Genomic DNA, 121562 nt, shown 5'->3' on the forward strand with positions numbered 1-121562 from the left:
CTCCATGTGTAGCTATGTGTTTTTAGTTATGACAACTTTTATTTAACATATTTTATTTTTTTAATATATTTTATTGATTTTTTACAGAGAGGAAGGGAGGATAGAGAGTCAGAAACATCGATCAGCCGCCTCCTGCACACCCCCTACTGGGGATGTGCCCGCAACCAAGGTACATGCCCTTGACCGGAACCCGGGACCCTTGAGTCCGCAGGCCGACGCCCTATCCACTGAGCCAAACCGGTTAGGGCTATTGAACATATTTTAATGTTTATGAGAATTCGAGATTGTTATCTCTTGCTGCTGGATTTGCCCTTTTTCTTTAATATATTTCAGAGAGGAATGGAGGTGGGGGGGTGGGGGGAACATCAATGATGAGAATCACTGGGGATCGAGCTTGCAACCCAGACAGGTGCCCTGACCGGGAATTGAAAAGTGACCTCCTGGTTCACAGGTGGATGCTCAACCCCGGAGCCACCCAGGCCAGGCTGGATTTGCCCTTTTTGCCATGATGAATGACCAACAGTTCCTGGGCATTGCTTTCTTCGGAATGTCCCTACTGCCACTAGGGGGCAGAATTAGCCTAACATTTAAGAACCAGCATGCAATCCCTGTGATTTTGCAAACTGAATGGTGGGGGCTGAGCTGCATGTTTGTGGCCCCTTTGTTTGCCTTAATGGACGCTTTTCTCCATTAAAAAAAATTGGTTAAAAATTGTATTTTACAATAATCTGTTCAAGTAACTGCAAAGGTTCCGTGTGCAAGTTCTATTCAAATAGGTTCTATCTCAGTGAAATGCAAAGTTATCAACTGTCAGTGAGGAGGGAGAAGACACTGGAATTTGAGGTTATGAAAAACTCACCTATAACCCCTGGAAGTTGCTTGAAGAATTTTCTAGAACACTTCTCAAGAGAAGTCCCAGAAGGAACTGCAGAAACGAGGTCTCCATATTAGCAGAGGGCAGGACACCAGAGACCTTTTCTTTTTTTAAGACCATCATTTTTTAATTTAATTTTTCCCATCACCATTTATCCCCTCTATGCCCTGTTATCAACCCCCACAGTCACACACTGTTGTCCATGTCCAGGAGTCGAGAGAATTCTTAAAACAGTTTGGACTAGTCCTCTTATTCTCAGGAGGACCTACCCATGCTAAGATTCTGAGATGGAAGATGTTAAAGGAATAACACCACCTTAATTGATAACTAGCCTCTGCCTTCTAAACAGAGGAAAAGTGTAGAATACTCCTCCAGTAATGGTGAAACCGAACAAGTGCAAGGGTACATGCCCGGGTTGTGGGTTCGATCCCCAGGAGAGCACGTGCAGGAGGCAGTCCATCAATGATTCTTTCTCATCACTGATGTTTCTCTCTCTTCCTCTCTAAAATCAATTTTAAAAAATCAATGGAAACAATATTCTCAGATGAGAATTAACAACAACAACAAAAGGAACAAAGAGAAGGGAAGGAAGAAAAGCTTCATGGTAGCACGGAAGGCACGTGAAGGTGGAGTGCCACACGTCCTGAGCACAGGACAGTCCTCAGGACCTGGTGGCCGCTTTGGAAGGTATGGTGCCTGTTCTGATGATAACTTTGTGATGTCTATTTTAAAAAAAACCAGCCTCATGACATTACAGGCAGAATTTTAACTTATTAATGCCAAGCCATAAGAATAAAATAACAGCCTGGAGAGTTACTTGAAAGGCTTCAAAAATTTTTTATTTTCATAAATTAACACACATAACAGTGGGAATTTTAGAGGCACAAACTACCAAACAGAACAGGAGCTGCAGGGGCATCATGTATGCCAATGTTACCAAAAAATGTACAAAATCTCACTGAACTATTGATCGTGATAATATATAAACACGTCAGGCAGCTACTTACTGGCCAGCCCAGCCCAAGGAGATGCGGAGGCCTCTCACCAAAATTCAAATCCAATTCAGCACCAGAGAGGGACTCATGAGGACACACAACGAACAAGCATCAGATCGGACTATGCTGTGCTGGAGGGCGGACTACTCGGGGGCCCTCGCTTTACCATCGAATAGCCTTTGCTGCTCCATCTGTGGTTGGAGACCATTACATTTGATGGTGATAAAACGGAGTCTTCCTCCCCAGCCAGCCTTTTACGTAAGAAGTTCAGTTGTGGTGCAGGAGCCCTTCCCTCCCATGAGTTCAGGAAAGCTTGCTCCACATTATCTGGCCAATTATTTAGACTTTGGATACAGCCACCCACAGGGTGGTGATGAGGAGGTCCTTTCCATGATACCAGGGGAAAAGCTTACAGAAACAAAACAGGAGAATTTTAAAAGCACCAACTGCATCCACCCTCCCACCCAGGGAGCGGGAGAAAAGGACCACGGCCGAAAGTTGGTCTCTTGAGGACGCTGATGCACATGGGACTGTGAGGTGGCATTCTGGCCTGGAGACGACCGCGGGCTCCGTGTGCCACGAGGCTGCCGAAAGCTCGAGGACCCGCCCCAGCCCTGCCTCCTTGGTGCAGCTCCTGGCCTGGCGGGCAGGGACGGAGCCGTGGGGGACGGGGGGGCGGGGGGGGGGCGTGCCTGGAGGATGGGATCTGGAAGTGACCTCAGGTTGGCTCTGGCACCCATCAAGGCTCTTTCAGGCAAAAATGTGACAAAGTGTCATGATTTCACAGCTCTCGGAGGAGCGCAGAGCTTTGGGATTCACAGCATGAGTTTCTGAGCTTTTCAGGCTCCAATAAGGCAAACGCTACATGTCTTTCCACTGTACCTCCCTCAGCTGTAGCTCTCAGAGCAAGGTCAGTAAGAAAAAGTGGACATAATCTGGTTTAAAAGGTGATGAGGTATGAAGAAATGAAGCTGGAAAGGAGGCCAAAGGAACAGAGATGGGGAAGGTGCGTGGGAAAGCAAATACAGCTGTAAACTAAAAGACGAGAAAACTCCTAGTTCAAAGTCTCGGTGAAAAACTGACGGGTGAAACCCCAACTGGACCTGAGATTTCTCCTCTTTCCCACATTAATGACACTACACCAGAGTTGAGTAAGTTATGGTTAACTAGAACTCCCTGCCACTTCGGAAGGAAGTCCCCAAACTTAGGAACTGTACCAGGGCCCACCAGAACCAGACACTCGGGGCAGGCCGTGTGCCAGCAGCTAACTCACATCCCCAATCATTGGCGGGTCCCACAGGCTCTGAGGACCACCGACAGCACTGCAGCTTGCTAGCCAATGGGGAGGACAGAGGTAAGACATGTGTGCCTGAGCATGGCTAGAACCCTTCTAGCGACTTTAGGCAAGCAACGGCAAGTTCGCAGTGGTTCTTAACTTTGCGGCGGGGAAAGGCCCCAACCAGAGGGCATGCCGAGAACTTCAGGGATAGACAGGTTGGCCTCAGAGCAGCTTCTCTCCCACATTCCCAGGACGAGGAAGGAACCCACGTCTCCATTTCCTCCAATTCTCCCTTCCCAGACACCAATGTCCCAAATCACTGCTGCTGGCTCATAAAATGCCCTGCCGCTAACGGGCAAACTTGAAGTCGTAATTGTAAAGTTGGTGATACCACAGTGTGCCCATCTCAACTTCAGCCTGCAGGATGCGTGGCTACATCGCTGACTCGGCTATACCGCACGGGTGCTGGCAAACAGGGCTCTGTGGACTCACTGGGAGTTTGCAAGCTTGTCCAGCAGTACTTCCCTAAACACGTTTGGACAAGGGCACACGGCATCCCTCACCCACTCCTAAAGCAAGAAGACAGAAGCGTTAGGGGCCCTGTCCCAGGAAGGGAGAAGTACCGAGGTGAACACAGGTCGTGTCCATACAGTCTAGGGCTCTAGGCCAAGTGGATGTGCAAGGGCAGAACAGGCTCGCTCACTCAGAGCCGGGGGGAAGCCCGCTCTCTCCTGACGCTATCTGGCCTTGGCCTGAGAAGCCTCGGGGGCTCCCAGGTGTGTATGGGACTTACTAGGCGCTGTCTGAGACAGGGGCCCAAGACAGAGGTGCACTTGGTTTTTTCCGGCTCATGTCCGTCTCACTGCTCCAGTGTGGCACAGACTGTCAACCTGCAAAGGAAAGGCACATAGAGACCTCCCACCCCACCCATCTCCCCACTGACAAATGGGGAACCAAAGAAACCTAGGAGACACACCCCAGGGCGGCACCTCTCTCTCTCCTCTAGCAGCCTGGCGGCAAGTGCCTGGCGCTGGGACAGTTCCCACTGGCAGCGGCTTCTGCAGTGGCTCTGAGGAGGACAGGGAGAGGTGACCAGTGTCCTGAGGCTGTGTCTAGTACTCCATTCACCAGCCAAGGAATGTAATTCTCCGAACTCTTGTTTTGAGAGAGAGAGAGAGAGAGAGAGAGAGAGAGAGAGAGAGAGAGAGAAGGAAAAAAACACAAGGGAAGAAGGAGGCAGGGGAAGCAGGGTGCGGGCACACAGGGATTAGTGGGAAAGGAGTGAAACCTCTGGGACTGCTAACCCACACAGCATCCTTCTGCCCAGACTCCTGTGGCACAAAAGAAGACGCTCAGCAAGCACGGGCATTCTACATTTCCAGTTGGTTCGACACAGGAGCCAAGAGAACAAAGAGGTGTCCTCAGAGGGGCCGGCCGGCCGTGGGATTTCGTGATCCCACCGCAAGAACACACCACTGAGCTTCAACCGCGGCGGCCCCTCCCCACTCTCAGGGCCGGCTGCTCCGACAGCTGCAAACACACTGGTCGGCCTCTACCACCGCCTATACTGTTGTTCCCAACTTTGTTACATTCCAACACTTCAGATAAAATCCATTAAAAGACCACACCCAACCATCACACTTTAAAAATGATTGGGAGAGAAACCTGCTCTTACTTCCGTCATTAAAATTAATACGTCTACTTAGCACGCAAGAATGAGAACCCAGATGAAAAAAGTACTCCCTCTAATGAACTGCAGAGAGAGAGATGGGGAAGGGATTGCTGAAACACGTGGATGGAAAAGTGTCTCCACTGTCCCAGACCATGCAGATACACTGGGTCAAACACCTACCATCTATTCTGCAGACATGTATTATCTTTCTCCTCAATGTCTTAAAAAATTGTTTTAAAAATCACATTTAAAGGCTCTGAACATGCAGCAATTTAAAAAAAAAGGAATAAAACAAATGAAAATAACACCACAACGTTAAAAAGTGCAACTTACTCTGAATGGGGCCTGGACGGCCCCTCTGGCACTGGTGACCCACAGTCACAGAGGGGAGGAAAAAATGATGGGAAAACACACACACACACACACACGCACACGCACATACACACACGCACACGCGCGCGCGCACACGCATACACACACACATATACCCCAGGTTCTGGGCAGACGGACTCAAAGGATTAGAAAACACCACAGGCTCATCGTTCCTCAGCTACGAAATGAGCTGTGAGGCCTCTCAGGCGAGGACGCCAGGCCCCCTCCCTAGGCAACATCTGAGCAATCTTGGTCTAGCACCACCGTAAACAGCGTGGAACTTTCACAGGGACGTGCCAGTGCTGGAGTCCTTGGAATCTAGTGTTGTCGAAGGTGCGCTGCGCCTTCCTCTGTGGATGACAGAGTGTGGGAGGCGGCGGCCCGATGTCACTCAGGACCACTTCCAGGAGGAAGGGCGCTTTCCTGAGGTTCCAGATCAGCAGTAGAAGTAGAGGGCCCTCTGCCACCAGTTTCTAAAGAGGCTGCACCTTGAAGCAGTAAAAATCCATGGATTGCAATTTGAGTGGTTTGGGCACTGGGCAAACTGATGCAACCTCTTCCCAGGAGGCCTGGGAAATCTAACATTGAGACGCCCCAACCAAACTGCTTCTCAACACCCAGGTGATGGCTCCTCTTCCTCTTCCTTGGCAAAGAAGGTCTCCAGTTCCATTAGTTTCTGTATCAAAAGGGCATCCAGCTCTCGACTCTGCAGGGCTGCCTTCTGGGCTCTGGTGAAGCTGCCTGTCACTTTGACCTTCCCACGAGCTCTCCTCTTTCTTGGGACAGTAAAATCCTGAAACTCGAGAACTCGCTTCCTCTTCTGTTGGCTGATGGAGATTAGCGTACCATTTCGTTCCTTAGGTTCCTCAAAGATGGTCTCTAAGCACCTAAGAATGGAACACAAAACAATCACCAACACACCAACTCAAGGCCACACTTCTAGTCAACAGGGGCTGAGAGCTGTTTGCACCAACTCCCTAGGCAACTATTTCCTCTGGCCAGTATCTTTTTTTTAAATTTTTACGTGTGTGTGTGTGTGTTTTTTCCAACTATATCAGGGTATAACTGAGAACTACAATTGTAAGATATTTAAAAGCATAATACTGTGATTTGATATAACTGCACACTGGTAAAGGATTCACACATTGGGGTTAACACACTCATCACCTCAGATATTTACTTTTGGGGGGATGGGAATACAGTCCAATGACTTGAACTGAATTTAGACCCAAAGACAGCCAAGTAAAACCTTTTCTGTGTTCGGAATCATATGCAATATCAGTGATTATTAGTCCAAAAGACAGCCAGCATATTCAGTAAAAACTCCAGTACAAACTAAAAGGAGACTACATTTTCTGTATTAACTAACCCAATACACATTTCTTTCCCATCCCACCACCGACCCCAATTCAAATGCTGGGAACTAAAAGCAACAATTCTAGTAATTTCCAAGGCCTGACATGGGAAGAACTGAGCATACCCTGTCTGCAGTTAAAGAACTAGAGATTTACATCGATCATGTCAGAAGCCCTCCCCATGTATTACTGCCTACTCATATGTACCTACCTGTTTGCAGGAGGAGACTTATAATTCTTGTTGGTATATATTTCTTCCAAACTGAACTCCTTTTTCTTTAACCTGAAATGAGAACAAAATGTTTGTCTCTTACAAGAGATAAGATTGGCTTCCTAACTCTGTCCATTAATTTACTTTCGACCTTTCTGTAGTATGTTTTAGATGCGTTTCATGTGAACATATACTGGATTTTCCCCCCAGGCTGCCATTCTCCAAAGTTATGAAATGTAGCTCATTTATCCTTATTGGGAATGATACAGCTGAATCCATAACTATTTTCTAAACTTACTGCTTCTTTTTCTTCTCCTCAACTGACACCTCCCCCCGCCCCCGCCGCACTTGCTGCTGTCTCCCTTGCAGCCCATCTCCTGGCCTGGAAATCGTACACTCTTCTATTCTTTCAGTGGTTGGCAAGAATTTTATGAGTATATTGAACATAGAAACTAAAGTGCATCAATATTTTTACCCTTCTCCCAACAACACAAGGACCCTGGAACACGATAGACCCTGGATCTATCGAAATCAGATCAGTACTGCCCCAATTTATGTTATCAGTGCTCTATTTTGTCTCCTTTTTTATTTTGTATTTATCTGATGAAGAAATCAGGTAATCTGGATTCCCCAGTCAAGATTTTTTTACTTGATTCCATCTACATGGTGTCATTTGACATGCTTCTTTGACCTAAACATATGGGAATACTATAGATGTTTCCTATAGACAGGCAATTAAATATAGAGGCATAATCAGATTAAGGTGTGTTTGGCTAGGAAGACTTTTAGATGGTGCTGTATGCTTCCATCACAAGGGACATGACCCCTGTTTTCACCCTTTTTGTGCTATTGATAGCCACTGAAAAACACTGACAGATTGAGACAGATTTACTGTTCTTTACCAGGCTCAAACCCGCAACCTTGGTATTATCAGAGGATGCTCTAAACCAACTGAGCTACCCAGCCAGAACTGCTTTTCGGAAATTTTAAAAAATATATATTTTTTTTATTGACTTCAGAATGGAAGGGAGAGGGAGAGAGAAATAGAAAAATCAATGATGACAGAGAATCATCAATCAGCTGCCTCCTGCCCATCCCACACTGGGGATCGGTCCAAAACCCAGGCATGTGCCCTGATCAGAAATTGAACCATGACCTCCTAGTTCAGGGATCGAAGCTCAACCATTGAGTCATGCCAGCCAGGCTGGTTTTCAGAACTTTTATCTACAAGGTAGAATACATCCAATTCTGAATCCTATTTTATTCTAGTAATGATCAATAATAGAATTATAAGATAAAAATACAGTAAGATGAAAACCACATGGGAAAAGTGAAACATGAATCATGATCATAGTAATAATTAACTATTAATTGCGTATGTGTTGTGTGAACCAGTATAATAGCTACAGTACATTTTTTTGGAATCTCTATTAGACTTTACAGCAACCTTGAGTGTTGGGAATTCTTACTCACATTTTACAGAAAAGTTTCTAGAAGCTCAGGAAGGTTATTAAATAACTTGCCTGGGGTGACTTCAGGGACCATGCTAGGCTTCTATTTGCCAATGAGAAATGAAGGAGTGAGAGCCACTACATGAAAATAGAGCTCTGGAGGTCTTTAAAAAATGTTTCAATTGTCATAATGTGTCCGTGTAACACAAAAAATTGGATTCAGGCTAAATACATAATTGGGAATCTGTTTTTTCTCCCCTCTTCACTTTATAGGATTAGCAATGGTCTCTGTCATAAAAAAATAAATATTTAGAGCCCTAGCCGGTTTGGCTCAGTGGATGGAGTGTTGGCCTGTGGACCGAAGGGTCCCAGGTTCAATTCTAGTCACAGTCATGTACCTCAGTTGTAGGTTCCTCTACAGCCCGAGCCCTGGTCGGGTCTCGTGCAGGAGGCAACTGATCGATGTGTTTCTCTCACATCGATGTTTCTCTCTGTCTTTCCTTCTCCCACTCTCCCTAAAAATCAATGGAAAAATACCCTTGGGTGAGGATTAACAAAATAAATAAATAAATAAAATGACCAAATGGTTTATGACATGTGTTGGTCCAGTTTAAAAATAAAAATAATAAATCTTTAGAAACAAAATCTTTTAAGGCTATAAGTAGACCATAACATGATCTGGTATTTTCGAAAAAAATTTTAAAAATTTAATTCTTTCCTTCATAACATTTAGGCCCCTTCCCAGTTTTGTGCACAGAATGTTGTGAGCTTGAGCTGTGGGGTCAGGTAAGACCTGTGTGAGACAGAAACCACCTGTGTCATGACTGGCACTATGGCCTACCAGGTTCCTAACCCAGGAAGCTCAGCACACTTACCTACACCTGGGGTGACAACAGTGTTTTCCTCCCAGCACCACTGAAGGGAAAACAGAGAGAGTATGCACCCAAAGGGTGCATGGTGAGCTCAATGGTGAGCTCAATGCAGACGATTAGGAGTGTGGTGACATACCTCTGCACATAAGTCTCTGGCCACACTGCCAACGAATATTCTTGGGTCAACCTCAGGAGTAAAATAGCTCAAGAGTATACTAGTAGATCACTAAAAGGTCATTGTATTATGCCAAACGATTTTCCAAAAGAGTGAAGCTATGTGCGTTAGGGAAAGAGCTCACCTTTTGGGGCGAGGGAGGCCCATGGGGGTAAGATTAGGGTCTGGCTTAGGAATGGTTTTCCGGATGCGAATCTGTGAGACTTTCTTTGGCCTCTTCTCTGGCTCAGCCTATTTTTAAGGGTTAAAAAGAAAGATACGTCAAGTTGTAAGATGTTTTAAAAAATATAAAGTCCCTTTTTTCACCCTCAAGATAGCACACCCTCCATTTACAGATGACTCTAATAAGTAGTTTATGACAAAGCTTCCCCTGCTACTCCTGCCACCAGTGTTTTCAGCAACTATCCTACTTTATATTAAAAGAGAACCCTTTCATTATCTGTTGGAGACAGCAGATACTGCAAAACTGAAAAATGCCGTCATTCACTCATCCTCTTTGAATGCATGAAGCAGCGCTGTGGTCTAATTCTCTAAACAGTGTTAAATTCTGTCATTAAGAAAAAAAGACCCAGAAAACAATGTAGATTAAGAGCTCCAGGGTAGCCTGCAGTGGACAAACAGAAACCTCTTCTTGGTACTCTCCAGGACTCAGCTGAAGCTAAAGGTGGCAAGTAAAGGCAGTCAGGGCCCATGTGTACCTATCACGTGATCTGTCCTCATCGATGGCCATCTCCAGTGCCTCTGCCACCTGACCCCGGAGCACTTCACACTCACCTCTTTCTGCTCTGGAGGGCTGCTCTGTGGACAGGGGCGCGCTGCTGTCACACCATCCAGTTCATCTAACCCAGGAACCGGGAACTCAGAGGCTGACAGCAGGAGCTTGCCGACAGCCGAGTCTGTTACCAAGCACGACTTTGGTACCAGGGCAGGGAAGGGAGGCTCTAGCCTAGCAGCACCGAGAGAAAAACACAAGAGAAAGGATTGGACTCACTTTCTACCTCAGCACATTCAACTTAACTCCCAGACTAGGTTGAAGCCTTTTGCCAGCAATGACATTTCAACCTGATCTCTAGTCACATCTGGACATAGCCTGTATCTGTGTATATAAAAATTTACAAGAATGTGGTCAATCCATTTCATTGGTATGGAGCGATAAAATAAGGAAAAAGTAGTGAATAAGGAAAAATGTAAAAAGGAACAGATTTTTTGGAAGGGAGAAGACATTTAGTGAACGAAACAAATGAAATGTAGGCAGATGAGATCAATCCCACCCAGGCACTGAAGTTGAGCTAAATGACCAAAAATAGCTTGAGAGGGAACTTACAGTATAATGAGCTGGCTAAGTGATTTTGATTTCCCCCCCTTATTTGGTATTGATTACATATTCTTAGTTGTTACTTATAATAAAACACATTTGAATCTAAGATTCAATCTGGTTTAGAAGAAAAACAAAAGCTCAGAATCACACCAGGCCTGATCCACAACATCCGCTACCATATTCTCTCTCTCTGTCCCTCTCTCTCTCACACACACACACACACACACGCACACACACGCACACTCACTCACTCCGCAAGTCCTCATGCGCCAGCACCATTGGACTTACCTCATCTGACCGCCACTGGTGTTGTAAGTAGCTTCCATGCCTGGAAGAGGCACATACGGTAACATGGTGTGGCTGAAGCGAAACAAAAGTACACGAGCAATAGGTTAGGGCAGTGGAACAACAGAAAACGTTTTCATGTCATTATGGGTTTAGCACATGACGGTCAATTAGAGCCCCAGGAAGATAAGAAATGTCAGTCACTCAGAAAGATGACAATCTCCCAGTTGGGAGCACTTCATTTATGTGCTCATCACTGGAATGGAGGCCGGCGGACAGGGAGATGATTTTCTCACTTAGATGGAAAGAAGGTAGAAATAAGCAGAGGACAGTAAGAGAAAGGAGGAGAAAAGAATCATATGGGCAACATAAAACATGTTTAAAGTCTCTATTTACTCAAAGGGTTACAAACGGGAGGATGTATCTATTACATCTAAAGCAGATCTTTAGGGATATAACTCTCAATTCTTTTTCTTTAACTTTCAATTAGAAGGTAAAATGATACTGGTGAAATTATTTTCCAAGTGGTCAAACCACAATAACTCTCTTCCAAGTTCATGTAAAATTCTATAAATTCTGCAACTATAGTATGTAAATGCCAATCTTTGAAGCCTTTCTGTTCCAGAAAGAAATGCAAAGGTTCACAAACCAGATTTGGTGACGCCTATGTAATTAACTTGTTAAAAAAGTATTTCTTCGTATCCTTTACACACCAAACTCTGAATTAGGTGCTGGCTATATAATACTTTGTGAACAAGTTATAGTTACAAGCCATTATTTGTCACTACTTAACTTGTCATGTTGTTCTGTTCAGAGTAGGGACAAGAGGAGAAAAGACATTCAAAAGATTTGATGGTTTGCAGAATGAATGGGAACAAAGAATGGCACCAAATAAAGTATTCGGCAGGAAATTAGAGGGGTCTGCATTTAAATTACTGCCCCATTTTCTCAGCAGAGACTGGGCAAGGTATAAACAGAATGCAGACACAGCTCCCAATAGCCCGGCATATCCAGCAGTGGCCCTCCCTCTCCCTGATGGCAGGCAGCAAAGACGGAACACTTACAAAGAACAGGGGACAGTTTACCTGCTTGTGATGTCCAGAGTTGGCGGTCGCTTGCTGTGAGTGGAATGCAGGGCAGAGGTTTCGAAGGGGCAGGCAGAAGGCCCATGCTGGCTCCAAACGGACAGCACTCGGCCCACCGAATAGGGCAGGGAACAGAAGACCTTGTCTGCTATGGAGGCTGGAGACCTTAACCCCCTCAAGCCCTGTGTAAACTGAGTCATGAAGAGCCTCTGCATGGTAGGCATGTGACTGGAGAAGCTCCGTTTTTTTGTCCAGATTCGGTAACATCCCGGGGAACAAAGTGCTAGGAGAGTGTGAAGGCCAAGGACAGAGCAGCCTGTTCTGGTCTGGACTATGGCGGTGCCTCCGTAGTCTTGGAGAGGAGCTGGAGGCTGTGGAGGAGCCTGGGAATGTGCCTGAGCATGGAGGCCAGTGTCTTCCCTGAATGTGGCCATCCCAGGGCAACCATGGGACAAGAAGAAGGAAAAGGTCCACTTGGGAGGTTGAGGACAAGGGGTGGCCTCCCCTAAGGCAAGCCTCGCCGGAGCACAGTGCTCAGGAAAAGTCCGTGGGGCCTCAGGCATGCACTCGGAGCCTGATTTCACGTGAAAGGATATGGGGACGATTCCAGAACCGAACAGCAGCAATGGCATCTTGTTGCTCAAATCTATGAAGCTCATTTTGATGGCTTCGAGTGGATAAAGGGTCAAGGTTTTATTGTTAGGCCTCCTATCCCATCCGCTAGCTGTCAAATATGGATTCAGCTGCATCATAGTGTCTGAAAATCCATCCAGGAGCTTTTTACATCGGAGCCGCTTGTAGCTTTTAGCCACTGGGAGGAGTTCAGAAGAACACCGCCGATACCTTAGTTTGTGGGTCTTTGAGGCTGGGGCCAGCCTGGAGGCAAGGACGGATAGCTTGCTGAGTAAGGCTGATTCTTTGGTGGGCTTCCTGACGGTCAGGCTCCTTAAGAGATGGCACGGAGTAGCCTTCTGCTTTGGTATGTTCCTAACTAGGCTCCCGCTAGGTACTGTGTCGGGTTCCAGTCGTGCGGGTGCAGACAGAGCAGGTGAGCTGAGAAGTCTGTGTGCTTTTGTGGGGATGGTCTCAGAGGAATTCTTTAAAAAGGCAGAATTCCTGATTTTACTTATTTTCCTCCCGATGCTGACTTGCTCCTGACAGGGAACTTTCTTACACGCCCGATGCGGCTGCTTCTTGAAGGGAAGCACTCCTTTCTGATGGGAAGTGTTCCCAAAGGCGCCGTGTACTTCGTAACACCTAGCAGAGCTGGGGGCTTGGGATTTCTGGGGGACACTATGAAGGCAAGGACCTATGCACAACTCAATGTCCTTTTTTAATGGATGACGTAATTTCTCCTCCTTTGGGTCTTTCAACTTCTGAAGCCGTGTGGTAATGTTACCCTGGGCCAGCTGTGCTGGGGTGACTTCTTTCATCCTGGTGTACTCACATTTGTAATCCTTAGGTTGGTTCTGATTTTGCGCTTCATCTGATAACATATTAGATGATGTACATGGTTCCAATAGTGTATGTGCTTCTTTCTGATGTTCATATCCCTCTGCCTTCTGCAACATGGAGTCCAAATCCCTCTGGCTTTGCTGTTCTTCAGCGTCACCATACATCCTCAGGGATTTACAGTGTGTCTGAGAAATCTCACTCCTGTCATCACCATGACCATCTTCTCTGGTAATCCTCTCGTCAGATTCCTCCCCAACAGGTACGTGATCTGGTGGTCCCCTCTGATCTTCTTTGGCTTCTTCCCCTTTCACTTTAGTTTCTGTTTCCATCATCAAAGGCAAAATTTTCATACTGATGTCAATGCTGTTTCCTTCGCCGGGATTACTCCTATTCCTTGGTATTTCTTCCTTCATCTCAGGCGGGACTGTGCAATCCTCTAAATTTTCACAAAGCATTTCACCATCTTTTGGTTTAAAAATATTTTTCTTGTCAGTTTCTTCACTTTTAACATTAGCTTCTGATGCTTCTTGAGCAGATAGACACAATGGCATTATCTCAATGGATTTCAGGCTCTCTGGGAGAACCGAGTTCTCATCTTGGTGTCTTCTAGACACCAACTCTTCTGAGGAAATTCCAAAGATATTTTCCTTGTCAAACTCAGAATGTATTTCTAGTCTTGATTTTTCAATCATTTCTTGTGTTTCTCTCAGAGATGCTTCTTTAACTTGCTGTTCATGATGACTATGATTTAAAGACACATTTACTCCATCCAATATTCTTGTATTTGGTTCATGATCTGCAATAGACTCTATCTCATTGGCACAAGGGTCTGGATGCACTTCCATTTCACTATCGTTTAACGATCTGCAAACTTTCTCTTCACATGATTTTTTTATTTCAAGAGATTCTGCTGCAGAGGAAGTAGCATCTGGGAATTCTGAATCCTGGTCAATCTGTCCTGTAAATGCAGCATTCAAGTCTCCTCTCTGAGACAGGGCACTCCTTGAGGTTTCAATTAATGCCAGTCCACCTTGCCGCACACCACCAAGTGTGTCCAGCATGCCTTCTCTAGGCTTATTATTACAGTTTGTGCAGGCGATGTCTACCATACCATCTGTGGACTTACCAAAACTAGAAATCCTTTCAAAGCCTCCTTTCAAATAGCCTTTCTTCCGACTACCACCAGACAATGAGTTGTTATTGCCGGAACTGAACGGCAGATTCTTCTGGTTACAGCTTTCCCCTGTGTTAGGCTCTGTGATGGTCTGTCTCTGGTCATTACCTAGTGTCCCCTTAGCTGGTTTATCTTCACTTCTGTACTCATCTGGTCTGTCTGGGTTACTCCGGTAGTCAAGGACTTCATCTGTCTTCTGATCAAGAGTTTTAACTGCTTGACTCATGTTTTTAAAACTGGAGCACTTAGCAGGAGACAGCTCCAATCGTTTTTCAGGATTTGGAATGTTTATAGATTGGTTTGGCTCTTGTGTGGCACAATCAGAGTTGTTATATTTATAAAACACAGTCTCTTTGGGTATATCCTGTTCCTTTAATTCTAGCCCTTCCTCACTGGGTTGGATGTGATTGGTGCCGTGAATGGTTCTGTTGGAAGCTTCACTATTTAACATACCTACTGTCCTTTCGTTTCTGATCTTATCTCCTGGAAGGCTGCCCTTCGTTTCTCTTCCATTAAGTTCACTTCCCTCTGATGTACAACTCACTTTATGGGTGGTTCTTTCCACGGAGTCTTCTCTTCCTGGGGAATAGTGATGGCTGTGCTGAAATGCATTTTCATGGTTGATCATCAGTGAGTTTTCACCTTCCAGGATGATTCTTCTAGACTCATAAGCAGCACACGCAGAACACGTGCTCTCCCCTGGTGCATTTTCCCCTACACAATGGCAGCTAGAGAGATGCTGAGGTTGAACACTCTGACAATCCATGACAGAGACCTCTGGAGACAAGACCGCTACTTCTTTCTTACATGAGAGAAGTCTGGAATGTAGGTCTTCTGTTCCTGAATCAGCCATTTCGTTTTTTCTTTGCAGGCTTCCTGGTTTGATATTTAAGGTGAAATTGTTTGATGAGGCACCACAGGTTTTGTCACCTGGTGGAGAGATATCTTTCATTTTTGTCTTCATGGGGATGGTTTGGATATCAGTAAGGACACTGGCTCCATCCTCTAATGGAGGGTGATGGCTCTGTTGGGAATCCTCGCTTAGTGCTAAAGGCAACTCTTTGTCAGTTGACAATGTCGCATGATCTTGAGAATTAAGGGACACTTGATTTAAAACACATTCACTTTCTATTTTGTCTAGAACTAGTTCATCAGTAGAGGGACGTTCATTCAACTCACAGGCAATGCTCTGTTCATCTGAATGTGGAATACTGTCCTGTGAGATCTGTACAGATTTTTCTGACTCAGGTCTGCAACCAAATTCTAGAGATGGTAATAGCTGAGCAGCACCTTTCTTGGGTTTTGATTCCTCATTTACAAGACTTATCTGGTCCTCTGGCATTAAACTCACATGGGCTTTTTTTTCAATCATAAAGTCATTATATGATGCTTCATTTAACTGGGTGTCACCTTCCAGATTTCTCTGGGTGCTGACTAAGGAGTTAGGGTCTTTACTGTAAATCTTTTCACTTAACATACCAGGCTTGATAGTGGTTGTCTGTTTTGGCTCTTCGGTCTGCATGGAGAAGGAAAAACTGCTCTCTTCAGAGTGTCTGCCTGGATGGCTTATATTAGTAAAAGTTTCTCTATGGCCCTCAGGGTCTGTTAAGCTAACTTGTATGTCTGAAGTGATATTCAAATCTGTTTTTTTAAACGTGACTTCCGTGGCTTTGGGAAAAGACTTGGGGATTAGAGAACTGGAGCTGTCTGTGTGGATACTGCCTTGAACGCAATAGTTATCGTGGACATTTTCTTCTGGGGAGGCAACAGTCTTTTTTTCTCCAGAACAAGGACCACCAGCATCCTCTTCTGGTTGCTTGGCATTAACAAGAAAGAATTCCCCTCTTTCAGAGCTGAAGTTCACACACTGTTCTTCATTTTCTTCTCTAGAAGCCAAGTTCTTGCTTTGAGCGTCACCATCAAAACAGGAATTCTCTGTCTTTTCAGCAGATCTCTTTAGCAAGCCATCACCTGCAAAACTACATTTTTCTAAGGATGCTGTTCTGGATTCTGGACCAGATAAACTTGATTTGAAACAGGAAACTTCAGAATTTTTTCCTAAGGGTTCTACAACTACATTTCTCATGGGTCTGGGACTGCCATGAGCAGAACCGTGTTTTTCATTATGGTGGCCAACAATCTGGTGGTGATTGTCATCTGCTTCACAGACAAGGCTTAACTTACACAACTCTTCCTTCCCATTGTCCACTTTGCAAATGGCACTGTTCCCTGGTAATAATGACAACGAAGAAGAACAAGTTTTTAATTCTTCACATACTTTTTCTTTAGGAGTTGCTTCTGTTAATCCAGGGTTCGCAGAGTTTAAAGGCTCTAGGGAAACGAATGTGCTGGTTTCTGAAACCTCACCACTGGTCATGATTTTGTCTACTTCTGGGGACTCGCTGCGCCCAGCCGAGAGATCTTTACTCACATTGCCATTCTTGTGTCCATCATTATTATCTGTCTGAGTCCCATTGACCTTCATACCTTGTACTTGTTTAGTAGATTTTAACAGAGTTTCAGTTGTAATTTGTACATTTCCTTCTGCACAAAAGAAATAATCCAAATCAGCATGTAATCATAAAAAATAAATTCATGAAGGCAGAGCAAAGTAATCATGCAACAAACAACAAAAACGCCCAACTCAGAAGAAGAATTGCAAAGTCAGTGCCCGATGCCATTGGTTTTGTTCTTCTCTGCAGAGTATGACAGAGGCCAAAAGTGTGCCTGACTGGAAGAGGTAATGAAGTGTTACTTAACTGTACCTACTTAGCAGGACCGAGGACGACAACAAAAGACATGCCTAGTTCAGAGTCCTAAGCAGCTTCCATTCTAAAACATTAACAAAGCAGACTCACAATATAACAGCTTATATTATTATTAGATGACTACCTTCTCACTACTTAAATAAATACTAAAGAAGTCCTTGATCGGTTACCTCAGCCGAAATACCTGGAATAATAGCTACAAGACTGGTCATAAGCTGGTAATCACTGAAACTGAGTGAGGTACACGGGGGTTTAGTATGCTCTCCACTTTCGAAAAAATTTTCAATTTTATGAATATTTCCAGTATGAAGATTTGTGATAAGTAAATACCTTTGATCCTCAGACAATCCTCAGGGAGGTCCACGCATAACAGTTCTTCATGGGACGGCATCCGGAGCTCCTGCAGGAAGATCAGTGGTCAGGGAGGACTCAGAGCTCTGCTGAATACTTGAGCTCGTGAATGAGAATTCTTTATGACTCTGGAAATTCACTAGTAGCCACAAAGATTGGGAACTGAAGGAAACCTCAAATTTAAATAAGTATAATCAATAAAAACTTCCACTTCTCAAGGGAGAAAAAAAAAGGGAGACATATATAATACTCTTTGTAATACTTTAAGCAATAAAACAAAAAACAAAAACAAAAAAACTTCCACTTCTCTATTTGACCTGGAAAAGCCAACTTTCCCAAGATCGGGACAATAGAGGTTTAAAATGCTGGCCTGAAGATCCATCCAAAGCCCTATAAATACCTTCTGAATCAAGAAACAAATTGCTGCAATGTAATCTTAATTTCATTAAAAAATGTATCAGGAAGTCTGATGTACTGTATCTCAGTCCCTAACCATTCGAAATACATACTCAATTTTCTTTCCAAAGTTTCTTCCAAAACTTCGTAGAAGGGCTATTTTTTCTTTCATCCCCCTTCACATGGGAGGAGAGGATAAGGGGAAACACCACCAATAACAACCAGTTTCCTCCTGAAGGAATTCAGGAAATTGAGCAGGGCAGTGGCAGAATGTGTACGGCGTGCAGCAAATAGCTTGGAGCCCCATAAGGTTAAGGGTGTATGAGACTGACCAGCTGGGAGACACTGATAGGCCAAAGACAGCTGCTCACACTCAGCTCCTTCTGGGTCATTTCTTTTTCCCTGCCCTAAGAATAAAAAAATTTTTTTTTTTCCCACAGTGATTTAACTGGTAAGCACAGACTATCACAGTGTTCACCTAAATCTACAGGCAGTGAAATCATTATTACAACTTTTGGTAAGTTATGTAACACTTTAAAAACCTTACAAAAAATACCAGGTAAAAGCCGTTTGGGCGCTGGCTGGTGTGGTGGAGTTGGCTGGGTCTGTTCCATGTACCTATAGGTTGCTGGTTTGATTCTGGGTGAGGGCACAGGCTGGCGTTGTGGGCTCGATGCCCAGGAGGGGCAGACAAGGGGCAGCCACTCTCTTCCCCTCTCTCTAAAAATCATTTAAAAAATCTTAAACACACACACACACACACACACACACACACACACACACACACACCCAGCCATTTGGCTTTAAGCTCTGTGGTGGAAACAGAACCCATAAAGGGGAGAAGACAAAACGAATGAGCAATGGCAAGTACAGGTGAGCACGGGCAGCAATAAAACATCATTGAAATTGAGAGGTGGGATTAGCATGGACTGACATATATAAAGTAGGTCTATTCTTTCATTTTCTAGATAAGCTTCAGTGTGGTATACTTTTGCAGACCATGAACTTAAAAACAAATACATTCCAGATAACTTATGTGTAACATTACCGTGTTTGCAAAAAGTGTGAATTATAGCATGATGCCAGACTGACATTATTTGTAAATGGGGAGCAGAGAAAGCTCTTACTTACCATAGAAGGATGAGAATAGAAAAATCACCATTTGGCAACCATCACAGTAATAATTATCTCAAGCACGTATTATCTCCAACATCATCCTGGATGTTCAAACTAGTGGTTAAAAGTTTAAATGGAGGAGGAGGGGAGTTTGAGAATCAGCCCCGTCCGGTATGGGACAGTTGGTTGGAGAGTTGCCCCATACACGGAAAGGTAACAGGTTCGATTCCTGGTCAGGGCACATACCCAGGGTGCGGGTTTGACCCCGGTAGGTCAGGGCGTGTATGGGAGGCAACCAATTGATGTTTCCTACAATATTTTATCAATGTTCTAACTTTCAGGAGGTAGAATTCTAAGCATTTCTTTCTACCATCTAGATTTTGTTAGATACTGACATCTGATCATTACTATACTAACATTGCCTGCAAAATCTGTTTTAAATGAATAGATGTTTAAGATAAAGTTCCCACGGATCCCTCTTTCAACCTCAAGTGAAATAACTGCTATAGTTTGCAGCATCCTATCAACTATTGGACATAAGAAACATCACGTAGTAGCGCAACTTGTTTTTCAAATTGACAGTAAACAAATTCTTTGCCTTGCCCATCCAACACACCCTCTCCCTGACCACTGCTTTGGAATAAAACGCAGCTTCTGGGACTTCTCCAAAGTTTTGGCAGAATTCAGGAGGGTCTTAAAAACCATTCTTACACTGTTCATCTGCAATCTTATTTCCCATTAAAAACTGGCTGTATGCTCTGGGGGCGGGGGGAATACAATTCTCTTATTCATTCCCATGAGACCAGTTTAGAGCAGGAACAACACACAAACACTTAAGGGGAGAAATGACTATACATCAGGCTGTCAGCTGTATAAGCAGGGCAGTCCGAAGCTCCTCAGGGCCTGATGTGTTGCTGAGCCATTAGCCCAGACCCTGCTGAGCTCCTCCAACCCCGAGCTTCCTGAGCGGGAGGCAGAGGCAGATGGAAGGGCAGCAGAAGGGCAGCGATGATGGCCCCCATCTTCGGATGGGACTGCCTCTACACTGAACTGTGCAATTATGGGCCCACAACATGGAGCAAATGAGATCTTTCCTACTTTATGACATTTGCGAAAATAGCCAGGATTATGTTCATAGCAAAGTACACTGAAAATAAAGAAACTTCTGTATTTCTAGATGGATCCCTCACTTTCCTATGTTTGCATATTTAGAAAGGAACAGCTGAACAACGGCAACTATAAGTCATCTTAACAGAGCTTAATAAAAAGGAATTTTCCCCCACCTATCTCAATTCAGAGAAACAACTGGTGACTTTACATAAGAAACTGGTCATGTTAGTTGGGTAAGACATTTAATAGCATTCCCCCACAATAAGTTATCTAAGAGAACTGCTAAAATACTTAGGAGGAAGTTCTGTCTTAAGCTTCAGCAGTATGGCACCAATGCTTTGGTCACTTCTTTGCCACACACTTTCAATAATCCGTAATAATAAGAGTATAATATGCTAATTGACCAGACGTCCAAGGGCTTTGAGGGAAGCCGGGTCCTGGGTGCCTGCCGGCGGCCAGAGAGAAGCCCAGGTCCCGGGTGTCAGAGGGAAGCCAGTGCTGGCAGCCGGAGGAAGGAAGGCCTACTCTTGCACGATTTTCATGCATCAGGCCTCTAGTATGAGATAAGAACTGTGAGCCAGCCATCACTGTGGGGACAAAAGTGCCCTGGCAGACCCGGAGAACAGCTTATGGCCACCAATTGTACTTCTGAGAGTGCAAAGTTCAGATTTCTTCACCTTTAGTGACAATGAATTCTTTCCAACGATTTCCTTTTCATCAAATAGTAAGTACTTTCAGGCCACTGTAAATTTCCCTTAGAATCACAGACTCTTAGGGTGAGAAATAGGTAAGCTTAATGGGCAGCTAGTCCAATAGCCTTTCATTTAAGTAAAGTCATAAAAATTGTACAATGTTAAGTCTCTTAAACATATGCCATTAAAAAACAAGTTTTCCAACAGCATAACATGCTACAAGTGATCAACAACCATTGTGTTTCCTTACTTGATGTCCCCTGTCCAGGTACTTTCAAAGAGCCTTTGTATTATAGCTAACAGACAATTCAGAACTTTTTCTGTGTCTGTACTGAGTATGACTAAAGTCTTGTATCCTGGACCCAAAGCTATTACAACATATTCAACCCAGGCATATGCTACCAACATTTTTCAACAATAAATAATGCTTCAAAGAATAACCTTGTGGATACACATTTTTACTTTGTTGAAGGTGTGTCTTCAGGTAGATACATAGAAAGAACAACGCTAGGTCAACAGGGCAGGGCATATGTAGTTTTGTTAGGAGCAATCAAAGTCTCCTTCTGAACGGTTACATCATTATGCATTCCCCCTGTCAATGTGGCAGAATATCTTTTTCTTCACAGCCTTGCCAACCAGATATGTTGTCATAATTTTTCGTTTTCACTATTCTCGCAGGTAAAAAGTGGAATCACGTCTCTAATTATGAGTGGGTTTGACCGTCTCTTCATGTGTTTAAGTACAATACACACACACACACACACACACACACAGTGAATTATCCAAGTCTTTCCTCTATCAGGTTTTTCATTTATATATTAGAGACATAAATCCTTTATCTGCGATATATGTTGCAAATACATTCTCTCAATCTGTCAGTGTCTTTGACTATGTTTGTGGTGTTTTGCCATTCTAGCAAGAGTTCTTATCTCAAGGTGCATGGATGTCAGAGCTCTGCGAACCTTCTGAAATGTTATTTTCTGAGAGGTCTGAGCATTCATTTAGATTTCCAAAGGATCCTATGACCTGAGAATGACTAGGAGACATCACTGCCAGGTCTCCCACTGAGCCTAACGGTGCCCAACAGAATCACTTCTGCTTCACAGCTCCCAAATTCCTGAGGCTTCTCTCACTTCTCTTAATTTTTCCCTTTCATAGGAAGACACGCCCAGCAACTCTGTCTCCAATGGTGTGTTGTCAAGTTGTGACATTAGTGTGAATTTTTATCCAGGAATACATTCCTGGTTTTCTATATTCCTGCCACATATGACACCAGGCTCAGCATGAGGAGGGGACAGGAAGGATCCTCTTTGGCCAGGAACCCCAACACTGACACATTCTTGCTTCCCCTCTCCCCCCACACTCTCTCCAACCTAGGGGCATCTTGAGCTCATCTGAGTGCTGCGGGGAGAAGGGACTCCCTGTGAGTATGATACTCTAGCTATAGGCTAGCCAGAAGGCAACAGAGCACCACCTCTCAGTCCAGGGAACACATTTCTGTTCGTGTATATTAAGAGCAGACTGGCTTTCCTTGGCAGCCATACCACAAAGTTAATTCTAAGTGACCAGCTAAAACCTGTAGGTCTTCTGTTTCTCCAAAAAATACTGCTTTTTTTCACTTGTGAAGTTCAATTTATGAAATCAAGTACAAAATCTTACGTTTATTACTATTAATTATGGTATAGTCAAACCTCAGTTCTCGGATGTCTCCCATCTCAAACAATTCGGTTCTTGACCAAGTTGTTCACAGAAAAAATGTCTTAGCTGTAGAACAAAACTTCGGTTCTCAACCTGACAACCCATTCATGCTGATACCTGTATGCTCAGTCACACGCTTGTCAGGTGACAAACAAAGGAGCGAATGCATGAATATGAGTCAGTTTACTGCTAAACCTCATGTTGTTAACATCTCAGGAAATTGTGCTGTGAATGTTTTGTGGGGTTTTCTGCTTTTGTTGTTGCTTATTATTATTAAATATGTACAATAAGTCACCATGGGTCCTAAGAAAGTTAGTGATAGGAGCAAAGTGAAAAGGAAAGTTGTGAGAACAATCATAGAGCTTAAAAAAGAAATAATTGAATAATTGCAAAGTATGTAGACCGTGTCTGACCTGGCTACCGAGTATGGCATGGCAAAATCAATGATTAGCACAATTTTAAAACATAAAGAGGCTATCAAGAGTGCTGATGCTATGAAAGGGTGAAAGTGCTCACAAGACAACAATCAGGAAATTGTGAAAGGTTAAAACAGGGAATCTTTCAGGGGTCTGGAACGGATTAATTCAATTTATGTTATTTTTAATGGGGAAAAAATGATCTGGTTTTTGAACAAATCACTTCTCAAACAGCCTTCTGGAACAAATTAAGTTCGAGAACCGAGGTTCCACTGTATTTACCTATGGTGGAGTTGGAAGGGAAAAAAGAGATGGTTTTAAAAAGGAATAGAGTTCCTGGCCGATTTGGCTCAGTGGATAGAGCATCGGCCTGTGGACTGAAGGGTCCCAGGTTTGATTCCCATCAAAGGCATGTACCTAGGGCACGTGCGGGAGGCAATAGCCTCCCTCAAAGATATCTCTGTGACATCTTACTCCACAACGCTATCCCTAATCAGGATACTACCCTAACTTAAGGGACAAGTACACATAATTTCTTAACATCAGATGCAGAAATTCGACTATCACAAAGAGACTCACTATTTCATATACAATAGCTGCTTCAAAGAAGTGACACTTTTTCATTAAATAAGCACTTCCTCTCTGCAAGGGTCTCTTATCTTAAAAGATCATCCAAAGAAGTTAACACCAAAATCAACATTTTGGAAATGTTTCAAGAATAAATCATAAGCTACCTGTCAGCACCTACACTTTATCCTGTGAAGTGTGACTTTGGAAAGCTGTCATTCATACTCAACTCATCTGAATCAACAGCTCATCTCTTACCTGACTTGGGCTGATCTTTTCTTCAGAGGCTGTGGAATGTTGACAGGGGTCTTCCTTTGCTCCCTCACAGGGGTCTCTTACAATTTCCACCTGGTCCCCTCGATCTCTGAAGACCTGTAGCTCCATGCTCTCGGTTTTCTCTTCCCTATCCAAGATCCCAGAAGCCACAGAGCCTCCTGCTGTGGAGTCCACCAGCCCACACCGCCCAGGCTCTCCCCCATGATCCGAGGTCTCAGAGGTTTCTTCACAACTTCCCGCGTGAGTCCTCTGCAGCTCCAAGGGCACTGTCCTACTCTGACTTATAAGAGAGCTTGAGGCTCCAGGTTTTACATCTGGAATCACACTTGGCTCAGGGTCAGCATGAAGCTCTTTGGAGACACTTACTGGGAGTTCCGAGTATAATTCCTGTACCACGGCAGACATGGGGGAATCAAGTGGAACTGGCTGAGTCTCTATTCCGGATGACAGCATTAGGGCAGATGTAGATTATGGAGTCAAGTCTTACATCAAACGGTTCACCCTGACACAAATCAAAGGAAGGGTAAAAGTTTAAAACTTTGCAGGGTTGAAGAAAGCTGTCTCAGCTCAACCTGGCAAAAATAAGGACAATAAATTCTAACTCTGGCATTAAAAAAAATTGTCTTTAATAGACTGAATTTGTGGAAAACAAATTATGTAAATTTAAAGTTCAAAACAGGCCTGGCTGGTGTGTCTCAGTGGTTGAGCATCGACCTTATGAACCAGGCAGTCCTGGTTTGATTCCTGGTCAAGGAACGTGCCTTGTTGTGGGCGTGCAGGAGGCAGCCAATCAATGACTCTCATCATTGATGACTCTATCTCTCTCTCCCTCTGCTTCCCTCTCTGAAATCAATAAAAAATATATTTTAAAAAAGGATCAAGTTTTCTACTTTGCTTTAAAGGCATGAACTTTGCTCATTTTGTTCACTGCTATATTCCCACTGCTTGGAATAGGTACTTGACACAGAGTAGGTACTCAGTAAATAACTGCTGAATGAATATATACCGAAGGACTCTGAAGAATATGAATCACTGGCTTTTCTTTATTAAGATACAGGGTGTCCCCAAAAATGTACACACGCTTTGAATAATTATTAATCCCAATGAGTTAAATATGAAAAGAAAGAAACATCAATTGAGCTATCAGCTGTTAAGTGTATATACATTTTTGGGGACACTCTGTGCTTTCTGAAAGAAGATATAGAGAAAATGGAATTCCGTTCCCTCACTGCTTACCAAACACTTGAGCTGTACCTACCCAGGCTGGCACGAGACACTACCAAGCCAGGTCTTTTGCAGGTTCCTTCCTGACCTTTATTCAGCATCTTGAGATTTTCTAAGTGCCTTCACAGTCACCACTCACTTGATTCTCACAATAACCCTGTGAGCTAAGTAGGGCAGCTATCATCTTATGATTTTAAAATCACACCTGAAGAGGTTAAAAATGACCTGCCTACAATATTACATGGTTATCTGAGAGGAAGGAGGGGGATACCCAGGGGACTTCATTTGAAATGGGAATGTTTAATTTTTTGCATTGGGTAATGGAAACACAGCTTATTTGCTGAAATAATATTTATATCTATGTAGGTCATAATATTATATCATTAGTCAACACACACACACACACACACACACACACACACACACACACGTGCACTCACACAGAGCTAGAAAATGGTACACTCGCAACCAGGGTTTCCTGACCGGTAAGTTTTCCATTTTAGTCTACCAATAATGTGTGCAGTTTCCACAAAATCCACTGTGACCTGACCAACATAGAAGCTGATTAACTACATAAGATACTGCATGCTTTCATTCTGATGCTTTCCCTAACCCTACACAAGGAGAGGAAAGATGAGAAATAGTTGGCAACTCAGTTCGTTACAAGGATTAATTGGAGGTATTGATGGCATATCCCTTTGGCCAAAATGCACCGAGGAAAGAAGGGATGTTTCAGAAAGCCAGCCAATTTCTCCTCCCCACTGCCTAACGTCCAGCTTTCCCCCCAAATAAACATGTTACACACCTGTAAGGTCCAGTGCTGGCTACTGAACGGTCTCACCTTCGCTTCACTGACCACAACCAGGTTTCTGAGCAGCAGGGACTCCCAGCACACCATGTAAATCCTCACAACGCCGTTTCCTTGGCCCCTGTGTCTACTCCTACCTTGATGATCTCGGGAGCCCGCTGATGTCACTTACACAGATGTCCATGCTCTGCCTCCAAGGGAAGGAGCACCCACTGTGAATACTCCTGTGCTGACAATCGTTCCTCCATGCACAGGTCCCATCCTCTCCCCTGTGCCATCTGGACTGAAGCTGGGGGCTGAGGACAGAAGACAGGTCCTCACTCTGGACCTTTCTGCCTTTCTCTTGGTTTTCTAAACTGCTGGATGTTTTATTCATGTTCCTATGATTTCATCCACTGGGTGCCCTTAGTTTTTTGTTTGTTTGTTTTTTAATATCCCAGCATCTCAGTAATGACATCCCCATTATCCTAGAGCTCAGACTTGAACTTTATCAGACCTTCCACTTGCCTTCGTGGACTCAAATCCAGCAGTGTCGCTAACAAATCCCACTCCTTTCAGCCCCCATGGTCCTAATTCAAGATTTTGTTCTGAACACGAACTTACGTAAAAATACATCTTTATCACAAAGAGGCAATATTGATAATCACATAAAATGGCTCAAAATATTCCTCAGAGAAGAGAGTACCTTTCCCTTTCTTATGGCTCCATATACACTGTAAACTCGCACTGGCTACAACTCAATTTTAAATGCTTTGGTCACCAAAAGATAATTTCCAATTTACAAAAACCAAACAACACATCATCTCTTGATGCTCGTGTTTGGTAGAGACAAAATTCTTAGAATTTGCAATCTGTAGAACAATGAGGCACATTGGCTGTGGAAGCAAAACAGACAATCCCTCCTTTCACTCCTCACCCAATTCTGGGTCCTCCAGTTTCTCAGCCGTATCTGCAACTGAGTCACCAGGAACAGCTGAGTGCCTTGGCTGGAACTCTCAGAGATGGAGTAATATTTAGATGCAAGCCTCGAGCAGCAGTACAAAATCATTCTCAGCTCTCTAGCTTGCATCACTAAACCCTTCTCTCAATTTTTGCCATCTATTATGTTATTGGTAATGCCACAAGACTGCAGGAAAATACCCCAAAATTTACCATTCAAGTTCTTTAAAATGAAATCTCTGAATACAATGGAGCAATTAAAAATGGTAAAGAAATATAGTTCTACAAAGAAAGTCAGAAATATTTTATCCAACTACATAAACATTAGGACTGCTTTATTTAGGGAAAATATATATGTATATAAGGAAATGTTTGAAAGACTGTAAGCCCAAGAGTGATGGAATGATGGGCGTTGGAATGATGGACGATGAAAACAGTGATGGGTGATGGAATCATGAATGACTTCATTATATGTTGTACTTTTTCCTTTTTACAATGAGTATGCATTCCATATGTCAAATTTTTTAAACATTATCTCCCAAGACCCAAATATGTAGCAATAAATAACTGTAACTGTATTATGCCTTTATCAGTATCACCCCAAATGTCAGCTAATTCAACCACAAAGTTTTTTTTACATTAAATGTTCAATAAACTTCAAGTAAGAGGAAAGAGTAACACATGCTTATAAAATGTAGATAGGGATTTAGGGTTTAATCCTTGCTAATGACTTATAACCAACCTTCTAGGTAAGGATACCAGATAATTATCTAATTTGAGGTATAAGCAAGAAATAACCTAGAGACTCAGGAACAACTCTTACCAGCTGCTATTGGCTTCATCTTTACCATAACATAAATACGATTTCGATTGTTTAAAGAATGGATTTTTTCCTAAAGGAAAAAAATGACTGATATTTATAGGGAGTATGCAGTAGAATTCTTCCAATAAAAGAAGAAATTGTTTTGAATTGAGAACAAATATGCCCGGATCTTTGTCTCAAATGCAGAAGCGGTGCTGGGCGCAGTCTAGATGCTGGTTTTCCTGTGGGGCGACCAGGGTCCCTATCCTGTCATGCACGTGCTGGCAGCTAGGCTTGGAGTGTGTCCCTAACTTCCTCAGGCTAGTATTTCACGTGTAAAGTTAACAAATTAAACAGAACAATCTCAAAGGTCCTGCCCCCCATAAAAATCCCGTAAGTCTAAAGAAAACTGTTCTATTTCACTGTTTCAGCAAAGCACACTCAAGGCATCCAAAATGGTGGTACAGAGCTCAGACCAATCCCCACTGTACTACTCAAGAGCAAGCAGGGGTCATTTAAGAACACTTTACATACAAAAACGATGAAAGGGCACCTTGGCAGTGTTCATTCCTATCCCACCCAGTAACAACAGCTCGGGTGGTGGAGAGACAACCCGTGAAAGAGAACGCTGCAGCTCCCCATCTCAATACGTTTAGGATACTAAAAACCTGACAGAGTGGCCTTTCCACTTTAGTCCTTCCGACAGCCCCCCAAACAAAAGTTCTGGGAGTACAAAGTTTGTGGCACTAAGAAAAGAAATGGGGGGCAGAGGGCGGGGGAGTGAAGGAATCACACAAAGAGAACAGCAGGACAGAAAACCATGTGCCCCAATAATCCCAAGGCCGAAGGTCTCCCCTCCCTTTCTCTCCAAATGTAAAGGGGCTGCCTGAACGGAAAGAACAGCTAGTAACAGCGGGCGCTCACAATGCCATGATGATGGGCCCTCAGACGTTCCCCACCCTCCCCTCCCTGCACCTTGGAAAGGGGCTTTCTCCGCCAGCGACCGGACACTGCAGCCAACCCTTCCAGGAGGGAGTTCGGAGAAGGGCCTCTTCTTCAGGCTCAGAGAAAGAAGGATCTCTGAACCCCATCTCCACACAAACTGAAAGTGGGGCAGGGAAGCCCACCCACGACAGGGCCCCGCTCTCCAACGCGGAGCGCAGGAACCCTCACCAGCACCCACTGCTCCCCTTTCTCCGCTTCACTCGCAGGCAGAGGAGCCCCTGTGCCCACCGGGGAGGGAACGCTCCTCTCCCAAGGACGGGCTCCCCGCAGGAAAGGCTTGGGGCTCCTCTTTCAGAGGAAGAGAAAAGCAGCCACCAGCCACCGGAGCTGCTCTCAACAGACAGCAGAAAGGGGCCCTGCTCTCAGGGGTATTTATTTTTCTTGGAAGAGCAAGAGACACAAGTTGGACTCCCCCTCTTTGGAGGGGGGCGGGGGGACTAGCTAGAAGGAAGCTTTTTCTCACCAGAGCAAGTACAGGGAGTGGGAGAGGACATCTCCAACCGGGGAGGGAGCGAGAGCTTCTGGGAACAAAGACAAGGCTGGCCTCTGCACCAGGCCTCCCGACCTCCTGGAGGACAGACTCGCTTCCAAAAACCAAGTCTATTTCCCAGATGATTCTAGGGGAGGCCCCCTCTGTTCGCTGGGGGGAGTGTGGTGGGACCTACAAGGATGAGGAGGGAGTGGGCTCCACGTGGGAAAGGGTGGGTTGAACACTTGCCATGGGGGGGGGGGGGCTGGGGAGGGGTGGTTTGGGGGTGCTGAGAGGAAACATGTTTCTCTGGAGAGGATATTAGTTTCCTTTTTTAAAAAGCAAGTGAAGTAACAGTTGCTAGCAACAATTGACCACAAGGTAACAGCGACGGGCTGAGCACTCCCACAAGGTCTCCCGGAGCCCCTGGGACACGTCTACCCCCGACCCGATAGGGGCTGGGGGGGGAAAGGTGCAGCCATCGGCCAAGGTCACACGGTGGGCGGCGGCGGAGGGCAGGGGCTCGCGACGATCGCCCTCCCGACGCCAAGCGTGCAAATGGCAGGAGCTCACGGCACAGCCGGCGCCGAGGGGGTTAGAGGAGCGAGGCGCCGCGCCGCGCCGCGCCGCCGTGGGCATGACTGGGGGCGGGGGAGAAAGGCTGGCTTCTCCCACCATAAATTCTGCGTCTTCCTCCCGGTGTCTCGGGGTAAAGGTGGGAAAAAAAAAAGGGGCGACGGTAAGTCCATCTCCCACGGGGAAGGGAGAGCCCCTCTGTCACTTTCAGGCAAGTTGAGCCTCGCTCGCTCTCCGCTTGCGGGGCTGGCGCTGACCGCATCGGAGGAGTGGGGGGAAGGTCTCGTTGGGGATGTGTGTGTGTGTGTGGGGGGGGTATTAACCTTAAAATAAATTCAGACTCTCCCTCCCGCACCCCGGGAGCGGGGCTTGCTCCGCTGAGAGACGCACTGGAGCCGGGGGAGAGCGCCCGCCCACGGCCGGGGGCGTCGCACTCCCCGGAGGAAGTTGGGGGTCTCCGGCCGCGGCGAGGCTGAAGAGGAGCGTCTCTCCCCCGTCGGAGCCATGACTCGGGGAGGCCGTTTCCCCCTCGCGGCGCGGGGGCCCGGTCTCCTCCCTCTCCCCGGGGCGTTCCGCCGCCCCGCAGCGCAGCTTCGGTTCCCTTCGGCACCCCGAGAGAGCGGGGGGCCGGGCTCCCCCTCCACCTGCACCTCCCGGCGGAAGGTCCACTCAGGGTGGAGTGGGGCGGGGCGGGTGCGCCCCAAGCCTTCCCGCCCCCGCCTCTTACCCTGCGGCCTGCTCCGCGGCCCGCACTCGCCCCGCCAGCCGGGCCTCGGCAGCCGCAGCCCCGCCGCCGCCAAGTCTACCTGAGCCTACGGAGTCCCGAGAGCCCAGGGCGCTCCGGCCGCCGCCACCTCTTCGTCTCTATGGTCCGCTCCCTCCTCCTCCCCCCGCCCCCCTCCTCGTACTTCCTCATCCGGGGCCGGAGACAGCCATGCGGGCTCGCCCAGGCCCCGCCCCCGCACGGTGCGCGCGCACGCCGAGGGCGGCTCTTCCAGCGTCGGCCTCCCGCCCTCGGCTGACCCCCGTCGCTTTAGGCCCCGCCCCTGCGGCCTGTGCTCTTAAAGCGGAACACACCGTTTTACGCTACTGCTGAGACCCCCCCCCCGCCCCCAGGGTCCAGTGTCTGTCTCTACCGAAAATACCCTGGTCCAGTGCACCATTTCTCCGGCCTGGCGCTGCAATTCTAGGGGCTTCCTGCCTCCCACTATGGCAGCCCTAGAGCTCTTTGTAACTGGAATCAGTGTTTCAGGTCATGTCACTCCCCTCCTCCTTCTAAATAGCACCTCTCTGCCTCCAGTCCTTTAAGGCAAGGCGTCTTGTTTTAATTTATTCATAGGTTTAACACCAGCTGAAGTGGCCCCGTTTCATCTCTCCATTCACTATCACCTGTCCCTTCCCACCCTTGTGTATCTTGTCCATCGTTCTTTGCTGGGTACCTAACGGAGTCCGCTCAATAGGTATTTGAAGGACAGTCTCAAGGTTTGGGGGAGACTTTATTTTTCCCTTTTCTGATCAAGATATCTTTGAGCCAGCCAGCCTGGCGGAGGTAATAGGTTTCCCGGCTTTAGTTGGGACTAGAGATAAAACAAATCCAAATCCAAATGCTGAGGCAGGCTAGTAAGCCAGGACAAGCAGAATAGGGGAACGGTTAAATGGCCAAACAGTTTGCAGCCATCTAATAAATCGCAAAATCGTGTATCCTGTAACCGAGGACACTTAAAAGTAAATGGTTTGCCTGGCTGGTGTGGCTGAGTGGTTGAGCATCAACCCATGAACCAGGAGGTCACTAGTTGATTCCTGGTCAGGGCACCTGCCCAGGTTGTATGCTTGATCCCCAGTAGGGGGCATGCAGGAGGCAGCTGATAGATGTTTCTCTCTCATCAATGTTTCTATCTCTTTTTCTCTCTCTCTCTAAAATCAATAAACACATATGAAAAAAAAAAAAAAGAGTAAATGGTTTACTTCTCCCCAACCAGAGGGTAAATAGCTTAAAAAATCATCCAACTCAGGGAGATAGGCAGCAAAAATCCAATTAGTGCCATTTGCCAGGTTCACTGAAGGATAGATGAAGTTAGGGGGATAAATCTCATCTGAGCACATCAACATAAACCGGATGGATATTCTATTGAAATTCTTCCCTAAGACTTCTCCTAGACTTGCAGCCTTTAAAAACCATCAAAATGAAGGTTCCAGCGTGCTCTCTCCATCCCAGGAGCAGGCCCGTGCCTTTCCCTTCCCCCACTCCTTCCCCTGCAGGCACTCATCTAAACTCTAAGGGACCCCACGAGACTCACATCCAGGGTGACTCCCCTGAACCGTCTCCAAGGTGCCCTTTTCTCTGACTTCTCAGTGAGCCAAAGCAGTGCAGCCTGGGCTCAGGCCCCTACCTGGTCTCTCTCCTGGTGCTGCTTCTATCCTAGGCCCTTCCTCGTTTCACTGTCCCCAGCTGTAAAAACATCCTCTAAAATCCACCTGGATTCATGTTGTGAAATTGTTCCTGCAAGAACCCACACGCTACTAGCTGGCCCTAGGCAGACCCCCTCAGGGCCAGGTTCCCTTTCCCATAACAATGCCAACCCTATTGTTAGCAATATAGCCTGTGAGTCCATGTATCATCTATATACTTATAGGCCACTGTAGGTGCTGTTGGGATGAATTCACCAGAAATTCACTTTAGAACATTTCTACATTTACAGAATCGGCTTCCTCAAGTACTTCCTCAGGCAACTATTTATCTATAGAAGGGGATCTGAGAAACCCAGAATTACTGGTTTGTCCTTCTGCCTCAGGCTCTAATATGACTCTGCAGAGCACCATTATTGATCTCATCTTTATTTAAATATGTGATTATTCTGTACATTATGGAATTTTGTATTAATTTTGACTTGAAAATATTGCATTCAAAATATTATTTCTCTTGCTCACTGAATTTTAGGGTACATCCTGTAGGTGGTTGTAGCACAATGGTTGTAGAACCAAGGCAGTTGGAGTCCCAGTCTGGGAGCTCCAGCCTCCCCTTACCTTGACCAGCTTTAGACAAGTGTTTTGTTTTGTTTCCCCAAAAAATATATTTTTATTGATTTCAGAGAGGAAGGAGAGGGAGAGATAGAGAATCATTGATCAGTGGCCTCCTGCTCACCCCCTACTGGGAATGGAGCCTGAAACCAGGGCATGTGCCCTTGAGCAGAATCAAACCCAGGACCCTTCAGTCCGCAGGCCGATGCTCTATCCACTGAGCCAAACCAGCTAAGGCTAGAGAAGTTTTTTGTACAAGGAAGCTCTTACTTGTCTTGCAACTCCCAAGTCTCCTTGCAGGATGCAACGCTTTTTTTTTCTCTTTCAGCCTTCTGAATTTCTCCGAATATCACAGTTAATCAGATAAATGTTTTGAGCCCTTGGGTGTGACACGAAGATGCTGGTTAAACGTTTGGCCTTCGGAGCCACGTTGGACTCAGCGGGGTCAGGATGCGTCCTTGCTTTCTTCCGAGGAGTTTCGGGTCCCCAGCCTGTTCCCTGGTGCCTGAAACACACGATAGTATTTGCCACAAAATAGGGATGTGACGATCACATAAGGACGTCTGTGAAAGCCATGGTAGCTATTATTATGAATAACCAGGCCAGCACACACGTTATCTGGGGTTTGGAAAAGGCTTTGAAAAGCCCCTCAAAACGGGTACTTTCCAGCAGGGGCGATCGCACTGAGTCACACGTGCTTCGCCCTTTGTATTTTACCTAAGTTCTCCCAGAAACCATGTTGGGCCTCTCAGTAGCCCGGGTGAGGCCAGACGAGGGTCCAACATAACATTCCCCTTATAGGTCCCGGGAGGAGACTCTGCTGAATTTGCCTCGTTGGGGGGACCACTAAGTTGGAAACGAAGATCTCGGGCTCGTATTTGTTTAGAAATGACTAGAAGGTAAAGGCATTTCCTCTATGCGGCTTACTGAGGTCTTCAGGCCAGCACAGCGGGAAATGCATGGGGCAGCCGGAGCAGGAGTCTGCACGCGATGCCCCGCCCCGCCCCGCGCGACGCCCCGCCCCCGCGCGACGCCCCGCCCCCGGCGCGAGGCCCGGATGCGGAAGTCGCGCGGACACCGAGAGGAGGCGGAGGCCGGGCCAGAGCGGCCCGGGGCGGGTGGGCGGGAAGGGGGCGTAGCCGCGGGGCGGAGCCACCGGCGCGGCGCGGGTTCTCAGGTGAGCGCTCCTCCGCTGGGGCGGGCGAGCGGGTCGGCGGCTGGAGCTCGGGCACGAGAGCTGCACGGGGCGGGGGCGATCGAGGCGTCGACAGGGGCTCCCCGAGGAGGCGCGAGAGACCTGGCGAAGGTCCGGTCCTCGGGGCCCCGGGCTGAAGCGGGAAGGGGGTCCGGCGCTGCGGGTGAGTGGAGCTGCCAGCCGGGGCCCGGGTTTGGGGAACAAGAGGGAGGCCCCACCCCCAACCCGCTGTGTGACCTTAGCCCAGGCTCTGCACCTCTCTGAATCTCAGCGGCCTCCGCGGTGAAATGAGTGAACGTGCGGAGGACCCGCTGCGAGTTTGCACGGATGGAAGTGCGGGGCATGAACCCGCGCCTTCCTCCCATTTATACTCTTATTTGCCCTCGACATGGATGGCCAAACAGGAACTGTGGCCATGCCTCTCAGCCTCCCGGATGGTTTTGGCCAAGTCAGCTCGCCCCGGCCCACGCTCTCCTCCCACAGAAGGAGTGCGCTTACCCTTTCAAAGCGCTTTATGACTTGAGTGTTGTTGGTGGAGATGGAGGCCAGGTAGTGAGTGCCCCCTTCTCACTCCCGGTTTCCCCCTGTAGGAGTGTGATAGGGTGAATGTCTTCTTCTTGGAGGAAGGACGAGAGCGTGGCCCCCAATCCTCTCGTTCCCCAAATTCTCTGGTCCTCTTTGTCCTCCATCCCTCCTTGGAGGCGTTATTTTTCATCCACGGGTTTGGTGCCACCTCTTCCCTGGGCAGCAACGGTATGTGCAGGAGGTTCAAATGGAAGAGCAGTTGCAAGGCGAAGTCTGACCGCCTTTTTGTTTGTGTTTCTCAAGGGCAGGGAGGCAAGATGACTTCTCTCCCCCAAGCCTGGAACAGCTGAAGGAACTGCCGTGCAAGATGAGAACCACAAAGGTCTACAAACTGGTCATCCACAAGAAGGGCTTTGGGGGCAGCGGTCAGTATCGATTGGGAGTTGTGTGAGTTGGCCGCGGTCCTGGTGTGTCCAGTGCCTTGAAAATGACACACTGGCTCCTGTGGCCATGAAGGCGAGACAGGCAACTTGTCTGAGCGAAGCAGCCAGCATAATACCGTAGTGGAAGGGCAGTAGGCGCAGGGAGTACAGACCTTTTCTTTCTTTTTTGTTTTGTTTTGTTGTTGTTAATCCTCACCTGAGGATATTTTTCCATTGTTTTTTTAGGGAGAGTAGGAGAGAGAGGGAAAGATAGAGAGAAACATCGATGTGAGAGAAACACAATAATTGGTTGCCTCCTGCACGAGCCGGGACCAGGGCCCAAGCCCAGGAGAAACCTGCAATCAAAGTACCTACCCTTGACCAGAATTAAACCTGGGACCCTTTAGTCCGCAGGTCAATGCTTTATCCACTGAGCCAAACCAGCTAAGGCCAGGCCTTTTTTAAAAGCATTTGCACTTGGACCTATTTTTTAAGTTTTTTGTTTTTTTTTTATTTGATTTCAGAGAGGAAGGGAGTGAAAGATAGTACATTCATGATGAAAGAGAATCAGTGATCAGCTGCCTCCTTCACGCCCCCTACTGGGGATGGAGCCCACAAACAGACTGACCAGGAATGGAACTGTGTGACCTACTGGTTTGTAGGTCAATGCTCAACCACTGAGCAATACCAGCCAGGCTGCACTGACTTTTTTAAAAAATATATATTTTATTGATTTTTTTACAGAGAGGAAGGGAGAGGGATAGAGAGTTAGAAACATCGATCAGCTGCCTCCTGCACACCCCCCACTGGGGATGTGGCCACAACCAAGGTACATGCCCTTGACCAGAATCGAACCTGGGACCCGTCAGTTCGCAGGCTGAGCCAAACTGGCTAGGGCTGCACTCTGACTTTGAAGGAACATTGTGAATATTACCAATTAACACCTTTCATTTGTTAAATTGAAGGGTGTTAAATCAGCCTGCACTGGTTTGGCAGAAAAGAGAAACTTCCATTCAGTGAGAGAGAAATAGCAGATGTGCATGAGACAGGTATGATCAAAGCATGAAGCTTTGCATGGCTCTGAGGCCATGTGAGAAGGGGCAGAAACACGGCGTGTTGTCCTGCGCTGACCAGAATCCAGAGTGTCAGCTCAGCCTCTGACTTTCCCTGTGGCCCTGGCCAGCCCCTGGTTTATCGTATCTACACATCCACGGGCCTTATGTCTTTTCTCTGAGCACCTGAGTCTAAATCTGCAGCAGAGGATGACACTTAGTAATATGATTTTTTTTGCTAAATAAATAATTTTCTCTTCTGTCTTAACAACCTTATTTGCTTCAGCAATTGGAATTAACAACACAATGAGTTGTTTTAAAATTGTATTTTAGTATGCATTTGCTCCAAAGGCAGGGGCTGCCAAAAAAGGAAAAACAATCGTGTTTTTGTTGTTTTTTTTTTTTAGTATAGTTTTTATTGATTTCAGAGAGGAAGGGAGAGGGAGAGAGAGATAGAAACACCAATGATGAGAGAGAACCACTGATCGGCTGCCTCCTGCATGCTCCGCACTGAGGATGGAGCCTGCAAGCCAGGCATGCGTCCTGACTGGGAATTGAGCCATGACCTCCTGGTTCATAGGTTGATGCTCAACCAATGAGCCACGCCGGCCCGGTGGAAAAACATTAGTTTCTCAGTCATAAGGTGTTGTGGAGGTCAAGTTAGGTGACGTATGGAAAGTATTTAGCAAAACACCAGGCTTGTTAGTGCAACTCCATAAATGTAGCCACTGTCATGACCAGGACCAGGATAACCAGGCATTGCTATACTTACAACAACTTCTGCTAAAACTCACCCTCTGTGGTTAACATTATTCTTGGCGAGCGGCTGATGCTGCCTACACATGGGGGAAGTAGAACTGAACAGCCAACACAGATCACTTTGGTAGCGGGACAGAGGCCACAGGGTGGGGCACAAGTAGGTGTCCAGCTGTGAGTACACGAAACACAGAGTTTATTCTTGTGTGATTACTTATTAATTTTTGTATTGTTTTCCATACGAACACCTGGAAACCGACTTGTGCCCCACCCTATGTGGTAGTAGATACGATGCATACAAGCCTGCTTTTTCCTGTTGACGAGGCCCAGGTAGCGAGGTGCTGTACCCGTTTCCTGTAGGATGATAAATAAAAACACATCCAACCATTCTCAGGTGCACGCCTGTGCCAAACATAAAGGTTATGAGCATGATAAGGTCCCTTGTCCCTGAGGGGCATTCAGCTTGAAGAGACGGACGTGCAAAAAGGAAATGATAACATGAAGCAGAAGGAATGCATGCTCAGGGAGCTTCATTCGGACTGTGGAAGTTGGGACAAAACTGGCATAAAACAGAGGATTTGGCATAAAACTGTCAATGGAAACAATATGCCACAGAAGCCCTGGCCGGTGTAGCTCAGTTGGCTGAGCATTGTCCCATGCACTGAAAGGTCAGTTGCTGGTTTGATTCCCCACCTGGGCACATGCCCAGGTGGTAGGCTTGATCCCCCTGGTTGGGATGCATGCGGGAGGCAGCCAGTCGATGATTCTCTCTCTTTCTCTTTCTCCCTTCCTCTCTAAAATCAATTAAAAAAATAACTATATATATAATAAAATTTGGGATTAACCCAGTGCTTTGGTTCCCAGGCTGAATTTTGATTGGATCTGATTATGTTTGAAATTTAGATATACTTATTTGTCATGATTTTAGCTTAGTTAAAGGCCATGTCTTTCCCGAAATATCAAAAGAGGGAAAAAAAATCACTCCCATCTTTATGGCTTTGAGTATGTTGTGTTTGCAAGAGTTCTCTCCCAAACAAAGCATGAAACCATGTCCGCCCTTTATTTTAAGGGTCTCTTTGGGTCCTAATGTGAATGGTATCGGAAGCTTTTTCCCTGATCAGATGCTGCCCTCCGAAGCCCATTTTATTTGGCTTGCCTTTCATGACATGAGAGGTGGTGGGCGTTAGATAGACGGAGCTCTGGAGGCAGTCATCAGTCCTGGCTGTGCTGTTACTAGCTGTTTACCCCTAACCTGTTCTAGGGTATATCCTCATTTCTGCTAGATCCAAAGATTCATTGTGAGGGTCGTATGAAGACAGTACCTTTGCATCATTTTGGATAAATATAAGGGATTGTCCTGTCATACCCGCCCGAGGGGGTGGCGGGGACCCAGTGTGAGAACACGCGCCACACCTGTCACTCACGTGAGTGTGTTTCCTGCTTGGGACTGCCGAATTGTCTTTCAGATGATGAGCTGGTCATGAACCCCAAAGTGTTTCCTCACATCAAGCTTGGAGACATTGTGGAGATTGCTCACCCCAACGATGAGTACAGGTGAGTGCCTGACGGGTCACGGGAGCTGATTGGCGGCTGTTTCCAGATGAGATTTTGTTTAAGGGGCTTGGCGGGCAAGACAGCTCTTTGCCTTGGGATAAAAAGGCTCCTGCCTCTAGGATTCGGTAAGCCCATAACCTTTTACAAAGTGGTGCATTCTTTCTGGGGTTGTTTTTTTTTTCATTCTTTCTGTTTTTGTTATTAATCCTCACCCGAGGACATTTTTTCCCATTCATTTCTAGAGAGAGTGGAAGGGAGGGAGGAGAGAGAGAGAGAGAGAGAGAGAGAGAAGTGGGCATCGATTGGTTGCCTCCTGCACAAGCCCCAACTAGGGCCAGGGATTGAACCTGCAACCCAGGTATGTGTCCTTAACTGGGAATTGAACCCTTGACACTTTGGTGCACCAGCCAACATTCTAACCACTGAGCACACTGGCCAGGACCATTCTTTCTGTTTTTGAAGCCGAATTGACAACTCTATGAAAAATTCTGGCAGGCTGGAAAACACCAATGGGGATAGGGGGGTGGGGGAAGTGGGGAGGGGAAGAGGACCTATGTAATACTTTCAACAATAAAGATTTTAAAAAGAGAGAGAGAAACATTCTGTAGCATTTTTCCATTTCCTTGAGTGCAGGTGCAGGATTACTTTGTTGTGCTGCAAGTTACAATATGTCCAGAGTCGTTTGTTTACCTTTTAGAGGGGGGTTGCATGAAGAAAGCTAGTTACTGCTTATAGCATCCCATCTTTTTGTTGCTTTTTTCCCCCAGCCCTCTGCTTTTGCAAGTCAAGTCACTTAAGGAAGATTTACAGAAAGGTAAGAAAAAGTTCCATCTCTCTTCTCTAAGATTTTTATACTCTGCTATCCCAGACACTGCAGGAAACTTCTCTCCCTCTCTTTTTGTTTTTTGTTAATCCTCACCAGAGGTTATTTTTTCCATTGATTTTTTTTTTTTAGAGAGAGTGGAAGGGAGGGGGGAGAGAGAGAGAGAGAGAGAGATCAATGTGAAAGAGACACATCAATTGGTTGCCTCCGGCACCTGCCCCGGGGATTGAGCCTGCAATCCAGGTACATGCCCTTGACTGGAATCGAACCCTCAACCCTTCAGTCCCTGGGGCCAATGCTCTGACCACTGAGCCAAACCGGTTAGGGCAAGAAACCTCTCTTTACAATCTCAGGAATGAGGGCACAGTACTTCTCTCCTTATTGTGTTATCTCTTAAGAAATGGTCCACTATCCAAACTGTCCGTGAATCGCACTTGTCAGCATCGGGCACTGAAGAAACTATCTTAATCTAGTGTCGGGAGGAAAATTAATCCGAAGAGGTGAAGCTTTACACTTAACTCCAAAGTAGTTGTTGCAAAACATGCTTTCTTTTTTTCTTTCCGTTTTTTAAAAATATATTTTTATTGATTTCAGAGAGGAAGGCAGAGAGAGAGAGAGAGAGAGAGAGAGAGAGAGAGAGAGAGAGAGAGAAACATCAACGATGAGAGAAGACCATTGATCGGCTGCCTCCTGCTCGCCCCAGGACTCATTGTGGAGTTGGTTTCTTTCCGAGCGACCATCACTACTTCATTCCCAATAAGAAAGGACTCTTCCTTGTCTGAATTTTCACAGCTCTTTGAACTTTTTTTTTTAACTTTTTTATGTTGCTTCTTAAATTATTTTCTCTTTCTCTATGTGTCTTATCTCTTTTTCTCTCTCACTTTTTAATCGCTTGGGCTCAAGTCTTTATCTGCTTTGGTCATCTGAAAAGCAGAGAATTCTAAATTTTAAGCTCCTGGTAGGCAGAGAGCATGGCTCGTCCATGGCAAAGGGTCAGTTGTGTTGCTTCCTGAACGTCTGAGTATTTATGGATTAGAATATATGTACCTGCTTTTTTCCAGACTGTATTACTAGATTTCTTCTCTGTTTCAGAAACTATCAGTGTGGACCAGACCGTGACCCAAGTGTTTCGTCTAAGACCTTATCAAGATGTCTATGTGAATGTCGTAGACCCTAAGGTATGTCTTTGTTCTGGGCTGGAATATCTTTCCGAGATGATTAGCACCCTTCCTCTAGGTTAGGCCTCTAAGGAAATAATGAGTTACTTATGTATAGTGTTAGACTATGAAATATGCAGTCACGTGTAGGTTATTTAGATTATAGGTAGTATGTAAGTTGCATTTAAAATGCCCCCCCTTTTTTGCCCCTCTTTCTGTAAGGATGGAGTCTTTTAAAAAATATTTATGTATGTATATATATATTTTTTTCTCTTCCCTTTTTAAAGATTTTGTGTATAGATATCTGTGTGTGTTCGTGAAGCTACAACTAAAGTTTTCTATTAAAATACTAAGTTTTCTTTATAGTCTCGCACGTCTAGAAACAATGCTATATTAGGTAAAAATCTTCTAGAAGGTATTATTGACATTATCTAGGGAAATAAAACACAATCCTTGATGTCATATTTGTGTGTCAGAATTAAGACTAAACAACACAATAGAGTGTACAGGTGCTGTACTGTGGAATTGTGTATAATTTTGTTAAGCAGTGTCACCCCAGTGCAGTCAATAACAAGAGGAAAAAACTGAAACCCAGAACTGGTACTCTGGTGCTCTTTGCACTTAACCGTGATTCAGCTGCTATAGCCTCTGTTACAGACTCATCACCTGTTCTCAGACACGGTTGTTGGCAGGATAAAATCTGTTTGTCATGGTGCTGCTATTGGATGGTCTTCCAGTAGTTTCTTTTTTGCCAAAAGGTGTCTCCATGTGACGGGCATTTTCTTATGCCCGTGAAGTGAGGCAGAATGATGCAGAGGGATATGTCTGATTGTCTTTTCTAGGATGTGACCCTTGATCTAGTGGAGCTAACCTTTAAGGATCAATATATTGGCCGTGGGGATATGTGGAGACTAAAGAAAAGTTTGGTAAGATACGATTTTTTTAAAGTCTGTGCCTTTTTATATTATATTAATAATCCATGTTCTCATGGAGATTAGAGGATCCAGTAAGGGAGAAGAGCTTACAGTCATTTCAAATTGCAGCATCACAGACAATTATTGGGAACATTTTCTGTATCTTCCTCCATTACTTTTCATCGTGCTTTCTTTTTTTTTTCCTTCTGGGAATCGAAACTGCGACCTTCCAGTGCTGGGAAGAGGTTCCAACCAACTGAGCCACACTGTCAGGGCTTTTTTCATAGTTCTTTCTATTTTTTTTTTGGCTTTGTTTTGCTTGTCTATTATCGGAGAGTTTTACTCTGCATTTTTGGTTTGAATGGGAAATTATAATATTATTTGACATTTGAATAAAACTCTAGTTTTCATATTTTCCCTTGATTTCATTTGCACCTCACATGTCCTCCTTGTGGACAGCTATTTATTACTCCCAATTTTTAGATGTGAAAACTGAGATTGAGACGTTAGGTGATTGGCCGAGACTAGAAGGCTAGGAGCAGTCAGCACTGAGCTAAAATCCAGACCTCACTGCTTCCAGGTCAGACTGCTTTTGCCATACCCTCCTCCCATTTTCCTTATTTTATCTTTAATTTATGTTTTCCACCTAAAATGATGGGAAAATTGTGAGCTGGTGCTGAAAATTCTCCTTATTGGATTTTTTTAGTATTACGAAACAAGAAATTATAGGTAGAATTTCCATGCAGTGCATATGTTCAGAAAAAAAATCTTTGCTCATTTTTTTTTTCTTTTTTGGTTAATCCTCACCTGAGGATATTTTTCCTTTGATTTTCAGAGAGAGTGGAAGGGAGGGGGAGAGACAGAGAGAGAGAAACATCGATGTGAGAGAGACACATCGATTGGTTGCCTCCTGCACATGCCCCAACCAGGGCTGGGGATCGAGCCTGCAACCAAGATCCGTGCCCTTGACCGGAACCAAACTGGCTGGGGCTCTTTGCTCATTTTCAATGATAGAAGGAGGGTTCTATTTTCCGAAATGAGAGCTAACATGAGAACGAAATGTTCTATATTTAAGTGAGTATGTAAATTTAGGTACGCATGCAAACATGTGAGGATAAGTATATTGGTGAAGCTGGCTGCTTATCCACCTGGTCTTTACTATTGTCTGTACTTGCCAAACTCTTAAGACCCTGATGTTGGACCTGCCCCAGCAGGCTTTCCTATAAAGCTGTTACTCCCAGGCTAATTGAACTTGGGGTTGTTAGGAGGGATGAGACAGCCTGGAGCCTTTCTTGATGACCTTTTACGGCCTCGGTGTATTGTTAAACCTCCCCCTCTTTCCTTAGGTCAGCACATGCGCCTACATCACTCAGAAGGTGGAATTTGCTGGCATCAGGTAGGTATTACCTGATTGGCTAGCCAGTGGGAGCAGGATGTAATGCAGCCATGGGGCTGCAGACAGCATTTGAGCATATGGATGTCCCTATAATGAAATACACAGTAGTTTAAAATGTTAGGTTCTCTTCCGGCTAAAACAAACCAAAACCCCCCCCCCCCAAATGCACAAGAGTCCAGGCAGCTGCTGAAGCCACCTGGTGTTCGGTAACAAAGGAGGTCTAGACTCACAACTTTAGAATTGGAAAAAGCCTCAGATGAACATACTTAAACCTTTTTTTAAAAATACATATTTTTATTGATTTCAGAGAGGAAGGGAGAGAGAGATAGAAACATTAATGATGGGAGAGAATCATGGATCAGCTGCCTCCTGCACACCCCCCCACTAGCGATTGAGCCTGCAGCCCAAGCATGTGCCCTTGACCGAAATCAAACTCAGGACTCTTCAGTCCACAGGCCAGTGTCCTATCCACTGAGCCAAACTGGCTGGGGCTAGTTCTGCCTTTTTAACTGTATTGAACTACTCTTGATTTATTAAAGTTATTTCTATATTTCACTTTGTTTAGAATAGACCCCCCCCCCTTTAAATTAAAAAAGCAGACTTCTACATAATAAAGCTGTCGGTACAAAGATGTGTATAATGAAATATATAATCCTTTTCCTTAGAAGACACTGTGTCTTTCCTGAAATTTGTTGCACACGTACAAGCATATTTGCACCTGGTTGGCTCACTTAATCATGTTAAGGTTGACAGGTGGGCTCCAGTGATGAAGCCTGAAGTTCCCCATCAACTTTTTACCTAATGGTTTTATCCATTGATGATTGTTGTGAAATGGTGATTTTCTAATTCAGTCATTCTTTCTACATTTATTAGCCAGGATCGTTTTGAAAAGAACTTTTATACCAGCAACTAGGGCTGTTTGATTGGTCTGAACTACTTAATTGGGAAAGAAAAAAAGGGTAAGGGAATTTTTCCCCCAAAAAAGGGATGTTTTATGATTCAGCCATAAATTGGATGCGCAACCACTGCGCATACTGGCTGGGCTGTCTTGGGTTTGTTTTGACTCATAAGACCTGAGGATATTTTCCACTGATTTTTTTTTTTTTTTTTTTTTTTTTAAGAGAGAGAGAAAAACATCATGTGGGAGAGGAACATTGATTGGTTGCCCTCCGGGCTGGTCAGCGCTAAAGGCCGTGTTCTTTCACTGTTCTACCCATTTTACAGTCTTAACAAGCGGCAGAGGGGAAAACAACAAGCCCCCAAAACACAATAGCAAGTTGCCATGAAAATTATTCACTAGAATGACCTCCATCGTATAGGGCAGTGGTCGGCAAACGCATTAGTCAACAGAGCCAAATATCAACAGTACAACGATTGGAATTTCTTTTGAGAGCCATATTTTTTCAACTTAAACTATATAGGTAGGTACACTGTTATTGACTTAATTAGGGTACTCCTACGGCTTAGGAAGAGCCACACTCAAGGGGCCAAAGAGCCGCATGTGGCTCGTGAGCCGCAGTTTGCCGACCACGGGTATAGGCCTCTGTCCCTTCTTGCCTTCTAACTGCCTATCTTCTAATCCTGATATTAAGATGGATTTTGTTTCTGTTGAAACTGACTGTGTTAAAACTGGGATTAGCAGAAATGCTCATCACTGCTTCTTAGTTGTTTTTTGTGACATACGGACCCTTTTAAGATTTGACAGAAGCTGCAGTACTCTGCCCAGAACAAAATTTGCATCACTGGAGAGGGTTCATGGCTTCCCTGTAGCCCTTTTTTTAGACCCACGTGCTGTCTGTGGACGCTCAGATTAAGAGTTCTGTTGTGCATATACAGCATGCTCTAGGAAGGCCTCATGTTGTGTAATCCGTCCGTGGCACTATCTCTGGAAATCCGTAGCTGGCCAGGTCACTTGGGTAGAAGTAACAGAGTAGAGTGAGCCGCCCTGAAGTCAGCACCATGTCTTCACGGTTCATGTAAGATTTGCAATAACTTGTGTGTGTGTTTCTCCTTTCAGGGCACAGGCTGGTGAGCTGTGGGTCAAGAATGAGAAGGTCATGTGTGGTTATATCAGTGAAGATACCAGGGTAAGATGGAGAAAATGTTTTTGGGGTTTTTTTTTTTTTGGTTTCGTTTCCCCATATCGTGATGTCTAAGGCCTGAATAAAAACAAAACAGAGAAACAAGCAAAAACTTGATAATGAGTGGCACAAGGCCCTCTGCTGTTAGATAAACTTTATAACCGGTTCAAGTACCTGGTTTTCCAGCCTCCAAATTTTTAGAAGTAGCAAACATAAAAAGAGAGGGAGTATTAATGTCTATAAGTTATTTTTATATAGAAAAAATACAGTGGGTTGATTGATAGATGGCGAGGGATGGCCAGATGGTGATGGGTGGCATGTTCAGTATAGGATTTAGGTGGTGGGTATGTGGGTGGTTGCTGTATGATTTTTAATTTTATTTTATTTTTAAACATATTTTATTGATTTTTTACAGAGAGGAAGGGAGAGGGATAGAGAGTTAGAAACATCCATGAGGGAGAAACATCGATCAGCTGCCTCCTGCACACCCCCTACTGGGGATGTGCCCGCAACCAAGGTACATGCCCTTGACTGGAATTGAACCTGGGACCCTTCAGTCTGCAGGCCGGCACTCTATCCACTGAGCCAAACCGGTCAGGGCACTGTATGATTTTTTAAAAAACGTTTTTGTATGTTCAAAACTTTTAATAATAAAATAATAAAAAAACACCCCAAATTCTAAATTAAGAATGGCAACATTAATATGGCTATATATCTACATAAATACTAAAATACGATAGAAAAAGTTATAATCGACATTAACTAGAACATTTTAAAGTATCTTTGAAAGAGACTCAAATATAGTAAATGACTAATTCACTTTATTTTTTTAAAAATATATTTTATTGATTTTTTTACAGAGAGGAAGGGAGAGGGATAGAGAGTTAGAAACATCGATCAGCTGCCTCCTGCACACTCCCTACTGGGGATGTGCCCACAACCAAGGTACATGCCCTTGACCAGAGTCGAACCTGGGACCCTTCAGTCCGCAGCCCAGCGCTCTATCTACTGAGCCAGACCGGTTAAGGCTGATTAATTCACTTTAAAAAAGGAAGACAAACAGCCCAATTGACCAATAAACACATGAGAAGATGTTCTATATCATTAGTCATTAGGGAAATGTCAGTCAAAACCCTACTGAGCTATCACCTCAAACTCACTAGGATGCCTACGATAAAAAATTTTAGAAAGGAAAATGACAAGTGTTAGAGAGGATGGGGAGAAATTAGAACCTGCACACACTCCCGGGGTGAATGTAACATGGCGCGGCCACTGTGGAACAATTTGGCGGTTCCTCCAAAGGTTAGATATAGAATCACCAAATGACCCAGCCATTACACTCGCAGGTACATGCCCGATAGAATTGAAAATATGTATTCACACAAAAACTTGCATACAAATGTTTGTAGCGGAATTATTCACATAGCAAAAAGTGGAAACAACCAGGAATGCCCATTAGCTGATGAGTAGATAAACACAGTATGGTATAGCCATATGATAGAAGGTTATTCATTAAAAAAAGAATGAGCCCTAGCTGGTTTGGCTCTAGGTTCAGTGGGTAGAGCGTTGGCCTGTGGACCGAAAGGTCTCGGGTTCGATCCCAGTCAAGAGCTCGTACCTCAGTTGCAGGCTCCTCCCCAGCCCGGACCCTATCAGGGCTCCTGCAGGAGGCATCCAATCATGTGTTTCTCTCACATCAATATTTCTCTCTGTCTTTCCCTCTCTCTTTCACTCTCTAAAAATCAACGGAACAATATCCTCCGGTGAGGATTTAAAAAAAAAAAAAGGAAGTGATGATTCATGCTGAACCTTGAAAACATTATGCTAAGGGAGAGAAACCAGTTAGAAAAGGCCACAGATTGTATGATGCCATTTATGTAAAGTGTTCACAAGAGACAGATCCACAGAGACACGGAAGAGGGTAGGAGGGAGTAACTGCTAGTGGGTATGTTTTTCTTTTCGGAGTGATAAAATGTCCTGGCATTAGTGCTGATGGTTGCGTAACATTGTGACTATGCTAAAAACCACTGAGTTCACTAAGAATGGCGAGCTGAAACTCTACATCATTGCTTTTCTAATGCAGTCATGTTTTCGTTTATTTCAGGTGGTGTTCCGTTCTACGTCGGCTATGGTTTACATATTTATTCAGATGAGCTGTGAAATGTGGGATTTTGATATTTATGGTACTGTCCCTAAATGCTGGCTGTCACTGCTAATGGGGAGAAGTTTCTGGTTTCTCCCCAGCTGTTATCATTGACAGTAAGCCCTTGACATTCTCTCACGACGTGTCCCTGGGATTTTTACAAATTCTCAAATGCTAGAACAAACAAACAATTTATATATATTTCCATATACTGAATTACATGACATGTGGCAAAGCGTTAAAAGGTAAACAAAAAGATAAACTAAAGCACAAACACTCAATGCCAATAGATCTTTAATTGTCCTGTGACTATAGGGTCAAAAGTCATAGAGAGAGTGACTCTGTGAACCAATATTTTCTTTGCTATCTTTCATTTCTCGTCCTATCATCCCAGAAATCTCATTTTATTAGAACGACGACACAAGTAGAGAACAGTAAAGGTGCTAGGCAGTATGGATACCGTGTCTAACACACCAGCTTCATGGTGCACGCAATTCGGATTTGTGTTTTATAAAATTATAAATTCCTTTTTTCCTGCGGGTCGTCAAAATCACTCAAAAACAGCAGGAACTGAAAATGGTCATTCAGCAAATGCCCAGGGTCCACCTTATTATCTAACGAACTGCAAGCATCCCTATGAAAATGGTCATGTTTGGAAATCAGATGGTTCTCTCATTTTGAAGACCCACCGTATTTTCCAGTCGTCAGAGCTTTCCCAATCTTGCATTTTACCTCGAAGCCATGGCCTCTCACTGAGTGAGGTGAATGCTGAATTTGACCCCGTAGAAAGTCTAGGTTGAAACCCCTTTTGTATGTCTGGCTTTTATGATCTCGTTTGAGGACATAGCAGAACCACCTTCTCTTGGACTAGTCCCATTCCTGCGACTTTACTGAGATAATTAATTGTCAGCAAGAATGACAGATTGTCCTCACCCTCTTCTTGTTCCTTTTCAGGGGATCTGTATTTTGAGAAAGCTGTGAATGGTTTCCTTGCCGATCTCTTTACCAAGTGGAAGGTATGGTTCCCCTTATGCACTCAGTCTCATTGAGCAAATGTTTTTCAATGCAGATTTAAAAAATACACTGTTTCTATTAAACTGTATTTAATTGGGGTATCTTAGCTAAAGCCTAAGTTGATGAGACTCAACTTAAATTACTTTAATCACCTTGACATTGTAAAAAGCATTTATGAAAAACCCATAGTTAATATACCCAATGTGGAAAGACTGATAACTTGCCCCCTTAAGATCAGGAATAGTATAAGGATGCCTGCTGTCACCACTAGTTTTCAACATTGTCCTAGAACAGCCGTGGGCAAACTATGGCCCGCTGGCCGGATCCGGCCCGTTTGAAATGAATAAAACTAAAAAAAAAAAAAGACCGTACCCTTTTATGTAATGATGTTTACTTTGAATTTATATTAGTTCACACAAACACTCCATCCATGCTTTTGTTCCGGCCCTCCGGTCCAGTTTAAGAACCCATTGTGGCCCTCGAGTCAAAAAGTTGGCCCACCCCTGTCCTAGAAGTTCTAGCCAGAGCAACAACGTAAGAAAAAGAAACAGTGGCCCTGGCCGGTAGCTGGGTTGGTTAGAGCGTCGTCCCGAGATGCCATGGTTGTGGGTTTGATCATCAGTCAGGGCACATCCAAGAAGAAACCAGTGAATGCACAAGTGGAACAACAAATCTATGCCCCCCCCCCCCCCTCTCAAATCAATAAATAAAAAAATTTGTTAAAAAGAAGTATTTGAGGTCACACATGTAGCAGAAAAGAGCATGGAGTCTGGATTCAAATAGACTGGGTTTCAAATTATGGTTCTGCTCTGAGTAGCTTCTTTATATTTGAGAAGAATTCAGTCTCTCTGCGCCTCCGTTTTCTTATCTATAGATTGGAGATAATAATAGTCACTAACTCACAAGGTGTTTTAAATTAGCTGCACATAGTCAGCTCTCAGTAGGGTCTGGGTCTCCATGTCATCTAAGTCTCATTCTCTTTCCTCAGCAACATAGGGAAAATGTCCTCCAGCTCTGAAGGTTAAAGAAAATAGAAATATGGTGCTTGCTCTCAGAGAACTTACGGAGATTGGATACATGTATTTGAAACAGCAGCTAACCATACATTTATTATTATTATTATTATTATTATTATTATTTTAACTATACATTTTAGGGGCTAGAATGTTGTTTACTTTTGAGTTTGGACCTGGAAGGCGGGCTCCCTGTTGCAAGCCAAATTTCATGCCACCTGTAAACACTCCACTTCCAGAACATTGGTCTCCAGGCTGCATGGGAGTGCTTCTTCTCACTAGTCCCTATCCCAGTCCAAAGGGAATGCATTGCCTTGGCTTCAACCCATGCCTCTCGAGCAGCCCCCCGTCCTCATCCTATAACAGTGACAGGATGTGGGGGTGTCTTTGAGTCTGACATCCACCACCAGCAGTTCTGTTCACGTTCCCTAAACTGCACGTATGTAGAAATTAGAAAACACTGCCTGGCCGGCGTGGCTCAGCGGTTGAGCATTGATCTATGAACCAGGAGGTCACGGTTCAATTCCTGGTCAGGGTACATGCCCAGGTTGCGAGCTCAATCCCCAGTAGGGGGCGTGCAGGAGGCAGCTGATCCATGATTCTCTCTCCTCATTGATGTTTCTCTCCCTCTCCCTTCCTCCCTGAAATCAATAAACATTATTTTTAAAAAAACAACAACACTGACGCAGATATAAATACCATGATCCTTAGACACTGGGCTGGTCTATTTCATGCCAATCAAGAGCTGGGAGGCAGGGACCTCTACTTTTTTTAATTTGCAGCTTTCAAAGCATTACCACGTGCCTGGAGCTTGAGAGAACTTGCCCAGGGTCACGTAGTGCTAAGTCTCAGTGCCAGGGCTGAATCCAGGAGCGCTCTCTTCATCGCCTTGTGCAACCTGTGATTACCTGATGTTCTCTGAGACTGTACTACCCACCGTGCCTCCTAGCACTGAGAACGCTGCGTTCATGCGGGCCGCTTCATGTGGAAGGAAATGGAATAAACCTGAGCCTTCTTTTTCTCTACTCATGCCTAGGAGAAGAACTGTAGTCATGAAGTGACAGTGGTCCTATTTTCTAGAACTTTCTATGATGCAAAATCGCTTGGTGAGTACGTCTTTCTCCTAGTTCTTTTTTGTTAAGCTCATTCATTCCTTATTATCTTCTTTCCCTTTGCTCCACCTTTCTCACCCTCCCTGTTCTATGGTCGGTAAAGTGGCAAATAGCACAGTCCCTTAGCGGGCGCAAGAAGTCTATGGGCTGTGATTCATCTTAAACCAACTTCATAGACACATCATGCTATTTATTTATTTTTGTGATGCAAATGTTCAACCCAGAAACATGGGAGCAGAGAAACTGAGTCTCTCTTTTCAATCTCATCTTTGTTTTCTCTGTTTCAGATGAATTTCCCGAGGTAAACCGAGCCTCAATTCGGCAGGATCACAAGGGGCGATTCTATGAAGACTTTTATAAGTATGTTTTGGGTCCTTCACTAGAAACCCCTCTCTTTGTTTCTTGGTGGTTTCTTTCCTAACTTTTTTTTTTTTAATTAACCTTTGTATTTTGGAGTAATTTTAGGTTTACAGAGAAGTTGCAAAGATAATCTAGAGAGTTCCCATATACCCTTCCCCCAGTTTTCTCTGTTAACATGTCATAACCAAGGTACGTTGGTCAAAACTACAAGAACATTGCTATTCACTGAGTTTCAGACTTTTCTCAATTTCACCAGTTTTCCATTTACGTACTCTGTTGTTCCACAGTCCATTCCAGGATACTACATTGCCTTTCGACTCCCCAAACTTTTTGTGGGAAATATTTCAAACTTGCAGAAAAGAATGAGTAATATAATGAACCCGTATACCCAACGCCTGGTTTTAACAGTTGTTATATTAGCTTCATCTGTTCTTTTTGTGGCTAAATTATGTTTGAGAGTAAATTATAGATATTATAACATTTTGTTCCTCTGCATATCTCAAGAGTAAGGGCATTTCCATGTATAATCACAGTGTAGTCACATGTATACCCATAATTTTTTTTATCATAATCACCTTTAACAAAATTAATAATAATTCTATAGTATTATCCAATATCTAGTACACATTCAGATTTCCTTAATTGTCTCCAAAACAACTTTTTTGTTTGGTCTGCTTAAGCAATTTCCCCTTTCTTCTCTCCCCTCCCACCAAGTGTTGACGTAATGGAGAATCTGAGTCAGTAGTCAGGTACATGCCCTTAACTGGGAATCAAACCCACAGCCCTTAGGTGTGCGAGCTGATACTGTAACCACTGAGCAACACCAGCCAGGCCAAGGCAATTTTAAAATATTTTCTTCATTTCAATCTATGTGGCAATTGACATGGTTACATTTCTTTGTTAATATTTGTTAAATGTACTTGACTTTATCACTTATAATTGTCTGATAAAGTTCCCTAACTTTGGGAATCCCATCTCTCTTCTCCTTTCCTTGCAACCCTCTAAGGGACCTGCTGTCCTGTGAGTAGTAGTTGGCTGATATCTGTTTCATGATGATGCTCCTTTCAGAGTGGTGGTGCAGAATGAGAGGAGAGAAGAGTGGACGTCACTCCTGGTGACCATTAAAAAGCTCTTCATCCAGTATCCAGTGTTGGTGCGACTGGAACAGGCAGGTACTGCATCCATGGGGTAGAAGGTGCAGCGGGGAAGAGAGGTGTAGGACGAGGCTGGGAGAAGAAGTTCATGCTTGTTCCCCTTCCAGTGCTGTGTGTAGTTTCTGCTTCCATCAGGTTTCTTTAAAAAATATATTTATATTTTGTATTGATTTCAGAGAGGTAGGAAAAGGGAGAGAGAGAGATAGAAACACCAACGATGAGAGAGAACCATGGATCAGCTGCCTCTTGCACGCCCCACACTGGGGATCGAGCCTGCAACCCGGGCACGTGCCCTGGCCGGGAATCGAACCGTGACCTCCTGGTTCCTAGGTTGATGCTCAATCACTGAGCCAGTGGGCCCAGGTTTCTGCTTCTGGTTGGGTCCGATTGTTCATTACACATGCAGTAGGTCCAGTAATGTCCCCACTGCAGGGTGTGGGGGTGTCCTGTGGAGCCAGGCACCTGCCACTTGCTTTACAAGACTTTCTCATGAGCTGTTTTCCCTCTCTTGTGTCTCTCGCTTCAGAGGGCTTCCCTCCAGGAGACAATTCTACCTCAGCACAAGGGAACTACCTAGAGGCCATCAACCTGTCCTTCAATGGTGAGTGAGTTGAGCGCCACCATGAGCAGGCATCCTGCTGACCGCATGACTCTGAACTTCTCTGTATCGATGCCAAAGACCCAGGCCTGGTTGGTGATGTTCACACCACCTACCCCCCCCCCCCCAATTAATTGAAAGCATTAACTTCTGACGGCCCAAATGTAGCTCTTAGGTCTCCTGCTGGGAACTTAACTTGCTGTTCTCATCTGTTTCTCAGGGTAACCTCAGAGTAAAGCGCTGGGGGATCCTCTTGGGCTCTTTGTTTTACTAAACTATATTCTTACTCCTTTTCACCCCAGCCCTCAGCTGCTCCCAGGCAATTTTTTCAATCAACTTTTTAAAAAAATTACAGAAGTGACCTGTGTGCCTAGAATTGAAGTCATGGAGAGGGATAGTGAAGAAATTCTCCCCTTCCCGCCACTGCCAGGCTCCTTCCGAGAGCGGCCGTTGTTAAGCGCGTGGCGGGATTTCTTCCTGATGTTTGTCCCTACGTTCCTCTGTTAGTTTGCAAATACCAGAAACCTCCTAAATTCATTTAAACAAAAAGGGAAATTTACTCTACAGGTACAGGGGCTCAGTGGGGCAGCCGAGAAAGGCCTGAACCCCATGTCGAAGAATGTGGGGACCAGGGTGGCTCTGGGAAGTGCGGCGGCAGGAATTCCTCGAACTGTGTTCATGTCCCAGCAACCCCGGCTCTGCTCTCTGTTCCGAATGCCACGTTCCCCGCAGAGAGCATCTGATCGGACCAGCCCCGGTTAGGCATCTGTCTGGCGCCGACCAGTGGTGGGAGGGACCCCGTGTGGGCACTTCACTGTGCATATCACCCTCCCACGGCCTGCACTCGGGCGCTGGGCATTCCAGAGCCTGGGGTCTTTCATTAACGAGGCTTCTGTCATATTTGGATATCACTGATTTTCCATAGTGAGAATTTCACAGGCCAGAAATAAAAATTAACTTTCGGTTCTGGCCCATCTCTTTTAAACATTGACTGAAATTAGTATTTGATTCTGTTTTTAAAAATGTATATTTTTATTGATTTCAGAGAGGAAGGGAGGGGAAGAGGGAAAGAGAAACATCAATGATGAGGGAGAATCACTGACCGGCTGCCTCCTGCACGCCCCCTACTAGGGATTGATACTGCCACCCCAGGCATGTGCCCTTGACCGGAATCAAATCCGGGACCCTTCATTCTGCAGGCCAACACTTGATCCACTGAGCCAAACCAGCCAGAGTAGTACTTTATTCTTAGAAGTTTTAATGCTGCCTCATTTGTGGACACTAATGACATGAAGTTTGAGCCTATAGGGCTGGCTGCACAAGGCAAGTATCAATGGAGAGCAATGAACGAAGGCGACAGTGACATAGTCTTGTGTGAGGCAGTTCTTAATGTAAAAGGGGAGAGGCAGGCATGCGTGTGACCAACTAGAAACCAGGTCAGCATGTGGCAGTTGCTGTGGTAGCGATACAGGTAAAATGCTCCGAGAAGAGAGGGACTTGCCCGTGGCTGGTTTCCCAAAAGCTGTAACATCTCCATTGGAGGGTTTCTTTTGCTTCATTTCCAGTGTTTGACAAGCACTATATCAACCGCAACTTTGACCGAACTGGGCAGATGTCCGTGGTGATCACGCCTGGGGTGGGTGTGTTCGAAGTGGACCGTCTACTCATGATCCTGACCAAGCAGCGGATGATAGATAACGGTAACGCTCCCTGGGTCCTGCTGACTTCCTCTTAGAACTCAGCTTCCCCTGGCTCTGTGCATCGGAGGTCGGGGAGTGTGAGTGGTATCAGGCGACAAAGAATTCCATGGTCAAAGTGGTTTGGGAGAACTTGGGTCATATACATTTAGGCCCATTCCCTAAGTTCAGATTTTTTTAAAAAAATATATTTTTATTGATTTCAAAGAGGAAGGGAGAGGGAGAGAGAGAGAGAAACATCAATGATGAGAGAGAATCATTGATCGGCTGCCTCCTGCAGGCCCCCTACTGGGGATCGAGCCCACAACATGGGCATGTGTCCTTGATCGGAATCAAACCTGGGACCCTTCATTCTGCAGGCCAGTGCTGTATCCACTGAGCCACGCCAGCTAGGGCCCTAATTTCAGATTTTAATATGTCAGTGTTCCCTGCTTATCTCTAAAGGGCATAACTGGTACCCTGAGTTTCCCAAACATATTTGACACTGGGGAGCCCTTCTGGGGGTGATGGTTTCCAGGAACCAGTGTCCATCAGCCACACTGGGAAGTCCCATCAGATCGTCCAGTGCAGCCCTCCCTCCATGGGGTGCTGTGCTTCCCCAACTCGCACCCCGGGCCCCCATTTAATCTGTGCTTCCACAACAGGATGGGGCTGGGAACGGAAATCCCAATTGCCAGTAAAGACGCCCTGTTAAGTGACGTGGATCGTCTGGCTTTTTACGGAGATGACAAGGTTCCTTTCCCTGTCTGACCCTGGTCATGGAGGCCTGTCTGTCTGTGTGACAAATCGTGATCTGCAAGGCAGGCAGAGGCTGACTGTCGAGCACCAAATAGTGGCAGGTGTGACAGACTTGGTAACAGGACAGAGAAAGAACAAAACACATCTACGTACTTTGCTGCGTAGGGCAGCACACGGGGTTGTAAATCGTGGCACGGAAAGTTGGCTCTGCCCCAGGCCCCCACCCAGTGAGATAACCTCGGTAATAGATTGGCGCACTGATCTCTGCCTCTCCCCGCCTCACCTCTCCCCAAACTCTTTTCGTTTTGTTTTTTAGGAATTGGTGTGGACTTGGTGTGCATGGGGGAGCAGCCGTTACATGCTGTCCCGTTGTTCAAGGTAATTCGGTTTTGGATCGCTTACTGAAGGCCAGTTCCCAGGGCCGGGATGGTCTTGAGAATAGTTTTCATTAAAAACAAGAGCTGGGCTGGAGGGCGGGGGAGGACGGGGGCAGGCTGCAGAGGTGAATGGGAGGAAAAGGAGGAGCTATGAGCAATAAAGACGAAAAGAAGGAAAAAGAGAAACGGAAGTGGAGCAGTTGCGTGGCCTACTTGTTTTCGTAGCTGATCTGTGCCTGACTTTCTTGCTTGCAGCTGCACAACCGGAGTGCTCCTTGCGATTCCCGTCTGGGCGACGACTATAATATTCCTCACTGGATCAACCACAGGTGGGCGTGATCTTGACTCGTGGTATGTGACCAGAATGTCACATAACTTCCTTGCCATTTTCTCTGTAAAGTCTCTTGTCAAGACGTGGAAACCAAAGCTTTTAACATTTGCCTAAAGCTTCTCTATGTACATGCCCGACCAGCGTGGCTCAGTGGTTGAGCATCGACCTATGAACCAGGAGGTCACAGTTTGATTCCCAGTCAGGGCCCAGCATCATGCCAAGCATCTGGGTGAAAAATTATGGTATAAATAGATTTATCTCTGCCAGAAGATGGAGATTCTAATCCAGTTAGGAATCAGAACTAGCACAAACACAATTGAAAGCATAATTAATACTTCTAGTAATTACAAAAGAAGTTAGAATCATGGAGACCAGGGAAACCTGAGCCAAAGGCATTCACAAGGTGGCTGATCCAGGGCTGCGATTTCAGCTGTGTCTTGAGGTTTAAAAAAGAAGGGGTTTCATGCCATAGCTGGTTTGGCTCAGTAGATAGAGCGTCAGCCTGTGGACTGAAGGGTCCCGGGTTTGATTCCAGTCAAGGGCACATGCCCGGGTTGTGGGCTCAATCCCCAGTAGGGGGCGTGCAGGAGGCAGCCAATCAATGATTCTCTCTCATCATTGATATTTCTACCTCTCCCTCTTCCTTCCTCTCTGAAATCAATAATATATATATATTTTTAAAAGGGGTGTTTAGATTGATGACTCTGTTTGTTTCTTTCGCAGTTTCTACACCTCCAAAAGCCAGCTCTTTTGTAACAGTTTCACCCCCCGGATAAAACTGGCCGGAAAGAAGGTAGGTGTCACCCGCCAGCAGAGCCTTGAGGGACTGTCACACACCCAGGCGGTTATTTTGGTCCTGAGATACTCCCTTTCCCCCGGGGAATAAATGAGTTTCAGAAATTGTTTTAGAACTTTTTACAGTTCCCCACATTAAGTATCAAGGCAAACCCCCGTATGTAAGAAATACCTTTGGCAAAAATATGGACAAAGAACTATTTTTAGTTTTTAATAATAAAAACTATTTTTATTATGATGTGACTGGTGTGTTCACCCACTGAGACCTCTCAGGTACTGGCAGGGACAAAGACAGGGACACATGTTGCAGCAAAGGGGAAATACGTTAAAAAGATCACATCCTAGCAGGTCATTAAAGAAAGGCGCGTTCAGACAGGAGTGAGACTCATTTTTTTGCTTACCAAACCGAATAGGTTTAAAACCTATTAATAATTATACCAAAAGTCTGTGAAACTGGTGTTTGAGTATCTGGTTCGTGTCTGATTCTTATGAAAAGCAGTTCAGCGTGTGTATGAAGAGCAGTGCAAATGGTCATGCCATTTGACACATTTTACTTCCGGCCACGTGGTCTCAGGACATAACTGAGGACATTGAATGTCAATAGACCTTGGTCTAGTGTTTTGGGTTTTTTAAATATGTTTTTATTGATTTCAGAGAGGAAGGGAGAGGGAGAGAGAGATAGAAACACCAGTGCTGAGAGAGGATCATTGATCGGCTGCTTCTTGCGCGCCCCCTACTATGAACCGTGGTTCATAGGTTGACGCTCAACCAGTGAGCCACGCCGGCTGGGCTAGTTTTAGTCATAATAGTGACAAGTTGAAAATAATAAGGAGATAGCTAAATAAACCATGAAATATCCACTCGATGGAATATATTTGCAGCCAATAAAAATGCCACTCTTACGAGTCTGAAGAGCTGACCTTAGACTTTGGCTCTGCCACCTGCTAATTGTGTGCCTTTGAACAAGTCCCTTATTCTCTCTGGAATTAAATAGCCTCCCCTGTGAAGTGGGGTCCGGGGCCCCCCTGGGTAGAGTTGTGAGAGCAAACAGGGTGTGAGGCGGGAGGAAAGGCCCTGGCAGGGCTTGAGGCCACGGTAGGCAGGCGCCTGGCGTGGGCTCCCGCCTTCCCATCAGTGTCAGGGGTGAGACGGTCTCCCCCCTGGGGAGTGGCTGCCTGCACGCTGTGCCTTGTGGTCAGTCCTATTACAGCAGGGAGGGGAGCGATTAACTCTCTCTTTATATCCTCAGCCTGCCTCCGAGAGAGCGAAAAATGGCCGTGACACATGTGAGTATCTTCCTCCTTTCATCTCTTTAGAAAGAGTCAGCCTGCCATGGCAACAGAGGATGTGAGCTCACATAACAGTTCACAGCCACGTTGGAAGACCTGGGTTCCTAAACCACCTTTATATATTTGTCCTATCAGCTGCAAGATGGGTGGTAATGACAGGCCAGTTGTAGGGGTCAGGGAGAACGTTTGAAAGTACGAAATGCCCATAGGAAGATGATATCGTAAGAGTGGGATTACAGAAGAATGAGGTACTGCCATCATCTCGCCTCTACTTAGTGTTATACTCTTCCTGCATCCTTTGACATATGTCATGTGTCTCAACAACCTGATGAATGGTTATCATCCTTTTAAAAAAATATTTTTGTTAATTTTTAGAGAGAGAGGAAGGGAGAGGGAGAGAGAGAAACATTGATGTGAGAGCAGAACATCTACCGGCTGCCTGCTGCCTACCGGGCATCGAGCCTGCAACCTGGGCCTGTGCCCTGACCAGGAATCGAACCAGCAACCTTTTGGTGCACAGCAGGATGCCCATCCAAGTGCCCCTCACTGGTCAGGGCATCTCTCTCTCTTTCTTTTTTCCCCAAGGGGAGATGATGATGATGATGATGATGGTGATCATTATGTCTTGCAGATTTTGATGAAGACCCTCCGAAGGCATCTGGTTGAAATGAGTTTTGGTGACAGTTCATGTTATTTGTGTGTTTCAGCTCTTGGGACTCCAAAAGAAGCTGAGAATGCCCTGCCCATCCAAGTAGACTATGATGCCTACGACGCTCAAGTGTTCAGGCTGCCAGGCCCATCCCGGGCTCAGCGCCTCGCCACCTGCAGGTTTTCTGCCCGATTCCCTTGGGGGTGGATATAAAAACTGCTTGCGGTCTGGCGGGGACCTTTATGAGAGCAACCTCGAAAATGTTTTCAATTCAAATTAGCCAAGTAGCCTGGGGTTGGGTGGGGGCGGGCTGGAGAGGGTGCGGGGGAGAAAAGGAGACTTATGTAATACTTTCAATAATAAAGAATTATTTTTAAAAAATTAGCCAAATAGGAGGCTTGCCTTATAGATCATCAGGTTCTCTGGGTCAGCCATTTTGTTAGCTGTTTGCTGTAACATATTCTCCCTAATAGGAGCGCATTCTTCTGCTTTTTACTGGACACTCGGACATCTCATTGGGGATTTTTTAATATATAGTTTTACTGATTTCCGAGAGGAAGGGAGAGGGAGAGAGAGAGAGAGAGAGAGAGAGAGAGAGAGAGAGAGAGAGAAACATCAATGATGAGAGAGAATCGTGGATTGGCTGCCTCCTGCACGCCCCCACACTGGGGATCAAACCTGCAATCTGGGCATGTGCCCTGACCGGAATCGAACTGTGGCCTCCTGGTTCATAGGTTGACTCTCAACCACTGAGCCACGCTGGCCAGGCTTATTGGGGACTTTTGTTATTGGTTTCCCAAGTAGCTTGGGCTGGTGACAGGTTTGGGGGCAGCGTCCCTTCCTTGGCGGTAACTTGTCCTCTCTCCCGGGTCAGGTCTGTGCGCGAGCAGGAGAGTCACAGTCGAAAGAGTGCCAGCTCCTGCGACGTCTCCTCCAGCCCTTCCGTGCCCAGCCGGGCGCTGCCCACGGAGGAAGTGAGGAGCCAGGCTTCCGATGACAGCTCCCTGGGCAGGAGCGCCAACACCCTCATGATCCCTCTCCCCCACCTGCACCAGTATGAAGTCAGCAGCTCCTTGGGCTACACCAGCACGCGAGGTCAGAGCCGAGGCCCGGCCGAGCTGGGCGGAGCTGGGCGCAGCTTCCTTCCTGCGGTGAGGGGTGGGGGTGGGGGGTTGTGGCCAGATGTAAGTCCACGTTGTAATGACTGCCATGCCAGTGCAGTGAGTACAAACCACCTGAGCTGTCCGTCTGTGTGCCTACGAGGAAAACCAAGCAGGTTTAGCGAACACATGGACTGTCTCGGCCAGGGTCTGGCCCGTTGTTCATCCAAATATACATATTTTATTGTTCCTCTCACATGCAGAACATACCCACCCCATCTCCACGGGAGGCAATTCAAGTCCTGCCCTTGACGTATACCAGCTTGAAGTGCAGGGTCTTTAAGTCTAGGCGATGTGTGGTCCTCCCCATCAGTTTGGTGTGGCTTCACTGGCCAGTCATTTGGGGACCGAGACGAAGTGTTTAAAAAGTAAACACACCCACAGTTTCATCTCTCCCTGGTTTGGTGCTTGTACTCATTTCCCTCGCTGCTCGGCATGCGTGCTGTCCGAGGTTCTTGGCAGCCTTGGCAGAGCAGGCTGCCTGGTTCTGGTTCCTCTGTGGCTCTGTGCTTGTCTCCGTGTCTCACCTCTACCGTAACCGGCAGATGCCCTGGAGAACATGGTGGAGCCGCCGCAGCGAGACTCCAGCGCGCCAGGGCGGTTCCACGTGGGCAGCGCGGAATCCATGCTGCACGTTCGACCGGGGGGCTGCGCACCCCAGCGGGCGCTGATCAACCCCTTCGCCCCCTCACGGATGCCCATGAAGCTCACGTCCAACAGGAGGCGCTGGATGCACACCTTCCCTGTGGGTGAGTTGGTGGCTCAGGAAAGAGCCGTGGCCGGGCGCTCCCAGGCCTGGTCCTCAGCGCCAACCAACCACAGGGCTGCGGTCAAGTATCCAAACTCCTCTGGTACCTGGTGCCCCGCCTGTCAGATGGGGTCGCCACGCCCCCCTTTGCCTACCTCAGGGGTTCTCGTGAGGACCCCAAGGGCACACCTGGGAATGGGCTTTGTGACTGTAGTGAGCGGTATGGAGCCGAGGGCTTCTGTTGTTCTGTTTGAAAGAGACTGTGCTTTGCCAACTGCTTTCTTTCCTAAGACTGATGGCCCTCATTCTCGTTCATTCCTCCCTCTCCTGCCTCTCTCTGGGTTTTATGCAGCTGTGGCTGGAATGCACCTGCAGCTGAATGGGCTCTTGCTGGGCTGGGAAGGGACAGGTGCATGAAACGCCAGGGTTTTTCCTGGAAGCCATCCTGCTGAACGCCTGGGAACGTCTAGTTGTTATTATTATTATCATTTTCCTGCGTTAGTGTTAAATAAGTGAGCGGTGGATCTGGTTCTTTCGGCTGTCATTGGGGGTCATTCTCAGCCCCCTTCTCGCCCTCCTGATCGCTATCATAGTCAGTCACATGACCTGTTTCTTCGGCGTCTCTTTCTTCCCATTGCTTTCCCACTGGCTCCCTTCGTGTTCTCTTGGGAGAAGGACCATTGGTGTTTCTCCCGTGACTCTTCGCTCTTCTTGCTTCTGTGCTTTTCCTCCAAACACCCGACACGCAGCACTTCACTGAAACAGTATCTCCAGAGCTGCATCCTCCGCCCACCTGGGCCTCGCATCGCCGGGCCCTCCCTTGCCGGGCTCCCCAACTGTCGCCATCTTCAGAGGTTCTCTTTCCCAAGCTCGTCGCCTGCACGTGTCTTGCCTCTTGCACGCCTGGGTTTCACACGGATCCTATCTTCCACCTAGACCTCCTCTCTTTCAGCCTCGCTGACTTCAATGCTCTGAAACTTCCTTCTCTAGGAAGCAGACTGGACTAATTCTGATGATCTCCTACTCGCCTTTTTTGCGCTTATGTATCTTCTGCTTCGAGTCACAGTTGTTGCTGTCTTATATATTAGTCGAATCCTTGGTGTTTCTTTTTTAAAATATATTTTTATTGATTTCAGAGAGGAAGGAAGAGGGAGGGAGAGAGAGAAACATCAATGATGAGAGAGAATCATGGATTGGCTGCCTCCTGCATGCTCCACACTAGGGATCGAGCCCACTACCCGGGCATGTGCCCCGACCGGGAATCGAACCGTGACCTCCTGGTTCATGGGTTGATGCTCACGCACTGAGCCACACCGGCTGGGGGAGCCATTGGTGTTTCAGTTGTGTGGTCCTTTTCATGTGGTTTGTGCTAACCTTCCTGGGAAGGGCCTTTGCCTCCTGTACTTCTGTATTTCTCTGTGGTGTCTCAGTTGGACACGCCTGAGAAAGAGGCTCGAATATTCTTAGGCTGGACAGAGTGACAAACACGAGGCCACACGGGAGGATGAGTTCAGCTCTGAAGAGCAGACATCCTGTTGGGAGCCAGAGGGCCACGGGGATACCGTGCCTCTGTGTGTGTGGTCTGTGGTGTGATCCTTCAATGGCTGCAACACCCGCATCCCGGCAGCCAGAAGGGAGGAAGGTCGACGCCAAGTGCACAGCACGAGCTATCGGGTGGGGATGATGCTCAGTGGGTCTTTGTCTGGGTAGGACCATCCGGAGAGGCCATCCAGATCCATCACCAGACCCGACAGAACATGGCGGAGCTGCAGGGCAGCGGGCGGAGGGACCCCACCCACTCCTCTGCAGAGCTGCTGGAGTTAGCCTATCATGAAGCTGCTGGAAGGTGAGAATGTGCGCAGGGCTCCGGACGGTACCCCGAGACCACCCTTCGGCACCCAAGACAATGCGCAGAACAGACCACTGGCACAGTGTCACGTTGATGAGACTGGAAGAGACAGTGTGAGATCAGGATCAGCGTCACTCCCTTCAATGGGCCACGTTCAAAGCAAACGGCCTGACATTTTTGCCAGAAATGTTGCCCAGGCCCTGCTTTAGTGGAGGTGTAATTCAGAGCCCAGTTTGTACACCTCAGACATGAATGCCTTCTAGTCCTTGGTCAAGGCTGGCAAGGGGTGCCGAGACCGGTGATTCTTGCTGTGTGTGTTGGGCAGGCAGCCTCTGGCTTTTTTCATTTTGGTCACTGAGAAATCTCACTGCTGAATTTAGAATAAATCAGTGCTAAAAACGGTGGAAATCAAGGTCTGCGTTTTTAAAAACAAGCCTTTTTGAACCAGAATTCTGAAATGCGTTAGAGCAGCGGTTCTCAACCTGTGGGTCGCGACCCCTTTGGGGGTCGAACAACCCTTTCACAGGGGTCACCTAAGACCACCGGAAAACACATATATAATTACATATTGTTTTTGTGATTAATCTCACTGTGCTTTAATTATGTTCAATTTGTAACAATGAAATTGAGGGGCCACCACAACATGAGAAAGTGTATTAAAGGGTCGCGGCATTAGGAAGGTTGAGAACCACTGCGTTAGAGGCATCCAAAGAGACTCGGTCCAGGAAGAAAGCCATTGAAGCCTGGACAAGCATGAGCCCGGGTTACGCCTGGACTCACTGTGATGCTTTAGGCAACACTTTGCAAAGAGCAGTGTTCGACCCCATTCACTCACCTCAGCATCCCCTGGGATGGATGAGAGATATAGACCGACGTGACCATCTCTACCAGATTAACTTGCTGCCTCTATTTGAGCACCTCACATCCTCCTGTTGGTGTTAGCAGGGGAGGCTTAGAGCAGAAAGGGCAGGCGGTCTAGCCTGGCAATCGCAAGTAAGGTGCCAGGGCAGGAGGGGCTGGTCACAGGAGGCCAGAGCTGGCACACGGACCATGCGCCACGGCTTGGTAGCCTGTGACACGGATCCCAGTGGTTGCCAGCCTGGGACTGGGTGGCTGAATAGCCAGTCCTGTTTTGGATGACGACCCCTGGGATGCAGGGTGAGCAGGATAAAGGAGGTGATGATCTGCACTAAGCCAGGTGGCTGGGCTCTTCCCTGCAGGCACAGCTCCTCCCGCCAGCCTGGCGACGGCATGTCCTTCTTGAACTTCGGTGGGACGGAAGAGCTTGCTGCCGGCCTGCTTAGCAACAGCGGCGCAGGTAACCGATCCAGGAGGCGACAGAGCCGGGACGCTCGGAGCAGGCTCGCCCAGGGACCAGAAGGAAGGGCCGCGTCTATTTTGGGATCATGTCAGCCACAATTTGGGGCGACCTATTTAGAAGCAGTGCTTTATAATGCATGGAATTATAAATGGGCCGCACGGTACATTTTTAGCCGGGAACATGCTGGTCAAGCCACATTTATCATCGGTCTGTCAGCCAGTCGTGACCGAGGACGACTTGGGAGCTTGGTGTTGAGGGCAGGGCCAGGGCCAGGGCAGGAGAGATCTCTGCTCCCGAAAGAGGTTTCCATTGTGTGGGGGGGGGGGCGGGGGGGACCCCTCCATAAGAACAACTAGGAGAGGCCCTGAGGGGAACAGTGTGGTGTATTTTGTCCTCTTATTTCTTTGCATTTCTTGTTCGGCCCATGTGGCTCAGTGGTTGAGCGTCGACCCAGTGATCCAGGAGGTCGTGGTTCAATCCCGGGTCAGGGCCCAGGCCCAGGTGGTGGGCTTGCCTCTGTCTGGAACATGCTTTTTCTCTTTCTTCAACCCCTGATTCTGCGTGGGAAATGTCGGCTTGGTCTTTATGCATCAGCTCCAACAGCGCCCCTCCTTTGCGGCCCTCTGGTGCTCCTGTCTCCTCCCCATGCCTTCCCAGGACCTGTTAGGCATGTGTCCACTGCGCTTCACACGCGTGACCCCGTTGTCCCACTTGGCACGTTCTGATCCCATCGCTTCTGTGTTTGTCGCTCCACTCACCTGAAAGAGCTTATCTCTGTTCGCCCCCACTTTGTCCCCACGCCCCACATGTATTGACAAGTGAACGTACACTTCCAAGGCCAAGCGGCCATGTGTGAGAAGCACCTGAATGACCCACAGAGTTACTCTACTTTGCCTGCGAGTGTTCAGTTACATAGATATGTTCTAGAATGTTTAGCATCTCACCGTAGAGAAGGCGTGGGCACCTCGGGTACTGTTGTCTGGGTAATGTATGGGTAATGTAGAGAAGCAGGCTCATCCTTACTCTTGCCTTGTCCCTTGATGACCAGTAGCATGTGTTTTCAAAAGGGTCAGGGGTCATCAGAGGTGATCTGTAGCATTGAACTCCCACCTTTGATTTTGTGCTTCCTGGTCATTCGTGTTAGCCAGCCACGGAAAGAAACGCGATCAAATCATTCTGTGTTGCCATGTGCAATAAGCAGTTCATGTCAGATTTACCTTCAGGATAGATCTAGAATCTTACCATCACCTCCACCACTCGCTCGGTCCAACGTAACACCGTAACATCCATCATCTTTCGCCTGAATTAGCTCCGAAGCCTGCTAACTGCCCTTCCATACAGAAACATTAACGATGAGAGGGAATCACTGATCGGCTCCCTCCTGTACAACCCACACGGGGATCGAGCCCACAACCCAGGCATGTGCCTGGCCTGGGAATCGAAACGTGACATAGGTCGATGCTCAACCTATGAGCCACGCCACTGGGCTAGAGCTTTCCTTTTTGTTGTTTATGGCTGTATCTCTAGAGTTTAAAATGCTTCCTGGCACACAGCAGGGAGCTGAGTGAATGCCGAGAGCCTTCTGAGGTTAGCTTTCTCTCCTGAAGGTTTTTCTTCTCTCTTAAAACCTTTAGCATTGATTCTGGAACAGTTAACTGGATTCCTTTCCTCACAGCATCGGACGGTCTTTTCCTGCCTTGCTTGGTTTGGAATTGACTCCTTTCAGCCATCCTCAATCCCCACAGATCGCTCTCTTCATTACCCACTAATCTCTTACCCGTTCCCGAAATGTTTCTTGAACACTAGGCACTATGCTAAGCCCTGAGGAGAAGCCAAGTGATCTGGACACAGCCAATCAATGATTCTCTCTCATCTTGGATGTTTCTATTTCTCTGTCCCTCTTCCTTCCTCTCTGAAATCAATAAAAATATATTTTTAAAAATGTATTTTTTTTTTATTGATTTCATGTTTTGAAAGGAACATTTAAATATTTACATGTGTGTTTTAAAATGAGTTCTATTACGTTTCTGTTAATAAATTGTATTTCAAAGAACCTGTTTTTCTTTCAGCCTAGTTATAGGTGAAATCATGTGTGTTTTCTCTTCAGGTAGTGAGCTTTGACATCATACTTCAAACAGCCATGATTTGGGGAAGGATGAAATTTAGGTTATTTTATGCTTGCTAAAGATTGCTTTTATGTGTGCTAAAGATGGCTTTACTTCGTTTAAAATGACTTTGGAATACGTCCCTTTTCTTACTGTAAGTGGTAAGCTGCTTTTTGCAAGGCCTCAGTGGGCAAAGAATAATAGTATTGATAACCCCAGAGTCACGTTCTGGCTCGTTCCCAATTTTTAGAGTGATCCTTTTTCCGTGACTGATTCCTTCGTGTTGCTGCAAATCCTCAGCACTTGGCTTATGTCTTCATCTTTACCTCTAGTTTGGGGCTTTTTAAACCATGACTGGTCAGAGCTTTTCTTGAAGAATGAGCCTCATTAAAACCAGCTGTTTTCATCTTTCCATAGGGATGAACCCCAGGACCCAGAATAAGGATTCGCTAGAGGACAGTGTCTCTACCTCTCCCGACCCAAGTAAGAGGGGCGGCTGGCTGGGGAAGGTGGAGAGGAGGTGGGGGTGTTGACAATCCACAAATAACTTAAACAATTTTTTTATTGAGTGATTGATTTTAGAGAGAGAGAGAGAGAGAGAAAAGAGAAGAGAGAGAGAAACATTGATCTGTTGTTCCACGCATCCCACATCCTTGGCCGATCAGGTCAATGCTCCAACCAACTACCCGGCCAGGGCTATGTTTTGAATTCTTGAAATGGTAATGAGTTAACAAGACCTGTGCATAGTCAAACTCATAGAATCGAAGAGCGGAATGGTAGTTGCCAGGTGCTTAGGGAGGAGGTGGAAATGGGGTGTTGCTAGTTCATGGACGTGAAGTTTCAGTAACGCAAGATGAGTAAGTTCTAGCGCTCCGCGGTACAACAGTGTGCCCAAGTTAATAATACTGTGTGGTGCACTTATTTGAAAAAGCGTGAGAGGGTGGATCTTGTCTTAAATGTTCTCTCCATAATAAAGTAAAATTGAAACAAAAAATCAGCCCAAGGCCTGTGTGGGTCATGGAGTTGGGCCGATTGTAGGTCAGATCAGATTCCCCAAGGCAGCTGATGGGGCATATTTCCTGCTCTGACTGAGCACACGGCCCTCCTCCTGTCCGCAGCCCCGGGTTCGGTGGGACCCGTTGCACTGGTCGGGGTGTGTCTACCTGCTGGAAAGTCGCCTCAGCAGAGAGGGCTCTGGGCCTGTCACCGCTGGGAGGTCAGGCTTGGCCCGCTGTGTCAGGGGTTGGTGAGCACAGCTGCCCCGAGGAGGCAGGGTGAGGGCTGCTGAGGCAGCAGAGGTCAGCCTCACTGAGGGACACAGAGCCGTGCAAAGAAGGTGTATGGGGTCTCGCCCGGGGCTGAGGGGAGAGGCGTGGAGTGTTTCTGTTTCATTTCACACCTTTGTACAGAGACTTGGGAAATAATCTTCACTTCAGTAACTTCAAGAAATAGCCGCCCTATTCCCTTAGCTCACTGATGCTCCACTGGGGCGGGCGGGGGGCGGGGGGCGGGGGAGGGGGGGGCGGCGATGATGTCCCGGGAAACACGTGGCAGTATCTGCAGACATGTTTGGTTTTCACAACCAGGAGATGCCATTAGTGTCCAGTGAGTAGCATCCATGGTGCTGCTCCACATCCCACAATGCACAGGGCAGCCCCCCTCCCCACCCCAACACAGAATTATCCAATGTGAACACCTCAGTAGTGCCGAGGTGGAGAAACCCCACTTTAACCAAAGAGCAGGCAATTTGGGGGCAGACCCCTGTGGTCAGGCCCACTCTCCCTACCCACCGAAGCTTTCCTTTCTAGGTGGTTCAGCTCAGTCGCTTACACTTCCGGCCTTATAACTGTCCCAAGCACCCTGATTTCTCTTCCTACCCTTTGGATCTGTGGCTTATTTTTGCAATTCCGAAAGAATTCCTAAATTCTGCTACCGTGTGCTGCTCGCTCCAAAATCCAGCTGAGCTCTCCTCCTCGCTCCGCCAGCCCCTCTGCCGTCTCAGGAGAGGCTCGGGCTCCAGCCCGCTCCTGCTCTAGGGACGTGATCCGCTTCGATGTGTGCCTCTGCCTGCCCCGCGGTAACCTCCTTGCCATCGCAGCTTATAGCTCACAATCAGCAGAAAACGAAAGGATCAGCTTGAATCCCATTTGCATGATGGGACTGAATAAGCAGCACGCGCATTGCATTGTCTAACAAACTGTTTCTCTCTTTCTCTTTCTCCCTCCCCATCCCCGTGCCTGGAAATTTTGTCACCTTGCACCATGAACTCCCCCCGCCCCTCCCTCTCCCCCGGCTCCCCTCCCTGCCCGCCTCTGTCCACGCTTGACCGTGGCGACCACACGTGCCTCCCCCGTTTACACGAGGCAGTTCTGACACTGTCTGCCCCCCCTGTAGTGCCAGGCTTCTGTTGCACAGTTGGAGTGGACTGGAAGTCTCTCACGACTCCGGCGTGCCTCCCCCTCACCACCGACTACTTCCCCGACCGCCAGGGCCTGCAGAACGACTACACGGAGGGCTGTTACGACCTCCTCCCGGAAGCGGACATGGACAGGTGGGTGTCAGAGGAAGGGTGTTGGCAGGCAGTCTGGGAATGGCCAGGTGTGCGTCAGAACACTGAATTTTCAGAACACTGAAATTATACTTAGAAATGTTATGATGCAAGAACTGTTAAATTTTCTTTTTTTAAAAAAAAAATATTTTTTTTTATTGATTTTTAGAGAGGAAGGGAGAGGGAGAGATAGAAACATCACTGAAGAGAGAGAATCATGGACCAGCTGCCTCCTGCACACCCCCTACTGGGGATCAAGCCCACAGCCCGGGCAAGTGCTCGGACCAGAAATTGAACCCCGACCTCCTGGTTCATAGGTCGATGCTCAACCACTGAGCTACACCAGCTGGGCTGTCTATTTTCCTTTGGAGTTCTATTGACCCGCCTCCTTTAACCATTTCCCCTCATTGATCCCTTCTCGTGTTTTCTGTGACAGTTGTTCGGATCTTCTTTTCTAAGATTATTCATTTGGGCATCGAATTACCTGCCTTCTTTTTCCACCTCTTGAACCGATCATTTCTCCCAGAATAGATTTATAGACTGTTAGTTTTATGAACCACTGTGGAATGGTTATCAGGGCTGGCTTGTGGGGTTGAAGCGAAGGAGAGGATGGGAGTGTGGACTCCGAGTGTCCCTCCGCCCTGGGCTAAGCATATGCGTGTGAGCAATCGTTGGCTCTTTCAGGAGGGACGAGGAGGGTGTGCAGATGACGGCCCAGCAGGTGTTCGAAGAGTTCATTTGCCAGCGTCTCATGCAGGGCTATCAGATCATAGTGCAGCCCAAGGCGCAGAAACCCAACCCCGCCGTCCCACCCCCGCTGAGCAGCAGCCCCCTGTACAGCCGAGGTGAGTTCTCCTCGACTTATATTTTTTCCTTTTTAAATATATATGTGTATATATGTAACTTTTTTAAAATAGATTTTTATTGAAGGGTCCGGGACCCTTTATTCCACAGACCAATGCTCTATCCACTGAGCCAAACCAGCTACTGTATTTTTTCTTTTCTACTAAATTTGTGCAAGTAGACTCTCAAGATGGTAGGGAATAGATAAATTTAGGAGTAATTATTTTTCTTTTCTCTTTTTCAAATATATCTTTATTGATTTCAGAGAGGAAGGGAGAGGGAGAGAGAGAGAAAAACATCAATGATGAGAGAGAATCATGGATCGGCTGCCTCCTGCACGCCCCACACTGGGGATGGAGCCCGCAACCTGGGCCTGTGCCCTGACCAGGAATTGAACAGTAACCTCCGGGTTCATAGGTCGATGCTCAACTGAGCCACACCAGCAGGGCTAGGAGTAATTACTTTTCAACACAAAATATTTCCCCCTAAATTTTACTTTACAGGAGGAATGAAGTCTCCACTAGGCACAGATTTATCCTAAAGCTCTCATCGATAACTCTCCTTTCAAGGAGGAGAATGGCCAAGTTCAGGAATGTCACAGCCTGGCTTGGGCGACACCTCAGCTGAGCTGTGACTGAGATGTCAGCATTCGCAGGGACTGTTCTAGACCCAGACACTTGCATTTGTTTCTGACATGGTGCCTGGCACACGGCAGGTTCTCAGATGTCACCTAAACCTGAAGTTTATACTTTCTTTTTTTTTTTTTCTCTCTATTCTGGATTCATCTCTTGTTTATCACTGATGCTTACTGACTTGGAGCAAGAATCGGGGGTCATCTGTGAGTGGCAGGGGCTAATCAGTGGCAGAGACTGGGTGACGCCGGCTGAGTTGGAGCCAGGCGCTGGAGAGCCCTTCTGAAGTGACGCAGGCAGAGAAAATTCAGTGCGGGTGCCTGGAATCAGAAAGCAGCGGTCACTTCCTGGAACAATCGATGAGCAACCATTAATCTTCTGCTTCCTCCGTCTAGCTAATGAGACCCCTGTTCCCCGAGCCACCCAGCTCAAAATCTCCGCTCGTCTTTGGCTCCATTAAGCCGCCCCTGGCCAGAGGCTCAGAGAAGTGTGGTTTTGTTAGAGGGAGCTCGGTGGTCACCCGGCCCGGGCCCCGTTGTTGATGACGAAGCCTCAGACTCCCTCTGGATTTTCCTTGAAAGCCCCGTATGATCTTTGTCACGTGTTGCCTTCTCTTCCTAGTCTGGACTCTACTGAATAGGAACCTTTCTGAGTACCGGGACTATTTTGGCTTCATTTTTGAAAAAATATAGATTTGTATTGATTTCAGAGAGGAAGGGAAAGGGAGAGATAGAAACACCAATGATGAGAAAGAACATAGATCAGCTGCCTCCTGCAGGCCCCACACTGGGGATCGAGCCCCCAACCCGGGCATGTGCCCTGAGCGGGAATGGTATCATGACCTCCTGGTTCCTAGGTCGATGTTCCATCACTGAGCCACGCCAGCTGTTCGGCTTTGAGTGTGTCATCCAGGTGCTATCAGCAGCCCCAGGCTCTGATCTGTAGCTGGTTGGTTCATAACGGAAAAATCTGCTAACTTCAGGACTTTAACATTTTTTTTTTTTTACCAAAGGATAACGCTTTTCCACGAAACTACCCTCCAAAGAAAGTATCTTTTGTCTCTCCTTTTCTGAATCTATACGGAAGAGAGGCAATTGCCTGTTAATGGACTGGCCGGCAACCACATGTAGAAAATGATTTTTTTTTTTCCTCTCTCAGGCCTGGTGTCCCGAAACCGCCCTGAGGAGGAGGACCAGTACTGGCTGAGCATGGGTCGCACGTTCCACAAAGTGACCCTGAAGGACAAGATGATCACAGTGACGCGCTACCTGCCCAAGTGAGTCCTGGGGCAGGTCAGGCTCCAGCTCCTGCCTGCGCTGTGTCCACGTGCTGCCCACATACTCAGTTACATGTGTCACACGCAGTTCACACGGAGGCGTGGGAGTGAGTGTTGTCCTCTTCTGGAGTTGCTGTTTGGTTTCCTAGGGTTATGTTAGGGTTATAGCGCCCAGACTTCCAGAAGGGATTTGATTCCGTTTATAACGTTTCGCCTGATTCTTAAAAAGCCAAGTGAAAATGGAGAATGTGAGGAGAGAAGGAGGAGAAAGTTGAGACCTGAGAAATCTCCTCTGCCAGCCCCCGGGGACGAGGTGGTTGAATGCCGAGGAGGGTGCTAAGCGTTTTGGAAAAGGTAGGGAGGAATCGGGGAAGGTTCCCTGTTGGACTTCCGGCCGGGCCCTTTTGTTTCAGGTACCCTTACGAATCGGCCCAGATCCACTACACCTACAGCCTGTGCCCTTCCCACTCGGACTCGGAGTTCGTGTCCTGCTGGGTGGAATTCTCCCACGAACGGCTGGAGGAGTACAAGTGGAACTACTTAGATCAGTACATCTGCTCCGCCGGCTCGGAGGACTTCAGGTCGGAGGGCGCTTTGGGCCGCCTTGGGTGTAGCCATATTTTTTGTTTGTTTTTGTCTAAACAATATTTATTCACTTATTATTTTATTATTATTATTATTTTTTAAATCTTTATTGTTGAAAGTGTTACATATGTCCCCCTTTTCCCCCATTGACCCTTCCAGCCTGCCCCTGTCCCCCGCCCCAGGCCTTCACCACCCTATTGTCTGTGTCCATGGGTTATGCGTGTATGCATACAAGTTCTTTGGGTGTGTCCATATTTTAACGCTTCCGGCCTTTGATTACAAAATGATGTCGGTTTTAGAAGAACCTGGAAGAGCAAAAGCACATCTGCATTTGGGTTAAAAACTCAATGATGGGATGGATGGTGGTGATGGTTGCACAACCGTCTGAATGTGCTTTAATGCCACTGAAATGTACACGTAACGATCATTAAAGTGGTAAACTGCTATGTAGAGTTTACCACCTAAAAACAAACAGCCAGAAAACTTGGTGGAATGTCAGTGCAGGTCATGTTCTCTTAACGTTTTCCTGACCACTTTGTGGTGCTTTGCTGTTAATTTTCTGTGTGATTTATGACTGCGGGGATTAAAAAGCCACAACTCCCCCCGGCCGGGCGCACAGAAGCATCCTGGCATCTCTGGGAACAATAAGCAAATTCAATCTTCCAGTTCCTCCTTCTGAGCTTGTGTTTTTGTGGGTTTTTTAAATTTTTATTTTGTTATTATTTTAAAAAATATTTTTATGGATTTCAGAGAGGAAGGGGGAGGGAGAGAGAGATAGAAACATCGATGATAAGACAGATTCATTGATCAGCTGCCTCCTGCACACTCCATACTGGGGATCGAGCCCGCAACCCGGGCATGTACCCTGACCAGGAATCGAACCGTGACCTTGAGGTCGATTCTTTTGTTTTTTTCAGAATTTATTTTTTAATTATCTTTGGCATACAGCGAGCTTGTGTTGTGAGTGAAGCCCCCTGAATTGTGGCACATCATGGGGAGAGGGTCCCTCACACATCACCTTCGGGGAGAGGGTTGAGATGGTGCTTTCATGATCTGCTTTTTCTCACCACCACCCCCTTTTCTTCCTTGCCTCCTCCACAGCTTAATCGAGTCTCTGAAGTTCTGGAGGACCCGCTTCCTGCTGCTGCCCGCCTGTGTCACTGCCACCAAGCGCATCACGGAGGGCGAAGCCCACTGCGACATCTACGGGGACCGGCCGCGGGCCGACGAGGAGGAGTGGCAGCTGCTGGATGGCTTTATCCGCTTCGTGGAGGGCCTGAACCGCATCCGCCGGCGCCACCGCTCAGACCGCATGATGCGGGTGAGGGTCCGGGGCCCCTTGGGGACGGCGCTTGGTCTGGGGTTTGGGAACCGTCTCCTCCTATCTCAGGGACCTCTCCAGGAGACTCCAGCATATGGAATAGTTTCCGTCACTCAAGAAAAAATCTCCCTCGTGCCACCCTGTGTAACAGGGGTGGGGAGCGTCCGGCCCACGGGCAGTATAAGGCCCTCAAAATCATTTGGTCGGGCCCTGCCAAGGCATTAGAAGTTCATTAAATGTCCGACCACATCCAGCGGGCTAATGTTTAAGTTGATAACTTTGTGTGGCCCTCGGATGATGTTATAAATGTCCACATGGCCCTCGGCAGGAAAAAAGGTTCCCCACCCCTACTTTCCAGCCACCTTCTCCCCTCATCTCTCATCCCTGGCAGCCAGTGGCCTGTTCTCCATCACGACGCTTTTGTCTTTTCCAAATGTCTACGAGTGGAATCACACGGTGTGTGGCCCTTCGGGGCTGCGTGCTCTCCCTCAGCATCAGCCTCCGCTGAGGGCCCCTGGGCTGATGCCGGTCTCCTTTCTCTGCTTCAGAAAGGGGCCGCCATGAAAGGCCTACCGATGGCGGGGCCCATTTCCGCGCACTCCCTCGAGGCGGCCGGCCCCCCGGCTGGGAAGAAGGGAACCTCGGCCCTGTCTGCCCTGCTGGAGATGGAGGCCAGCCAGAAGTAAGTGCCTGGGCGGAGAGCGGCTACAGCTACACTCAGTGGCCCAGAGAGGGGTTTTGGTTTTGTTTTGTTTGTTTGTTTTTGTTTGTTTTGTTTTTAGTAGAATTTATTTTGTAGAACAGTTTTAGGTTCAAAGCAAAATTGAGTGCAAGGTCCAGGGATTTCCCATACACACAAATGGGGAATCTCTGTACCCACATATACGATACATATCTTCCCCCATTCATCAGCATCCCCCACCGGAGTGGTACAGTTATTACAACTGATGAAGCTACATCGACACATAGTCACCCAAAGGCCATAGTTCATCTACTTCAGGGTTTTCTCATGGTGGTGTACATTCTGTGGGTTTAGACAAGTTTGGGATTACATGTCGTCACATGACAGAGCAGTTTCTGCGCCCCCTTAACTCTCCCAGCCTGGTCAGGGAGCCTCGGAGCTTCCCGGCCTGGGCCTGTGTCCGTCAGTATTCTTCCAGGCCGCCCCTGGTTCGCTCTTCTCTCGACTTGTCTGTGCATCAAGGACAGAGGCTGTGTGCTGTGCCTGGCACGTAGTAGGTGGACAATAGACGTGAATGATGGAGAAAGGGATGCAGGGGTCCCTGGACGAGATGTTATAGGGGGCTAGACCATGTGTGTCTGGTGTGAGGGTCCCAGCAGGAGCCCGCATCCATTCAGCTTTCAGGAAGTGACATGGAGTGAGGATGAGGCCGAGTGGGAGATGCCGTTACAGAGGCTGCGTGGGAAGTTGAGTTCAGGCTGTCCTTTCCTTAGCAAGAGCGATCCTTTGAAAGGCCTTTTATTTTCATGGAAAATTTCAAACAGATTTAAAAAAATAGGCTGGTATAATAACTCCCCATTTACCCATCACCCAGCTTCACTGGTTAGCATCTCATGGCCAATCTCTTTGATTTATATCCCACTTGCTCTCATCTTCCTTTTTAATTTCTTATTCAATCCCACACACATGTCCCTTCCTCTGTAACATTTCAGTATGTCTCTGAGAAATAAGTACTCTTTCTTAAACAAAGCAAAACAAAACTGTGATACCATTATTTACCTAAAAAGTTACAGCAATCCCTTAACATGAAATAGCCCTTCATTGTCTTTGCCAGAAGTGGTGTTTTCAGAGCTGAGCCCCATGTGTAGGAAGGCCCGGTGGGTGGGCCCAGGAGGCAGGGGCCCATGGGTGGGCTCTCACTGGCCCAGGCGAGAATGCAGAGGTGGAGGGAGGGTGATGGTGACATGGGAAGGAAGGGATCCAGGTGGGGACGTGGAGAACATAGCAGGCTGACGGGGAGCAAATGAGAGGAAGAGAGTTGGGAGGGGCTGGGCTCATGACTGAGGGGTCCTCTTCCAAAAATACCTTCATGTGCCCAAGGAGAGAACCCCAGACCCTGCCTGGCAGGCTCTCCCTGCAACTAGTCTTAGGCCTTTCCTGCTGGAAAAAACAACAAGGAGCATATGTTGCTGGGAAGGGTGTGAAGCTGGGGGTGGGGGGTGGGGTCTTATTTTAATTTGTCAGTGAGTCACCATTCAGGACGCTCCAAGGAGCCTGCTTCTGCTCACCTGCAAGAGGAAGGGTGGCTTGTGGGGGGAGGAGGGGTCCCATGTGAGGGGCAAGACTCAGCTAACCCCAGAGCAAGAGGCAGGACGGAGAGGAGATCCGCGCCCTCCCGAGGACTGTTCTGTGACGTGGTGCGTTCTCTCAGTGCTGGAGGCAGAGCAGAGGGAGCAGACCTTCCTATAGTGTTTGCTCACACAGCGTTTTTCATTTGTGTGCTTTTTTAATTTCCTGCACCGAGCTGACCCAACTTTATTTATTATGAAAAAGAATTTTTAAATATAATTTTTAAATTGATTTCAGAGAGGAAGGAAGAGGGAGAGGGAGAGAGACAGAAACATCAATGATGAGAGAGAATCATGGATCGGCAGCCTCCTGCACACACCCCACACTGGGGATCGAGCCCGCCACCCGGGCATGTGCCCTGACCAGGAATCGAACCGTGACCTCCTGGTTCATAGGTCGATGCTCAACCACTGAGCCACCACAGCCAGGCATGAAAAATAATTTTTAAATGTCCCCTGTAGTCCGGCCATCCCAGCATAACTGTGCTTATTTCTTCCACTTCCCTCCCGTCTTTCTCGGAGGCATGTCCATTCAGTCAGGCCCTCCTGGAAGGTGGCGGCCCCGGGGATCTTGGCCTTGGGCCCATGAGCAGCGTGGCCGTGAGCCGTCTGGGCAGCAGGTACCCAGCAGCAGGCTTCGCTGCTCCTGTAGATGAGGACAATGACGACAGCTGAGTCCGAGCAGAGACCCCCCGACACACGGCAGCCGTTACTGCCTTGGTGCTGCCCTCCCGGCAGAAGGCCGTGTGCCCCTACGCATGTTCTCACGTATGTACATGCACAGTACGTGTGACTGGTCATTTTGTGGCAGCCCCGTCCCCTGAGCCATTAGACAAGGAGCCTCCAGGGCAGGGGTGGGCAAACTTTTTGACTCGAGGGCCACAATGGGTTTTTAAACTGGACCGGAGGGCTGGAACAAAAGCATGGATGGAGTGTTTGTGTGAACTAATATAAATTCAAAGTAAACATCATTACATAAAAGGGTACGGCCTTTTTTTTTTTTTTTTTTTTTTTTAGTTTTATTCATTTCAAACGGGCCGGATCCGGCCCGCGGGCCGTAGTTTGCCCATGGCTGCTCCAGGGGCAGGGGCAGGGTCCCTGGATCCCTGATTGCTAGTCTGCGAGCCGGACGGCAGCTCAGTAAATGGGGGTTGACATGGGCGTCAGTGAAGCCTCTGTGGGTAGCCAAGACTTCCTGGCCCTGCTCTCCCAAGGTGATGTCACAGTGCGTGACCGCGCGTGGGGCTCAGAAGAAACCCCACGGTGAGAGGGGGCGGGGGGCTGTGTGGCGGGAGGAGGCAGACAGTGATGCAAGGGGACAAGGGAAGGAACCCAGCACCTGTTCCCCTTTACCTGTATGAACTGCACCCCAGAGTAGCAAGTCACTGGTGTGGGGAAGTTTTCTTTTTCTCAATATTCCAGGGAATAGCTGGGGATGGATGATAGCACATCACATGTGTGGGCTCTAATGGACGCCTAGATCAGCAGAGATGATCAGCGGCAACTGCCGTCGCCAGAGAGGGACGAGGGGCCTCCCGACAGAAGCACATGTGCGCGTGGGGCGGAGGCTGGCCCTTGAGTGTCGATCTGCCCACGCCTGTCATCATCGTCTCGGCCTCGGGAAGCGCAGGCCCAGAGGAACGGGATGCGCAGTGAAGGGTGCCATCGGCTCTCCCAGGCTGTCCGTTTACAGGACACGCGAGCTGCTTTCTTCAACAGATAAACGGCAGGGATAAGAGCGATAAGAAGGCGTTTATAGCTTGAAAGAGACTTAAGAGACACAGCGTATTGCAGTGTAGGGACCTTAGTTGAATCCTGTTTTGAACAAACAAACTGCCAAGAAATTTTTGAAGGTGATTGGAGAAATATTTAATATTAGAAAACCTTAAAGAAAAGTTTTTTGAGCCCTGGCTGGTGTTTCTCAGTGGTTAGAGCATCAGCCTGCGCACCGGAGGGTCATGGGTTCGATTCCTGGTCAAGGGCGCGTACCTGGGTTGAAGGTTTGATCACCTCAGTCAGGGTGTGTGGAGGAGGCAACCAGCCGAAGTGTCTCTCTCACATCGATGTTTCTCTCTGTCTCTCCCGCTCCCTTCCACTCCCTCTAAAAATCAATAGAAAAAAATCCTCGAGTGAGGATTTAAAAAAAACAAACAAAAAACAAAGGTGACAGCAACAGCGCTGTCTTCGTGTCATCTTGGCTACCGCGGGTCCTTCCGCGGGGGGCTCTGAGTGAGCCACGGACGTGTGTTTGTCCTTCCAGGTGCCTGGGAGAGCAGCAGGCAGCTGTGCACGGTGGCAAGAACTCCGCCCAGCCCGCCGAGAGCAGCAGCAGCGTTGCCATGACTCCCACCTACGTGGACAGCCCGAGAAAGGTAAAGGGGGCCACTCCAGCAGGGAACGGGCGACCCAGTGGGCAGGGTGGGGTCTAGGACTGATGAGCTGAGGACTCGGAGGCGCTCTGCCCTGCGTTGCGCCCTTTGCAGCGTGACTACTTTTACTGAGGAACTTTCCTGCTCAGAACTGTAAGGAGGCTGGCTGCGCGGTAAAGGCAGATGGAAAGCAGTCGGGCTAAACGGTACTGGTCACGGCCCAGGGCCTGGCTTGAGCCTTGGAATTGGCCATCTGGTTGTCCTGTGGCCACCTCTCCGGCTCCCCCGGAGGGCAGGTAGGAAGCTCCGGAAGCGTCTGCCATGAGTTCACTGTTTTTCTTTTTCTTTTTTAAAAATTATCTACAAGTAAAGGTCCAGGATGAGAGAGCTCACCCTTTGGTAATGAAATTCCCGTCAGTTTGCTTAGACTCCTGAAAACCACCACCTCAAAAAACACAACCTGAGTCTGGGGCCTCTGAGCAGAATAGGAGGCACAGCAGAGGGGCGGGAACTGAAGGTCGGGCTTCGCACACCTTTAAGACCTGTAGCCTTGGCTCTGTCCACGCCTCTGGGAAATCCAGACCCTGAGATCGTCTGGTATGGAGGTGAGCCGATCAGATGTCCTTCTATCTGATCTCCATTAAGAAGAAACGAAGGAGATTTAATAGATGTATTTTCTTTTCAAAATTGTGGTCAAATGGTATACCCACCTTGGTATTTATTTATTTTACTTCCCTGTCATGAACATTTGCCCATATCATTATTTTTCCAAAGAATTATTTTTAAAAATAATGATAGAATATTTCATCAGATGGATGGCCCTTCATTTATAATTTACTTTTTTTCACCTGGTTTTAAAAACAACTTTTGAAAATTCTTCCATACATTTTTATAATTATTCTACAATTATCAATAATACTGCAAATAGCATCTTTGCAGATAATTATTTGATCACATTGCTGGTTATTTTTTTAGGATAAATTACTAGCCTTAGACTACAAGGATGGAGAGATTAAAATCTGAGAAAAAGTATAACTGAGTCTATAGGCAGCTTGTGAAATCTGCAGATCAGGGGTTGGCAAACCTTGAGGAATGCAGGCTTTGTGGGCCAAGAGGCAAGTTCAAGGCTTTTGCATAGTACTTCCATAAGCTGTTACAACCCTCTCCTAGCTTACAGGCTGTGATAAGCCAGTGGCTGGATTTGGCCTGCAGGCTGTAGTTTGCTGTGACTTCAGGTGCAGTTCTAAGGACAGTCTGTGCGTAAGGAATGACGTGTGTGGGTCAAGGAAAAGCTTTTCACCCATCCTCACTTGCATGTATATACATCTCAGCGGTATCAGCACCTCTGCTTCTGTATGTTCCGGCAGAGAAGGGACCCGGATGGAACAATGAGAATCCCAAAGTACCCTCGCTTTGACCTCTGCTCATTGCCATCTGTGAGGATTAGAAATAGTGCCAGGGACAGGCCTGAAAGGTAGAGAAATTACAGAGCCACCAGCATTCAGGCTAAAATGTGGCAACAACCTGATATTCGAGTGCTATTTAGAACACGCTCCTACTCTTCCAACTGAACACTAAAATCCAGATGGATGGCCACCCGTCATGCCAGGTGTGGATTCCCGTGTCGTCACGGAGAAGCACAGGTGTGATGCGATGGCCAGCGCGATGACATGCTCAGAACCGCCTGGCGATGTCTCCAGGCAGCGTCTGGGTTGGGGTGCGTGGAAGGGGACCCGAGGTTGCATCTCCACAGGCACGCGTTTTCATGGTCGGTTCCCCGAGTTCCCAGTGGCCTGTGGGAAATGGCGGCAGTATTGATCAAACACAGCCAGGCAGTTCAGTGACTCTGCTGACAGGATCGAAGGAAGGTCGTAGGAAAAGGGAGAGAGAGAGAAACATCAGTGATGAGAGAGAACCATTGGTTGGCTGCCTCCTGCACCCCCACACTGGGGATGGAGCCCGCAACCCGGGCTCAATTGAACCATGACCTCCTGGTCCATAGGTTAATGCTCAACCACTGAGCCACACTGCCTGGGCTTCTATGTCATTTTTGTTTCAAATACGTGGCAACTTGAGGCCCACAGGGGCAGGCAGGGAGAGGAAGGCTGTTTCAGAAGCTCCGCCAGTGCCTGTGCATCCGACATTATGACATTGTCACACAGGCTGTGGAGGAGAAGGGATTGCTGCCCCTTTATCCCCTGTTTGCTCAGAAAATGAAGCAAGAACTTTTCCTTCATGGAACCCTCTTCTCCCATCTGGCTGCCATATTTAGAGGGCGACAGAATTGAAAGCCTCAAGCCCTTGAGTATCTCTCCAAGGGGCCTGCTGGTCACCCAGGCTGGTGGGAGGCCAAGAAGTGACCCCTGAAGCGCCTTCCCTACCACCCCCTCCAAGCTGCTCTCCGGCCTCCCCTTCCCCCGGGCATAGGCCTGAAGGGAGCCGAGAGCTATGTGGCAGGGCGCACGCGTCCGAGCCGGGCTCCGAGGAGGCCCCAGGGAGCTTGGACCCACCTTCTAAGCCAGGTGCTCGCTCCCACGTCACAGGATGCTCTGCCCAAGAAGGTGCGAGTCCTGCCTGTGCTTTGCATTTGGATATTGTCTTCCCTGGTGGATCTCTCTTTCCCCCCATTCTCTTCATGAGCCCTTGTTTCTCTCCTTCCCTCCTTGTTTTCGTTTTTTTGTTTTTCTTTTGTCCCCCGCTCCTCCCCCTGATGGCTCACCACGGGTCCACATTGCGTTCCTTCGCTCTCTTGCACCTGCTGCCGCCACTGCCTCCTCCTCCTCTGCCTCCAGGACGGGGCCTTCTTTATGGAGTTTGTCCGCAGTCCGCGCACAGCGTCGTCTGCCTTCTACTCGCAGGTCAGTCAAACCCTGCAGCCCACACACGCCTGCCCGGTCAGCAGAAGCCTTCTGCTCGGCTCAGGACAGATGGGATGGGACCTCGGCTGAGATTCAAGGGCAGCTGACATTGAATTTGGTCCCCAAGGCGTCCATTCCCACGCGAGGTTTGGGCCAGGGCAGCGGGGGATGGAAATGATGGATGTCAGAGACCAAATGGTCGCATCAGTGCTGACTCACGCTTCCTGCCTCTGCCTCTCCGTGCCACAGAGTTGCCACCGATTCTTCGCCAAGGGGCAGCCTCTTCCCTTTGAGGTGCTTTTGTCCATATAATGCAAGCAGCATGAACGATGCCTGCTTAAGGCCTGAATGCTTATTTTCCCCCCTCCTAATACAACCAGAGAAGCCTGTAACCGTGGGGTGAGAAGTGGGAAGTGGTGGAAACCAGCAGACATTTACCAACAGGCATGTGCTGTCAGAGGCTAACGTGTGCGGCCTGGGCAGCTCGTCCGGCCACTGGACTTCCCTGAACATGTTTGTCAAAGGAAGGGTTTGGGCCAGATCTCCAAGGGCCTCCCAAGCCTTAACATGCTTCAGTTGCTATCTGCCACAACATAGCACCACCTCACTTATCCTCACGCCGTCACCGGTGCGTTAGGTAGATGTGTTAGGGCCAGTTTACACATGGAAAAATTGAGAGGCAAAGAAGTTGTACTTTGCACAGCATGGTGCCCACCTGGGCTTTAAATCCAGGACCAACAGGCTTGACCCGTGACCCCCCTGCTCTGTAGTCAACATTAGCAATGACTGTCCTGACAGGTCCTAGGTGACAATGAACGGGGCTCCCAGTCCTTTACCAAGACCCCTGAGTGTGTGAAATCGGCTTAGTTACAGAGACTTGAGAGAGCTTATGCAGAGCAGGGCAAGCTAAGGAGGATGGGACTTGAGAGTTTAAGGGTGGAGGTTAAGGGAGCCTTACTGGATAGAAGTCAGAAAACCAGCATTTAGTACCTACTCTGCCACCTACTATGCAATGGACTCTGCAAATATGATCTTCGCAACAGGGTGTGAGGCGCAGGGATTATCACCCCGCTCTCCAGATGAGGACACTGAGGCTTAAGGATGTTAGCTGGTCAGGAGGCATACAGCTGGCGAGTAGCTGAGCCCCTGCACCATTCTGCCCACCAGTCTGTGTGGCCTGCACCTACCTCTTCCCAGTGAGCTGCTCGACTCGGGGCAAATCCCTGCTGGGACCCGAGTCCTCATCCAGAATCTGTGATCTCTGAGTGTGGGCGGCACGCTGCATTTTTGGTTTAAAACAGACTCAGGTCGGACTTCTTAAACTTTTGCTTTCTAACAAGAGACCCTCTTGGACTTAGATTAGAATTTAACATAAGAAAAAGCAATCCCTAGCCGGTTTGGTTCAGTGGCTAGAGCGTCGGCCTGTGGACTGAAGGGTCCCGGGTTTTACGGTCAAGGGCACATGCCTGGGTTGCAGGGGGGCGTGCAGGAGGCAGCCGATCAATGATTCTGTTTCATCATTGATGTTTCTATCTCTCCCTCTCCCTTCCTCTCTGAAATCGATAAAAAAAAAAAAAAATCTTAAAAAGATCAACAGATCTGGAATAAGAGAATTGTTTTATAAATCCCGTAATAGTCCGCACAGCTTCACATGGTAGAACTCACCAGTAGAACAAAAGTGGATGTGTTCCCACAATTGGAAATAACAGAGTTGAGAGCTTAGGAGGACACATGAAAAATTTTATATCGCCCACCAGGTATGTTGTTAAGAAGACATATAACTTCTTAGAAAATTATCTCTACTCAAATCAGATACTTACACAAAATTAAATTGCACTTTATGTTTCATTTCTATGTTAAATATATATAACATAAAATATGCTTGCTTTGTTTTCTTTAGATATTTTTTATTTTTATTGATTTCAGAGAGGAAGGGAAGAGGAGAGAGAGAAAGATTAAAAGATGAACATAGAGCAGGCATCAGGGAATGGGCAAACTTGGCCCACCATCTGCTTTTATGAATAAAGTTTTATTGGAACAAGGCCATGTCCATTTGTTTAAGTTGTCTACGGCTGCTTCTGTGCCTCTCCATGCAGAGTTGAGTAGTTGCCGCAAGCCCTGTATGGCCCACAAAGCCTAAAATATTTAGTCTGGTCCTTTCCAGAAAATGTTTGCCAATTTCTGATGAAGAGGATAACTCCTTAACCTCATCTCCACTGAAATGAAACGCAGGAATTAGGTAAATTTTGGAGACATCCTTCCATTTAGGCTGGTGGGGCAGTTCTCAGGGGCAGTAGATGAGAGGGAACCCATTACCTAGATCCAGAGGGCATCACGGAAGAACCACGCTTTTGTGCCTGAGAGCTGGGTGGAGTCCTCCATTCGCTTCTAATTTAGAATGACAGTGCGGTACCCGTTCCTAAGCCTTGCTGGTTAGAAGCAGATGGGGATTGGTAATAGCAAGTTGCCTCTTGCTGTCTTTCTCCATGTTCTTATGGTGCTGGCAGAGTCTATGTGTTTTTGGTGTGTCCCCCCACCTCCCCAAACCGAGAGCCAAATGGTTCTTTCAGAATGAGGGGCAATTTTGCCTCCCAAGGTACATTTGGTACTATCTGGAGACATTTTTATTCATGACAACTGGGCTGGGGGAGATAATGAGAGTAGTGTTACTGGCATCTAGTGGGTAGGAGCTGGGGTGCTGCTCTATGTCCCACACAGGACAGCCCCCACAACAGACTTATCTGTCCCCAAGTGGCAGTAGTGTCAAGGTTGAGACGCCCTGACTTAGCAGGAGTAATTTATGCAGCATCTAACAACATAGCTGATGATTGATATAAAGCTTCATTTTAGAAGTGCTCAAGTACTCCTAGTCCCCTTGAAAAAAAAGAAAGAAAAGAAAAGGACCACAAATGTAAATAGCCTTAAAGGATTTCTTTTTTTTTTTAACGTACAGGTGTCCGTGGACCAGACGGCCGTCCTGGGGTTGGACGGCACCAGCTTGGGGGTAAGCACAGGCCAGTCCGCGGACAGAGGCAACAGCCAGACCTTCGGGAGCTCCCAGAACGCGGGGGAGCAGAGCTTCACCTCCACGAACCCCAGTGACAGCAGGTGAGACTCCTCCTGGGCGGTGGGATGGTCCGCCCGCAGAGGCTGCGGAGGCTGGGCGGCCAGAGTCCCGACTCCCAGTCCGTCCTTACCAGACCTGTGCTGGGCTGATGCCCTGCGTCCTGCCTTGCTCACAGGAGAGCTCAGAGGTCCCCGCGGAGGATCAGACATGCAGGGTGGGTTTCGGGGAGGGGGCTCTGAGCCAGTCAGTCCTGTTCCACGCGGCTCCTGTGGCAGAGGCCTCCCGTGTGGTAGCGTGCAGTGGGTCTGTGCCGCTGGAGGAGATGCACGGGTAGCGAATGGGTCCCCCTCTGTGGCCAGATAGGGCCACTCTGTTCCCAATCCTGAGCATCCAGAGGGAACAGAAGCCGCTCGGACCTCATTTGCTTGGGGAAGCGGCCCACACCCCAGCTTGTTATACCCTTGGCAGATCAGAGGAACTTCTTTTTTATTTCCTTTGTTGCATAATTGCTCCCTAGCCATCTGCCCAGGCTGTTCCTGCCACCTCCCTGGGCCGATGGAGCAGCCCTGGGCTGCGTGGCCTGAGAAGCTGCCTCTTGCACCCGTTCCCCGAGAGAGAAGGGCCCTGGGCAGCCTGCCTGCCGGCGCTGTCAGAAGCACTCCATTGCCTTCACGTCCCACGTGCAGGGCCGGGCTTCCCATGTCTCACGCACGCAGCCCGTTCACTGTGGCCAGCGGAGGATCAGTTCAGAGGCGCAAGCAGGCCTGGGTGTGCCTCCTCTCTGTCGCCTTCCAGGCTCATCCCCATCGAGCCTGGCTCATCCCCATCGAGCCTGGCTCTGGACGGGGAGGGTCGGAGGGGCTGCCTGGCTCCTAGGGACCGAGTGCATGTCCCGGCTTCCTCCTTGCTTGCGAGACCAGGGGCGCAGGTTTCTTCTGCTTTTGAAAGGAAAGAGGAACTGGGGGGTGTGTAGGCTGGAGACAAGGAGACCAACATTGACAGAATCAGGACCAGTGAATGGAAATAGAACAGGTTCCATTTCATGGTAAAGAACTTGCTAGCAGCTGGTACGCCATGGGGAGGTGGGCTTCCTCGGAGGAGCTGAGTTCTGCGCTCACACGGGTGGGACCGCCTCCTGTCCAAGCCTGGGAGTGGGGACTCGGGGTGCTGGGTTCAGTCCCCATTCAGCATGGGTATGGGAGGCACCCCTTCTCCTCTCTCTAAAAGCAACAAAACGTATTTTTTTAAAAGTAAGCAAGTGTGGACATAAAATCACTTGGAATTCTTTTTGTTTTTTAATGTATACACTTTGGAAGTAGGAACCTCTCCCCCTTCCCATAAGATAACCCCAGGATGTAGCGATCCAGAATTTTCTGGGTCACCTTTAACGTCAGTGCTGTCAAGGTCCCCGCTCTATAAGGACGGTTCCTCAGGTCCTGGCTCTGGCCCTGCTGACCAGGCGCTCTGTGTCCCAGCTCTCAGCAGGTGCTGGCAAGCTCCTTGACGTCGGCCTCCACCCTGGCCGAGATTCTGGAAGCCATGAAGCACCCCTCGTAAGTGCTGGGCGCGTGTGTGAGCGCCGGGGCGGGGGGGGGGGGGGGCCCGCAGGCCCAAGCGGGGCCCTGCTCGGGCAGTGCAGTCTGGTGGGGTCCTACCTGACTTGGTTGCTCACTAGCTGTGAGACCTCGGACGAGTCACTTGACCTCTCTGGTCTCTGAGACGTACCTTGTTTGTAAAATGGGACAATAGAAGTCCCAGGTTGGATGTAAGGATTAAATAGAACAGTTACGTAGCTCACCTCGTCTCGTACCTGACGAGTATATTCTCTAAATGTCAGGTCCTTTTGCTTTCTCTTCTCCTTTTCCCCCTTTCACACCAGTTTTTGTTCTGTCCTGGGGTTTCTCTGGGTCTAGAAATAGTGGAGAGCAGTTGCACTGTGGGGATGCTCGAGCCAGATAGTAAGCGCTTTAGCACGAGTCCCTTCTTCACCATCTTCTCTTTCCGCTGTTGCCATGGTGCGCACGCGCCCTGCTCCCTGCGCGCCGCGTTGGGACTCAGGACAGGCGTCCAGCTGCTCTCGGAACAGAAGGGCCTCTCGCCCTCCTGCTTCATCAGCGCGGAGGTGGTGCACTGGCTGGTGAACAACGTGGAGGGCGTCCAGACGCCGGCCATGGCCATCGACATCATGCAGGTGAGACAGCCTGGGCGGGGCCGCAGGACCGTCTGCTCAGGCCCAGGAAGCCAGAGCCCGTCTGTGAAGGAGCCACCCTTTCCAGCAGCGAGGTCTGGAGGGGGGTGAAGATCTGCTTTTTAATAAGTGTCAGGACTGTCTGGAATTGAGAAAGGAGCTTGTCTTGCTTTGAAAGACACGACTTAAAAATCTGGCTGAGCCCGGCCGGCGGGGCTCAGTGTTTGAGTGTTAATCTATGAACCAGGAGGTCACAGCTCGATTCCCGGTCAGGACACATGCCTGGGTTGTGGGCTCCATCCCCAGTGGGGGGCATGCAGGAGGCAGCTGATCAATGATTCTCTGAGATCATTGATGTTTCTATCTCTCCCTCTCTCTTCCTTTGGGAAATCAATAAAAATATATTTTAAAAAGATCTGATGTCAGTATAGTAAAATATTAACTTTGTTAAAGTCTGGTTTTCTTTATACTTTTCTGTATGTTTGAAATATTTGATGATGTTAAAATACACATATGTACTTTATAGCATTGTCTGCACCAGGCACAGCACTTCGCAGGGTGCAGCTGTGGCTGATGGGGTGGAGGGTACGGTCTCCTGGGGGCCCTGTCACTCCCTCCACTCCGCCCTGTACAGGGGCTGCGCCTCTCGCATGTCCCTCTGCGGGAATTTCAGAGTCTCACTGTCTCTCCCTCAGAAAATGCTGGAGGAGCAGCTCATCACGCACGCGTCTGGCGAAGTCTGGCGGACCTTCATCTACGGCTTCTATTTCTACAAGATAGTCATGGACAGAGAGCCCGACCGAGGTCAGAGGCGCGGCACGCTGGGGCCACGGGGGCCGGTCCTTTGCCCGGTGACTTGCTCTCTCAAATGGCGCTGCTGCTGGAGCTTCTTGGGTCACTTGGTTTTCCAAGTTGTGCCGGGCCTGTCAGTTTCCCTGAGCGTTCGTGTTTAATTTAAGCATAGCTGGAGCGACACGGGTGTTTTAAAGCTACCGGACGTTCTTGGTGGGAACAGGGTGAATGGAAGATAACCCTCCAGGAGGGCAAGGGACCTGGCATGAGCAAATTCCCGCGGGCCATGTTTTGGTAGCTGGCTTTGATTAGAGCGCCCCCACCCAGTGCAGGTGGGTCTGAGGATGACATGATGGGCTCTAACCTGCATGTCTGACAGCACTTTCTCCTCGCTGGGCCTGCAGACTCCATTTCTTCCCCCAGGAAGACCATCAAGACCTAACATATTTCCCAAGATATGTTTTATGTGTTTGTCTGCGGGTTTTTTAATGAGGAAAAGTGATCCCCAAGAGGATAGCAATCCCAGCTGGTCAGAGCTGGCTCGCACAGCACTGGAGGCAGCCAGGATGCAGACAGGCAGCTGTGGTCCCCTGACGCACAGGGCTGTGTGACTCCCGTCCTGCAGACGAAGGGCGTCCGGCCATGGGTCTCAGGAATCGTGCAGCCGATAAAGCGGCCTGTGCCGCTCTTCCCCCAGGATGGGTCAGAGCGGATCGGGCAGGTCGTCTCCCTTGTAGCTGCTAGCGTGCCCCTGCCCCCTCTTCCCTTCGTTTCTGAGTGTGACCCATTGTACCTTCAAGTTGAAGAAATGCCGGTCAAAGTGGACATTTTATTAAGGGGAATCTTACAGCGTGGCCTTTTGTGCTGGCTTCTGCTCAGCGTGATGTGCTTATGGCTCACCCGTGTTGTAGCGTGCGTCCGTAAGAAAACAGGCCTTCGTGCCCAAGGCGCCTTCTCTCCCTTCTGCTTCCCCAGCGGCCGTGCAGCAGCCCACCACCTGGCACACGCCGGCGGTGGACGACTTCGCCAGCTTCCAGCGCAAGTGGTTCGAGGTGGCCTTCGTGGCCGAAGAGCTCTTGCACTCGGAGATCCCGGCCTTCCTCCTTCCCTGGCTGCCCAGCCGGCCGGCCTCCTACGCGAGCAGGCACAGCTCCTTCAGCCGCAGCTTCGGAGGGCGGAGCCAGGCCGCTGCGCTCTTAGGTAGGCGCCCGACCCACCTAGGGCCTGGCGGTGCGCTGGCGGGTGGCTGAGGCAGAGTGGCCGCCAGCCGGGGGGACAAGGCCTGGGAACCGGGATCGAAGCCGCTGTGGCGGTCACACTGGCCATTCGGTCTGCGGGCAATGCAGGCTCCTGCGCTGGCTTCTGTGAGTGGGTCGAGCTCATTATTGTCCCCACCAACAAACAGTGTTCATCAGCGTCCCGCTCTCCCCAAGGTCACGTTCAGAGACAGAGGCACAATGAGCCACTTCAAATAAGTATTGGATGGTGTGCGGTGATACTTTCTTTTCCTGAGAGCTGAGGGAAGCAAGAGAGAGTCCCAAAGAACCTGACCCAGTGCCAGAAGTCCAAGCGTCACTCACAGGGCGCGCCCCTCAGACCAGCACAGAGAGCTCTTTGCTCTTAGGAGCTTGGCTACAGTCACTCAGGATCGCCCCAGGTTAGAGGCAGGAAATCAGGGGCACTGATGGCAGCAAGTGTACAAACACGTTGTAGGAATGTGTTTTGCAAAACATCTGTTAGATTTGGGCTCCTTTTAGGTGGGGGGTAACTAGCAGTTATTTGAAGAACGTCTTTTCCTTTAAAGTGCTCGATAAAAGGGCTTCTGATGTGAGTCCCTCGTGCGGAATGTGCAAAACCAGAGAGCAGGGGCCTCGGCCCCAGCGCTGTGGATATTGGGGTCCAGATCATTCTGTGTGTGGGGTGGGGGCACTGTCCTGTGCCTCGTAGTGTGCTTAGCCTCTCAGACCTCTACCCACTGGATGCCAGTGGCTCCGCCCACTGGCAAAATGTCTCCAGACATTGCCCGGCGTCCCCAGGGAAGTGCCCAATCGCCCCCAATTGGGAATGGCTGCCTGGGAGGGAATTGAAGATTCCAGGAAGGAGCCAAGGTCGGGGAGCTCGGCAAACCGGGGAGGCCCACCTCCCTCTGCAGGTGTCAGGCCGGGCGAGGTGTTTTCAGAGCTGGTGGGAGGAGGGAGCTGCCGTCCGAAGCAAGCGCTGTCCTCTGCCCTCGCGGCCCTGGGCTGCTCTAGTGCTTTCCGTGGGTGATGCGGCTGCTCTAGCCCCGCCCTGCCCCCGGCGGTGCCGTGCGATGACAGCCCTCGTGCCCTGGTTTCTAGATCACTCTGAGTCGGCACTGCAGCAGGCAGACAGTTACCTCATTTACTCCTCCTCCCGTGCCGGAGCGAGGCTGTGATTTATGTTGCAGAGTGCGTGACACTGAGGCTCAGGGAGGGGCAGGAATTTGCCCCAGGCTCTGCTTCTATGCAGTGTTAGGACTGGCGTGTTTTCTCCACTGTCTGAGCCCGACCATACTGCACCACGGCCTCAGGAAGACAAGAGTCAGAGCCGGTCAGGGCTGGAGGGATTTGTGTGCCAGTTTCAATGAAACTTCTAACATTGGAGCCACCAAACTCTTTCGCCTTAAGTACCGTAGCCAGCTAAGCAGTGTCCGTGGGAGCCTGGCCAGGCCTCGGGGTGACCATGGGTGAGCGGGAGGCTTACACTGGGAGGAAGGGTTACCAGGAACAGGAGGAGAGGGGATGATTACAAGCGAGGTGGCCAGAGGAGAAGGCATGCAGGGAGGCTGTGACTCATCCACGTTTCATTGATCAGAGCTCTCCTCTGTGGCTGCGTAGGATTTCTGAGCAGGAGACCCAGGAGGATGAGCTAGTTTGATACTGACCTGGAATTTTTGAGTAACACACAGTTGATGAAACAGGGCATTAGGCCTCATGATGAGGTTTCTTGAGGCAAGATTATAGAACTGTTACCTTCCGGGGTCAAGACCAGAAAAGGGAGACCTGCCCTGGACTGTGATGTGGTTTGGATGGCTGGTCCAGTTGGGTCCCTTTGTGGGTCACTGGGATCAGAAGGTTAGGGGTTCAGCTGACTCTGATCTTGACGGAGACATTTTCCCTCCTTGGCTGCTGTTTCCTCAACTATAAATGCAGGGGCGGGATTAGATTGGGGGAGGTAAACTGTGGCTTACCTGCTCAAATCTGTTTATTTGTTTGTTTTATAATACATTTTCTTTTTTTAAAATATATTTTTATTGATTTGCCCACGGCTGTTCTAGAATCTTCCCAGAAGCTTCTAGAATCTGTGATTTTTCTCTTAGATGATTCTGCAGTTTCCTATCTGGGTGTTTATTCTCCCTCCTCATCCCCTCCTCCTTCTCCCTCTCTCTTGGGGCCCCTCCTCTGCACGGACATAGCTGCCACCGTCCCGGAGCAGAGGACTGTGACGCTGGACGTGGACGTGAACAACCGAACAGACCGGCTGGAGTGGTGCAGCTGCTATTACCATGGCAACTTCTCCCTGAACGCGGCCTTCGAGATCAAGCTCCACTGGATGGCGGTGACCGCCGCGGTCCTCTTCGAGATGGTGAGCGCCTCCTCTCCTTGCGGATGGGGCCCTGCTCGCTGTGCAGAGGGCTCAGTGGGTGCTTAGTAGCAAATCGTGTCACTTCAAGAAATACAGCTTTTTATTGATTTCAGAGAGGAAGGGAGAGGGAGAGAGAGAAACATCAGTGATGAGAGAGAATCATGGATCGGTTGCCTCCTGCATGCCCCCTACTGGGGATCGAGCCCACCACCCAGGCATGTGCCCTGACCTGGAAGCAAACCGGCACCTCTTGGTTCCTGGGTTGATACCCAACCACTGAGTCACACAGGCCAGGTGAGAAGGGTTTTTAGAGGCAAGAAATAGCTCTCTCCAGTCTCCTCCTCCCTAAAGAAACACCGGCATTGCAGATGCATGGGCTGCCGGGAGGAACTGTGCATAGCTCATAATTGCGAGTATTCGTCAGGAGGTGAGACTGCGTTTTCCTGCCCGGGACTGGTTGGGAGCCAGCGATCACCAACGTGCCAGTCAACGTGCGTGACGCCACCTGGCAGCTTCGCTCCCTGAGCAATGTTTCCTCTCATCTGCACCAGGCTGGGGGTGACACTGTTTGTGTCTGTGTTTTCCACCAGGTTCAAGGGTGGCATCGCAAAGCCACCTCCTGCGGCTTTCTGCTGGTCCCGGTTCTGGAGGGTCCCTTTGCGCTGCCCAGTTACCTGTATGGCGACCCGCTTCGAGCCCAGCTCTTCATCCCGCTCAACGTCAGCTGTCTGCTCAAGGAGGGCAGCGAGCACCTATTCGATAGTAAGAGATGCTCCCCTCGGGGCTTCCGTCTCCATGAGTAAGACCAGACCCCTCTTCCCCCAAGGACACCTCTGGGGAGCTAACCCACGCAGGCTCCTGCATAGAGAGCCTTCGGACAGGGGCCAAAGGATCTGGGGTTTTTTGGTTTTTTTTGTTTTTTTTAATGAAGTGGCCCTAAGGCTTTTTGAACGATTTTTTAAAATATATTTTATTGATTTTTTACAGAGATGAAGGGAGAGGGATAGAGAGTTAGAAACATCGATGAGAGAGAAACATCGATCAGCTGCCTCCTGCACACTCCCCACTGGGGATGTGCCTGCAACCAAGGTACATGCCCTTGACCAGAATCGAACCTGGGACCCTTCAGTCAACAGGCTGACGTTCTATCCACTGAGCCACACCAGTCAGGGCAGATCTGGGTTTTAATCCTCCTTCTTCACTTAGTGACTGGGTAACCCTGGACAAGTCACTTAATGTCTCTGAGCCTAAAAATCCTTTTTATTTATTTTTATTTTTGTATATATTTTTATTGATTTCAGAGAGGAGGGGAGAGGGAGAAAGAGATAGAAACATCGGTGATGAGAGTGAATCATGGATCAGCAGCCTCCTGCACGCCCCACACTGGGGATCCAGCCCACAACCTGGGCCTGTGCCCTGACCGGGAATCTAATCATGACCTCCTGGTTCATAGGTCGATGCTCAACCACTGAGCCACACCAGCGGGGCTCTAAAGCACTCTTCACACACACACACACACACACACACACACACACACACACACACACACACTTGTGTGACCTCACAGTGTGGCTGAGGCAGGACCATCTTTGCAGTTCGGAAATGCCTAATGAGCGTGTGTCTGACTATTTTAAGCCAGGCACCGCCTCATGTGCTGTTTGTCATGTGTTGAGGGGACAGAGAGATGGTCCCCGCACCGTCCGAGCCTCCTCTGGGGTTTTCCACCTTCACGGTGATAGCACAGGATAGCGTGAGGGGCTGGCATCGGGGGACATTTTTTGTGTGAGCTGATGGCTTTCTCTGCCACTCATCACCCCGTCATCAAGACCAGCCGCCTCTGTGGGTTGCCATGGTTACAGCTGAACGAAAGGAGTCCTAGCTTCAAGGAATAAGGGCTTGAGTCTAAAATTCGATTTTCTTGCTTCTGTGCTGCTTCTCTTCCAGCTCTCGCCCCTTCTGATAACAGTGAATTCAAACCCTTAAAAGCCCGACAAGAATCTGCTGTGTGTGTGTTTTCCTACTAAAGCCAAAGCCTTTTTCTCCCTTGCTCTCCCGCTGCCCAGAATCCTCAGGTCTGTCCTAGATAGAAGAGTCCTAGTGGGGAAGGAGTGACGAGGCCACTGCAGGCACCCGGGCCTTGGGGATGTCCGTGGCACCTCCGTCCTGAGAGCGGCCCTGGCCCCTGGCCGGCTGCTGTGGGAAAGCTCTCAGCCCCCCTCCCGCCCCTCTTGGTCCTCAAGGCAGCCCCGCAGGAGAGCAGGAGGATTGGGGCTGGAGCAACAAAGTGGGCGATGGGGGTGGGTATGTCCCCGCCCCTCCCCATACGATCACTTTTCCAAAATTATTTTTATATCAATTTGCTTCCATTTCCCCACCCAGCTTATAATATTGCCTTTCCTCATAGGGAAATGGAAGATGGTCCTTAGAGGCAGATAACAGGCGTTTCTTTTTTATTTTTTTGTTAATCCTCACCCAAGGATATTTTTCCATTGATTTTTAGAGAGAGTGGAAGAGAGAGGGACAGACAGGAAACATCAATGTAAGAGAAACACATCGATTGGTTGCCTCCTGCACGAGCCCCAACCAGGGCCCTTGACCGGGATCGAACCCGGGACCCTTTGGTCTGCAGGCTCTATCCATTGAGCAACACTGGCCAGAGCCCTTAAAGCTCCTCTCCTTTTTGCACTGGGACATCATGCTCCTTTCCGCTGCTGACACAGGAGGTCATTGGAATGAGTCCTGGCAGCTCACACTGGCTCCTAAGGGCTCACGTTCGTCCCCTCTCTAGATCCTGATGGAACGCAGGAGAGAGGAGGGTGAGAATGCGTGGCTGTCACTTTCTTTGCACGTCCCCCCTTGGGGTAGAGGCTGGTCTTTCCGGAGGCAGGGCGGGTGGAAAAGCTGAGCCTGTGACCGGGGGGGGCATTGCCAAGAGCAGAGAAGGGCTCAGAAGGCCAGACCCCGGGCCAGTCGCGTACCGTAGGGTCACAGCTGAGCATTTACTCCTTTTCCCCTTCAGGCTTTGAACCGGAAACGTACTGGGACCGCATGCACCTCTTCCAGGAAGCCATTGCGCACAGGTTCGTCCCTTCGCAAGAGAGAACGGCAGGGAGGCCCTCGCGTTCGTCTGGAATAGCAGTTCCCAGAGCGAAGCCCCGTTCGTTTCATTTCTGGGGAAACAGGGCTAGCCCCCCAATGTCACATGCGCTGCTTACCTCCGCTCGGACCCCGGCCTTGGTTTCAAAGCTCAGCGCACCCTCTCCAGTTCCCGTGGCTGTTGTTTTCAGACCTGATTTCCGTCGCCTTCCAGTTGAGGGGAGAGCAGAGCCCCCCCCTTAGCCTCCAACAAGACCTGAGACAAGCTATCTGGGAGATGACAGGAGACGAAAAACTAGAATTTGTCAAGAGTCCCTTGACACATGCCGAAAAGACAGTCAGGGCTTAAGCAGTGATAGAGGAGTCAGGAGGCATTTCCTGGCACTTCAGCTGTGTTCCAGGGAAAGCCTTCCCCAGGCTCGGCTGTCCATCCCGGGGATAGTCAGTGAGGGGGCCCAGGACCATGTGGTTAAATTACCTTTTTAAAAAAATATGTATTTTTTTATTGATTTCAGAAAGGGAGGGAGAGGGAAAGACATAGAAACGTCAGTGATGAGAGAGAATCATGGATCAGCTGCCTCCTGCACATCCCACACTGGGGATCGAGCACGAAACCCGGCATGTGCCTGACCGGGAATGGAACTGTGACCTCCAGGCTCACAGGTTGATGCTCAACCACTGAGCCACGCATTTTTTTTTCCAAATAGCTATAATCGCGCCTTGGGTAAACCTCATTAGTTACAATACTGCCCGTGCGCAAAGCTTAAGTTGCCTTTTTAAAATGGAAGCTCCTTCCTGGTGACTCAAGGAAGAGATGAGGCAAGAATCTGGCTCAGGCTGATCTACGCCGAGGAAACGAAGGACTTGATTAGAAGTAGAGAGGAAGAGAGGAAAACCCAGGCCACGCCTGCACCTGATGGAATCAGCCTGCGGGCGATGGGCTTGTGAGGAGTGTTAGCCGGTCCATGTGTTTGCAGATCTGACTAATGTAGAGGCTACCACACAGCACCTCCCTGAGGAACTTGGTCCAGGAGAGGAGAGGGGCCTTTCACCTCCCCGAGTTCTGCCCGTGTCCCTGCCTGCGTTACATAAAGCGTCGGGCTCAGGGCAGGAGCCACATCTATTAATATGTCCTTTGCAGCACTTAGCAGGTAGAGCTGTGACAAATGGGCTTCACGAAATAGAAAAACCAGGAATAGAACAAGCCGGAGACAGAAGCCGGAAGGAACAGCCGTGCATGCAAAACGGCCCCTCCTGCCCATTCTAGACCGCAGGGAAGCAGAGGCCAGACTGGTGGTCTTCGCTTCTAAGAACAGAATTTCAATTAAGCTACTTCATTTCCCTTCAGGGCCTTTAATGAGCACCTACTATGTGCTTAGTGTGGGAGACGAGGAAGGGAGAGAGGTGTGGCTACGGTATAGAAAGATCAGGACCGTTTTCTGGAGGGCCTGACAGTCCGAGGATGTGGGCACCGTGGGAAGGTCTGATGGGACGGCTGGGGGTGCCAGGAGCAGGGGATGAAGAAGAGGGCGGCAGGGAGGGGGCTTTCAGCCGCCCGGAGGTGAACGGAGGCTGGGCGCGAGGAGGTCCGGGGAGCCATCAGAGAGGTAGAGGTGAGGTAGAGATTGAGACGCAGCCGGGATAGACGGAAGCAGCCTGCATGTTCCATCTTGAAGGAGACCTTTCCAGACCCTGTTAGCCCAGCCTGTCGGAGTCCTGTTAGCCCCTGGTCCCGTGAGAGGCCCTACTCAGTGCATCTTCCTGTCTTTCCCTTAGGTTTGGGTTTGTGCAAGATAAATATTCCGCGTCTGCTTTTAACTTCCCAGCTGAGAACAAGCCTCAGTACATCCATGTCACAGGTGAGGGGCTCTGGAGAGAAGGGGGGACGGGTTAGGCCCCATGCCCAGGGTCTGCACCCCGCCTGTGGCTGCAACCCCGCCCCCTCCCCTACTTCCAGGCACCGTGTTCCTGCAGCTGCCCTACTCCAAGCGCAAGTTCTCGGGGCAGCAGCGCCGGCGGCGCAACTCCACCAGCTCCGCCAACCAGAACATGTTCTGCGAGGAGCGGATCGGCTACAACTGGGCCTACAACACCATGCTGACCAAGACCTGGCGCTCCAGTGCCACGGGTGACGAGAAGTTCGCCGACCGGCTGCTGAGGGACTTCACCGACTTCTGCGTCAACCGCGACAACCGGCTGGTCACGTTCTGGGCAAGCTGCCTGGAGAAGATGCATGCCAGCGCCCCCTGAGACGGGCGGCGTGGGTCAGAGGATGGGAGGATGCCCGTCTGCTGCTGATACGCAACGGATCGGCCAGGCTCTGGGCGTCGATGGCAGTTTGCCACCGTCAGTGGGCGGGGGCCGCCGCCGCTTCCCCCCGTGTTCTTCCGCTCGAGGAGAAGGATTCTGGAAGCAGCTAGCGCCCGCCCAGAGCAGGTGGGAGGCCCAGATGGCCCGTGGGAAGGGGACAGGCAGCCCCCAGGAGTGTCCTCAGAGGGGGTGGCTCCTCCGAGAGTCCCCTCCTGCACCCCCCGGGGGCTCTTCAGAGCAGGATCCACACTTCCCACTAGGAGAGCGCACAGGATGTAAGATAATGTTGTGAAATAGTGTACATAGGCTCACACCGACTGTACATACCTGTACATAGCAGCAGTGGAGGAAAGGGCCCCGCGCGCCATCCCTGGCCCCAGCCTGGTTTCTGTGCCGTCTTAAAGCGCCCCCCCCCCACCTTTCCAGGCCCCTGGTACATGCTGGGGGAGCACCAGGGGCTGGCTAGGGTTCTCACTGGGGGCAACTTGGACCCCCGTTTGAGAAAATTTGGCAATATCTGGAAACACTCGGGTGTCCTAACAGTCCGCAGTGCTACTGGCATCTGATGGGTGCTTCCCAACACCCTGCATTGCCCAGGGTGGCTCCTACAGCAAAGAATTGCCCGGCCCCGGCCCCCAGCCAGGCACCATGGCTCAGTGGTTGAGCGTTGACCTATGAACCAGGAGGCCACGGTTCAATTCCCAGTCAGGGCACATGCCTGGGTTGTGGGCTCGATCCCCAGTGTGGGGCGTGCAGGAGGCAGCCATCAATGATTCTCTCTCATCATTGACGTTTCTATCTCTCTCCCCCTCTCCCTTCCTCTCTCTGAAATCAATAAAATATATTTTTTAAAAAAAGGAATGGGAGAAAGAAGCCCATTGTGAGTGGTTTCTCGCACTGGGAAGGAGGGAGGGCAGGCTGGGGCCTGCTCCCTGCACAGCGATGAGAGCCAAGGCCACACACCCTCCGGTCCCCAGTCACCACACTGGCCTCCGAGGGCGGTTGGCACAGGAGGACAGGAGCACTCCGGGCTGGTCTGACACACAGGAAGTGTCTCACCTCAAAGCAGAAGTGAAACGGGGCACACTTCCCCTCGCAGGAGGCGCATCGGACCGTCCCCTCGCTACCGTCTCCTGCAGGAACGGCTGGGGTCTGAGGTTGGGGGTTGACAGAAGCCGGGCTGGTCTGGGCACCCACCCATGTCTGCCTCCCACCACACATCCTGGGCAGCATCTGGTCACACAGGCCTCCTTGGCTGGCATCCCTGTGGTTGGAAGATACCATTTCTGTCGGGTTTTGTGATGTAGACTCTCAGGGAAATGGCCCTTTTTACATCCCCTGCTCCCAGTGGAATCGCGGCCAGCCCGTCACTACAAGATAGAGGCTCACGTACAATTTATGCTCTCATTCACTGTTCTCCCATCAACAATATATTCAGAGCAATCTGTGTACAGGTCCATGAGGAAGAAGGGCTGTGAACAGAGTGTGCACAGGTCACTATTGTTAGGGTGGTGAAATCTTGCAGTCATGGGCTGGGATTTGAAGGCTGTGTAAGAGTTCTGGCCTTCAAGGAGGAGTGGGAGGGGAAGGGGATTCTGGAGGGCTAAAGGGCTTTGGCACTGAAACCAAATGAGAAGGCAGCCTGGCCACGGGGGCTCAGTGGTTGAGCGTCCACCTATGAGCCAGGAGGTCACGGTTCAATTCCCGGTCAGGGCACAAGCCCGGCTTGTGGGCTCGGTCATTGGTGGGGAGTGTGCAGGAGGCAGCCGATCCATTATTCTCATCATTGATGTTTCAGTCTCTCTCCCTTTCCCTTCCTCTCTAAAATCAATAAAAATATTTTTTTTAAATAAAAAATAATCCCTAGCCAGTTTGGCTCAGTGGATAGAGTGTCAGCCTGCAGACCAAAGGGTCCCAGGTTCGATTCTGGTCAAAGGCTCGTACCTCAGTTGCAGGGTCGGCCCCGGTCGGGGGGCGCGTGCAGGAGGCAACCAGTTGATGTGTTTCTCTCACATCAATATTTCTCTCCTCTCTCTTCCACTCTAAAAATCAATGGAAAAATATCTTCGGGTGAGGGTTATAGAAGGAAATTACTAGTCATCCTAATAAGAAGATACAGTTTGTTAAGTCAGACAAATACTGGTATAGTGTGAGCTTCCTTACAGTGCGCAGAGAGCGAGCGGCTCGCAGAAGAAGAACAGCATGCAGCAGTTGATGAGCAAAGACCAACAAGAGGGGCCAGACTGTGCTGGGCCACTTCTGAGGGTGGCAGCTCAGGGGCTGAGAAGTGCAGATGGGTAGTGACCGCGTCCCGGGGATGTGCAGTCCCGCATAGGGACATAGTCAGTGATGCTGCAATCACCATGGGTGGTGCCGGGCGGGTCCTGGGAATATCGGGGGACGCTTTGGGAAGGGTATCGTCTGACCACATACAAAATAATACTGAATGTAAGCTGTGATAAACCATTTGTTTTTAAAGATGGAACTATCTTTTATTTTTTAAAATATATTTTTATTGATTTCAGAGAGGAAGGGAGAGAGAGAGAGAGAAACATCGATGACGAGAGAGAATCATGGATCGGCTGCCTCCTGCACGCCTCCCATTGGGGAGCAAGCCTGCAGCCCGGGCATGTGCCCTGACTGACCAGGAATCGAACCCTCAACCACTGAGCATCTTTGAGGTCGATGCTCAACCACTGAGCCACACCGGCCAGGCATAAAACATTTTTTGGTTTTTATCATTAAAGGTCCTAAGCCAGCACCAAGTGACCCGGTCAGGTGTGGATTTTTAAAAGCGTGTCTGGCTGTGGTGATCCAAAATGGAAGCGGGGGGTGGAATGAGCGAGTGTCAAAGCAGGAAGCCGCTGAGAGCCAGTGTGGTTGTCCAGGAAATCTGTGATGGAACCTCAGACCGGGAAGGGGGGGGGGGGGCGGGGGAGGCGTGGATGACTTGTCAACTATTTAGGAGATAAAAGGGATATGACTGGGCAATGGGTTTGGTGGGGAGGATGCGGGCCAGCCCGGCCCTTGTTTAGGATGACACCTAGGTTTCTGGAAAGAACTGTTGCCAGGCAACAGAGTGAAAGCCAGGGCAGAGCTGGGAAGGGGTGGGAGCACTTTCCCCTGCAGTTGTGATTATGCCCGTGTTTGCAAAATGAGGGGTGTTGAGAGCCTGGGCTGCACAGCTCCCTGATTGCCTGCGGGGGTGGGGTGGGGTGGGGTGGGGTGGGGTGGGGTGGGGTGGGGTGAGGAGGCTGGTTGAAGGAGGTTGCACTGCACGTGGCCGGCTGGAGGGCTGGGCTGGGAGCTAGGGCTTAGCCGTGTGGCATCGAGGGGCAGCTTTGCCCCTCTGGGCCTCAGCTCTAGAATGGCTGGCCCTGCGGATCTGGCATTTTAAGGGCAACCTGAGTCTTATTTGTGTCCGCTGGCACTATTGCCAGGGATCCCCCCCCCCATCCTGATCCAGAGCCTGGAGGCGAAGACAGCATGAAGTCTGGAATGTGAGATCTGAGAGGCATCCCAGAGCCCATTTGCTCCATCTTTGAATTTTGCAGAGGGGCCAGCACCTGTCTGACCCTCGTCGCCATCCTCCAGCAGTTCCCTGCTCGGAGGAGAAGAGGTGGAGCGTTTGTGCAAAGCCACAGAGCTAGAGCGAGGAAGGGTACCGCTGGGGTGAGCTCCATGTTCCTTTCTCGTGGGGGTGGGCATTTTTCTGCAGCCCACAGCCATTTCTCAGGACAGATGGGGCTGGGAGAGCCGTGGGGAAGGACTGAGACCATAGACCAGGTGATGTTGCGCATCTGAGGGGTGGGTGGGGAATGATGAGGGGCATCTGACGCTGAGCCCTGCGAAGCTGGGTCCTTTGCGACTCTTTACACAGGCCTCTTGTCACGCACCCTCGCTATGACTCCTGAATGTCCTCCCTGGGCTGCAAGATGCTCTTTGCAAGAAAAGGGATGCAGGAAGCCCAGCCTCCCCCCTGCAAACAGCAAAAACCTGGTTGGAACAGAATCTCAAGGCTGAGGTTTCCATGGTGGCTCCACTCTGCCGCCCTTCCCATTGGCCAGGCATCCTGCTTCGGCTTTAGCAACAGAGGCTCAGACACCCATCCCCTTCCTGATTGGCCAGGTTGTGCTGCAGTGCCATGGCAACGGGGGCAGAGGGACCAGTCGCTGCAGGATGACTGGAGTCACCATCTACCTGGGGTGGAGCTAAGAGTCCCCTGGTGGGGAAGGGAGGGGGATGCGAAGAGGAACAGAGAGCCCCACCGCCTCTCACAGCCAGGTGGGGGACCCTCCTCGGCAGTTGCCCAGGCTGGGGGGCTTCCCCTCATTTATCACATCCTGTAGCATCTTCCCAGCCCTTCTTTCTCCCCAGAGTCCCTGTCTCTGCAGAAGGAAAGCCAGACCTCTGACAGGTTAACGTATTTGCCCAAAGTCATGAAAATTGCAAGCCAGCATTTGAACCCCTATTATATTGCCTGACTTAAAGGCTTTGCAGTGGTTCTCAACCTTCTGGCCCTTTAAATACAGTTCCTGATGTTGTGACCCAACCATAAAATTATTTTCGTTGCTACTTCATCACTGTCATGTTGCTACTGTTATGAATCGTCATGTAAATATCTGATATGCAGGATGGTCTTAGGCGACCCTGTGAAAGGGTCGTTCGACCGCCAAAGGGGTCGCGACCCACAGGTTGAGAACCGCTGGTCTAGAGGGTCTTGCTAGAGGTCCTTTAAAAAAAAAAAAAAGACTACTGTAAGAGCCATTTTAGGTTCATAGCAAAACTGAGCAGAAAGTAGAGATTTCCAATGGACTGTTTTCAGGTTTAACAGCAACCCCCTGTTACTCACCAAACAGCTCCTGCTCTCCGAAGCACTCTCCCATCGAACTGCTATCTGATCCTCCCAACAGCCCAATGGGCTTGGAAAGTCCGGGGAGGAGTGACCCGTTTTATAGATGAGGACACCGGTGTCCAGAGAGGGCAAGGAGTTTGTTCCGTGTCACACAGCATCCTGATGCCACAGCTGGGCTGGTCGGATTTACTCTTTGGGGAGCTCCCCCAGGATTTGTGGGAAACACGCTGGAGAGAGACAGGAAGGGGTGGGAGTTAGGGTCCTGCTTTGTCCAGGCCAGAGAAGCAGAGGTCCCCCACCCCAGGGAATGGAGGCACCTCATCATGTCACCTGCCTCCTCGACCCGATGGGCGGGCTTGGGTAACCCCCTCAGCTGAGGCAGCCTCCTACAGGTGACTGCAGGCTGGGTCAGGCCCCAGCTCTGCTGTGTGAGCTTCTGGGCTGGTCTGAGCCCTCAGCAGCCTCATCTGTTGAATGAAGGGGTCAGACGATGAGAAGGGATGGTCCATAAGGGCCGTTCTGTTCCTGCCGACCTGGGCTCTCTGCCCGTCCTCTCTCTGACATCTCTCCTAGGCACTGCCCCACCATGATGCCAAGTCCAAACCCGAGATGTTTGGCTTCAAGGTCACCCTTCCTATGTGCCCCTTATCCCCCCCCCCCAATCTCTTCTCTCCAACCTCAAGACCCATGCCTGGTTTGGGAGAAGAAACTCAGCATTTTCTGAGGTCCTACCATGTGCTGAGCTGGGTCCTCTACATTATTTCTCTCATTGAAGCCTCATAACAGCCCCTTAAGGAAGGTATTTTATTGTACCCATTTCAGAGGTCAGAAAACTGAGGCTCAGTGGTACAGTTGCTGCTCAGGCCACACAGTGAAGTCCTGGTCTGGCTGGCGCTGCTGCTCTGCCCTCCCACTGTCTCCGGGAAATGTCCCCGGGGAGCCCCTGACCCCCCTACATTCATCGCTTGGGCTCAGTCAGCAGTCTCCCTGTCCCCCCGCAGGCACACGCCGCCCTGGCCTTTTCTGAGTTAAGCCAGGGGCTCAAATGGATGTGTTTAATGCTCGTCTGCTGGGGGCTTTCTGGTTTTTGAAGCCCTTTCCCAGCTGTGCCCTCCTCGCGACCCCACGGACACTCTGTGCGCCCCCCTCCAGCTCTTCCAACCTGCGGCTCTGCCGCAGTGCCGGCCACATTAAATATTAACGGCAGCTCCTGGCACCCGGTGATGCTGGTTACTGGGCTGCTCGGTGGGGGCCGAGGCTGCCTTTCCAAGGTGAAGCAGTGACGGGAATTCACTTCGGCTGGCTCAGATGGTGTCCCGGGGGGCCAGCTGTCAGGCGCAGAGAAGATGCGCTAATGGAAGGCGTGGCGGGAGCTCTGAAGCTTTCCTCCCGGCTCCCTCAGGGCCTGCTGCTTCCTGCTGCTGACACAGTGCACTCAGCCATTTGGGAAGTGTTTGCTGAGCACCTGCTGAATGCCAGGCACGGTGCTAGGCTCTGGGGGCACAGCTGCGAGGGTGATAAGACCCCTGCCTCACGGGACTCCCTGTCTAGTGGAGGAGATGGAGAAGCAGCCTCACTGCAGAGGGGAAAGCCCAGCCCTGTGCCCGCCCGCCTGAGGCTGAGGGGTTCCTCCAAGGAGGCTAGGGTGGTCCTGAAAACTGAAGGAGAGGCTCGAGTTAGGTCTGGAAAGAGGCAGGGGACGTGTTTCAGGCAGAGGGAACCGGATCAGAGCTCGGGTCCTGGTTCCACCCCTTCCTAGTCATTTACCTGCAGACTGGGTCCCCCTCTCAGGGTTGCTAGGAGGACTGAGTGAAGCCATGGCTAGCAATAGCACAGGGCTTGGTGCACAGGGAGAGCTCTGGGAGGGGCGGGGGGGGGTGTTTGGGGGGGGTGGGGGAGGCTGTGAATAAAAGAGCCCTAGAGACTGGCTGGTGGGGCTCAGTGGTTGAGCATCAACCTATGAACCAGGAGGTCACAGTTTGGTTCCCAGGCAGGGCACATGCACGGGTTGTGGGCTTGATCCCCAGTGTGAGGCACTCAGGAGGCAGCCGATCCATGATTCTCTCTCATCATTGATGTTTCTATCTCTCTCCCCCTCTTCCTTCCTCTCTGAAAGAAAAGATTTCAGTTGGGCATTAAAGGACGTAAGGAACAGAGAGGTGGAGGAATCAGAAAGGATATTCTACGTTTCGACATTGGAAGAAACTCATGGGAACCTGGTGGGCCTAGGACAGCGATGGCGAACCTTCTGAGCTCAGCGTGTCAGCATTTTGAAAAACCCTAACTTAACTCTGGTGCCGTGTCACATATAGAAATTTTTTGATATTTGCAACCATAGTAAAACAAAGATGTATAGTTTTGGTATTTATTTCATATAGTTAAATGCCATTTAACAAAGAAAAATCAACCAAAAAAATGAGTTCACGTGTCACCTCTGACACGCGTGTCGTAGGTTTGCCAGCACTGGCCTAGGATGTGCAGGGGTGGGGAGGAGCTTGGAAAAGTGGGCCAGGTCTGGTTCTGAAGGGCCAGGAGAGGAGCTTGTACCTTTAAGCGGTCCGACCTATGACCCTGGCAGCAGCTCAGAGCGGTCTGCAGAGGCCAGGCCCCTGGAGTCAGCCTGCCCGGTGGCTTTGGTCCTCCCAGATCCCTTATTTCCCGAGTTGGGGCCAGCCTGGCACTGTTTTCTGGAGGAAGGCACAGGGCTCCAGCAATCTGCTCGCCTCCTACTAACATACTGGGCGGAGAAAGATGTTTTCCAGCACAGATGCCTGGCAGGGAGCCTCGGCGAACACTCAGCGACCCTCCCCCTGGCTTCCCAGGGTACCGCTGCTTAAGCAGAAAAAGAATGTTCCGCCACCGAAAGAAAGTTCTCAGGCTCCCAGAAGGGCAGGGGCAGCAGTGGGAAACACGGTGACGGTGGAGCGGGTCTGCGCTCTGCTTCCTGCCCCCGGCCTCTGTGCTGCAGTTGAGCTCGCTGGGACTCAGTCTCCTCATCTGTAAAATGGAACAGTACCACTGACCTCGCCTTTACTTAAGTGGGAGCTCCCGGGCTGCCTGCCGCCCCAGGGCCTGCTATGGGCTGGGTGCTCGTGCCCTTCCCCCACTCCGTGTACTGACCTGGTCCCAACACGGGGCCTCTGGGGCACCCCTGGTTCATTCTCTTGAGTTTGCTGAACTGCCGATGGCGAACTGCCTAGGCCTTCGGAGCTGGGAGACAGGAAGAACTCTGTCACCCACCAGTGCAGTCTCCCATTTCACAGATAGGAACGCCGAGGCTCAGAGAGGGGAAGTCCCAGCAATCTCAGGCCCTGTCCTCCAGCTTCCCTGGACCACAGGGCCCCTCCCACCTCGGCCCCACCTTGTGGGAATCACACAGAAGCCTGAAGCCATGATCTAGATGGTTCCAGCCCAAGGATCTAGAAAATTCTGTCTAAGGGACACAAGCTCCTTGACCAGAGCAAAAGCCTTTCTCCCCTTGTTTTAACCAGATCCCACAGCCTCGCCTTCTCCCCCGGAGCTGAGCTTGGGGGGTGGGGGGGACGGGGGACGGGGGGCGGGTGCTGGGAATGGGGCTCTGAGCTCCACCAGCTCCCAGATTGCAGCTACCAGGACATTTTCACACGTCTGAATGCCAAGAGCTGCCTCGGGAGCCAGTCTGCTTCCAAAGTGGGCTTTGGAAGAGTGGCGAAGGCTCTGGACGGACGGCCCTGAAATCTGTGAGCTCAGGCTGGTCTTAGACACAGGGGTGGGATTCGGTAGCAGCCAAAGCAAATGGCAGGAAGTGGGCACGAAGGGGGCGGGGCGGGGGGGGGGCTGGGGTGACCGCCCTGAACACTGAGCGAGTGATTGCCTGACCCTTCCAGGTCTCATTTCCTCATCCGTGTCATGGGGATAAACACCTCCCTCCAGGGGCTGTAAGGGTCTGGGGAGACAACATCTGGGGGTAAAATACCCTCAGGCCAGGCAGAGAGCCAGCCAGGGTCCATCACCTAAGATGCGGTCGATGGTGGCGTCACGGCTCGGGATGGGCAGGGTCACCTGGGCAGCAGGAGACCTGCATTTGAGGGGGCACAATTAAAATCCTATCTGGGTGACACCAATCTGTGGGCGGGTGGCCCCTCCTGCTCAAGACGGTAACCATGCCAACGGTGTGAACGCCGCCGTCTCTTCCAGAACAAAGCCAGGGCTTCTCTTTAATATGTCCCTTGGTGTCCAGACTTGTCGGGGAGCTCAGAGTGTCCCAGAGTGCCCGAGAGGAAAAGCAGGACGTGCCTTTTCTGGGTCACCCATTCACTGGGCTCCGGCAGAAGGTGCTGGCGATGCTTTGCAGATCCGGTCCTGAGCGAGGAGCCGTCAGTACCACTGGCTCCGGTGGGAGAGCAAGGAATCGTTACCAGCTGTGATGGCCGGCGCTTCCCGCTGCTGGCCCCAGGCTGGCCCGGGACAAACACAGTCTTGCTGATCCCCGACCCTAAGACACAGGGGTGCTTAGTCCCATTTGGCAAGTGGCTTGCGCAAGGTACTTACTCAGCCCACCAGGTACCAGGCAGAGAGGGTTCTAACCAAGTCCAGACCCTTCTCCCCCATCACACCACACGCCCACCCTCCGGTAGCTGCGGGGTTCCCTCTGTTCCCTGCGTGAGACCTGCACCAGGTGCAGACACAGCAGACCTGGCCCCCGCACTGGGGACCTGCTCTGAGCTCTGTGGCAACGCAGCCTGTTTGACCTTAATCATCAGCCCCCCTACACCTGGCTCAGCCCCCCTATACCTGGCTCAGGAGCGCTCTTTGGAGGTGTTCAAAGGCCATGTTTCTTTTCTTTTTAAAAATTTTTTTATTGATTTGAGAGAGAGAGAGAGAGAGAGAGAAGGGAGTGGAGGGGGGACCAGGGAAGAGAGCGAGAGAGAAACATCGATTTGCTGTTCCTCTTATACATGCATCCATTGGTTGATTCCCATATATGCCCTGACTGAGGATTGAACCCGCAACCTTAGCATATCGGGGCGATGCTCTAACCAACTGACTAACTGAGCCACAGCGGCCAGGGCAAGTCCATGTTTCTTGATGAGACTCGGAACCGTGGGAGTAGGTGAGCTGTCTGAGGTGGCTGTCCTAGGTTATTTGGGAGGAATGGGGATGTTAGCAGCTCTCCCCATGGCTGAGGAACCCCTGCATTTCCGGGTAGGCTGAGAAGATCAGCCCACACAGGAGACAGGAGAGGAGTGGCCAGAGCAGCAGAGGGAAGGCAGGGGCGTGCAGGGTCATGAAAGCTAAAAGGCCAAGGAGGGGAGGACTATGAGTGACCTTGGATTTGACAACCGGAGCCGTTGGTGGCCACAGTGGAGGGGTGGAGGTGGCCGAGTACGTTGAGCTGAGGGTTGGGTGGGAGGCACGGAAGTGGAGACTGAAGTTGGGTGAGAAGGGGAAAAGGCTCTGTGGGAGAACCAGCGTGTCCCCCATGCATGTCACAACCAATTAGCATGAGAATTGACTTTGATTAGAATGCTGCCGTCTACCTAATGTCCACTGTGTTGAAATCCATCTCAGTCCAAGTGATTAGAATAGCTAGAAGGGCTCTAACCCCTCTGAGAGTTGAGGGAAACTGGGGTCCCCTCCGGTGCTGGGAACCCTGGCCTCACGGAGGGCAGGGCTGGTGGGTGACAGTTACTATTTACTGGGCTCTGGAAAGATATTCACCGGGGGAAACATCAGCCTGTTTGTGAACCTCGATTCCATGTGTCGTTAGCAAACATGACGCTTCCAAGCCTGGTGATGCCTGGGGTGGGGGCTCCTCTCACACCCACAGGCAAATCCTACTTCACTGCGTTCCTCATGTTAGCATCACGGCCAGGAGGAGGAGGCCCCGGAGGCTGGAGACTGTGCAAACCCGGGCCAGCTCCCCCCCCCCCCCCAATCTCAGTTTCCTCTTATGTTAAAGGGTCAGACAGTGGTTGACTTTAATATATTGATTTTTAGAGAGAGAGAGAGGACAGGAGAGGGATAGAGTTAGAAACATCCACAAGAGGGGAAGTCATGGACTGGCTGCCTCCTGCATGGCCCCCACTGGGAATCAAGGCTCAACCACTGAGCCACACCAGCCGGTGACAGTGGTGACTTTCAAGGGCCCTGCCAGCCTTCCTTGGACATCCTGAGATTTCTATTCTAGTGCTCTTAGCAGTCCTTCAAGTCCAATTTCCAGAGGGTAACACTCAGGTCCCGAAAAGACCCACTTTCCAGTTACTCCCTTCTCCCTTCTAATGCACGGCTGTATGACTTACTCTGTAGGAACTCCCCTCCCGGTGCTGAGCACGCAGTAGGTGCTCAGTTAAACCCTCAGCGCCCAAGGCCCTTTGTCCTGGGCTGCTCTTTGCATGTTGTACTGAAGGTAGCGCCTGTTTTCGTCATTGGGGTTTTCCTAGTTTGTCCAGGGCGGGCCCAGCCCAGGGCCTGGCACGAGGCACCCTCAGCATCTCGGCACCGAACGGCAGCACTGGGAGGGGCTTAGTGGCCAGCCAGCCTTTCACCCCTCTCTTTGGCACAGGAGGAAGTCCAGCCTGGGTTTGAACTCAGATCCTGGTCCCCCCACTCACAGGCTGTGTAACCTTGAGCAAGTCACTAGCCTGGCTTTGAAAGAACGGAGAGCCCAGCCGTGCCCACCTGCCAGATGGGTTGTGAGATTGTACCCTAAAGGCATGGCCTACTGCCGGCCCCTAGTAGGTGTGTCCCTCCTCTCAAGGCAAATACAGAATGCCTAACGCCATTGATCTGGGTGGGGCAGGTCGCACATTGATCTGGGTGTGTGTGTGTGCGTGGGAAGGGGGGGGCCTTCCACAAAGGCCCGACGCGATCTCGCCCGGGCCGTGCAGGGTGTGGCCCAGCGGCTGCCGGGGCTCGGGGCGGGCGAGAGGGCTGGGCGGGTTCGACCCGCCCCTCCGGGCACTCGGCCTCCCGGATGCTCCAAGCACCAGGTTTATTTGCGTTTCGGGTCCTTGTTCGGGTCCAGTGTTCGGCCAGACCTCTCGCCTGGCTTCGGGGGCGCTGTTCTGGGTGGGGTGCGCCCACGCGCTGCCGGCGCAGGAGCCACCCCCGCGCCCCCTCCTCCAGCCCGCAGTGCGCCCCGCGTCCCCGCTCCCACCTCTCGCTGCGGCGGCAGACTGCAGCACGCACAGGGCGCATGCGCGGCTCGGGGGGCGGGGCCGCGGCGACAGCTATTTATAGTAGGTGACGTCACCTTGAAATAGACCGTTAGGGCCGGCCCGCCCTTCCCCCCTCCCACTCCCGCCGCTCCCCGCCGCCCGCCCCGGCGGCTCCCACTGCGCAGGCGCCCTCCAGCGCGCCCCGCCCCTCGGCAGCAGCCTCTCCTCCCTCGGCGGCGGCGGCGGCGGCGGCCACAGCGCGCGGGGCGAGCCAGCGAGAGGGCGCGAGCGGCGCTGCGGCAGCGGAGCCTCGGGCGGCCGGCGAGCCAGTGCGCGTGCGCGGCGGCGGCCTCCTCGGCGACCCGGGAGCGAGCGGGCGAGCGAGTTAGCGATCGAGCGGTGCGGGGTGCGAGGCGAGGCCGAGCCACAGCGACATGGGGGACCGGGAGCAGCTGCTGCAGCGGGCGCGGCTGGCCGAGCAGGCGGAGCGCTACGACGACATGGCCTCCGCCATGAAGGCGGTGAGCGCGCCGAGAGCCCGGGCGGCCGGCCGGGGGGGCCCGGCGTGGGGGCGGGAGGGGAGGCCCAGCGGCGGCTCCCTCCGGGCCCGGGGCGACCCCGCGACCCCGTTGGGCGCGGCCGCCCGCCCGTAGCCCGTACTTCCCGCGCCCGCCGGGCGTCCCCGCCATTTCCTGCGGCCGGACTCGGGTGGGGTCTCCGGGGAGGGAGCCAGTCGGGGTCGCGCGTGCAGCCCTGATGGGCGGGCGGGTGACGGGGTCCCCCGCGGGCGGCCTCTCAGCTCGGAGCCCCGCCTGGGGGGCGGGGGTGGCCCGAGGGGTCGGGGGGCAGACACAGCCCTCCTCCTAGAGCGTTCTTGCAGACCTGGGGCTCACTCCCCGCTTGCCGTCCTCCGCACCCCAACTTGCAATAAAGAGTCGCCTAGCTCGTGGCGCCCTGTCTCTCCTGTTTTCTCGCTGCCACGATCTGGTCTGTAATTCCGGTCTGTTCGGCTCGGCTCGCTCGAATCGTGCTCGTCCCAGCTCCCCACGCCCGGGGGTCCGGCTTTGTGTGCGGGAGACTACCCTCCTGCAGCCTGGGCGTGGGCTTGGGCGGGAGGACGGCGGGCCAGGGGCCCCGCTCCCTGGTGTGAGGCTGTGCCCATCTGCCCGCAGCTGAGGATGAGGATGAGGCGTGACTCCTGAGCTCGAGGAGCCAGTGCCTTTGCATGCCCCAGACCCTCAGGGATCACCCCCACAGATCCCTTCTGCAGCCTGATTTCTGGTGGAGGATTCGGGGGTGGGGGGTGGGGGCAGCCACACCCTAACCGTGGATCAGACACCCTCCACCTGCGTTTCTGGGAGTTGCAGTTATCCTGTTACTGTCCCTGTCTCTCAACCTGATCTTCACGTTCTCTCTAAAATGCACGTTACTTCTCTCTGCCTCAAGGTCACACAGGGGTAGAGCTACAACCGCGGCCACCAGCCTCTCTGTGCATCCCGTGTGCAACCTCCTGAGACCTGGAAGGATTCGCCCGGGCCCCACCTTAGACCCAAAGAGTCTCAGACTATGGGGGAGGGAGGGGGTGGGCCCCAGAAATCTGCATTTTTACCGGCTCTCCTGGCAGATTTTAGGGGGCTGAAGTTTGAGAATTACTTCCCTGGGTCATAGCTCATTTGCCCTTTTTGCCGGCCTCTGTGAGGGGATTTCTTAGGGGAGAAGCGACACATCCAGAGGTGCCCTGAAATTTCTGAGTCATCCGAAAAGCTCCTTGTACGGCTTTTGATACTAGTGTGATATGGAGGATGTTGATGAGGTCGGGGTTTGGGATTATCCAGGTAAGAAACACGCTTGAAGCGTTGTGTTTCCAGGAGTGTCCTTATGGCCCACGAACAAGGCGGGTTTGGAAATGGAAACCACAACCGCAGCCCAGTTGTTGACTCAATGGTGACAGGGCATGGTGTGGGTTAGATAAGGGCTTTTCACCCACACCTGGGCCATCTAGGTTCGGAACTGCAGTCTGCGGTTCTGGAGGCCCCGTTTAAGAAAATAAATGGAAAAGATAGTCATTTTGGAAAACTTTCACAATCAGGACTGGCCGTGTGGCCTCATTTCTTTGGAAGAGGTCCTGAGCTTTAATTTCTTGGCGATAAAGCCACTTCTGTCCACACAGCGAGTCACTTAAGTGACCTCTTCTCCCCAGTAACTGAGTGGTGCTGGGATTGGGGGGGGCTCTCTGGATATTTTAGGGGGGCCCTGGCTTCACCCTGTGGGTGTTGGAGCCTTTTGGGGAATGAAGGCATGAGGCCTGAAAGAAGGTGAATGGAGGTTACGGCAAAAGGACTAGAAGGTGTGTTCTGGGTGATAGGAAACCGAGGCACCCGCAAGTGGGAAGGAAGAAGGGAGGGAGAAACAGCATAAGAAATAGTTTGGGGCGAGAAAACATGGGCTTTCTGTTCTTCATATCCAGGCTTGAAAAAAGGCTTTCTCGCAGTGACTTGTGTCCAGTTTTTCTCTGAGGCTTGTGGGGTATAGTATTTCACAAACCCACGGATCCCGCCATGTGTGGGGAATCTGATAGCCGAACCGAACTGATGGATGGGCTGGATAAGCCAGCCAGCATCAAAAAGTCAATCCAAGCTGTAATCATGTCATCTCAGAATTGTGATAAGCCACTTCCTCAAGGTAACTCCTGTAAAAAAAAAAAAAAAAGAACCTTTCTTATGTGTCAATATACCTGTTCTATTAAAAAATATTTTTGTCATCGAAATTAGTGGAATATGTTTATTGGAAAGGACTTGGCAGGGTCAGTGGGAAAACTAAGTTGATGTTTGTACGTTACATTTTTAAAAATATATATATTTCATTGATTTTTTACAGAGAGGAAGGGAGAGGCATAGAGAGTTAGAAACATTGATGAGAGAGAAACATCGATCAACTGCCTCCTGCACACCCCCTACTGGGGATATGCCAGCAACTGAGGTACATGCCCTTGACCGGAATCGAACCTGGGACTCTTCAGTCCACAGGCCGACGCTCTATCCACTGAGCCACACCGGCTAGGGCTGTACGTTACATTCTTAATGTTATTGAGAAGACTCAACTCTCCATTTTATTAATGTCACAGGCCTTAAGAGCTTTTGGAAAGAGTGAATTCTAGGAGCCCTCTGGCTTTATGTGGGTTTTTTCCCCCAGGCAGGTAAGTAGACTGCTGTGAGGAGAACGGAGCAGCACACCTGAGTGGAGGAGTGTTCTGAGGCCACCACTCTGTGACCTTGAAACTTGTACTGGGCTTTGGGTCCTCTGCAGTGTAAAGCTAATGTTGGTGTAACTGTCACGCTGATTTTCCGTCTTCGTTCTTCTAACTTTTCTTTTTCCCTTTATCATATAAATGGGCATCTAATAATACTGCCTGCTTGTGATCGATGTTTTAATGATACCAGCGCCACCTGGAGGAGGCTGTGGGTAAGCTCTAAGAAAAGTCATGGGCATCGGAATCGGTGTCTCACTCAGCTGAGAACTGCCATTCCCCACTCACTCCTAAATCTGAAGAGGCAGGAAATGTCTCAGGCGAAATACAGGAGTGCCTTCAAGCTCCTCACCTCATACGTAGTGGCTTATATGGAGGATGATAGTGGGAAGAGACATCGAAAGATTCTAGAACCCCACATGTTTCTCAGCCCTGACAAAGGATGGGCAGAAATACATGGGAAGGGCTTGGGTATCGGTAGTGCAGGAAACAAAGCTGCAGTTAAGGAAGCAGGAGTCGGAGAGGAAGAGGCACCTGGCCCGGGCGGGGGCAAAGGGCGCTTACCCAACAGCTGTGAGATTATGGAAAATGGGAAGTGAGCAGGTGCCGTGTAAAAGGAGAGCTGCTGAGTGGCCCGGGTGAGAGAGTGTAAAGCTAACCATGCTTTGAGGTGCACCAACACTGTGGTTAGTGTGAAACCCTAAAACCACACGGGGACTACAGCCCGAAATATAGATAGAAACGAGTGAGTCCTGTTCCCACTAACCAGACATTTGAAATGTAATTATGGCTTTGTCATCTCTTGTCTGAGGAAGGAAGAGGGCTCTGGATTCTTGCAATGTCTGAGTTAAAAGGCACTTCAGATAGCGAACAGTTCACAGCTTTGCTGCACGAAGTGAGAGTGGTGGCCCCTATCTGGGTTTGGGGTTTCTGAAATATCTCCAGAAGAGCTCCTACAATCAAGGAACCCACCACTGCCTTAAAGGAACCCAAAAGGTGTTTTCTCCTGTCTGGAATTCTATATTAGTGGTAGGCTGTTTTCCAGAATATAGTTTGTAAGGGGGTACCCCAGATGTGTTTTCCATGTCACAATTCATCAAGTTTGTGGAATTTATCATTTGACTTACTAGGCACTCAGTAAATAGTGTCTGTTATTCCATGTGTGCGTTCTCAGTCAATCTTCATAACCACTCTGGATAGATACTGTTAACTTTATTTTACAAAAGGAATTTAGAGTTTAATTTTCTCATGGTCAAGTTGTAAAGCCAGGATTTGAACTCTTAAATTTAGAACTCTCACTTTACCATATGTTAGTGCCCCGTGAGGCTAAGGGATAATATTTCTAGTATACGTTCTGGTATATTAGCCGTTGTCATTATCGGTGATGAAATTCCAAGCCTTTTACGTCAGTGGGCTTCCTGAACACATAAGCTCATCTATTAGATGTAAGTTATTTTTGCCGTTTGATTAGGAATGGAATCTACTGGCCCTGGCTCGGTAGCTCAGTTGGTTAGAGCATCATCCCAATACGTTGAAGTTTCAGGTTCTATTCCCAGTTAGGGCACATACAGAATCAACTAATGAATGCATAAGTAAGTGGAACAACAAATCAATGCTTGCCTTTCCCTCCCTCCTTCCTTTCAAGTCAATTAAAAAAATAAAACCAGAATCTACTACTTAACAGATCTTAGCTGCAGCAGAGGAGCATAAAAGGCAAAATCACACATTTGGATTTTGCTTTTTCTCTTATTTTATTTTTTAAATACATTGATTTGAGAGAGAAAAACAATGATGAGAATCATTGATCGGCTGCCTCCTGCATACCCCCTATTGGGGATTGAGCCTGCAACTTGGGCATGTGCCCTGATCTGGAATGGAACCGTGACCACCTGGTTCATCAACCAACCGAGTTATTTTAATTTTTTTCCTCACACGAGGATATTTTTTCCATTGATTCTAGAGAGAGTAGGGGAGGGGGTGGGGGAGGAACAACGAGAGTGACATTGATTGGTTGCCTCCTACAGGGTTGCAGGCACCCAAGTACCTGCCCTTGACTGGCGGCATCAAACACAAGACTCTGGTCTGCAGGCTGATGCTCTAACCACTGAGAAAGCTGGTCAGGACAGGATTTTGCTTATTCTCTTGAAGACCAAGATTTTTTAAGCTTAATTGAAATACTAATGGGCTTGGAGTCCCTGCTATGAATTAAGTGCAGGGCTATGTTAAATTACACATGTATTTTAAGAACCGGATGCACTTGGCACCAGTTGTTTTTCTATGTTGCCTTTATATTGTATAAGCCCATAGACCCCCAGATTTCAGGCTTTAGGTTGTTAGGAAAATTGTTAGTGTCCAAGTGGAGGCCACTTATTTTCTGTCGCCCTCCTCCTTGCTGCCATGGCATTCCTCTCTGGTGATGGGTGTTGGCACTTTCCTGTGATCAGAGTCTGGCACAGCTTCGGAAACCTTCAGTGTGGTGCTGCAGTCATGCCATTCAGATGGGGTTGTGTTCAACTTCTGCCAGTTCCTGCAAAATTGTCCAGTCAGGTCAAGAGCAGGACACAGGCAGCCTCAGTGGTACAGGGGTGGCTGTTTTCATGAATACTAAGCTTGAGTAGATATTAACTACCTGAACTCATCTGCTCTCAGCTTGCAGTTGAGCCCTGGTGGCCTTACAGACCTGCAGCCTCACCCTGGCGAGGACAGGGCGCGGTCTTTCCAGGCCTGGGCAAGTGGTGACGGATGGTGACTTGCCAGCTTGGAACCAGGCAGAATCCTCACTTTCAGGGCTTTGACTCGAGGGAGAGTCAGCCAAGAAAGCTTTCATCCCTCTAACTCACTTTAAAAAAGAAAACATGTACAGATGTATAGGACTCTGCCACAGAAGCCTGAAGATTTTATGATGTGGTTATGTTTATCTGATTGTTTATGAAAATTGTTTTCTTCTGTTGTAAACTGGTATCAAAAGCAAACTAGCTGGTAGTGTGTGGGTGGGGCAACGATGGAAGGTGGGGTGGTAGTGTGTGGAGTAGCTGTGAAGGGTGGGAGTGCCGATCAGGGGAAGTAACAGCCCCAGCTGTGGCCTGGCCGCTCGGGGATGGCATTTTTGTTTGCTCAGTATTACTTTTGAGGCTGGCTGTTTCCCAGAATAAGAACTTTAAGTTTTCCCAAATACTCCCTGTGCTATTTTTAGCAGTGGATCTATTTTTACTCACAAACGAATAGTTTATTGCCTGGTGAGTTAGTGGGAGGAGGCCCTGAGGGATTTTTGAGTAAGCCAGCAGTGTCATAGGAAGAGAAGTGAATTCATGGTAGGCCAGGTTATTTGTGACTTTTCTTCGTCATGCTGTGTAATGTGGAAGCAGAGAGAAGGGGGAAGGGAGTGCCCAGGCCTGGGAGTTGGTGTAGCCCAGGGGTGGGCAAACTTTTTGACTCGAGGGCCACAATGGGTTCTTAAACTGGACCGGAGGGCCGGAACAAAAGCATGGATGGAGTGTTTGTGTGAACTAATATAAATTCAAAGTAAACATCATTACATAAAAGGGTACGGTCTTTTTTTTTTTTAGTTTTATTCATTTCAAACGGCCGCATCCGGCCGGGCCGTAGTTTGCCCACGGCTGGTCTAGCCCCAGGCTGTGTGGTAAGGATACCGGTCCTTAAAGGAAGTGGAGAGCAGGGCCCACCAATTCAAGATTTACAGGAGTGTAAGCAGGATGGAACGAGGTGGGGAGAGGGCAGGAGGAGAAGGCAGGGGGCTGTGAGCAGAGGTGGGGGAGCCCTCACAGATGGGGTGCCACGCGAAGGCCTAGTGCCTTGAGCCGCTGCAAGAGGGCAGCTGACCTGCGGCGGGAGGAGTGTTAAAACCAGCATCAGAGCGGAAGGAAGGTTGAGGGCCATGGTCTAGGTCTCTTCCATCTTGACAATTCTGTCTTGCCTTCATGTTCCTCATTGGGAACCATGATTACAGAGACGCCGTAAATCATCCCCGTAGAATCCCCAGATGATCATGTTGGTTCCGTGTCCGTGTGGGTGGGACCAGCAGGCAGTGCTTTCCTTTCTTCCCGTTAGGCCACATCGCCTCCCAGTGTCTGCCCCGCTTAGTGCAGGACTAGACTTCTCTTTGGGTCTCCTGGCTCCAGTCTTTTGGAATGTGAAGTGTTGGGAACTGGAATAACTAATATTATGAAGGTTATTTACAATAAGTATCGCCAGTCAGCACCGGCTAGGAATCTGTTTTGTTTTAATGGGCCATCTCATTTTCCTTTGACCTATAATTTTTCTTCCCATCTGGGAACACTCCCAGTTTTCTCGAGTTATTTGATCAAGTAATAAACCTATCTTCATTCCATAAGTTACTCTTTGTTAACTGAATTGTAAGCCAGGATGATAAAGAAAATACCATATTTAAATGTATCCAGTTGGGTCCTGGCTGGGGTTCTGGGAACAATGCTTGCCTGGTGATGTTAGTCACCCTCAGCTGATGCTGACAGTGATTCATTCCGACTGGCAGGCAACCAGGTGATTGTTACATAAACACGAAACCTCCTAGTAAATTATTTTCCTTGTGGAGGTGTCATTAAAAATACTGCCCAGTAGCCTTCTCTGGCAGTTTATTCCTGAGGGAGAAAGGGAATGCTACGTGAATTCCTGAAATGCACAGATACACCCACGTTTCGTGTACATTAGTGACATCAGCCTCGTGCCTTCACCAGGCCTTTTATCTGTCAGGAAAAATGGGAGCCTCGGATTTGGGCGCTGCGGTCCTTGGAGATCATTTGGGCTGATCCCCCTTTTGCTTTTGATGAAAGGTGATTTATGCCGGGTCACACCCGAGCTCAGGCAAACTCCAGGTGGCCTGAGGTAATGACACTGCCCCTGGTACGAACATCCTATGTGGTATGTGATGTGTCTCAGATGTGCGCGGTGGAGGGTTACTTTGTGTAACTTTGCAGCAGCCTAACAAGCAGCTTCATCAGTCAAGGACGGAGTGTACAGGGACTCCGGATGGAGACATCAGCATTTTCATGGCAAGTGGCTTAGTCAGATGTACTTACTGCAAGATCTAGGGGGCTCTCCAAATTCTGTTCTTGCTTCAGGTTATGTTTTATTGACTATTGGCCCTAGAAAAGAGTTATTCTAGACTCTAGATTAGAATCTAGAGGATTCAAGAATTCTGAGACTTTTAAGAGTATTTGAGACAGATTTTTGATTTATGAGGGTTTCTTCCTTAAAAGACAGGTCTTCAACAAGTTGAAGGGAGCATGGATGTGGGTGAGTAGAGAGAAGGCTGGCAGATCACAGAGACCACAGAGCTAAGAGACCCCACTCGACCAGCGTGAGGAGGAATGGGGAACCTGGCTTGCAGGCCGCTGCCCTGGGGGAATGGGCAGGAGGCGGCTTGTAGGCAAAGATAAAGCTGAAGAGAAAGGGGGGTTGGAGTCATTGAGTTGGCAGCGAAGGAGAAAATCCAGGCTAAGGATCATGGCAAAGGAATAGGGGGGCTGGGACAGGGAAATAAACAGATTAGAGAGGGAGATGGTATTTTTGTTTTGTCCGGGTTTTGTTGAAGAGTTGGGTGGTAGTGCATAATTGCTTGTTTCATTTTTTAAGAACTTGGCACAAGTTTCCTAATTTTACACAAAATGATTACATTTGTTGTTTATGTTCGTTTTTAAAATTTCGGATTCTCCACTGCTCAGTCTTCTCAGTCCGTGTTAAGCATGTCTGTTTTTAATATGCTGTTAATAGCTTTCTCCATTGAACTTGGCTTTTCCCCTCCACTGGAGGAGGTTCTGTCCTTATTTGGTTTGACTTACAGTAACACCTTTCTGTTGTTGGTTATTTTATGGTTTCCCAAGTGCTTCTCTTGACCAGCAGGTCATATAATTAAGGAATCGCCCTACTTTATAGACGAGACAGGCCAGTGTAGCAACTTACTGGCCTTGCTGAGGCCTGGACCAAGGTTTTTTTACTCCAAGTTTGCATTAGTTTCCTAGTGCTGCCCCCCCAAAGTTCCACCAGTTGGGTGGCTTACAACAGCAGAAACGTGCAGAGCTGTGCTCCCTCCGGAGCTTTGGGGAAGAACTCTCCTCGCTCTGTCCTAGCTCCTGGTTGTCATTGGTGTTCCTGGGCTTGTAGACACAGCACTCCAGTTTCTGCCTCCACCATCACAGGGTGTTCTCTGTGTTTGTTTGCCTCGAAACCTCCTTTTCCTTATAAGGGCAGCAATCATTGGATGTAGGATCCACCCTAATGCAGCATGACTTCATCTTAACTGATTATATCTGCAAGGGCCCTACTTCCAAATAAGGTCACATAACCAGGTGCTACAGATTAGGACTTCAACAGAACTTTTTGGGGGACAAAGTTTAGCAACAACACAGTCCATTGTTCTTTCTACCAATGACATAGCTTGGAGGTGGCAGCATGGAGAACTAAGTAATGGAAGTTACAGCTTGTGACATGTAACAGTACCAGGTAAAGCAGTTGGTGCTTCCGTCCTTGATGGCCAGTCAGGGTTTCCTGTCAGGTAGGTGGAGGGAAGCTCGCTGCGGAGTAGCTCTACTTCCTTTCAGGCCGGGGGCCGGGGCACTTTACTGTCCCTAATGCATCCGTTTGTCTTAGGGGAGGGAGGGCTGGGTGTCCCCGTGGGATTCCACGGAACCACACGGGCTGAGACTGGCCATTAGACTGTGTGGTGTTTGATCTCCTCTGTGAAGCGCTTACCTATTAATATGTATATGAGGGAGGTTTCATTGCTTCTTCCTAGAATATAAAGCTGGGAGTAGAATCTGGAACAGAATTCTAGTCTGTAAGTTTTGAACATTTGACAAAGGAATTGCACGATCTTACTGTCGAGAATATCTTTTGCAGAATAGCTGAACCTTCGGGCTTTTTCACCCACCTTTATGTACCATCCCCTCACAACTTTCCCGTGGTTACCTTCCCCCCATACCTCTGCCAAGGTGAAGGCAACATCTTATAAGGTCTGGATTAGGGATTTCTCAAAACCCTTATGAGTTTCAAGTATTTGTTTATTTGGTGAGATTACAGTCTTCCTTCAGATAGGATCCGTGTCTGATTGGTTTTCCTCCAGACTGGCTTGTCCATAATCTTGCTTTCGAGAAGGGTTGTTGGTTAGAATGAAGGGAAGGCTTCTTTCCAAGATTTTCGGACTTGGATCTCAGTGTTAATATCTTCGGCATTTTGCAGGTGACAGAGCTCAACGAACCTCTCTCCAATGAAGATCGAAACCTCCTCTCTGTGGCCTACAAGAATGTGGTTGGCGCCAGGCGATCTTCCTGGAGGGTCATCAGCAGCATCGAGCAGAAGACCATGGCCGACGGGAACGAGAAGAAGCTGGAGAAAGTGAAAGCTTACCGGGAGAAGATCGAGAAGGAGCTGGAAACGGTGTGCAACGACGTCCTGGCCCTGCTGGACAAGTTCCTCATCAAGAACTGCAACGACTTCCAGTACGAGAGCAAGGTGTTCTACCTGAAGATGAAGGGCGACTACTACCGCTACCTGGCAGAGGTGGCTTCCGGCGAGAAGAAAAACAGTGTGGTCGAAGCTTCCGAGGCGGCCTACAAGGAAGCCTTTGAAATCAGCAAAGAGCACATGCAGCCGACGCACCCCATCCGGCTGGGCCTGGCCCTCAACTTCTCCGTGTTCTACTACGAGATCCAGAATGCGCCCGAGCAGGCCTGCCTCTTAGCCAAACAAGCCTTCGATGACGCCATAGCTGAGCTGGACACACTAAACGAGGATTCCTATAAGGACTCCACGCTCATCATGCAGTTGCTGCGAGACAACCTCACCCTCTGGACGAGCGACCAGCAGGATGAAGAAGCAGGAGAAGGCAACTGAAGAGCCTGCAGGTTCCCGCCTTTCCTCCACCCACCGCCCCCCTCATCACTGATTCTTCCTCGCCACAATCACTAAATATCTAGTGCTAAACCTCTCTGTATTGGCAGCGCCGCTACTCAGATCTGCTCCCCCGCCCCCTGGGAAGCAGTTTCAGATCCATCTTCATGGGCATAGCTGGATCGATGGTTGCTTGGAGCCCACGGGAGCTTTCTTTTGAATTGTGTAGACAAGTGCGTTCTGAATGAGGCATTTTACTATGCCTGTTGGTAGTTGTGAAAGCGATGGGGAAGTTTAGAAAGGAGAATTAGCCAAAACCGGCTACAATGATATTTAAAAGATCCATTTAAAACGAGCTGATAGTGTTTTGTTAATAAGCAGTACATCTTGTGCATGCAAAAAAGAATTCATCCCTCCCACCTCTTCTTCCTTCAACTAATGGAAAACTGTTAAGGGAAGCTGATACAAAGAGAACACTCCCTTCTTTCCGTCAGCTTTATATAAACTGTTCACGTGAGGTTTCAGTAGCGCCTTGTTTTGCCTCTTTAAGTTATGATGTGCACAAACCTTCTTAAATGCAGTGCATCTAAAGTTTTGATACCTGTAACTTTGTTTTGGTTGCGATTGTTTAAGAATCATGGATTTATTTTTTGTAACCCTTTGGCTATTGTCCTTGTGTATCCTGACAGCACCACGTGTGTCAGCCCCTGTCAATCAAGATGGGTAATTATTGAAATGCCAGACTTCTAAATTAAATGTTTTGGAATTCAGTGGGTAAATAAATGCTGCTTTGGGGATATCGCTAGGCGTATGGTCTTCATTTCCCCCCAAGGAGCTGTGTAGCAGCTCACCACCTTGAATCCTGGTTTGTGTCTCAAATATGAAGCGTTTTTCACACAGTAACTTCTTTTGCCTGCTGATTCCATTACACATTTTGTAATATACACATAAGACTCCTGCATTTTAAATAGTTTTCTGTGAGCCCAGCCAACATAGCCTCTCTCTCTTTTTAAAAAAATATATTTTATTGATTTTTTACGGAGAGGAAGGGAGAAGTCTAAAGAGTTAGAAACATCGATGAGAGAGAAACATCGATCAGCTGCCTCCTGCACACCCCCTATTGGGAATGTGCCCGCAACCAAGGCACATGCCCTTGACCGGAATCGAACCTGGGACCCTTCAGTCCGCAGGCCGACGCTCTATCCACTGAGCCAAACTGGTTAGGGCCAACAAAGCCTCTCTTATCCGCTCACTCTCCCTGAAAACTGGTGCTTAATGGGAGCCTCTGAAAGGCCAGGCCCGAGTTTAGCTTGGGAGGGAGGGTGTTTGTCCCACCCTATGGATGCTGGTTGGTATTTAAACTCAAGGTACATACTGAGCTTATACATGTCCTCAAAAATTTATTTTTAAACCTTTAAAAAAAAAATACTGATTTCGGACAGAGGGAGAGAGATAGAAACATCAATGATGAGACAGAATCATTGATTGGCTGCCTCCTGCACGCCCCACACTGGGGATTGAGCCACAGCCTGGGCATGTGCCAGTGACCAGGAAACCACCAGCGACCTCTTAGTGCTGGGGTTGACACTCAGCCGCTGAGCCACACCAGCTGGCCCTCAAATTTTCTTAATATTTTTCTTGTATTAGGTGTCATAAAATGTTAATTAGGGACACAACCTGGATTCCTGAAATAACCTTTACTGATTAATATTAAGAAAGCTTTGAGTAGTCTTTAAAATTGAAAAATGAACCTCCGTGTGAGTTAAAAAGAAAAAGGCCTAAACTCTTAAGCAGAGGTCCTCAAACTTTTTAAACAGGGGCCAGTTCACTGTCCCTCAGACATTCCACACATGCGCACTGCGGGCCCGGGACGAGTCGGCTGCTAAGCAGGACAGGCAGCGGCAAAAACACCCGGCGGGCCGGATAAATGTTTTCGGCGGGCCGCATGTGGCCTGCGGGCCGTAGTTTGAGGACCCCTGCTCTTAAGCATGCTCCCCATTTCTTGCTCCCCAAGACTTGAGGTTCAGCATCACCAGTTGGACTCTTCCTCAGGTGTTGACTCCAGCCCCTCACAATGGTTAGCACCTCCAGTGCCGTGCCTGGGACCAACAGATTGGTTCAGTTGATTTTAGAGAGAAACATCACTTGCCTCCCGTACACACCCTGACCCCGAAACCTAGGTATGTGCCCTGACCGGGAATCGAACCCCCAACCTCTTAGTGTACAGGATGATGCTCCAACCAACCGAGCCACCGGCCAGGGCTTAACTACTTTATTCTTGACTAAAGCTTGATATTAGCCTGGCAAAACTACCCAGTTTCTGTCCTTGAGCTTATATTGTGGTGGCGCACAGAACTTGAGCATGGAAGTTTAACCTGTTTTCTCATTTTGAAGTAGAGGAATGACCCACGTGTTAATAAAAACTCCTTAGGAAGCCTGCTTCAAGTTGGCCTAGTTGCTAGCTAAAATGGTTACTGAGTCTCACTTCAATTAGGTCAGGTATTTTAAAGCTACAAGCTTTACCTGGCCAAGACATTGGGCTTCGACAAACCTGGACACGAAACGTGTTCTTACGCCCTGGCCGGTGTGGCTGGGTTGGGGCGGCGTCCTGTACACCCAGAGGTGGCGGTTTGATTCCTGCTCAGGGCACATGCGTAGGCTGCAGGTTCGATCCCCTAGTGGGGCCTCTGTGGGAGGCAAACGACCAATGTTTCTCATGATGTTTCTCTCCCTTCTCTCCGAAATCAAAAAACACACCAAAAACTGTTCTTACATTGAAGTGCTCCTCAGAGCAGGGGCTGTGGGAAATCTTTCATGTCATGTCTGTCTTGTGAAAGGTTTTGTGTCCACCCTCCAGATGATGAAACAGGAGCAGAGCTGTGGACCGCTGGGATTCACACAGCTGGGAAGTCAGAGGACCGCCTCTGCCCAAGACTTCTGCTAAGTCAGAGCTCTCCCCGCCCTCGTGGGCTCGGGCAGGGCCTGCTGCCTGTGCGCCAGGCAGCCTTGACAAGCCACGCGGCCTTCAAGGCTCCGGCCCCTCATTGAGTTTATTTCCCCAAAGTACAACTGCCGTGCCACTGTGCAAAGCAGGGGGAAGGAAGGAACATTTGCTGGTTGCCTTCTGTGGGGCCTTACTTGGTGGACAATTCAAAGCTGACCTTCTGTGAAGAAAGTTGTAGCTCCGAGGGGAAAAGTGACTTTCCTGTGATTGCACAACTGGCAAGTGGCAGAGCCCCAAGGCCCGTGTTCTCTGCAAAAACATGCTGCCTGCAGGCAGACGGTGGAAGCCTGACGCTCCAGGTCTTCCTGGATGGGACCTCTTCCTCATCAACCAGACTTCCCGCGCTTGCCTCTTCAGCCAGGCCCCACTCCCTGGTCTCGATTGATATATCGATTTCAGAGAGGAAGGGAGAGGGAAAGATAGAAACATCAATGATGAGAGAATCATTGATCGTCTGCCTCCTGCACGCCCTCTACTGGGGATTGAGCCCCCAACCCGGGCTTGTGCCCAGACCGGGAATA

The 121562-nt window shown here is 49.2% G+C and overlaps 3 protein-coding genes across 15 annotated transcripts; 2 read left to right on the plus strand and 1 right to left on the minus strand.

Moving 5' to 3' along the window:
* Nucleotides 1-1691: 1691 nt before the first annotated feature.
* On the minus strand, nt 1692-30685 carry PRR14L (proline rich 14 like). 4 transcript variants are annotated; one of them, XM_059676572.1, is made up of 10 exons: nt 30514-30675; nt 24324-24465; nt 17672-17738; nt 17005-17117; nt 11945-16802; nt 10863-10934; nt 10031-10202; nt 9381-9487; nt 6759-6830; nt 1692-6079 (listed from the first exon to the last, which is right to left on the minus strand). In XM_059676572.1, the coding sequence occupies exons 5-10, from the start codon at nt 16657-16659 to the stop codon at nt 5803-5805; spliced, it is 5415 nt and encodes a 1804-aa protein (XP_059532555.1). In that variant the 5' UTR covers nt 16660-16802; nt 17005-17117; nt 17672-17738; nt 24324-24465; nt 30514-30675; the 3' UTR covers nt 1692-5802. The 4 variants fall into 4 exon arrangements, with proteins under 4 accessions (XP_059532555.1, XP_059532554.1, XP_059532553.1 ...); XM_059676571.1 differs by having other exon boundaries at nt 11945-17117; nt 30593-30685; XM_059676570.1 differs by having other exon boundaries at nt 11945-17117; nt 30514-30678.
* A 3237-nt stretch (nt 30686-33922) lies between these two features.
* On the plus strand, nt 33923-95790 carry DEPDC5 (DEP domain containing 5, GATOR1 subcomplex subunit). Of its 10 annotated transcripts, none has more exons than XM_059676966.1 (43): nt 33923-33981; nt 34828-34949; nt 38221-38308; nt 39076-39122; nt 40224-40309; nt 41131-41214; nt 42549-42598; nt 44616-44685; nt 46784-46862; nt 47777-47838; nt 49886-49955; nt 50249-50321; nt 51390-51493; nt 52002-52076; nt 53639-53773; nt 54825-54886; nt 55141-55214; nt 55940-56009; nt 57261-57297; nt 58008-58128; nt 58824-59044; nt 59655-59858; nt 61568-61703; nt 62927-63024; nt 65550-65615; nt 67500-67683; nt 68365-68525; nt 70314-70431; nt 70845-71012; nt 72118-72337; nt 72886-73019; nt 76908-77019; nt 79809-79874; nt 82828-82982; nt 84417-84494; nt 85000-85132; nt 85825-85933; nt 86897-87121; nt 89358-89527; nt 90118-90289; nt 92547-92607; nt 94400-94482; nt 94581-95790. In XM_059676966.1, exons 2-43 carry the CDS (start codon nt 34892-34894, stop codon nt 94871-94873), a joined length of 4812 nt encoding a protein of 1603 aa, XP_059532949.1. In that variant the 5' UTR covers nt 33923-33981; nt 34828-34891; the 3' UTR covers nt 94874-95790. The 10 variants fall into 10 exon arrangements, 9 of the variants coding, with proteins under 9 accessions (XP_059532949.1, XP_059532948.1, XP_059532951.1 ...); XM_059676965.1 differs by lacking the exon at nt 33923-33981 and adding an exon at nt 33995-34162; XM_059676968.1 differs by lacking the exon at nt 33923-33981 and adding an exon at nt 33995-34162 and having other exon boundaries at nt 67527-67683.
* Nucleotides 95791-107161: 11371 nt separating this feature from the next.
* Nucleotides 107162-118834, plus strand: YWHAH (tyrosine 3-monooxygenase/tryptophan 5-monooxygenase activation protein eta). The gene is made up of 2 exons (XM_059676657.1): nt 107162-107448; nt 117387-118834. The coding sequence occupies exons 1-2, from the start codon at nt 107362-107364 to the stop codon at nt 118038-118040; spliced, it is 741 nt and encodes a 246-aa protein (XP_059532640.1). The 5' UTR covers nt 107162-107361; the 3' UTR covers nt 118041-118834.
* The last annotated feature ends 2728 nt before the right edge of the window (nt 118835-121562 follow it).

The sequence above is a fragment of the Myotis daubentonii genome, chromosome 19, assembly GCF_963259705.1.
Source record: "Myotis daubentonii chromosome 19, mMyoDau2.1, whole genome shotgun sequence".
NCBI lineage: Eukaryota > Metazoa > Chordata > Mammalia > Chiroptera > Vespertilionidae > Myotis > Myotis daubentonii.

Coding starts and splice junctions, on each gene's coding strand:
- PRR14L (XM_059676573.1), bottom strand. CDS start 24,416: ATGCTGTCATCCGGAATAGAGACTCAGCCAGTTCCACTTGATTCCCCC. Junction 10,203..10,862: donor ACCAGTGGCGGTCAGATGAG/GTAAGTCCAATG, acceptor CGGTGCTGCTAG/GCTAGAGCCTCCCTTCCCTG. Junction 6,080..6,758: donor AAGTCTCCTCCTGCAAACAG/GTAGGTACATAT, acceptor TTCCATTCTTAG/GTGCTTAGAGACCATCTTTG.
- DEPDC5 (XM_059676966.1), top strand. CDS start 34,892: ATGAGAACCACAAAGGTCTACAAACTGGTCATCCACAAGAAGGGCTTT. Junction 44,686..46,783: donor ATATCAGTGAAGATACCAGG/GTAAGATGGAGA, acceptor CGTTTATTTCAG/GTGGTGTTCCGTTCTACGTC. Junction 89,528..90,117: donor CCGCGGTCCTCTTCGAGATG/GTGAGCGCCTCC, acceptor GTTTTCCACCAG/GTTCAAGGGTGGCATCGCAA.
- YWHAH (XM_059676657.1), top strand. CDS start 107,362: ATGGGGGACCGGGAGCAGCTGCTGCAGCGGGCGCGGCTGGCCGAGCAG. Junction 107,449..117,386: donor TGGCCTCCGCCATGAAGGCG/GTGAGCGCGCCG, acceptor GGCATTTTGCAG/GTGACAGAGCTCAACGAACC.